This window comes from Adelges cooleyi, unplaced genomic scaffold, assembly GCF_023614345.1.
Source record: "Adelges cooleyi isolate 19-005CV unplaced genomic scaffold, UGA_ACOO_1.1 ACOO_flye_CR_arks_rails_tigmint_CR_PRNA_376, whole genome shotgun sequence".
Lineage (NCBI taxonomy): Eukaryota > Metazoa > Arthropoda > Insecta > Hemiptera > Adelgidae > Adelges > Adelges cooleyi.
Window position 1 is genome coordinate 8,304,926 of NW_026096053.1, and position 126,279 is coordinate 8,431,204.

General features: G+C 31.7%; 6 protein-coding genes and 5 non-coding genes across 18 annotated transcripts; 5 read left to right on the top strand and 6 right to left on the bottom strand.

The window, feature by feature from the left end:
* Positions 1 to 38,874: 38,874 nt before the first annotated feature.
* Trnae-uuc (transfer RNA glutamic acid (anticodon UUC)) lies at positions 38,875 to 38,946 on the bottom strand. Its single transcript has one exon. It is a non-coding gene; the product is annotated as a tRNA-Glu (tRNA).
* Positions 38,947 to 45,853: 6,907 nt separating this feature from the next.
* LOC126841055 (RING finger protein nhl-1) lies at positions 45,854 to 71,841 on the top strand. Of its 4 annotated transcripts, none has more exons than XM_050577289.1 (14): positions 45,854 to 46,006; positions 63,236 to 63,402; positions 63,465 to 63,743; positions 63,823 to 65,049; positions 65,107 to 65,245; positions 65,398 to 65,658; positions 66,797 to 67,064; positions 67,145 to 67,518; positions 67,791 to 68,066; positions 68,179 to 68,351; positions 69,472 to 69,612; positions 69,683 to 69,823; positions 70,265 to 70,482; positions 71,233 to 71,841. In XM_050577289.1, the coding sequence occupies exons 2-14, from the start codon at positions 63,268 to 63,270 to the stop codon at positions 71,444 to 71,446; spliced, it is 3,846 nt and encodes a 1,281-aa protein (XP_050433246.1). In that variant the 5' UTR covers positions 45,854 to 46,006; positions 63,236 to 63,267; the 3' UTR covers positions 71,447 to 71,841. The 4 variants fall into 4 exon arrangements, with proteins under 4 accessions (XP_050433246.1, XP_050433249.1, XP_050433247.1 ...); XM_050577292.1 differs by having other exon boundaries at positions 67,145 to 67,218; XM_050577290.1 differs by having other exon boundaries at positions 65,467 to 65,658.
* A 2,296-nt stretch (positions 71,842 to 74,137) lies between these two features.
* LOC126841064 (peroxisomal membrane protein PEX14) lies at positions 74,138 to 87,820 on the bottom strand. 2 transcript variants are annotated; one of them, XM_050577307.1, is made up of 8 exons: positions 87,552 to 87,820; positions 77,691 to 77,841; positions 76,463 to 76,513; positions 76,325 to 76,378; positions 76,083 to 76,256; positions 75,331 to 75,486; positions 75,030 to 75,244; positions 74,138 to 74,960 (listed from the first exon to the last, which is right to left on the bottom strand). In XM_050577307.1, the coding sequence occupies exons 2-8, from the start codon at positions 77,784 to 77,786 to the stop codon at positions 74,558 to 74,560; spliced, it is 1,149 nt and encodes a 382-aa protein (XP_050433264.1). In that variant the 5' UTR covers positions 77,787 to 77,841; positions 87,552 to 87,820; the 3' UTR covers positions 74,138 to 74,557. The 2 variants fall into 2 exon arrangements, with proteins under 2 accessions (XP_050433264.1, XP_050433265.1); XM_050577308.1 differs by lacking the exons at positions 77,691 to 77,841; positions 87,552 to 87,820 and adding an exon at positions 76,590 to 77,261.
* On the bottom strand, positions 78,744 to 78,815 carry Trnae-cuc (transfer RNA glutamic acid (anticodon CUC)). Its single transcript has one exon. It is a non-coding gene; the product is annotated as a tRNA-Glu (tRNA).
* Positions 79,787 to 84,428, top strand: LOC126840743 (testis-specific serine/threonine-protein kinase 1-like). Its single transcript, XM_050576670.1, has 4 exons — positions 79,787 to 80,283; positions 82,990 to 83,197; positions 83,768 to 83,949; positions 84,106 to 84,428. Exons 1-4 carry the CDS (start codon positions 79,787 to 79,789, stop codon positions 84,248 to 84,250), a joined length of 1,032 nt encoding a protein of 343 aa, XP_050432627.1. The 3' UTR covers positions 84,251 to 84,428.
* A 140-nt stretch (positions 87,821 to 87,960) lies between the features above and the next one.
* LOC126841060 (uncharacterized) lies at positions 87,961 to 97,163 on the top strand. 2 transcript variants are annotated; one of them, XM_050577304.1, is made up of 9 exons: positions 87,961 to 88,132; positions 93,642 to 93,695; positions 93,799 to 94,001; positions 94,075 to 94,280; positions 94,353 to 94,470; positions 94,537 to 94,845; positions 94,929 to 95,068; positions 95,260 to 95,474; positions 96,261 to 96,417. In XM_050577304.1, the coding sequence occupies exons 2-9, from the start codon at positions 93,644 to 93,646 to the stop codon at positions 96,299 to 96,301; spliced, it is 1,284 nt and encodes a 427-aa protein (XP_050433261.1). In that variant the 5' UTR covers positions 87,961 to 88,132; positions 93,642 to 93,643; the 3' UTR covers positions 96,302 to 96,417. The 2 variants fall into 2 exon arrangements, with proteins under 2 accessions (XP_050433261.1, XP_050433260.1); XM_050577303.1 differs by lacking the exon at positions 95,260 to 95,474 and having other exon boundaries at positions 87,962 to 88,132; positions 96,261 to 97,163.
* LOC126841061 (succinate-semialdehyde dehydrogenase, mitochondrial) lies at positions 89,269 to 91,191 on the bottom strand. Its single transcript, XM_050577305.1, has 2 exons — positions 91,049 to 91,191; positions 89,269 to 90,963 (listed from the first exon to the last, which is right to left on the bottom strand). The coding sequence occupies exon 2, from the start codon at positions 90,930 to 90,932 to the stop codon at positions 89,457 to 89,459; it is 1,476 nt and encodes a 491-aa protein (XP_050433262.1). The 5' UTR covers positions 90,933 to 90,963; positions 91,049 to 91,191; the 3' UTR covers positions 89,269 to 89,456.
* A 1,018-nt stretch (positions 97,164 to 98,181) lies between the features above and the next one.
* On the bottom strand, positions 98,182 to 98,253 carry Trnae-uuc (transfer RNA glutamic acid (anticodon UUC)). The gene has a single exon. It is a non-coding gene; the product is annotated as a tRNA-Glu (tRNA).
* A 1,868-nt stretch (positions 98,254 to 100,121) lies between these two features.
* On the top strand, positions 100,122 to 107,128 carry LOC126840898 (zinc finger protein 62 homolog). 3 transcript variants are annotated; one of them, XM_050576892.1, is made up of 8 exons: positions 100,122 to 100,515; positions 100,588 to 100,679; positions 101,496 to 101,565; positions 101,628 to 101,847; positions 102,460 to 102,510; positions 102,590 to 102,643; positions 102,713 to 102,886; positions 103,974 to 107,128. In XM_050576892.1, exons 3-8 carry the CDS (start codon positions 101,516 to 101,518, stop codon positions 106,929 to 106,931), a joined length of 3,507 nt encoding a protein of 1,168 aa, XP_050432849.1. In that variant the 5' UTR covers positions 100,122 to 100,515; positions 100,588 to 100,679; positions 101,496 to 101,515; the 3' UTR covers positions 106,932 to 107,128. The 3 variants fall into 3 exon arrangements, with proteins under 3 accessions (XP_050432849.1, XP_050432850.1, XP_050432848.1); XM_050576893.1 differs by lacking the exon at positions 100,588 to 100,679; XM_050576891.1 differs by lacking the exon at positions 100,122 to 100,515 and having other exon boundaries at positions 100,524 to 100,679.
* A 3,729-nt stretch (positions 107,129 to 110,857) lies between these two features.
* On the top strand, positions 110,858 to 110,976 carry LOC126841172 (5S ribosomal RNA). Its single transcript, XR_007686139.1, has one exon. It is a non-coding gene; the product is annotated as a 5S ribosomal RNA (ribosomal RNA).
* Positions 110,977 to 111,792: 816 nt separating this feature from the next.
* Trnae-uuc (transfer RNA glutamic acid (anticodon UUC)) lies at positions 111,793 to 111,864 on the bottom strand. The gene has a single exon. It is a non-coding gene; the product is annotated as a tRNA-Glu (tRNA).
* Between the last annotated feature and the right edge of the window lie 14,415 nt (positions 111,865 to 126,279).

A 126,279-nucleotide genomic window follows, 5' to 3' on the forward strand; every position in this document is an offset into this window, starting at 1 on the left:
GATGGTTTTCCGACAGACGACATACAATTAACCATGCGAGAAGCATGGATTTTCAAGGTTAAAGCCGAAAACACTCAATCACTGCCCTTGTGATTTGTTAATTTTCATTGCGAATTATTTAAATTCATTGTGACGCGACTGGTTTCGACTGACCAATGATGTCTCATTCAAAGCATAATATCATCTTCGTTTGCATTTTCTCTTTCTTATTGTGTACGTGCTGAACGTGTTTGCGATAATCGAATCCGTTCAATTTCATTTCGCTCTTCACGTCGCTCTGCAGCTCGATTAGATTGATAATTCCTTTGAAAAGTAACATGGCGAAATCTGCCACCTAAATTGCTTCGTCTTATTGTCGCCAATGCCCGTATATCGTAACTAACAACACAATGAAATAATGGAATAATCCATACAAATTTGTAACTGAGTCAACTGAATATTTACATGTGTTTGAAAAATGTGAACATTTTTTTGGCGTTCTTCTGGATTTTGAAGGGGAAGCGGGAAACTTTTTAAAATTATGACCGATTAATGTACCTATCGAGAACGATTTATGATCTATAAACACGAAGGAATAGGTTTAACGGCTTAGAAGATGTCGTGGTTCTAGACACAAAAAAATCACATCGTTGTAAAAACAATATCTTCTTAGCTTCGCATCAAAGATAAAATGACATATAATATGTGTATATGAAATCTTGTATGAACGTCAGAAAAAATAATCCAATATTATTATGAAGTTATTACTTAAAAAAAAAAAATATTCAAGTTTCATCTTTCTCAAAATACAATATTAACACACGTGTCAAAACATAGATATATGATATGATTATTTTGTAATCTGATAATTCCACTGTGGCGTCGTTTCTTTGTCGACCGTTATAACAATTTAATATCACACATTTTTATATAATACGTTTTTTAAATATTTTATCGTGGAGATATTATTACACGAATTCACAATAAAGTGAAATACCGCGAACGACTAATATTAAAATAGTTTATTTACTGAGCTATGTAAGAAGAATTCCAAACCAAATGCCAACTAATATTGTATGTACGTCGATACAGACTAAATAATGGTACTTCATACACTCATTATTGAATTTGCTAAACTATTGCAGTTATGCCCATAATAACACCGAAATACTATCTGCTAGTAAACGCTAGGAAATTCTTAAACTCCACACGAGGCCGCCAATAAGCCAAATTAATGAAGCTAATACTAAGATTAATATACCGAGTGCAAATCGGTTTATTTCAAACAGTTTCAAACATGAGTAATTCAATTTAGTTAATGAGTTTTAAAATATAAAAGCCTGAGAGCCAGTGTTGGACCATAACATTCACGACCGACACTTAATCCATATTATACACTTTTTATCTACAGTATCACCATGGTTTATCTCGCCTGAACAACATTTGTTCTTAGTTAATGTGTTCTAAGTCATGGAAAATAATATAATGCATTAAACTTTAATCATGCTGCTGACATCCTGTATTAATCTAATTGTGATAAAAATCAACTATTGTTTATAATATGTACTTCATCGATTTGAACGGCGTGTTATATTAAAATACACGAAAGCAGCTAGACGCCACTTCGAATAAGGACTTGACAAATTAACAAGGGTACGGGTACAAAATTTCATATTAAAATTACATATAATAATAACAGTTATGTTCTACTTTTACTAGACGTTGAGTGTATAATTATATTCGAGCTACTGTGTAATGGAATTACTATCGTTGGAATTCTGTACATCAAATATAATTACTTGTTGAACAGGAACATTAAAGTAAATTTTCTCACATGTTATTAAGATACTTAAAAGTGTATTATTATTTTATACTTCATCATAAGTATATTTGAGTGACTTTGAGAGAAAGCCCTTGAAAATTTACGGAAATCAGAGAGGGGCTTGGGATATTAAAAATCTTAAAACTTAAAATTAGTATTTTTTAAAATACCTACATTTTTTTTAGCGAAAAAGATTTGTTGAAATAAAAATAAATGTAGCACTTATTATAAGTTTTGAGGTATTTAGAATCCCGAGTCTACCCCTGATCTCCACTAACGCCCTTGAAAATGGCCGAAGTCGAGTAAATATCAATGCGAACTTAGTTGACAGTAAAAACGAAAATATCGTATTATTAAAAGAAAAAGTACTAGGAAATAAAAGTTAGAAATTTATTAGCTTTTAAATATCTAACTTCACAATATTTGGAACCTCGTTTCGCATCGGTATACATCTACCTTCCCTGAAATCAAACGAACAATACCCAATTAGTTAATTGTTTAACAGTACACACAAAAGCCAAGTAAAAAGTATATCAACCGGTTTTTACAATTGAATTTGAATAAAGTGTAATTACTTTTGTAAAAAACTTGTCTACAGCAACACAAACGTTTGAAAGTAAAAAATTACGATAAAAAAATGATTTTTATAAATATATTCCGTCGTTTTGTCAATGTCCATTGAAATTTAATTACTTTTTAAATTTATCTCGAGCAATAAGATAACTTTTTTCTGTGTCGTTTTGTCGAACGGACAGACAAGTTTAGGTACATCGTATAATTATAATAATTAGTCTTGTTAAATCACGAGTACGGTTAATAAAGTTTAAAATACGACTTAGGTTTTTTCCTTTTGCAAGTTTTTCATTTTGATTTAAACCGTAGCGGGAATTTTAACGAGCTGAATTTTCAGAATTGTATTTTTGTCAACATTGTAACATTCAGCTTACCGAAAAAAGTAAATGATGCGATTTATGTTTTGAATTTTATTCGGGCTCCATTCGTTCTTCGGATTCCTTACGGTCCATATTATTTTTTTGTATATTATGTTTTTATTTTTATTTTCATACACCGAGAAAATAATAACAAGCTTGGAAGAGTTGGCAACATCCACCACTGTATATCTGCGTCTTCGAAACGGATTTGGTTTTCTATAACGAATTTGATTCGTCGTCGACGATGAACACTATATATATATCTTAACAGATCATGTATTAATATTTAATAAGACCTATTTACCTAAATTACGTGTTGTAATTTTAAATTATAGTGAGTGTATTCAGCCGTTGTGCGAATCTTGCGGACAATAAGGTATGGGTCTTAAAAGTTTTCGATTTCGATTATAAATATTAAATCGACGACGGTAAAGACAATATGAAATACCATGATACTACCCATCGTTCGAAGATCTACGTACAAAAGGACAAGGTAAGTGTTAATATTTTACAAAATGTCTCTGCCGGAATTCGGTGTTACTTGAATACAAGCTGTCACATGGACGACGGTAATGAGGAAAATAATAATAACCTAATGTATATATATATATATATATATATATATATTATTATAATAATAATGTATATGCATGAATACCGAGCGTATGCCTATTACAGTAGTGAATAAGGAGATCCGTACATTATTGAAATGTTCATTAAGCAAAATGGGTAACAGGGGAAATCTGCAAGTTTTGAATAATCTCGTGATTAAAGTTAATAATCACACTGTTGGCGTTATAGTGTGCGACGTACTGACATTGTTTATTTACACACTGTAATATTGTGTACCAAAATTGAACACACGACGGCTATGACTCACGCACAAAGCATTATGAAAACCGTATTCATACAAAGGAACTAACACCGCCATTCTTAGCGATAGTTGAGTTACGCGGAGAAATCGGTTCAGTGATGTTGTCAGACATCGTGGATCCAGAGAGAAAACTATAAAAAACCCCTTCATTGTAAAAACAATACCTTCTCAGCTGCACATCGAAGCTGAACGTTATAAAACGAAAATAATAAGGACGGCGCGTCACCTACAACCTGCCTCAAGAAGGAGAGATCAGACAGGAGATTTATCGGGTAGGAAAAAAACCGTTTGCCGAGTGGATATACCAATTTGATGTTTTTATTGCCATTGGAAAATGGCGGTAACGTACCCCGTGTCAAATAAAAATCGGGGTCTACACGCTATCCTCTATGTGTCTTGCCCGCAGGCACCTATATATGCACGTCAAAACGATTCTATTGCATTCCGGCGACAATGGGCCAGGACATCGGATATTGTTGCCATAAATCCGTCCCGTTTCGACGGGCGAACACACAAATTACATAAGACGCGTTATCCCGAACAATACAGCCACCGTACCCGTTTGTGAGATCTGCCCGCGGGTAGGGCAAGTCGGGCAAAGCGGTCGCAAAGTTCACAAGTCCGGCCGTAGGTTTCGTGTGTGAAATATTTGTATCCCATGCGGAGTCCGAGACAATAATCTAGAACATACAGGGGATTATATAAGTAATGAAATATTTTAAACTTGACATTATCACTTTGAAATATGTCAAACTTGAAATGTTATCCCCGCTTGAAATATTTCTTACTTTAAAATATTTTTATGTTTTTGAGTCTGGCCACATAATATCTCCAAAACAGCTGAACCCATTTCCATTATTCATTAGACCTGAAAATGTCCTTTTTTAGACCGAAAACTTAAAATATTCACTCCTTCCCTTTTAAAATCTAGAAAACACTCGAAAAATGCACATGTTTTTAAAAAAAAATATATATATGCAGGCGGATCAGTTACAAATTTGTATAGGATTTTTTTTATGCACAGTATTATCAATATACGTCGATAAACCAAAAAACATCATAAACCTCTTCCCCAGAGGGGATGGGAATTTTATTTTACTTCACTTTTTTAAGTGTAGTTTTAGGGCTTAGCGTCTGAAAATTAGCATGGAGGTATAGATCATTATCTTTAGCCAAACTTTATTTTTAACAGGAAAAATAAAAAAAAAATTGAAAAATTACACTTATACAATGATAAATTCTAGGTTGCTATGTGTAAATAAATAAATAGTCAACAGGTATTTGAAAATATTTTCATTATATTGTTGCCATGATACTTTCTATTGGTAACAATGGCAACTAACCTAACCAAACCTAACCTAACCCGACGAAAAAGTCAAATACTATATTTGTTCACATTTTTCCCTTTACAATTATTTTAATTATTTTTTGTCGACATTTATTACTTATACCATCTAGAGATTTGCACCAAAGTTTTTGTATAAAAGTTACAATAATTCCTGAAAACCTGTGACATCCCTGATTTTAATATGCTTCATCTCCACAATGCAATTCCTCACTCTCCCTCCTCTTTTAATTTTTTGTATAAGACGAAAAAGAAGAAAGTCCTTTGTCGTCGAATTTAATTCCAGGACAATTCCCGTTCTGACAACAGCTCCCTAGTATCATATTAAGTTGCTATTCGAATGTACATAAGACACCTGCAAAGTCTTTCCCAATTTTCCTTTGTGTGAGTTTTTTTTATGAACCCGATTTAAATAACAAAAAACAGTGAAGCATACCTATTTTTTCTTTTCAAAACTATTACATTAGGTATTTTTTTAGTACATTTTTTTATTTATAAGTTTTGCCAGTTCTCGGCAGTTATGCATCAATAATTGACAACAATAATTGTATGATCACAAACTTGATTGAACGAAAAAATATAAATGGCATTTGTAACCTTTTATCTTCGTCATCTCTTCGTATTATGTATTCAACGGCTCAATTCATGAAACATTTTTTGAAGCGTTTTACATGTTTTCAAAGCACAGGGTAAAGCGCTAAGGACGTTTGACCATATAAATTTGTATAATATTAACTATATATAAATATTTAACCAAATAAATTAGAATCGATGTTCTAAAAAAAATTATATTTTGTTGTAATTATTTACTTATGTATCAATAAAAAATCTTATACCTATGAATCTTTAACTTTAACTGTTATAATGTATAAGGATTAAACAGTCCAACGGCCTCATAGTAATTTTAAAAAACATTAATTACGGGTTTTATATGACTCATGCATTAACTACATATTTCACGTTATAATTTCACGAGAAATGATTCTAAAAACTGTTTATGTATTTTAGATAAGCTACTAGCGAATTAAAGTTAATCGTACAAACGTTTACAACTTTCAAAGAAGAATATAAATTGTTTTGTATTTTTTTTTATGACATTTTTTAGAAAATACAAAAAAATTGATTTGGAAATATTAAACAATATTCCACGGTAGGTCGTTTAAGCAGGTCCGGCGGTGAAGTTAATCGATAAAGTATACAGATTGATAAACACGACTAAACTAACGAATGTATTTTTGACATTTTCGACAGTTCTATACTACTACAACAAACTTCTGCAAAGACCTATACCGACAAAAACCAAACACGAATTAGTCGATATAAAGTTCAGAAGACCCGACAGAACACATAGGTACCTCATCAGCATGTCCAAGTTAAAAAAAATATATAATAACGGTTACACTAGTTTATACTATATACAAGTGCTAATTATTAATCTGCAGGTGCTAAACAACCTCTTAACAACATTATTTCTCTTAAAAGCTGTCAACAGCACACCGACGACCGCGTTATTAAAAAAAAAAAAAATAGTTAATTTTCACAGACCGGTTGTTGACAAAGCGCTTTGATTATGCAATTTCGTTACAGGTCTGCACACGAACGTTAAAATAGTAGCTGCTCCTTTCGACACTCTAAACCTAATATTTTAAGACATACTTAAGTCCTATACATTTTTCATGTTAACACTGATACACCCACTAAAGGGAAAGCAAAGCAGTACGCAGTGGTCAACTTGAAATGTGTACTTTATAACAACATATTTTCTATACACGTTCTAAAAAGTTATCTATAACCGTCGACCAAGGCGACAAACACCGCGTAAGTTTATCTGACCGTGCTTTTTTTCAGTTATTTTTAAAATTTTAATATTTATTTTAAACTTTTGATTATTTTAGTTTTTAACTTCATTGCGTAACTAAGAAGGTGCGATTTTTATAACTATGTATTTTTATTTTTATAACCATGTATTTTTATATTTTTGTATCTGGTACTAAGATGTCCTAAACCATAGATTGATTCATTTAGTAATTCTATAAATCATAAATTGTATCTAAAGGCAATTTATTGGACTAATATACACTCCTCCCACTACAAAATCGAGAAAGCAACCGAAAAAATGTACACATTTTTCAGAAATATGTAAATATTCAATCAAATAAGTTATAAACTTGTATAGAATATTCATTAGATAAAGTACTATCGATTAACTTTAACACATCAAAAAAAATATCAATAACCCTTTCCTCCAGAAGGGATTTGAATTCTTTTTTATTTCACTTTTGTATGTGTAATTCTGAAAACTAGACTAAAGGAAGTTTCAAAATATACCTATGGCACTTAAAATATTCTTTTAATTATATAGACGATTTTTTTTTTTTTGTAAGAAATACCAAAAAAAATAATAAAACTACACATTGGTCATTGTAAATTTCCATGTTGTTGTGTTAGGATGAGTCAACAAGTATCTGAAACATAATTTTAGTATATTTTTAATACGATAATACTGATATTGGTTACAATGGCAGCTAACATAACCTAACCTAACTGAAAATAAAATAAAACAATTTCATACACATTTTTGCCTTTGCAATGATTTTTATCGGTATCTAGTGCTTATACCTTTAACAGATTCAAAAAAATTGCAAAATAGTTTTATTGTATTGTTATTGTTGGAGAAACAGCAACAAATATTTATAGGCAAACCACCCACTCTAATACTAAATATATAGTTTAACATGTCGTATTTGTACCATCTCTAAATTACAGTCCCTTCAGAATGACCATTAAAGATCTTTTTTTCTGTTTGTTTGCACAACAAAAAAACTTAGATAAACATACAGTTGTTGGTTTTGAACGGATGTAACGATTAAAAAAAATTGTTATTTTTCCTCCCCAGATCTTATATAAAATCAACAGATAACAGTATTCGTTGTTAATAAGAGGAGGCAGTTATGCTAAATGAGTACCCAGTAGAAAGAAGAAGAATCCGACTGTTTAAACAACTAAAAAAATAGTACACAGAAAACAATGTTCACGACAGAAAAGGGACACTCTCGCGACAATAATAATTTAATTTTTAATTTAGAAGCCACAAAACCTAGATTATACCTGCTTAAAAAAACAAATAAAAACTTTAGGTACCTCAACACGTTTAGGTATTTCATGAAAGTTTTTCTCCTTTATATAAATGAATAGGCCATGTTAGCACAATGTCTTACTTTGTTTAGTTTTTCACCGTCCGCCTCTCTCAGGAAAATTAGAAAAAGTGGACTTGTATCCTCTTTTTGAGGTTAACGATTAATATCCCTATGTATTGTTGATTTTTTAGCTCACTCCAACTGATCTCTCTCAACGGCACAATAGAGAATCGTGACTAATCTGCAATGTGGTATAACGCCACATCGAGCTTATTCATTGGTTTCCCAACAATATTGTATTTTTTTTAACGACTTATCGGTAAGTGCAGAGTCCATAAAAAATATAAATATAATCTATAATATGGTATCTTCGGCTTGTATACAGATCTTATAACATGCCCTTTTTTTTAGGGGGGGAGAGGGGGCAATTTTTTTCATTCAATCCTTTCACTTAAATTTAATATTTATAATTGTACATAATGAAGATCCTTTTGGCGGCCATAACTTGGTTGTGGCTTTCTTGTTTCCACCAACGTCTCTATAGTAATTGTATTGTAATTGTTTAGCGGTGAACAACTTTAATTACAATAGAGGCATACAACAGAATAGGTACAGCTAAACGTATAATTACAACCGAATATAATCATATACTAATCCGTCGAGTTCGCATTGGCTTTGGTCTTAACCACATTGGATAACGTGATGTAGAAGTTAATTAATTAACGAGGACAAGCGGTCTTTGTAAATTTACAAGCCTCGTGCAACCAAAAAAGAAGAAACCCGTCTTTAAGTAACCATTCGTTAAGACCAACACAGATGACGCCCAGATTTTTTGATTTTTTTTTTTTTAGTTATGGGTCATTAAATATTCAATTAAATATATTTGCCTCAAAATTATTTAACCAAATACTAATTCGAAAATATGTTGGTTTTTGAATAATATTATGTTTTTTGTTACCTATTTGGTATTCTTGAATACATTTGTAATTTAAACAGATTATGGGAAGTTGCCTAGCTATTGGATTTTTATTCTGTTTATCGTTTTTTTTTTTTAATGATCTCATACAGCCGAAAAACCCTTGTGTTTGGAAAAATATACCATTTTAACAATCTTCAATATATTTTTAAAATATATAAATATTTTCCTTTTCCGTATGGGATACATGACAATGCAAATCGTTATAAAACTTGACTACCTATCCTAAAACGATCGTTGTCACGAAAGCCGAGCTTTGCACGTTTCTATCCGTTTTTCTCGGAAAAACGTATTGCTTATATTAGAAAATCCTTTCGTTAGCTCGGATAACGTATACATTATTATGGTAATCGTAAACGGTCTTGCGGGCCTATTAGCATGACTTGAGAAAATAACAATATCGTACCTACCTATTATGGTTAGCTTTCTCAGCCCTTCGTTCATGCCCCGAAACAGCCTCAGTTTTCCTTCAATCACATCTAAACTTACACCAAACCTCCGGTACAAGAACTGTAGAACTAAACTCAACGATTTCACAAGTCCATTTATTGTTCTTTTATGCTTAGACAAAGAGACTGCCCTACTATAACTATCTTTAACTTACCCATCTCTTCTGCCAAAAATGTGTGTTATCTAAGGGTCAAGAGACTAGCTTTGAACAACCGATTCCGTCATCTGCGACTTCTACTAACATCCAAACATGTTAGTCTTATTAATAAAGTCCTTTTTATACAAACTCCTTAAAAGCATATACATAAGAACAATTACAAAATATATTTAAAATAATTACCCTTTTCAGCTTTTATTTTTAGAAATACTTTAATTAACGTTACTTTACCATAATAGAAAGTATTCAAATTGTTACCCTTTTTAGTTTTTTCATAAAACTATCAACTTTTGAAACTTATATATATATTTAACTTGAAAATAATTTGCTGAAAGGACTGATTAACACTCTCCACCTTCCGTCCTAAATTTTAAACTTAAATCATTTTAAAAGTACATATCCAAAACTGGTTATCGACCAATAAACATTTTATCATTCCTAAATTATAGATTTAATTAATTAAATACGTTATTGCTTAAACAGTTGATAGAGCTCTGGAAAATACTAAAAAAAAGATAAATATTTGATAATAAATAATATAACATTTTTAGTTATAATATTGTAAAATAATATAAACAAAAATGTTTTCAAAAAGAAAAATCAAAAACTACATTCCACTAAGAATGTACAGACTAACATCTTTAATGAATCATCCTGTATAAGACTCATCGCTATCTCTGCTCTACTATATTAATCGCAGAGTCAGAACTTCGCTGGATGTATGTACCTAACGGCACGGCCAAAACACCTAGAACACTTAGTTCAAAAGTAACTAGTTAAAAAATCTATGATTAACCTTTAGGTCTATTTTGGTGAATCGCATTGGAATAAAAAAGATTAAATAGTCTGAATGTTAATTACAGTTCAGGAAACGTTGACAATGACATCATTTATATGAATTATATTTTATGTACATCCGCAAGTCGCAAAAATAGTGTGAGCTTGGGTAAACAGTTCTAAAGATCAAGTAAAATAACGAAAAGTCTCTGACGTTTCTGTAAAGCAATCAAAGCCATAATATAATAAGACCATCTTCGGTGCAATCGTATCTGTCCGTCCGAGTGGAAAATATATAAGTTTATTTCGACTTACAGCAGAAAATAATTACTGCGGGCAAACATAATATTATAAACGGAGAAGTTGCATTTACAGTAAATCGTTATTGGTTATGAGATTCCGCAATTACGTTGCCATCACAGATTACTCAAATCGAAAAGTAATATTAACATTAACAAAACAGTCTTATTCCAAAACCATAATGTCGGGACAATTGAAAATATTTTCAAAGACATTTCTAAAATATAAATAATTTTTTTTATAGCCTAATTAAAAACTTTGACGAAACCGCAATTTGTATGTACTTACAATTTATAATGTGAGTAACGAGCTCATCTCGGTAAGCCGTTTGAAATATTTCTATTAAAAAAAGAAAATACTAAATTGAAAACTTTATTACGATTATGATGATGATTATCATTATTATTACAATAATGACCATGTTTTATATTGTACACGAATGACGAGGACGTCATCATCTACATAAGAATAGGCGCTCACTCCGGCTAATGCCCAAAGAACTTAGCGGAGTCCATACAACTGTGAGCAACCCGGAAATAATACTCTTGAGTATTCCACAATGCCACAAAAAAAAAATGAACTTTATCTGGATATATATATATTTTTTTTACACTGAATATATAAACTAAGGCGTACAAATGTCGAGTCTCGTTCGTATTAAAAAAAATATTATGAATTGTTCGCCTATATCCCTGTATATGCAAAGGGGATGTTCATTTAAATAATAAACGATACACAATAGTTCTTTTGGTTACAACGAAAACTAATTACATGCCGTTATTTTAGCTACGGTGCGCCATCCATTAAAAAGTTTACCTCTTCCTATTCAAAAACTAGAAAAATACCCAATAAAGTTTCATATTTTTCATCTTAAAATTAAGGTGCTTTAAATTTTAATTAAGTTCCAAATTTGTATGCCATATTCTTAAGATAAACGTTATAAAGATATTGTTAAACGTTCACGAACAAAAAAAAAAATGGTCAAAAACCCTATCTCCTAAATTTCTTCCCAAACATCGATAAAAGCATTGCAGTGACAACAATGAACAACACAATAAAACCATTTTACAATATTTTATTATTAATATTTAATAGTTATACTGTCTAAAGAAAATTGCAAAATGGTTTTATTGTGTTGTCCATAGTTGTTGAAAACAATGCTTTTATCGATGTTTGTATTTTTACCATTATTTAAAAGTGATTTTATCACTTTCAGTTATCATAGTTCATGAAAAGCTGTAACCTCTCTCTCTTCACTATGTTCTAACACTACTCTACTTTTTTTTTTAATATGTTGTAAATATATTATAAAAGCTGAAAGTGTACAAAATAACTTCCCCAACGAGCACGTTTTATACTATTTATATTTGTAATTTAATATAAATCAATCTTTATTTCAGACTTATTTTACGGATTTCTGTGTTTTCGACTCTTAATTTATACTAAGTTTTTAAAATTAGTTACAATTATTGAATTTTTTTTTATTAATGCTTACTAAAAATAAAATATTTGCTCTTATAACTATTTACAATTACTATTTAGTGTATTAAAATTGTTAATATGTTTATTAATTATTAGATGTGAATGTACAATCTGTCAGATTTAAAAAAAAAAATTTCTCAATGCTCCAGAATACGGTGATAACTTTATATTGTTTTTTTTTTATTAATTTTCTATAATGAACGTTAGGGATTCTGTTTTACCTAGACATTATCTACAATTAAAATGATCAAAAGGATGTTGATTATACATACACTTCGCCTGAACGTGTTATAGCAACGTGTTACACGTCCTACTAACTTCCAAAACGCTCGACACCTAATTTCTATGTGTAGACAAACGTACCTGTTCGCCTTTGATTAAGACAGGGTTTTTCTGGGACAAAATGCGTTGTACAGCTTTTGTGTTTACCCGTGGGACTGCTAGGATTCAATACATACACATATAATAATATACTGCATATCAAACCCGTCTTTGTGTTAATTTAACAGCGCACACCAATTATTGTTTAATAATGTACCACCGGCACCATTATAATGTATTATTTTGGAAACCCACTTGCACTGATTTCGCAAAACATCCGGTATAATACAGGTATACACAGTCAGTTACAAAATCGTTATAACTTATAACTATTATCACTAAAGAACTTTGCGCTACATCTATTTTATAAGACAACCGCTCAGGTTACATAAGCGCCTTTGGAGTAGTTAGGTAACTATTGTTCAGTGTTCATCATGCCTTATCTAATTTAATGTATGCCCATTACTCTTTTTACGGGTGATAACTTTTCATGTGACCTCTTAATGTATATTATGTCTTTTGGATGGTTGTCAAAAAATGACGAAAAAAAATTGAATTTAGATTTTAGGGCGCTATTGTTATAATTTTAATTGTTTAAAACAAATTGACGTTAAAAAGTAAAATTTGGACTTTTGAAATTTATCATACATAACAAATTTGTATGATTTTTTTAAACTTCGATGCGAATATAAGCGTTTTTTTGAAAGTGTTTTTATCACTTACCGCTGTAATGATTCCTGAAGACCTGTGACCTGTTCTACCCCCATTTGCTATGTCACCAATATGTCTCGAACACCGCTGAGCCTGGTTTTTTTTATTATTGAAAATATTTTTTTAAATTTGTACAGTGTAACAAAAATACAATAATTTTTTGCTATTTCACTAATAAAACGATAACCATTTATAGTGTCTTTCTATAGATACCATTAATTTGATTACCGGAAAAATTTTGATTTTTGACCTTAACGATCGATTTTTTGAACACTGTGCGACGAACGACTCGCAAACAATTTAAAATATTCGTTTAAAACAGAACATTAGTTAATATAAATGATGTAATGCATTCAACAATTCTCTATGTGACCTCAACCATAAGACCTCCGGATTCGGTCGACCAGAACAAACCCCAAGGCACTCTCGGCATCCGGAACACAATTACCAGCGGTTAGCAACCCCATTACACTGTCTACGGTCGGATCCACATTGTATAATATGTCGTGTAGTACTTTTGCCGCATATCTCGTGTGTTCGTTCTTCTTCAAAGCCGTACGCTTCAAAGGTGACCGCAATGAAATTCCTAATTAGCTCGAGTAATACAATATAGTACAGGTATTCTGTAGCCATCCAACTGGTCGACGTCTGCAATAATTAAACACACTCCTATCGAATTCCACGGGTGATAGCCCTCTGCTGAAACTGTTTTGGGTGTGTATTCGAGTGGAATTATAACCACGTAACCGATTGGCGTAAACTAAAATGTAAAACACAGTATAATATATTATATTATACTATATCGAGTCGACGATAACGTTCTACTAAACACACACTGCAGATTACATAAAATAAAGTAAACAGACCGCTCAAACCCCTCAAGACTAAGCGAAAACTGTGTCAGGAACTTTTGAGAAAAATGATTATTGGTTTTGTGTCGGTAATGGTCTCATGAATTTAATGGGACATATATGTATAAAATATATATATAATGTCAATAGCACTGATATCACACATGGGCTATTAGATTTACCAACGACTTTTAGCTGGTGTGTATGTTTGCTTCTCATAAACATTGGGTATCATATTATGGTATTGTAATTTTATCATACTAAAAACCGTCGTTTTTGTACATGCTTAATGTTACAAAAAAGGAAGCGATATAAGTCGATGGTTCGCCAAATTATTATACTCAGGTTTCTGTCAAATATAAAACAAACATAAATATTGTTAAGGAGCAGCCATCGTCAAAAAAAAATAACAAACTTATAAACCTTTGCCATACAAATAGCTTATAATAAATTATTGTAGTTGTCCCCGCAGCTATATTGCTAAAACCTGTAATTCTGATTCTGAAAATCAAAATATATTTATGAAAATTTGGTTTTTTTTTTAACAAATCAATATATATTTTAAATGTTAGGAAAAGAATGATGATCATGGTTTTTACTTTTAATATAATTAAAAATAAATAATTAATTAATAATTTACTATATAACCGTCTATTGTTAAGCATAAGATTTATTTATGCCCTAGCGGTCTCATCTAGTTAAAACGCGAGTTTACACTCGCGAGTTATAACCTTTATTAGTACCAAAAAGTATTAAAATGTAATGTAACGTATTATTATATTCCAACAGTAATTTCTATCAATAAATTAGTAATTATAATTTGTTATCTATAATCATTATTGAAGTTAATTTATTTATTAAATATTGGTGAATTATATAGGTCTATAATACATTAACAAAGTTTCAAAAACTAATTATCACCCAATTGCAAGAAACATATTTTAGTAGTTTACCGAATTATGTAGAAAAATCAGAAATTAATCATTTAAATCCTGTCTAGGATAAAATGTTTGTGCTATGACTTTTAAAAAAAATGAACCACTTAGTATATTGTTTTAGGAATTTTTGAAACTATTTAATGAAATAAGAAACGAAGGAGAAGCATATGTTACTTACATTCAATGCGCAAAACGTATGCCAGTGACGAGATAAAAGAACTCACGGATATGTTAAAAAAATACGGAGTCGAGATTAGTGCTAGAAACGGTTATTGTGAAAGAAGATTATATTTTGATCAATTTTATGAGGCTGCCATGGAAGGCTACATAAATAGATTTAGCAGCCACGTAATAATATTATAATCATGTTATTTCAGATAAAATAATTGTGTGCACGCATCCGTTATTTTTGGGGTCTATTAAATTAAACAGGAGGAATATTATTTAATTTTAATATTTTCCTATTATTATTAAACGTAGACAGGTGTTGTAATATTAATATCTTGTAAAATTGAAAATGTCTCTAATTTTTTTCCTTTATAAATATTAACATCATTTAAAGTTTAACACACGTCATTACAAATCGAATTATAATACATTAGAATTAATATGAAAAATTCACCTATGTGTTAAAAATTTACATAATCCTCAAAACAGAGTTTGACGATACTTTTATTTTCAACTAAATTATTTAATATAAAACGTATACACATTTTTAGGAGGTAATGATTTTATTTTACAAAATCATCCCAAAAAAAGCGCAGAGAAGCTATATTATCTACAGTGACATTATGAGACATTATGGAGAAAGAGTTCTTACATCTCAAATCGATACTGTTATGGCGGATTACGGACAAGCGAGACGTAAATATAATTTTTAATAATCGTATTATTATATTTTTCTGTAATATAGTTTTAGCTAAGAAGATTGTGGTTTTGCAGCGTTGACGTTCTCTTATTTTACTTGGTTTATTATTTCAACCTAATTTATCCTAACCCAACCCAACCTAACCTAATATCTGATTATGTCTTTGATAGATATTATACGTTATTAAGTATGAGAATGTTAAAGGCTATTAAAAAAAAAAAAAAAAAAGTGTGAGAATGTAACAGCTGCTAAAAATTGATTATAAAAAATATTAATTACAAAAATTCACCTAAATGTAATACATAAAAGTAAAGTTGATATACTTCTCTGCTTGTGCTATGTTGTAATGCACTAAACATTTTAGTATGTATTTGATATTGTTTCTATTTAATTTATGCGTTTCACTTGTGTTATGCTGGTGTTTTTTAACTGGTGGAATCCGATTAAGTTTTTCGGGCTTTAGAAGAGCTGTTAACACTGTTGGTATTCCAGTCTGGTAGCTAAATTTTTTTTATTGCTTATAACACCTATTAAACCACTTTTATTGATAAGTACGAGTATACTTAGGAATTTATTTTTCTTTATATAATTTATATATTAAACTACTACTGCGTTTGTTTCTGCGGTTTTTCTTTATAATTATTGAACGGCTATTAGTTAATAAAAAAGTATAAATATTGATTTGCTATTACATGAATAAACTATTCAAATATAAATCCTATAAAAAAACCTATTTATAATTAAATCCTTTATCGTCGCCAATTTAGTTCAGCTTTTCCCTGATAATATGTTACAACGTAAATTCTATTGTTTGGAAAAACAAGGTCGGTTTCCTCTCATATTGGGAGGATCTGATTTCTTAGGAAAAAAATTTGTTTTTATGGTTTTACAATAATATGTAATTTTTTGTTACGACTTCCAGAAAATAAAAATAAAATCGCGTAGCCACTTTGTACTCCAAATACAACATTTCTCAAATGTGTATACTTTATTCGGCGACCAACTTTTAGTTTTTTGTAAGGGTACCATTTAAATTTAACTTAAAACTTTTGCAACACAACAATACTATTTTAAGAAATTATATTATTCGCGACGTGTCAATAATCATTATACTTATTTTTATACAAACAGTTTTTTTTTTTTGACATTTTAACTAACGGATGTCTCTTACGGGGCCATGTCTGTTGTCGATAAACGGAACGACAATACATGAAATGTCACTTTGCAAAATAGACAGGAGCATTTTATATAGGTATCATTATATGTTCTACAAAAAAATATATAGATATAAATTGTATACACTTGGTATATAATGTATGGTATACAATTGTTATTGAGTGGTTGTACCAACGATACAATCGATACAATAAAAATAAAACCAATAATCATTGCATTTTTTTCTTGACTCGTATTTAAGTACTTAAATTAGATTAAAAAAATTAAATTTTATTATCTTTATGGTAAACATTCCAAGTGGATAAAAAACAACACAGTAAGGTTATTAGATCAGCGGGGGTTATTTTCAGACAACTATTGTTTTTTGATCACATCAGCTACCCAAAAGTTAATACGAAACGAGTATAGTGGTCCCTTTTTTTTTGAAAGTTTGGCTATTACTGCTATTGCTATACCTTTTTGAGAACATTGTATATGTTACAAAACTACATCGAGTGTAGTTTTCAGACCTTTAGTAGCAAAACTCCGCCGAAAAAAAATAAAATAAAGAAAAAGTTCCACTCGTCCTAGGGGAAAAGGGTTGATTATATGTTCTTAAGTTTTCACTGTATAGAGGAAGTAGTCAAATCAAAATAATATCTTAGACTAGGAGATACCGTGAGTTTTTCCCAGAAGGCTGGTGGAGATTATTATTTTATTTCGCATTTTAGGGGAAGTTTTAGGGCTTGGGGTATTAAAAACAGCTCGAAGGTAGATCTAGAGTGGAGTTATAGCACAATATAATATTCATATATTTCTGTAGTTAAATATTTTTTATTATGGAATACCAACAAAAAAAAAGAATAAAACTACACTTTGGCCGTTGTAAATTTCTATGCTGCAAGCAAAGAAATAAAATATTAAAATAAACCCTTAACTTTAAACAGTTACCGTATTTCCCTAAGTATTTCTGGCGACACTGTTCGTTTTTCTATTTAGAGTACGTGAGAAATCAGTTTGGACAGTGAAGAAAATAATAATTATTGTTGATTTCTGACTACGCCGATTGATTCGCTTAACAACATTTCGAGCGTTCATCGACTGTTGTTCATCGTTCTGTGATCTAAGATCGGAGAAAAGTTTGAGAGGATGGTAGAAGAGCTGATGTTTATCGCGAATCCACAGACCTGAGATTATCAAATGATTCAATGTTTCACCGTTCACCGACTAGGACAAACGCACGACAATAATTTAATGCGTTATATATACATACCTACTACTCGGCTTCCGTTGTCAACCGAAATATATACCGTGTATATATATATATGGTAAGTCGATTATGCACCATCGTCATCGTAACTTATGTGTGTGTGTGTGCGGTTGAAGGCGTTCTCTGTGATTTATATTTGTGATGGCGGTAGATCAGAGTTATAACAAGGACAACACACGCACAAATCCTAGCAGAAACTCGCCTCTGTGCGGATGCTGCACGTTTGTTATCAACTACAGTCACTCAACCGCCGCTTCCGATCCGACCACTATACTAGTACAAGTACTTGGGCTGATTTATCGCCAGTGCACGGAACGGTCATAATAAAACAATAATTCGTTCGGATGACACATCATACGCCGCCTATTGACCTCGGGCCGTAAAATAGCCGTTACTGTTGTATACATTTATAAGTCGGGGGATGTGAATTTAATGCACTACAAAAAAAAAACAGTTAAATATGGACGCGGCAACATATGCTATAAAGCGTATGCAATAAAATATGTTTTTTTATGCGAAAATATTATCTGAAAAAAAAGCGGGGGCGTGTCATAGAGTGGACGGGGCGTATTGGGTGCGGCAAGGTGATAGGTCTACAGGAATTATTATAACTGAAAGTGTGTCAAAATCATTTTCGAATAAACGCTTTGATGGGTATCTGTATGCGGTAGGAAAGGCAAACAAGTGTATTTAACTATATTTTCTGTTAGGTTAGTTCTCATTGTTTCCGATAGGCAACGTCGCTTCGTGCCAGCAATGTAATGGAAATATTTTCAAAACCCGTTGATTGTCGATTGAATGTCGATTTACTCACACCTAGCAATATAGTAAAACCCTAAGCAATACTGGTGGTTACATAAAATAAAGAAATATTTAATAAACCCTTAACCACAAAAATAATACTCTAAACTCTAAAGCGTATACGTATATCAGCAGCAACGTTAACATCAACAGCGCTTATACAACAGACTGAGACCGAATACGGGTAAACACCTCATTATATGCCTATACAGCGTAGTAATACCAAAAATGTACATCGTGAACATTCGCATAGACATAACAAAAGATTTCTTAAACGATTGGTTAAATAATTGAAGTAAAGAAAAATATAGGATTAATGAATTAATACATTTAACAAAATTATGTACAAGTCAACATTTTTTTAGTTTCATAATAAGTTATTTGCACAACCTGAAGGCACAGCAATGGGTAATCCATTATCATCTTTCTTGGCAAAAGTTTTCAGGAGTAGATTTGAAATAAATATTAAAAAATAGGAAAAAAAATGTTTTATGATAAGTATATCCACCGTATTAAATTTGCATTAAATTAATAAATAAATTTAGTACACCGCTAAATATTATAACCTACCATGTAGTATTACTTATTACTAACCTGTTCTCACTGATACCTTATCGGCTGTCTTTCATCACTAATCTCTTATAAGCTGTCTCTTATCAAACGTATTTTGGGAAAATATCCACGCAAATTTCGGATTGACTCCTAGGCAAAAACATACATATTAAAACCCGCCAGTTATGCCAGTAATTCAAATTCGTTGTAACGCGATAAGTATAAGTTATCTTGTTTTTAGGCGTTTTGTATATGCAAAATAAGTACGTTGATGTGTTGCAATCAAATTTTGCCTATACATTAAATTTAAATAATATATTATGTATAATAATATTATGACGATCACGGAGCTAGGAATCAAAGCAAAACATATTCAAAATAATCCTGGAAGCTATAAATTTAGTACACCGCTATATATTATAACCAAACATGTAGGTAATTTTGAAGATAATAATCTATTTACTATTCTGTATTAACATAATTATTGTCTTATCAGGGTTTAACTCGAAGAGTTAAATTTTGAAGTTCGCCAGAACGTAATTAGCATGCGTTTAAATCACTTCCATCCGTATAGATATAATTCTATAAACATAACTAATGACTGGTTCATATTCAGTCATAAACAATTAGTTGTTAAGTTATAGGTGTTTAAAGTTCAGGCAGGGGAATAACGCGGTGCAGTTATAATAGTATTAAGCGCGTTGTCTTCTCGCTAGAAACAGTTCAAAGCTAATAAACTATATTCTGTTGAAATAAGAAACGTTTTCACGGAATACCATACAGGTTAATGTTAGACATTAGGGTATATTTATTGTGCTTATCCTGTCTTAAAGTACACAGCTATAAAACATGTAAAGAATTCAGTATTTTACATACAAATATCGTATTAGATCAGCATCGAAAGCTTGAGAAAGCCAAACTGTTTGTTGCCTTTAATTCATCTTGTTTTTTTTATTTTAAAAATGTATTTGACGTCAGACAGAAGGTGGGTCGAGTTGACTCACACAATCATATTTAAAAGTATGACAGAATGTTTAAACCAAATTTAAATAATAACGTACTCGCCAACCGTCCAACAAATTAAATTATTATTCGAACCTTGTAAAAATACTTATATATAAAATACTCGATACCGTTTTCAATTTTTATTTATGAACATTTATGAATTCGTCCTCGGGTATTATTTGTTGGCATTAAAGTTATAAAACAAGATTCGAAACAGCCTTCTAAATTCGGCATTAGCTATATCAAAGTATAAATCATCAATGTACATTTTTTTTATCTAACAAATAATCTACCCTCGTTATTACAATAAGGTAATTTTTAGATTTACAGTCATACAACCCATTTTGGTAACTTACAACACATTCGTGTAAGCATCTGTCAAAAAAGCTGTTTAAACATTACTTGAACAAATATAGGCATTCATTTTCTTTTTTTTACAAGATGTGTATATTAAAATGTGTTTATGTACACTCATAAATATAATTAAAAATATAAATCATCTTGCAGTTACCTAAAAACCTTTATATATAAATTACTAACAAAACACTTACAGTAAAAACATAATATTTTTTTTTTAACGTACTGTAAACGTACACTATTTCATTAAATTATACATTACAACGGTATAATATATTTACAAAATACAAATAAATGTTAAAATGTAATAGCAAAAAATTATATGTTTTTTTATGATATAAAATATTATGTACAGATGAATCATTAAGGAGAACACACTCATTTTCTCCTAAAAGAATGGCAATTTGGTAGTTTTTTTATTTCGTGGTAGTTAAATATTTTTAAAATACATATTTTAAAATTGTAAATTATTTACCTTTCATAGTATTTTCTAGAGTTTTATATACTTAAAAAAATAAAAAGTATATAATTACATTTTTTAATTAAGAATAATTTACTGAAAATGTTGACTGGTCGATAACCAATTTTAGTTAATTACTTTTAAAGTTATTAAAACTTAACATTTAGAACAGGAATAAGCTAACATTAGTTAGCTAAAAGTATTTACCTTAAGCTGGTTATCGACCAATGAAATTGTCAGAAAATTATTCTTAATCTAAAATCTTATTTAAATATCTATATACATTACCAATTAAGTTTGAAAAGTTGTTAAAGATAGGTAAAAAAAAAAATAATAGAAAAGATAAAAATTTTAATATTGTCTAGTATTTTAAAACATTATAAACTAAAACGTTCTCAAAAAGAAAAACTTCAAAATTGCTGTTATTTTAAAAGAAAATTAACGTCTTGTCCTTAAAAGTGATCGTTTTAAATAGATTTTTTTTAAAAATTTAATTTAAATATAAATTAACTATGTAATATACATTATGTAATACAAACAAGACCTTGAAACGATGAATGTACTCGCATTCCCTACCGAACGCCTTAGAAAAAAAAAATAACTAAGGATTAAAGTTAATTACATTACGGAATAAAAACAGAACCGTTTAAATGTCTAAAACCGTAATCTATGGTTTTACGACAAATATTCTTTTCCGCAATGCGTGTCTATTAATGGTCTGCCAGACACGAAAAAAAGAACCGCTTAAACTTTTATGCCTTTTCTCGGATAGTAACAGCTACTGTTGTTGCGCTCTGTTGGAAATTAAAAAAATGAAAATTACATATTTTCTTTTTAAATTAAAAAATTAAATAACGTTTTACATCATTTTTACGTCTTGCGTTTCGTTTCCAATTAAGCGAGCAATAGGGACGACTTTAATTGTTTACAGCTAATTAATGAGTATTACAACATAAATTACGGTTGAACATTGAATATATTATTACTATGGTATATACCACTCTGTATTATGATAATATTATTCATAGAATTGCAAACTGTACGTTTACCGTCGTATTATAATTAGTATTATTATTAATGTTGGGAATCGGGGTGGACTGTATGAATATATTGGTTAAAATATTAATATCATTTATTATTATAAAATACATGATTTTTTATAATATACATCTATAAATATATGTAAACAATAAATAAATTGGCAAACGTAAAAACACTTATTAAATCAAATTTTTTTTTTTCCCAGCTTCAGAGTTTATATTATAAAGCCAATTTTGTGGCGTTTACCACGAGCATCATAATACCAAATATCAAAAACATTATATTAGTATTTTACTAAAACCCAATATAAAACCCTTGTTCGGTGTTTACATGGCTACCGGCTACAGTAAGAGATGATAAAACAAATAAAGTCTCTGGTAATAATTAGCTTTGTTAAAATTGTGCATACCACTGATTTACTCATCTAGAATTTCTCGTGTAATTTCAAACATTTGGCAAGTCTGTTAACGGTTGTTAATTTTAACGTTTTTTTTTATGATGACGTATCGCCATAAATGTGTTAATTGCGGAGCCAAAAACAAATAAAAGTATTTTTAAAATTATATCTCACTAGAGATACACAAGTTTTTCATATATATTCGGTGTTTCGTCCAACCAGACAGCTAAAGCTATGGTTGCATAATATAATCACACCATAGAAATATTAGTTTAGCAACTCAAACATTTTCAAATTTATATTACCTACACAGTTTAAATAGTGTTATGGTAAACAAAATGTTCTCAAAATGGATGTCTTTTTTTTGTAAGGTACTACACATAATACGGTGAGATGGTATTGTAATATTAGAGTATCTTACTTTTTATAATATATGTGCAGTATATAATATTATATGCTGTTAGATAGACCAAATAATCGCGTGACAACATTTCTCTATAATGGTAATTCAACGCCGAAAACTGAGTTTACAATAATATATAAATATGATTAAGGAGAAATGTGAAATAAGATATTTTCTTCTTTAGAGTAATTCAAAACGAAGACAATAACATAATATTATGTCTACACAAAGCTTCAAAATTGTCGAGATTCAATTTCGACTGAAAAGTCAAACTAGGATTTTATACTTCTAATGCGACCTGGGTTTTCCATTCATTTTTAAATTATCGAAACTATTTGATTAGATAAGTGCTGTGATCCGCGTGTTTATATCAATATTAAGACCTGAAACTTCAGCGGCCTTTTTTTTTTACACATTTTGAGCCAAAAAAAAATCTACCCCCACACCAAAAATAATTATGTAATATCAAAATATTACCATCGTAGGGGATGATATAGTAATAAAATAATATTATAATAAATCTAAACTGTGCGTAAGTGGCGAAAACGCTTAAAACGTGGCAAAATATATATATATATATTTTTTTTTTATACCTATTTCTTTCGAAGGACGCACATAAACGATGATGCTGATTCGAGAGAATTCTCAGAGAACTATTTTAAAACCAGGTCGCCGCCTTCTTGTGACCACCGATCATACATTAAGACACGGTCCGATTCAACCGAAGGCCTTCCTTCGGCTGTAGGTGGGCGTTATTTTCTTCCAACGTCTAGTCTTTGATCGATTAGTTTTTAGCTCAACAACTGTTTTACCCATTACTTAGGCTTTCCCAACACTATGCGGTGGTTATTAAGATTTGTTTTTGTATCTAAACCTATGATGACCAACGGACCGATAACTTTCCATACTCGGTCTATATAGATCAGTAACCGTTCAATAAAGGTACGTTGTAGAGCTTAAAATTAGGAAAAAATTATCACTCCCTATCAATAAAAGCTCTACTAAAAATGTACAATTTCTTCTACAAGCTTTAACTTTCCAAAAATTAACCAAAAAAAAATGTTAATTATAGTTAAGATGCACATCTAAACCTGATTTACACACATTTGACCGATCTACCTATTGATTAAATTTCATTAGCGCGTTCCCTAAAAAAAGTGTTTTTGATAGTATATCCTATTTAAGTAGCTCAGTTTTATGATTCTTTTGACTTTCGGTCTTAAGCGACCGTTTCAGATTGTAACCTAAACGGTTATTAGTCAAATTTAGGTTTTCAACACAGTGTTGTACTTTGAACAGTCTCCAAAAGTGTTAGCGAACATTTCATTGAAATATCAACGGTTTTAGATCTTCTACATTTTATACATCACTGGGTACGAATATGCCGACGACATGCTGATAACAACCTCTCTCCAAGATCCCATTGAAACCAGCCAACGGTACAAAACCAACTGAATATGATTAACTTGTGGTCAATCTGCCGGAAAATTAAAATTAATGAATCAAAATCCACACAAGTAACTTTTACTCTATGTAATCTCGATTCCCCATCAGTCATGCTTAATAATAATCAAATTATTCCTTCAGAAAATGCTGCAAAGAACCTTGGCAAAAAACTTACTTGGGCACCATACGTCAGACTTAAACGTAACGCGCTAAAATCTAAACTTTTTCTTCAATTAATGTAGCTTATATAAATCTATAACCCGACCAGTCTGGTTCTACGGCATCCAATTTTGGGGCGCAACAAAACCGTTCAACGCCAGAATTTTACAGGCGTGCCAGTCAATGCGACTTATAACTTCTGCTCCTTGGTATATCATAAACACAAATTTAAACAACGACCTAAAAATACCTACACTGAACCAAAGAGCTAAATCTACTATCCTAGACCTCACTTTCTGATAATGCACCCAGAAGACTTCGAAGAAAATGGCCTAGAGACCTATTGCGATAATTCAGCTAAGTGTTTTTTCATTACGAATTTAAGTACCAGGGTACCATACGTAAAGTATGCTTTAAAACATGCGTCTAGTATAGCCAAATTGATAAACTGACAAATTCAATAGCTTATGACTCGAAAGGCTTGAAAAATATTCATGATTCCATGTTTTACCATCGAGTAAAGAAATTAGCTAGGGTTTTCACAAAACGAGTTTGAACTTAGAGTTGTATATTCTACTTTTTCAGTCCCTCGATGTGATAGCCCTGCGAGTTACCGCCGTGACCTTATAGGTATAGCCGCCGCCGGATCGGCTAAAACGACCATTAATTATGTTTTTATCTGCAGCGAGAAAAACAAACGTGTCCGGAGACGAGGTCTGTTGACGGTCGCATTGAAATCAATGATTGATACTCGGCCGGAACGTCTTTTGGAAAAACTGCCCGTCAAAAAGGTAAGGCGGTGTGTCGAACAGCAAAAATATCACACGCAGATAATAAAATATAACGTCCAACACACAAAACAGTTACACACACATACACTACCGGCGGTAATTATTTTCCTGCGGTGACCGTTTAAAAATACCCATTGCCAATGCCTGTATGCCACGTTTGACTTTGAGCCTGAATACAAAATATTTATCAGTGAAAAATATCGCACGGGACCTTGCGATGGATTTTCACAGGGTGTGCGTGGGCGTGGGCCATTCATAGGCTTTGTACAGTTGTAGTTATTTTGGCCGGGTTCCCGTGACATTGCCCGGTATACCGTCCTTAGTACAACAAACGCACTGATGTGATTCATTTGATGTAAGAATCTCACTTTCGCTTGAAACAATTACAAATTTGTTGTTTTTCGTTTTGCACACACTTTAGGTTATGTGGTTTGACAATGTTTGACTATATATTATACAAATTTGTAACTGATAAGCCACTAGGAGGCTTTTCCGAGCATACTAACTTTCAGGAAACGCGTCATAATATAATGTTTTTGACCTTAAACAAGCTCATTTATGTAAATTTGTATATTTTCGATTTTCAAAGTAATATTATCTTAACTGTTTTTTGACGATCAATCTACTTTTTACTACATTTTAAGTTGTTTGATTAGAAGCGAAAAAGGTAGTCACTTTAAAGTAATTACTGTGTAATATCTTTTGATATTATGTTACAAAAATAATAGCATTACATTTTTTCTATAAAATTAAAAAAAAAAAGCAATGGTAATAAAAAAATTAATACAATTCCTTTTTTTTATCTATCTGACCTAAAAATAAATAAAATTAAAATTATATTTTTATAAAAATATCACATTTTGAAGCTACTTTTTTACTAAAAACTAAAACATACATAAATTCTTTCAAATAATAATTACCAACAATTTTGTTTTTAAATAAACATACATTCTTTCACTTTTTGAATCTGAGTTATAACTAGGTAGCATATATTTAATTTTTTTTTTAAACCAATAAATAACAATTAATTTTATAAATACAGGATGATTCATTAAGGATAAGACACACACTTAAATAATTTCAATTTTGTAGTTTATCTTTTTTGACATAGGTACTTTAGTTTATGTTGTTTGACAACAGTAGACAATACTCAAATTTGTATCGTTTTTATTTTCTTCTAGAGGTCGATAACCAGTTTTGGGTAATTACTTTTAGAGTTATTTAAGTTTAAAATTAATAACAGGAGGGGGAGTGCGATAGAGTAAATGTCCGTAGATATAAATAATATTTCACTACACTCTTCCTACCGTCCAAAATATTAAACTATGAAAATTAATAACTTTAAAAGTAATTAACCAAAACATGTCATCGACCAGTCAAAATTGTCAGTAAACTATTTTTAATTTAAAAAGTTAGTTAAATATTTATTATAATTATAAATATAATGTAGTTAGTTAATTATACATTATCACTTAAGTCTCAAAAGCTGATAGTGCTCTAGAATATACTAAAAAGGGTAATTATTTAGTAATTGTATATTGTTTTAATATAATATAAATAAAGATGTTTTTAAAAAGATAAACTACAAAGTTGCAATTGTTTTCCGAGAAAATGAGTGTCTTGCGTTAAATTAATCACTCTGTATATGGGTACATTGTCGCTGGCGATATTCGAACCGAAAGCTGTATGAATAAAAAAACAAAAACGATAACAAAGAAATGCTTTTCAACAAAAAAAATCTAGTGCTTTCTACAAAACGAACTTCAACAATGGTTTTGTTTGGTCACCGCTACGACAACAACAACAACGGATGGGCTCAATGCGTTTTACCAAACGAACCCTTCGGCGGTTTTTTACAACACAATTGTCTTTTATGTTTTTAATTCTATATTCTTTAATTATACCGCCGGATTTTAAACTGTATTGCATCAAAACGATTTTCAACCGTATGCCTAATGCCTAACCCTAACCAACATAGTATACGGCTATGGTCTAGTTAGCGTATCGGCTTACTTAAACGTATCTACTTAAGAATATCTCTTGGATCTAATATCTTTTAGAGTGTACAGTGTAATGATGTTATAATTTTGTCCAATAAGTTTATATGCCGAAGCACGGATTGGTTAAAAAAGCGTTTCATTGCGGTTGTTATATGAGTTTAACAGCCGTTAGTTATAGTTAAATCAACCGTCTATACTGTTTTCTATCCCTCTAATTTCTTCTTGTTTCTGACCTACAAACAACTTGAAAACGATGCAAAATTAGGACCAATAAAAGAGTAACCTCACTCAAATTGGCGGAACCATCGTATTCGTGGTTCTATCGTTTTTAAATATTATGCAAATTAAATTTCCCATTATTACTCCCGACAAATTATCTTCAAAGGGTATAATGTATTTGTTAGGTACAGAGTGGTTCATCTGATGTAAAACACTCGCTTTCTCGGAATATTTTATAAATTTGTTTTTCCTATGCTTGTAGGTACATATTTTACAAAATTTTTAATACTTTGAACATTTTTATATTCATCTCTTGACCCTCACACGTAAACCAAGTATGAGTCAAATTTTTCCAAACTGGAACATAGTATGTTTTTAGTTCCATAAATATATAGACAAAAAAATTAAAAACATTTTAGCGTTTGAATTTTTAAGTTTCATCAATCTATCCGTTTTCTATGACTTTCTAAAGATTTGAAATACTCATTTAATGCATTACTGAATTTTGGAAAACCGAATACATGTCAATTATTTTAAGGGGGAATATGATATATTTTGCAAAATCAGCATAACGAACAAATTGATGTAAATTACACAAATTTATGGAATTAAAAACATATGTTCCCATTTGAAAAAAACGAAGTCTAAACTTTTTTAAACTATAAAGGTAAAAATGATCAAACTATTGAAAAATGAGTAACAATTGCTTCAAGTATAAGAAAAAAAATCATTTTTAAAATATTCATATTTTCCGAGAAAATAAGTGTCTTACGTCAAACGAATCACCTGTATATAGCACACAGCATGACCAACTTCGAGTTAACATTCTTGGTAGGTAAAGTTAAGAAGTTTCTTGCCCCGTATGTTTGTCAGAAGCATGTTTTGAAAACTTTTAATTGTCAAACTCAGAAGCTCGAAAAACAATTTGACGCCGGTACATATGTACACTAATATCTCACGTGTTAATCATTAAAGCGTGCAACATTGTCAAGGCCGAATCCATAAATATAAATATCAATGAACATGCATTGTTTGTTTATCATACACTCTGTTGTATTCTAAAAACAAAAAGCAACTTCAAAGTATAATTTATAAACAAAACAATTGTTGTATAGTGTATACATATTACAATATTACATAAACCGAGCATCTGTGTGTATCAACTCATGTAATAATTATCACCTGTATTTATTTTATAATTAACGAGTAAAATGTGTAAAATCAGTGTTTTTGTGACATACACAGGTACCGTGAATAAACTAATAACAATGTTGTATTCAGCCAGTACAAAAGCCTAAGTTGTGGGGTATTATGGGACACGATTACTAGTCAATACAATTTTAAAATTCTACTGTTCGAGCAACTATAGACTGCCATGTAATATGCATATTTTATTCAAATATTTGGTCGTGATTTTAATAATATAACATATTACATAAAAATTTAAAAATAAATCTCAGTTATAGAATTGTGCTTCTAAGTGTTTTTTTAATCGCTTATAAGAGTACCTTAACATACTATATTAAGTGATTGTAAACAAGTTCAGACGAACAAATTTAGCTTTAGTGTTTGCTTATGTTACTGAAAGTCACATAGTAGAAAGACTTTTATACATTAATATATTAGCTCAAAAGTTTTTCGACAAAGCATCTTTGATAGTCGACGGACGGGGAAGATGTCCATCACAAAAGAAAGTTGTACCAACTAGATAAAAATATATTGAAATCATTGATCATGAGATATGAAGAAATCGGTTGAGCCGTAAAAAACTATAATGCGTAGAAATAAAAAATATAAAACCTTTATATCAAACATCCACATCCATATTATTACTATTGTAAATCCAACAAACATTGGCTCATTGTATTTTATACTTTTCTTCATCTCGATTGACTGCTGATAACAATATTTTATATTTGAAACAAAAAAAGTAATTTGTAACAAAAATGACCATTTTGGTGTCATAAAATTCGGTTTGGTGCACTCCATTTGGAAACATGATCATCTTAAATTTTAAAAAAATAAAAAATGACTTTTCTGGTTTTTCCCTGTACAGAGTGATTTTCTGACTGTGAACCAAACGATATTTTAAATGATATTCGACTTTTTTTAACTATTCAGCGTTTCAAGTTTTCTGCAAACTGTTCACGCCTTCTAAATAATCTAAGAAAACACTACAAATCACCGAACGTTAAAGCTATGTAGTGTAAATGGTTTTTTTTCCTTTAACTTCTGATTTTGATAAACTTAAAGACATATTTTTTATACTAAAGGCAATTTTCTTATATTTTTTACCTAGTTCGCCGTCGGATCACGGCTTGACGCCACCGCGGTCGCGGGTAAATACAATCCGTACGCAGTGAGGATGATATTGATTTTTTTCTTTTATTTATTTATTTTTTATATATATAACTCAAACGACTTCAAACGTACCTAGTAAGTATTATACTGGTTATGTGTGCTTTTTCCAACGAGTCTAACCAAACCGTGGGAGTACAACGGTTGACAAGCTGACGTGTATAAATTCCGTTTTTATCCTTTTTCCCGTCGAGCCGTAGGAACCTACATATAATAAACATAATACACACATATATATATAACTACATATATATATCATGCGGCTTTCTACACACGCCCTACGACCGGAAGACGACCGGCTATAATATTACCATACCTAATGCATAGGATTTAATATTATTACATTGAGTTTAGCTACAATATTGCACGTTAACTACCGAAGGGCAAACAAGTAACGTAAACGGTATACTATTATTATATTAATTGTTATCTGTCGTCCACCTCCACCCCCCCCCCCCCAAGTTTTAAAAAATTCGAACCATATCGGTCGATTCGAGTAAGAAATTTATCGCATTTCAATATAATAAAAAGCCAGTGCATAGGACGGGGGCATAGTGGGGTCGGAGCATGTTGGGGTGGCGACGTTCACGGGACTACCGGCATAACTCAAAGTGATAAAATAATTTTAAAACAAATGCTTCGATGCGAATCTGTAACCGGTGTAAGTACTAAATATCGACAAAAAAAACGTTGCAAAGGCAGAAACGGTTTTAAAATTTTATTTTATTTTATTCCCATTAGGTTATGTCGGGTTATCTCCTTTGAGGAAGATGAGCTATTTAACACAGACGGAATACCGCGTGAATACCCAAGTGACCACGAAAGGAAACTGATGGCATGACCTTAAGCTCTAATTATAAAAAAGTGAAACAAAGAAAAAGTCTCTATATTATCTGAGGGAAATGGGTTTTTATATTTATCGGGTTTGTCAACGTTTGTCGACAGTACTAAATCCAAACTGGTTTGGAATAATTATGACTACACTCAAAAAAAGTTATAGAGCACCTTGATTTTAAGCTAAAAAATATGTATACTAAGGAAAGAGTCAACTTTTTTAATTTTTAGCCCAATAAAGAGTACCCCTAAGGTACGATTTCTGATCTATAGGTTTGTCGCACGAAGAAATCGGTTCAGCGGTTTGATAGATAATAAGAAAATTGTAAAGAAAATTCTACTGGCCAACCTGCAAATAAATCTATTTTTAGACATCATCCGTACAAGTTTAAGTGTATTGGAATTATAAAGCCAATTCATTTCCAGACAAAAGTTAATTGATTTAAACATTTTACTCGAAACTCGATTAAAATATTTACTTTGACTTACAATCAAACGGCTACAAAATCCTTTTGATTTCTAAAAATAATGAAAACCATAATCATAATAATAATTATTATTACGGAATTCGATTAATTCCTTGATTAAATATGCTCGTCTGGAAATTAAACGGCTCGACAAAGACAATTGTTTTTAATTAAATTTTAAATACACGTTTTCCAAGCTCCTAGTTTAAATACCGTCGAATTGATTTTTTTTTATAAAATTTAATAACAAATATAAAACAAAACAAAAACAGTTAAGTGGATTCGGAGCATAGTGGGAACGGGATCGTAACAAGTCTACAAGAATTCTTATGACTGAAAGTGATAAAATCACTTTTAAATAAACGCTTCGGTGTGATCTTTAGATAGTAGATTCAAAAACAGTACAGTCCAAACCAAGCACAGTATAAAGCAGCGGCGCAGTGACGAATGTTTGAGACAATTTTTTTCCAGTTGTTGGGAATTTTTTTTTCTACCCAGCGAGATTTCTACTACATTGCCGAGTGATTTTGTTGGAAAACATTCCAACAACAATACGGTGCATATTTTATTCCATGTGTATGATTTAAAAGCTACTCCAGCGTGTGGCAGCGTACATAAATGTAAAAAAAAAAAAGTCAAAAGTGTACTACCGACTATTCCCAAAAGACCTGAAATAACTTTATACGGCCACCAGAGATGCGATAAGACGGATACAGAAGTAATACCTTTAGCACAACGTTACCCAAGCCATTCTAAATTCCATTACCGTGTTACCTTTTCGGGCGCCACCACGATCCTCTGTCTATTTTGAATTAAATTTAAGTTTCTTTTTTCTAGCTTCGATGCGTAGCAGAGAATTTATTGTTTTAACAATAACGTGTTCCTATACTTTAAATATGCTTTTTTTTTGTCTGGACCCACAATATTTTTTTAAACGGCTGAAAAATTATATCACCACGCCTATAAGGCCTAGAAAAAAATAAATACATCTAACTTTTTTTAAATAAATTCGTTTATTACAATACATTTCCGTATGACAAAATAACCTCCTATTTAGGGTTTTTTGACCCAAATAAAATGCAATTATTGGGCCCTTATACGAATATCGCAAAAACATCGGTCATATTTTTCACAATATACTTCTAACATGCCTATAATTTATGACATTTAACTGTGATGCATGTGCTCTAGAACTAAAAGCTAGCTTGGACGTGGAGCAGAGAAGGTGTCGTTTTTACAATAATCATTTTTAAATTTTTTGTGTGGGTTTAATTTTTTTAGGGTTTATGGTCTGAAAATTAGACTGAAGTTAGGCCTAAAATGTGGGTTATTAAATACATTGCAGAATATTTTTATTGTGTTGTTAATATTTTAAACACTGATCTTATCCACCCTAATAGTAAAAATACAATTTTAATCACTTTGTCATTGTAATGCTTTTACCGATATTATTAATATTTGTACCATCTTGAGGTTCGCATCGAAACGTTTATTTGAAATTGATTTTATCACATTCGGTTATACATAATAATTTCTGTAGACCTGTAATCTCTCATCTATCCCAATATGTTCTGTTCCCATTAAGACCCCTTTGTGTCGGCCTAACTAGGTATTTTTATATGATACAAATTAACGGTGTTTATGAGGCGTAAAATTAAATCTTAAAAAATGATTTTTTTTTCCATAAAAAACATGCTAACAATTATCAAGAAACTAACAACACTTTATTCCTGGCCCGACCAAGTTGTGTCCAACCTTAGCAATAATACATTTGATCATTTCCATGCTATAAAAGCACGACTTCTACACGTTTTATTGGGACTAGTACTTTTTTATAATATAAAAGTACTAGATTACTTGTGCCGGTATGTATATATAATAATAATAATATTATTGCCGACTATAAATACCGGCGGTACGTGCACGGTACATTTCCAGTCAGATTATTTCTGCGTAAAACTCGTGCTTAGGCTTTAAAATACATAAGAAACGCGGTAAAATCGCTGACATGTGACGGTGGTCATTTTTATTTTATATGTATACTTTGTGGTCTGCGACCACGGTCCCGGTCAATCTGAACTTTATAGGGAAAAAAAACAATAGTCTGTCCAAATACAATAACGTAACAAAAACGATTTGATGCACAACAAAGTAAAAAAATTCAGTACAGTTAACAGTGGGCAGAAATCACATAAAAAGTGGCCAAAAGTATATTTTCTCAAATAATTTTTTTAAACCAAATTATATTTAAAATATTCTAGAGTCTGAGCATTTATTTAAAAAAAAATAGAATTTTTGGTTGCCGACTTTAATCTTTATCATTAAAAACACTGTTAACACAATTAAAACACATTCTAAATTAATATAGAATAGGTACAATTGAAATTTTTGGGTAAAATCCGTGTATAAACTAATTTATACGAATTAATATTTGGATTTTTCACTTAGGAAATGTCTTAGGGAGCTCGTGTAACGGTTCAAAAATACAAAATTAGGAAAGTATTTATATGATAGTAGATAATCCTACAAATCACTATTAGAAGTTATAAAAATGTCTCATTTCGAACGTTTATATTTCAGAATTCCAAAAAATTCTAAAAGGTATGATTTTTAAATGTTACAAAAAAAACAAAGTTAAATTTATTGTATACTTGACTATGGGTAGTGACCAGATATTAACCTGACGTCGATAATTTTTCACCGATGACATGCAGATGATTTGCAATCAAAGTAGCCCAATACCCTATTCGGATGGCTGGAATGTATCTCAAGTCAAGTTTTCGTATAAATTAATTATTTTAACAATTTTTTTTTTTTTAGTTAAAGTGGGAAACCAAAAACTCTAATTTTCTTTCTATTATGTACAAAGTTAAGCTCAACTAAAAAAAATAGTTACCCAATTTTTTAAGAAAATATATATTTAGCCACTTTTTTATGTGGTTTCTGTCCACTGGACAGTGTGGGGCATGGTGGGGTCACAAGTCTTCAGAAGTTATTTTAACTAAAAGTGATGGTACAAAGAAATACAACTATCGATAAAAATCATTGTTAAGGCAAAAAAGGGTTGCATAAGATTGTGTTTATATAGTTACTGGTGGATAAGATTGAGGTTGATAGTCTGTCTATAATAATTTGTTGTTTTCGTTGCCCATAATATATAGTGTCAACGATTTAATGAAAATATTTTCAAGTAGTCTACCGTTGACTGTTGACTCACACGTAGCAACCTAGACATTTACAACTATCAAAGTGCGATTTGGTGGCAAACCAAACCTTTATAAGAAAAATAAATGACTACATTTTTTGACAAATCGTAATACTATATTATAGCTCCGTTCTCTATCTACCTAAAATTAATTTTCAGACCTTGAGCCCTAAAACTAGGCCTAAAAAAAGAGAAAAACAAAGTCCATGCCTTCTAGTGGATAATTATAATATTAGTTATATAAGTAAATGTTGTAAAAAATTAGTTATAAATTACAAAAAAAAAAAAAAATATGATCAGCCGGAAAACGAAATTGTTTTCACATTTTATCCGCAGCGCTTTAGCGTCGACGTTTGACAAATTTAATATCAATGAAACGCATTTATCGCCGGTTTCGAAAAAGCTTATCATTTACCGCCCAACGGCCGTATAAATCAACGACTCCTAAAAACAATACTGTTCGCGCAACACCTTCGGCGTCGTTCAATTCTAAATTTAATTTTATTGTGCTCTAAATGAAAAAAGAACCCTACCTACGTTTAGAACTAGTAATAACATATTTTTTGTACCGCCAAATTATCGTCGTTGTATTGCAAACTTGTTTTTTGTCATACCCAAACTATACACTGACAGTGCCATATTTCCAATTAAGCAAGATAGGCACGTGTCTATGGCCTCCTAATTAAATGGGACCTCGCTTCCTAAACACACTCTTTATATACTATAACTATATACTATAGTTTTTTGTAATCTATATAGTGTTTTGCAAGTTGGAAGTCTTCTTCTTCTCCTTCGCTTTCGTCCCCACTATTTGGGGTCGACCACCCTTGACTTAAGCCTCCACTCGACACAATCTCTCACATCATCTTCGCATACACCACCAGTTCTCTTATCATTCTCAATCGCATCCAAGCACTTTTTCCTGTCTTTCTCTTCCCCTCTTTCCTACAACGTTTATTTTTATTACCATTCTTGCTGCTTCCGATCCCTCTCTCCTCGCGACATGCCCAAACCATCTCGAATCTATTTTCCGTAATTTTGTCCACCTAAGCATTCTCATCTTCGCAACACTCATTCTCGGTTCTATTTTCTGTCTACCGCCCAACACTCCGAACCATGCAACGCATAGTCGGTCTCACTACACTCTTGTGTAAAATTTACCTTTAAGTCTCATTGGAATTTGTACAAAGACCTAAAATACTTAAAACTCTCAACCGGGATCGTCAAGCTCTCGTCCTCTTCCTCCAAACTCATACTCTATTTACATATTCTGTTTTACTTCTACTAATACTTGGTCCCTTCCCTCAAAGTGCTATTCTTCTCTTTTCAAGTTAATTGTATGCAAGTTGTAAGTGTCCTAAAAATAAAATACTATTCTAGATGTTCAAGTTGAAGCCATTCACTGTTGGTGTCTAGGACTCGTTCAGATCATTCGTAATTTAAGCACATCTACGAAATCTGGAAAAGGTCAAAACACGTTTTTATTATGTTAGTGGCAAAGGAATATTTCGTCGCTTTGACGGAACACTTCATATTTCATAATTTGGCCTGATTTGGCCAACTTAGTCAACTTGATTTAGTTGACCACACTGCTTTATTTCAATTTGCGCGGAAAATCCAAAAATATTGAATTGTAATGGAAACTGATTTTTTTATTCTTCTTTAAAGTTTAGAAAAATGAGATATGTGGTGTTTCGTGTTAAGCAACTATTTTTTGTTTGTTTTCAACCACCACCGACGGTGTTTCCAGCCGAAGAAACATTATCATAAAACCGAATGAGCGTTTCTATCGAAAAGTTGTACTATTTATATAAGACAACGATGGTGGATTTACCTTTTCAAAATTAATATACCACGATTGTTTGACGTCTGCAGCTATTGTCGTCAGTCAAAGGAATCATTGTAGGTTTTTTCAGCTATCTTTCAGAGCTCTAACGTGATTACATGTAGCTGTTTCCAAACACTTTGTCGTCCACAATATTCTTCATAGTCCATTTTGATTATATTCACTTGCGCCCCGGGGCAGACTTCTGTATACGTCTTGTATATATTATCTTGTAAACGTCAAACGCGAGAGCCACAAAAGAATATTATGTCCGTTCCAATATTATTATAACCGTCGTTGATCGATCCTAATATTATATTATTATGCCGACCGCGTAAGTCGGTTGCGGTTTAGTCGAATAACGACAATAATCGAATCGGTGCAATAATAATACTAAACAGAAAAACTACACAAAAGAAAATCAGTGTCTTACGTTAAATCGATCACTCTGTTTATTATCGCCGCTTATCTGTATACTTAAAATCAAAATATGGTAAAGCCGATATTATTGTACGTAAAATCATATCATAGAAGTTGTACGCTTATTGTCAAATGCATTACCTTCTTGTTAGAAAACCGTAAGACAAACGGTGATATGAATGATAATGGGGTAACGGTGATAAGGGGCTATACAAACACAGATAAATAGGTTCGATCCAATTAAATGTGTAAACCATGTTCTATCATACAAATGACAGACATTTTTTTTAGATACGGTTATGTGAACAAAAACAAAACTAAATGCAGTCAAGACATCAAGGATACATTTAATATTAATAATAAACTTTTTTTTTGATAAACTCACTAAAGTTAAAAAAACAACAAAAAGTTTGCTAAATGATTCGTCTTGTCATCCAATTTCTCTTAAGTACATTTATATAATATTATAACTTTAAAAAATAAAAATAGATAAATTCACTTTGCGCATGTCTAAATGAATTATATAATATGTTGAACGAACAAACAACTTTTATACTTTCTTATTTATTTTTATTTTTTTTTCTTGTGATTTATTCAAATTGAGACCGCCACAATGAACGACATTGTAAACAAATGTTTTTTAAAATTACTTTTTTCCTTTAAATATATGAATATTTTTTTTAAAAAAATAAACATCTCTAAGAAGTAAAACAAATGTATATATATATATATATATTGTTGTTTGTGTGTAAAATAACGATGCACCTCGAAGAGAAAAAACAAATTATAAATTAGTTTTTCATTCACTTCGCAATGCCTTTCACGTCCACACGATTGTATTGTTGTTTCATTTCAACGCCAAGTCATTCTCCCTTGCCGACCATCTATTTAAGTCATAGAGTAATTTATAATACATCATCGAGGGACCGAATTGAACAGTTAATTTATTGTGTATGTTGAAACAAAAAACCAATATAATTTTGGTGATACACTTTTTGCCTATATGTTGGTAAGGTGTATTACCAGCATAACAATTATTTCAAATCGATTTTCATTCAAACGAAAATAAAAAAAAACTACATAAATACATTTTTAATTTCAGTTTAAATACATTTTTTTAAGTTATAAAAATGGACACTAATACAAATACAAAAACCAAATAATAAGAGAATTTGAAACGGCGGAATAGAAATGTATTTAAATAAAATATTAGTTTTGTACAAATAGATTATATATGGTTATTTTAGAGAAAAAAACTATAAAATATATGTATATAAATACTATAGATATTTAAATAATAAATTATTAATAATCATATTTTGTTATTTCAATAAAAATTGCCAAGGAATAATAAAAAAGCTGTAACTATGCATTCAATATGCATAGCAAACGTTATTATGTATTTAATTTTATTAAATTATATAACATATTTTTGTCAAAAAATAATTATAAGAACCATATTAACACTATCAATTCAAATAAAACAAAAGGTCCTGCTAGGAAATCCATGTGAAATAATTATTTCTTCCCCCGGCAATTGCAACCACAACATTGTGTCTGTAATAATAATAATAATCCGTTCATTATCAATACATAATTAAGTTAAGAAGATATTGTGGGTCAGTACAAACAAAAAAAAATAATAACATTTCTGTACAAGATTTGATCCACTTGGATCATTTGGAAGTATGTCCATAGATTTTTTTTTTTTTTTTTGGAAACTGTAGTAATAACAAAATATAACGTATTATATATTATTGTCGTTCTGTAATAAAATAACAAAAAATTATTCCGGTACCGGGAATCGAACCCGAGCCTCCTGGGTGAAAGCCAGGTATCCTAGCCACTAGACCATACCGGATTGGTGATGTAGCTTTTGTTATACACATTAGATAAAACAACGGCCGTTTAAATTAAAAAAAAAAAATTAAATAAAAAATGTTATAAAGTTATAAAGTTTGGATTGTTGGATGCAGTTAAAAACTATAAGAACTTTTCTCGGAAAATAATAGACAATTATTTCTACAAAGGTACTTACATTATGGACTAGAGCTATGAAAAAAATAATTTAAAAACTTGCAAGACTTTCACATACTAAATTATTTCTATGCAGTTTCCAAAATATATAATACTTTTTTGCCTTGGCCTTGGACTTCACCAACATGAAATAATATGATCAAAAGCTCTCTATGTTCTTGTATGCCTTTAAATTCCATATGGGTATTTAAAATTACACAGCACAACCGTCGAAGCACATAATATTATATAACAGTTATTAACATTGCACATTTGAATTGTAATAAGAAAGAAAAATTTATGTAAGACAAATAACTATAGAATTTTTTTTCTGACCATTGTTCAATTTACTAGAAAAATCTATGAGTTATGACAGGTTCAAATTAGAATCAAACATCATAAGAACGTTTTAACAATAATCCTTGTTTTTTATTTTTTTAAACTTCACTTTGTTTTAGAATAATAAAGACAGCCTAAACGTCACGTACGAGAAGTAATTTTGAAAAACAGTTTTTAAAAGATATAATAAACAGGTATGGATTATCACGAGAGTAAGGCCCATATTTGAATCACCCTACTACGGTGACTTTATTCAGTTCCAAAATGTATTTCCTACTTTTAATATTAATGTTAAAATGATAGTTGTTGTGACATTAATTAAAAAACTAATTACTGATAAAAACGTGATTATACATTTTGCGATAAACGTGAGTACATATTTTTCAAGTCAATTTACATAAACATATTTTGCCCGGAGAGGAATAAAAAAGAAAACCGTTTTCTTTTAAGCATTCTTTTTTATTTTTTTTTTTTATGAAACTTGGAAACCCGTAAAGATAAAGATAAGTAAGAAATTAAAAAAAAACAATCCTCTTAATTACTTTGTCTATGTAACATGGCCGTCTTTCGAGAAAAAAAAACAAAGTAAAAGTGATTACTCGCTAAAGTTTTAATTTTGTGTTTCGTTCGGATTGCAATGATTTCTCGTAGGTAAGACATACAAAAACAAAATTTGCATTTTTTAAATAACTGTTGGTTTTATGTATAATTTAAAACTCGTCTTCGTAGTTTTTCGTTTCAGATTAAAAACGAGGGTTTCCCATTATGTTAAATTAATCCGACATTTCAAAACACAATATTGTGCGGACGGATAACTCTGAAACAACCGGGTTTAATTTCAACAATCATTCGACCAAGCTTCAGAGCTTCGGGGTTCGATTATTTGTTCTAAGCCGTTTATACAGGGTGATCCATCTGATGTAAGACACACATTTTCTCGAAAAATATGAATATTTTGAAAATTACTTTTTTTCTACACTAGTAGCCAGTAGGAGTATATTTTACTAATTTTTCAATACTTTGAAAATTGTTGTCTTGATCCCTTAATATAGAAAAATATAGTAAAATATGTACTTAGAAGTGTAGGAAAAAAAATATTCATATTTTCCGAGAAAATGAGTGTCTTACATCCGTAGATGGATGACTCAGTATTGATGGATTTTGCCTTTGTAAAAAAATGTTTGTTTACACATTCAAATGTTGTCTGGTGCTGATCTTCAAATGTTGTTAACAATAATTTCAATTAACCTACGAAATTTTTACGTCAATTTGCAAGGAGAAGAAAATGCGTGTTGCACTGTAAAAGGGTCACGTGTATACCTGAACGTGCTAAGGTTCTGGCCAAATGCCATTCATTAGCGCAACAATAGAACACACGTGGCTTAAGTGCCATTAGCTCATCGTCACGAGCGGTTGTGAAATTTCATTACACCAAAAAAACCGAAAAGGGTTTGGGTACTTTGTATTATAATATAATGTCATTATATTCCTTGCTAGTTTTAATTTAATTTAGTCCCCCTATTCGTGTTGTAAAGTAAACCGAATAACAACCGGCTTGTCCGGATAAAATCACTTTTGAATAAACGTTTCGATACGAATCTGTAAATGACTCAAGTTATAAATTATAATTATGATGAAAATCATTGTAAATGCAAACGTAAGTTTAAAATTGTATTTCGAATGACAGCTCATTTCTGTTAGGTTAGGCTAGGTTAGGTTAGTTGCCGTTGTTACCAGTAGACAATATAGAATCAACGATATAATGAAAATATTTGCAACAACCAGCTGTAAAGTGTAGTTAATAACGTGCTTGTTTTCTCGTTTTTTCCTTCCAAGATCTACTTCAGTCTATTTAATTATTTAAAGTTGTAGAGCACCGTGAGCCAAAGTTGAATATTAAAAAATATTCAAATGAAAATGATAATGTAAGCACATGCCTGGTATATGTATTGTAGTATAGAATAATTATCGTTTTGTTTAATAAATAATAATTGTATGACCTTTTTATTACAAATAATTTTTTTTTTTTGTTAAAAAATCATTCGAATAACATTTTATTTGTTCAGTTCTGGCATCAAGCTGTGAAGGAATCGATTCGTCGGATCTGGAAGATGTGGTTAGAGGTTAAAACGCGTACGGGAAAACATAAAAATAAATATTAAGCCGTGTTCCAAAAATACAACGAATGATAATATTATATATAAATAAAAATATATTATGAGATTCGACCGCTAATTATTGTGTACAAGAATAAAATACATAATATTATTTCAGTCGTCATTTTTATTTTTTACAAATAAATAAATAATTATTTTATACTGGTAATTATCGAAAAGCTTTATGTTTGTACAATGAAACTCTGTCTCTTACGAACAAAACATATTATATTACTTAACCGGTAATGTGCGGTTTGAATACAGATTTTACTTTTTGCAGATGAGTAAGTTATTTAATTTTAAAAATGACCGGTCTTCTAGTAGCGCTTTTGGCACCACACCCGTTCGTTTCACTTTTAGATGTTTTTCTAGTTTGTTATTCAGTAATAAGTTCGCATACATTTTTTTGTGGTTTGTATATTTTGGTCATCTTGATTCGTTTAACAATTAACAATAATATATTATAAAAGTATACATTCCGAATAAGCAAACGACCACAGCATTGTATTTTACACCTCCAAAAACTATACAACTACATAATAATATATTTTAAAGCAATGGGTAAACCGTTTATTTTTTAATTTAGTAACTGAAGCTTGACTGCTATGTTGCTCGACATAACACCTTTATACATCTTTCCAACTTAATTTTTGTACTACATTTTTAGCCGTCGAAAAAAATATATTTAACGATAACGGTCAAATTTTACGGCTAAATAAGTTTAATTAATAAACGTACTTTATTTGTATGCGGAATATAGTACATTTTATTTTATATAAATAAATACACCCAGTCCCTTTTTTGTGTACATAAAACACTAGTTTGGAGTTGGTGCCAATGAACAATCATTTATCGATTATTTACAAGTTTTGTAGAATTGGCAACTAATCCGTGTAGTTATAATGAATTAATTAATATATGTAATTGAGTAATTTAGCATGGTTTTTTTTAACATTTATATATTATAATAACCAACAATGAGCTGCAGACAGCATTACGATCGGTATATCGCATATTTGGCTAAATAATACAATGTATACTTAGTATATATTTTTAGCGTTTAATTACGCATCATAAAAACCGCAAGCCGACATAATATTATATTTGTTGTTAACAAAGCAATAAATAGAAATAGAAAAATGCATATATATTAACTAAACAACAACCGAGCACAAAGTCTTAGACTAACAAAACCGCGTGTACAAGTATAGGTATACCTAGTAAGTACTCAAGACTGTTCTTGCAACCATTATAAGTTTTACTTTTTTCATTTAATCGTAAAGTTAATTAATTAAATAATACGTTTTTATTTTTAGATTCGAAAAAATGTTGGTATCAAAATAGAAAATTTTAAAAAATTGACATTGGTCTTTTTTTCCCGTGACCCTTCAAGTACAAAAGTTAGTACCTAATTGTCGACTACTGTAGGGGAAACCCCCTGCTATATTTTAATAGCACATAAATACATTAAAAAAAAAGTCTACCCATAATTTTTTGGCAAAATTCTGACTTTAACCCGTGCCTGAAATCCGACTCTATTTAATTAACACACACTTATTTATTATTTTACTACTCAATTAAAAACACATTTAAGAATATTTAATGATCATATAAATGTTCTTGTTGATACTGAGAGTGCAGTTTGAGAAAAAGAGGTTTAATGTAAGAGGTAAACTTTTAGAATTTTATTTGAACAAAACGATGATTAATGATTTTTTAAACTAACAATATTCTACTAGTTAAATATAAATAAATATATTCATTTCTCTCACTCTTAAAGATTATTTTACTTGCTCAGTAACTAAAACCCTACAAACGTATTAATGCCATGTCTGTTTAAATTAACGTGTCGGTGGAAAAGCACTATTCGAATTTACATTATTGGATTAAAAATGTACATTTTTATTGGACCGTTTGAAAAAAAAAATAACCACCGTATACTTTGCTGGTCGCATCATGGGCTACCGCAGCCGTCTGTGGTAAATACCGTGGCGGTCAAACGATAGGGAACGCGGTTAAATTTTAATACCGCTAAAACAACGTCGACATTTCGATTTGGTTAGGTACTCTACGATACAGGGTGAACCGCTAACTATGAACCAGTCAATATCTCAGAAGATATTAGACTTTTTCAGTTATTATTTTTTTTACTTGCACAGTTATTAGTTAGCCCAAATTCGATATATTTTTCAACAATATTACCCCATTCCTGTTAAAACCCTATGAACTTAAGATTTTTTTATGGTACCGTATATGTGATCTCAACGTATATATATATAAATATTATATACTATATATAGGTTGACCATTCAGATGTAAGACACTCATTTTTATCGGAAATTATGTATATTTAAAAAAATTGTTTTCCCATTCTTGTAGGAGAATATTTTACTAATTTTTCAATACTTAGTACTTCAATTCGTTATTTTTAATAAAAGTTTTTACCTCATTTCAAAAAATACGTTTAACATAAAATATATGTAGACAAAAATTTTTAAAAAATGTTAGTGTTTTAGTTTTCATCAATCTGTTCGTTTGTTATGACTGCAAAAAAGTTAATTAATTGTCATGTGTGTTCGGTTTTCCAAAATCTAGTAGCCCATAAAATTCATATTTATGTTCGCATTGCTCGATAGGCTAGGAAGCGGAAACAGAGATGTTATGACGACCCCATATTCAGTAGGTAGTATCCACCGGATGGGAAAACGCACAGAAATTATTAATCTGAATAGCAATGACTGGTCGTATACGATTCGTAAAAAAAAAATAAAACAATGTACACACCAACCCGCGGTACTCAAGGAAATTAATTTTCTCTCGGGCTCGGCCCAGCATATATTTTATGTGCCCGACATGGCGAAAAGACAATCGCGACCGCCTATATAATTTATACACGGGTTTTTGGCTTTTCTATTCACCCCGGTGTAATAGGTGCATACCTATAAAGATAATAATTATCATTGTACAGTACAATGAGTACAATATATGTAGATCAGAAGCACCGGGGGACGCGACAACAACCCTCACTTATGCAAAATGTGTTTGCAAACGGGGTTGGTTGTTTTTTAAGCGTTACCGTTCGACTCGGCCCGAATGTGTTGGTATGCATATAATATGCTTTAACGGTTAAATTTTAAACTCTTTCCTGGTCAACCGTAATTTTTAACATTTTAACAAGAGCCAGTTTAATTCCCCCCCCCCCCCCGAATGTAAAAAATTAAAAATAATTCGTTTAAAACACCTCCGATTACCCTTGGAGTAAGAAGAGTGCCTTACTTATTTCATACTTTAATTGGACATATCCTCGTTACTTAAGAATACCAAAAAAGGGGGATGATCATACTTCGACTGTTGTTCATTTCTGGGTTCCTATGTGAGTGAACCAACAACAATCAACAGGTACCTGAAAAATAATTTCTTGTAGATACGATATTTATTGGTAACAATGGAAACTAACCTAACCCGACCCAACTTTATTGAAAGTGGCTGTATCTGTGATTTCCCCCGACCCAATATTATTATTATTTATTATTACAAATGCCATATTGGCTCAAGAACAGTGATAAGATAATTAAAATATTACAGCAGTAGAGATATACAATGAACACATTTTGTAAGGTATTTTTCACATATAACAAAATTAATATTAAACTAAAATGAGAAAAATGAGAAAATTACTAAAATAACATAATCACCAAGTACCGACCGGTTAACCGATGATATGATAAAGATGTTATTGTTAATGAAAAAAAACCTAACCCAGACTCATTAATATGATAAATACTCATTAAATATGACACCACCTTCTTTAACTTTTAAAATAAAACAAGAGATTCAACACAGAATTGATGTTTCGCCGTGCACACCGGCGGCGCCGAGACAAATTTACCAGCACCGGGATAACAATAACTATTACGATGACGTATACAGTACACAACGGAGCAGCGGCCACTGTGGTCGTAGGATTCCCGAACAAGAACGATTTGAAAAAATAATAATATTATTATGCCGTAAAATGGGTGCCGTCCAACTGTGTTTAATCGCGTGTGTAATAAAGCGCGTACGACAAATAGCGTAGCTTTTGATACCCACACATATACCTACTGCACCTGACGGTTGGCGACTGAGGGGCTCGGCAAGAAACACACTTTGGGGAGGGGAGGGGGGTGGGGGTGAGAGGGTCGGGGTCGGTGGTTGGCCGGTGGATATCTGCCAATGATGTCGGGATACAAATAGCACCGGCCTGCCCGAAGAATTGGCCAAAAATCGCGTCCGTCGACTACCGACAGAGGTGTACTTATGCGACGATGATGATCGGGTTCAGTGTTCGCGTTACTTTCGGCCAGCCGGAGCCGGAGCCGCGATAGATCCAGTTTTTGGACGACCATGGATCCGCCAAAAATCACTTAGGTAAGTCACAGCGGGGCACACTATAAGGGTTGAGTCCGTAAAAAGCGAAAAATGCGCACCTCTTGTCAATGTTGTCGAGTTACGGCCGAGATCCGAGGCGAATCTCTTGTTTGTACAGTCGAAAAAATCGACCAAGTTTGTTGCACGTCGAGGCTGTTAGTTTATACTAATTTAGGCTTTTTTTAGTTAATCGATTCTGCGTTTTCGCATAATACCCTAAATAGTATCGGGAGACACGGAGGTACAATTATTATTTTTGATCCTTTTGGTAAGACATCGATATCGATAACGCACTAATTTTCTCTGAAAATTGACTCACTTTAGTTAATCTGTTATTTTACAATGTTAGACAATATTCAAATTGAGCTCTATCTAATTAAACAATTGAACTTTTAAAAGAACTTCAATAAATTGTAACGCATATATTTAATTGACATTTTACAGCCAGTTGTGGATAATTTCTTTTGAAGTTTAAATTTTGAGACCGGAGGGAATAATATGTGGACTGTAGTATTATAAAATAAATCAAGTTTAGCCCTGGAAAATACTAAAAAAATAAGCTAAATAATAAAGTAAATAAGTAAAAAAATTGTTCAACAATAAAAACCACAAAATTGCAATTACTATAAGGATAAATCACCCTGTACTATAAGGAAGGCCGCCCGTTAAGGAAAACCGTGTAACGATAATAATACAAAACGCTATTATTGTATCTCTGGCTGTCATGTTATATACATGTATACCGTTTATAAACGTAACTCGAGTATATTATTATTGTTATCCTTTTTGCGCAGTACCGGAAAAGAACTATAAAATAATTATTATTGGACAACGGTTAAGTACGGTATTAGGTATTATCATCCTATAGGTACCTACGTTTAATGCATTTTCGAATTAACGAAACGCTTTACTGCCGCCAAAGCTATTTGTGTGAAAATCGGATTAGGTTACGAAAAACCATGTCCGATAAAAATACATAAGCTCCTTAATGGCTGCCGAGGTCAAACAAAAAAATAATAATAACGTTTGATCTTTGACGTTTGTACCTGAGCTTTTATAAATAAAAAAATGTTTAAAAATGTATTGACGGGAAAACAAACAACGATTTTCTTTTATATCAACCGTTACGGTGGAAATAATTTTTTTTTTTTTTTTTGAAAAAAACCAACGCATAATTAACACTTTCGAGGAATTTAGGTTATTCAAACAACCGTAGTCCGTCCAGCAAAAAAAAGGGGTCTGCAAAGTGCTAATCCACGCGTTGGCCAAGAACCAAAATTATATATATTTTATTTTTTGATCAACACGCATCAAAGAATTATAATATAAAACACATATTTTAAATGTGCGCATAATAATAAAATTCAAAAGAATTTTTACTTGCGTCGTACGTAGAAACGAAAATAAAATAAAAGTATATTTTAGGACTTTGTAGTGGGTTTGTTCCTCACGTTTGCGGTCAATAGTCAAAAAGATTGTATTCGTATGCCATGATAAAAAAAATATAAGACATTTTATATTCAATAGAAAATCACAACGAAAAACACACATGTAAAAAGATACCGTCTCAGTTTTATAATATTTTCAACATTTTAGATTCACCGTAACTATAATTATATAATATGCTATTTAAGCAAAATATTATTATTGTATTTATTTTTTTAAGGTTTCCATATTTTTATTTTTTCTTGGAACATCAAATAAATGTATACATATATATTATATGCATGTAAAAGAAAATAGGGGAATTTATTAAGTTAACGAAATCTAAATCATCATACTTTTCCGGTATACAACAACTGTATCCGTTTGATATTGCCAAGTGTCTATTTTTATAGCGGATACACGTTTATATTTCGCAATTATTTATACTTAAATAAATGATATTGTAGAAAACGCGTTTTAGCTTCGACGCGGAGCTGAGGAGGTATTCTTGTTACAATAATGTGTTTTATGTGTTCGACTAACGATATCTTTTAAGCCGTTCAACTGATTCTTCGTGTAGTAACTCTATAGATCAGAAATCGTACCTAAAATGTACTATGTTAGGCCAAAAACTAAAAAAGTACATATATTTCTACATTTTTACATATAACTTAAAATCAAGGCGCTCTATAATTTTTTTTAAATAAATAGTCTCTAGGATACCATCTGTGAGTGAATCAACAGTCAACAGGTATTTAAAATTGTTTTTATTATACTGTTTATAGTGACAGCGTAACTGTGACAATAATTTATCATAGATAGTCGATCAACCCCAATCGTATCCACCCCTAATAACAAAAATACATTTTTAAACACATTATTGTCATTAGATACAATGCTTTTATCGATATTTGTATTTCTACCGTTACAGATTCTCATCGAAGCGTTTTTTTTTTAAGTGATTTTTTCATTTCCACATGTAATAAATCATATAGACCTGTGTGACCTTCTCCACCCTAATATACTCCATCCCCACTATTCCCCAACTCTACTCTACTGTTTTTTTTGCTACAAACTAAACCGTTAATATATTACATTAACGGAATTGCAATATACTTTGGAGATTTTATTTTTGTGTTCATGTTTCATATTATGTCTTTATTGTTGTTTTATAATTGGTAATATTATATTCAACGAGGTCAGTGATATTATAATATATATATACAAGTATGAAATTACAAAACAAATTTTGTGATTTCGGTCCATTTAACAAGAGTACATAATATTCTAAAAGCTCTATAAAATTCATCGATCATGATCAACGGACTGTGACCCAATCACTCAATGAAACAATAACGAAGATAAGATATAATAAAATTTAAATATGTTTTTTTTTAATTTCAAAACTTACCAGTAAATTTGATAGTTTTTGAACTAGCACGTTTAAAATACCCTAAACAAATTATTTAAATTCAATACATAGATAAATTCTAATTTCTCATATGTTTGACTAAACTTTAATAATATTAATATTATTCAACTTTCCGAACTCGCATTACACCACCATTACCATCTACCGATTATTTTGCAATGATAGAACACTGTTTTCAACTAAAACTAAAATACTATTATAATGAAAATGCACTTGTACTTTTCTTACAGAAGTATATTACTCAATTTTTTAATAAATAAATAAACTACTGTCGTATAAAATAATATTTGGGAAAAAATAATAATTTAATATTTATAATAGTATTGTTTCGCTTGACAGTAATAATAATATGCTAAAAGCTAATAAATACGTTGTGAGCGAACTTTTGAAAATCAATTTAAAATTAATTTTGTCTCATCGAAACATGAAAACAACAAACCATATTATAAGTAAACAAATACAGTTTTAGCGTTGCGTGTAGAACAAAAAAGCTTGTTACAAATTTTTTGGTCCGGCCATAAGGGCGAGGCGTACACAAGGGGGTTGGGGCAATATTTGTGTTTTTTTTTTGCAAATCATCCCCCAGAAGAAAATTGTAAACACTTCACCGCGGCTTGCTATTTTTATCAAACAATAATGGATTTTTATTTTCTGACACTATATGGTGTTTGGGCGGAGCCGAATTTTTTCGTGTTAAGCTCGTCGACTTGCACGGGTCGTCTCATTTAATTCCCCGGACACTGTTTCTCGTTATCGGTCTTCTGTACAGTGTCTTAGACCACCACCACCACCGCCGCCTGTCCGACGAGTGCGTGGGATACCATTACACATTTTACGCGCCATTAAACGCGGTGGCCTCGATAAGACGAAGAAAAAAAAGGGGAAGAAAAGGCGGTGAAAAAACAGGAACCCGACAGAACCGAACGGAGCGAGGAAGGGGGTGAATTGCCTCCACTTCTTGTTGTAACTCTTATGATCATAAACTACCATACTCTGTCTGACGAGAGAACGGTACTGCGCAGAAACCGAAACGCGTCACTGCTGTCTACGCAGTGCATATTATACAAGAGTAATGATGCGCTTTGGTTTCTGCGCAGTACCGTTCTCTCGCCGGACAGAGTATATAGTTGCCTCCCAGACATATCCGAACTCCATCCCAACGATCCCTTGAAAAATATTTGTTTTGTATTTAAAGTTTACACACTTGCAATCTGCGTACTAGCGCATTGTACATTATTTTAGAATAACAATAATTAATCATAGTATGTATTTTGCACTGTGTGTGTACAAAATACACAAAAGCTTATTATAATAGGGTGGCCAAAAAAAAAAAAAAAAATTGGTTAGCTTTTGCCATGTACATTGCACGACGGTCTCTCGAACGTGTGCGTTTGTGTTTGCTTAAAAGCTTATACGTCTAAGTCTAAGGTGGTTATAATGACTTGCAAATTGGAGGAATCGCGTGACAACCGCTCACCGTTTGTTCAATTATAAAAGTGACAGGGGCGGCGCGGTACCCAGCTGGATCGGGGTAAGCCGAGTGCTCCTGCCGAATTTGGTTTTACTCTATTCGGTTGTCTTTCTTGTAATTTTAAGTATCCAACGTAAAGTACTATGCGTGTCGTCACGTTGGCAACGATTTTCGACAGTAAGTAAAATAAGCGAAGAGGCGAGCTGCATTGAAGCGAGAATAACGAAGTTACAGTTCTCTTGTACATATTTTTCAATGGCATAATATGACGTTACAGATCTATATGTGGGTTAAAATTTGGGGTTTTTCTGTCCAACATCAATCTTGTCTCTATATGCCTCAATTTAACGTCATGGAAACAAATGTCCAGTAACTATAATCTTTTTTTGGCAATTAGAACATCAAACTTTCCAAATATTTTTGCCCCACTACAAGCAATGCTTATTGGGGTTGAAATAATCAAAAAGTAGTTTTTAGTTGTAAGCTATATTATTTGTAAACTTTTTGCTTTTGATAAATAAAAATAAATAAAAAAAATTGCTTGTGATCAAGCTGAAAATAATTCCGACATGTTTTTTTTTCATTCTACTGGTTGTCCGGCGTCATATTTTTCAAGTTTGTATAACAAAAATAGAACGTTAAGCAATGCAATAAATTTTCTATCTCCGCAGTATTTTTTTGGTCGGTTGTAAGGAGTAACAATATAGCGGCGCAGACACCTTTTCTCGTTTAAAACGGGGGTAGGTAGTCTAAAAGGTTTGGCCTAAGGTTTTGTGTGGCAACTCAAGTAGTTGTTCAAAACGCGACCGTTGGAGTACTGAGGGTTTTTCTGACAAAAAAAGTAAATAAATGGCAACACCGATTTATGACGTTTGAAATGGTGATATTGATATCATATTTTGAAAGTGTTTACAAAGTCATCGTTTTATTTAGTAAATTGAGTTTTAAAAGGTCTGCGTATTTTTATTAAAGTTCTTTACCCTAGATGTTTTTATCAACAAGATGTAAGTCCTTTCTACAATTCCATTTCAGTAAAACATCAGAAAGTTACTCTTGTCACACTATCCTTTAACCTCATTTCCCGATCGTTCGCTGGCTTTTATTTGTGAAGCCTTTTGCAAGAAAAGTTTATCACCCCGTGCTTGATTCCCCTGTCCCCTTTGAATACAAAATTACCTTCAATATAAAATATGGAATGCGAAGAGCTGCTGATCATAGAATACAACAAAGGGAGCGGTAACTAAGATAAAATATAAATGACAAAATATTAGTTTCCCAACTTTGAAGAGTTGATTGAATAGAACAAGATTAGAATATTAGGTCAGGTTCGGCAACGCTTTATTGCCGAGTTATAACCAAATCGATCTTAACCAAAACATGTGATATGATCAGCTATTTTTCTGTCTCTTATCGATCATCACTTACCAGTTATCCAGGAACTATCGGTTTCTCCTTATCACCATTCCGTCCTCGCCCCTCTACACTTATTACTATACGCCCCCAAGCCACGATCCTCAATCATTTTGACCATTTTCGACGACACACCAATGCAAATTCATTTCGACCCTCATAACTGTCTCGGCCGTAAACCCCTCTGTCAAAAATCCCAACGACGGTCGACGACTTGTTGAATTTCAAAACAACCTATCCTATCCTGTGTTGCGTTAAAGAAACGGACCCCGGTAAATCGTGGACGAGGAGAAGGTGGGACAATAGCGAAGGGTTGTCAATCCCGCAAGAATAAAAAAGAAAAAGGTATTGCGCCTTCGGGAACGCAGACAAAAAGTCACGGGCTTGTGTTTTGGACATTGATTTAAAAATACACAGATAACCCACGCGAGAACGGCGGCCGATTTTATGTGGGATTTCCGCCGTCAACAGAGGTACCCTCGTCGTAGTTCACCACCCGCCCGCCTATCAACTATGACGAGGGTACTCCCGTGGACGGTAGGAATCCCGCATAAAATCTGTGGCCGTTCTTGTGTATAGCACCGTTCATTTGTATGTATATTTTCAAATCAACGGTATATAGACAAACATGGCGTGTCCAAAGATTATTTATAGCGGCGCCCCGTCGGGCCGGTCAACCTTGAGAGTTCAGTGTTTTGGAACAAAAAGACAAACACAATAATATATTATTTACACGCGTTGATCTAAAGAGTGAGATACACCTTACGGGCAAGTTGAGGTGTATGGAGAAAAGAGGGGAATAAAAAAATTGCCGTGCTTAGTATTTAAAGAGGATACGTTGAGGACGTAGGTAGAGACACAAAGGCGGTTTGCGTCCAAGCCAAATCCGCCCTGGCACCGATCCAGGTCTCGGCACTCGGTTGACGCAGAAACTTAACTTCCCCAGGCCTTCTAATTATAAAACGCCGGCCACCGGAAGGGGTAAACGACGAGCGGGCTAAATAAATGGTCACCAAAAAGGCGCACGGGGCGGTCTATGACGGGTCGGTAGATATACGATTATGCGTGTCACGCGTACCTGGCCGGCGTAAAGGGCACCGCCGCAGTGGCTTTTGACGAAACAGTACAAAGGCATTTTTTCACCTAAAACAAAAAAAATCCCTCATGTTTTCCTTATTATTGTACCAAACTTAACCTAACCGTTTTTGTCAATACACAAACGGAATTGCCGACGCGTAGCTTTAAACTACTTGAGACGCTTCTACTAGAAAAGCTACAATTGTAAATGTATGTTTAGTTAATTAGATATGTATTTCGATTTGGAAAATTGCGATTTTAAAATTATTTTTGCAATAGTATTCAAAACGAAAATTAAAAAACGTGCACTCAGTATTGAAAAATCTGTAACTGTGTAAAACATATTAATTACATCCAACAGTACTTTGGCTATTATTTAACTGTTATAAACAATTATTTAACCAGGATTTTCTTAAAATATTAAATTATTGCAATCTCATAATATCATCACTTATAATTCGACGGTCCTATTGGTTTATCCAAACTGGATGTCGTTTTTCGTTAACAAAATCATACACATTAGTTTCTCTTAGGTTAAGAAGCGTCGATTTATTATTAGGAAGTTTACCAATTAATAATAATTATTATTAATTTAATTACACAATTTGAAAAAAATATTCGTTACAAGCAGATGCTATTTTTTGTATTATTCCAAAAACGCATTTTAGTTGGCAATTTGAAATTTACTGTTGCTTCCTTTCGTAGAAAATTTAAACATAAACACTTAACACTATACTCGAATATCATTTCTTCGCCAATCGTTCATTTTGGCGGTCCATCAAAAATTACATAAGTACCAATCGGTGCTATTTAAACACGCCATATTATATGGTAAGTTGAACGCTATGGCTTCACAATAGTCATATACTTATTTTTCTTGGGATATTATTTAAAGATTTAACTTTACCGTGGTATGTAATAGCAAAATGTAAGCGTTTCAACAGCATACAAGAAACTACCCCCCCCCCCCCCACTCCCACCCATTAACGGGTACCCGTATTATAAAATAACGGGTACCCGTTTGTAAAATAAATTAAAGACAACTATAAAAGTTTATCTTACCATATTCGTTTTGAAAGTTAAAACATTTGAAATTATTGTTCACAGCGTGTCATGAAATTCCAGTTGGAAAATTTAAATCGTACCGTTTAGCAACAAAAGTATAACAAAATAAAACTGAAAACTTAGTACAATTATTACAACCAGCCAGTACAAGTGCGACGCTTTTGCTTTTGTATGTTTGTGTGTTAGACCGGATAATGGGCCTTATATATTAAAGAAACGGAAGATTAAAGTCGTTAGGACCAAAAACAACAGATGTTAAGCAATTTTAACGGATAATACGATAGACGGGGAAGAAAAAAAGAGAAAACCCAGACTTCACATGAAGTTATGATATTACACTTATTATTAATTGCGCCAAAAGACTCGAACGAAACTAAAGACTCGACTACGTGTGACATAAAACGGAATCTAGTGATATTAGCAATTTAATAAAAGCTAGTTGAAAGGGTACTTATGTACAAAAGCAAATGCTATTTTGAGAAAACTGAATCAAACGTTTCGCCATCCTAATGTTTATAATATTTTTACTCTAACAGTTGTTATTTGTCACTCCATAGTAGTTTTATAGGTTCAATTAAAAGTGGACGAAACTCGTGTTAGTGTATAGAATAAAAAATAATAGGTAGGTACACTGCTTAATGCCGAAAGTTGGCGTTATCTTTCCATCGTTGAATAGAAAGAAAATACTCAAAATACTTGGATACTTCCCAACCATTGATGTGTGTGGGTCAGCCGTCAGCCTATTGGCTTCCTATTTAATGTCTGGGAAGACGACGGAAACTTCACAACATTCCGGTGCTGTTTGGGAATAGATAAACGAACCTATACAAAAAGAAAATACACTACTACAATCTCAAATTTCAAATTATTCAAACAATAGACTCTTTTTTGACATAAACCTCAAAACGTTAGGGTTATAGTTGAGTGACTCGATCAATTTCAACTATTAAAACTAACACACCTCAATCGCAGTGAAAAATTATCGAATATTTACATAGGTAAAAATATAAAGAGATGGGCTAACATACATAATATAATAGCTTGAATTCAGCTATAGTGAAGTAAGCAGAAGAAGTAAAATCAATACGACCACACAAAAGGAAAAGTCTTCTAATTGAGCGATTGATGATAATATTATAAAATAAGTTTTTATCACTTATCTTAAAATATTATTGTTTTTTTTTTGTCAAGATATTGCTGTCATTGATATCTTATCACCTCGATATATTGAACTATATATTTTTTCTTTTAACTTGGCAGACTGACATTAGTCTTTCGGTTCGCGTCACATTAAAACTACTATAACTACCCTCTGAGTATTTGGATTCTACATATTTTTTTTTTTTTTTACTTTAATGACTGTTTACAATGTTTTTTTTTTTAGTTGTATGAAACCCGTAAGACGATTTCAAAGTAAATACAATGTTTAGCGTTACGATGAATAAAGTTTCCCGTAAAACAATTTAAATTTAAACGCGTTTTAAAAACCGCAGTGATCTCGTTTTGTCGGACGTTTGTATTATTTCAATCGTATCAAATGTGTACTTGTATTTTTAACGGAAAAGTAGAAAAAAAAACGGAGATAAAATGGTTCAGGCGAGAGAAAAAAAAACCTTTCGAGTGTAAAATAATAATGAGAAAAAAAAGTTTTTCTTCCTCCGCCCTTAGGAATCAGCTTTTTATTCAAGTCATTATGTCGTTGCCCACTCATTTTTCTTCATAAAGTAGTAATTTCTCTGCCGTTCTCGCTCGCTCTCCGTCCGCGTCTCATTATTAAATGCTTCCTTTTTGTTGTAATATGCTTTTATTTTTGCCCGAGCAGTCCGGGTAATGTAGTACGTGTCTGTCAGAACGTGTCTCCCAATTTGTCGCGTAGACCGAGATTGATTGCACTGGGAATCCTACGTGTACCGGTTGTGTCGCCAATTTTCGTGACCGTCTCCTCTCTGACGTTACCGATGCTCTTTTTCTTGTTTGCCCTTCTTCTTACACGACTCTCTTTTCGCCCCTCCCCTCCCCACTACCACCACTCGCCGTTAAAAGTCATCGCACAACCGACTTGGCACATTGGGAATATTTAGACTTCCCCTAACACACCACCAACACCACCACCACAACCATACACAGACAGACAACCGAAAGTAGAAACCGCTTTTTTTAAAAATTGATTGAGATTTTAAAAATTAAACGTTATACCTCGACACTCGACAGTAATGCACGGCTTGGAGCAACTATCAATCAGACAAGTCCATTTAAATAAAAAAATTGGTTTTTCGTGGAAAAATGATCAGCGTTTTGTTGGAACAAACAGTCAAATTAGACTATTACTTACAAAGCTAATGCAAACCCCGTTGTTTCTCTCCAGTGGTAATAAATGAGACAAAGAATTTTATTTAGATTGTCCTGAACAATTTTAAAAAATGGACTTGTCTGATTGTGGCTTCAAGCTCTTCAATTACAAAGTAAAATATCCACATAAAAAAAAATTCTATGCGCCGAGGGCAGACGAACGGAGGCACTTGATCAAGGTCTCGCCTTATATTATAACTGCTGATAACTTATTGCTTCAAGTTTTACTTTTGGCCATTCGCGATTGTATTCGAGACTGAATGGTATAATATTATATTTAGTTTTATTTTCGGTCTATTTTTAAGGTGGGCGAATCCTCTCGTTGGCTTATGGGTAAGTTTTCATCAAATTAAGTTTATATATAGCTAGCGCTAGCTATCCAGTTATGTACTCAGTAAAATCATTATTTAAACGCAATGATAAGTATTAACCCACCAATACAAGTATATCTCTTAACGTATGTTTCTTAACGTTATTTATTGTCATTTTTGAATTGGTTAGAATTATATTCTATTATATTTGTTTCTATGTCGACAGGGAAGAGATAATATGTGTACCTAACCGTGTAATTGTTTTCTACCACGTTAAATTAAATTAGAATAGCAGCCTGTACAGTTTTAAAACATTTTAATTTTAATTTTTTGTCTTAAGTTTTAATTTCGTTTCCCAGTAAATATAATATGGTAATTTTTTATTTAATTAATTATAAAAAAACGTTTTTTTTAACAAATTAGCTAGGTATAAGACTATATTCAAAACTTTGAAGCGCAGAAAGGCAGAAAAATCAATTATTTATAGTTACTTGTTGTATTTTCATTATATCTCAAGCGTTCATTACAATTGTGTTTATTTAGTTTTTGATATACATAGAACTATATTTTCATCTCAAAGTGAGTCACATTCGAAATTTCGCCGTTGTGCTAAAAAAACGATTATGTTTTTTTTATTCAAATAACTTAAAGATACTGTGTACAATATATAGGATCCGAGTAGACAAAAGGCATATTTTAGTGAACAACGGTGCGGCCACAACAGTCAACTCAGCGGGGTGTTAATATATTATTATTACGGTATTACAGAAAACGCAATTAGAACAAAGGCCGTTTTATGGGATAAAGGCAAACGACACGTTCCGGGAATAAACAAGATGTTTATCCGCTTTTAACAATGTGAAATCATGCGACATAAGCGAGCTTTATTATTTTTTATTATTTATGTACCGGCAAGCGAAAACCTTAATAGCAGTTGGGCATTAGCAATATCCACACCTCTAAATTTGTGTTAACAATTTTATTCTTTCAAAATGTCCACCAGTTGTACAATAGGCCATAGGGTGTAATGGAAAATGAGAAATTTTTCAAATCGTATGGAAGTCGATAATATAAAATGCGTTTCGGGGAAACAGTTAGGTCAGCCATTTTCGGATTTATAAAATATCCTGGGCAAACGTCGCTACGGCCAATGTTTTTTGTTTGTACTTGTTGTCGGTTAAAGAGGATTACATAAAACACGTTTTAAGATTCTTTTCTGTTAGTTAGACGATTTTTTAAAATATCCAGCCGACAATCCATTCGTCGGGGCTAAGCCGAGGACTAAGCCGAACGGATCGTGTCTCGATGAGAACGTTGCACAGGTGTCTAGGGGATATGTCTCGGACCATACACACAGACTGTATTGCCAAAGCACACGAAACGGTCTTGGAATTAAAAAATAAAACACACGCATGAGAAAAATCATGGGGATCCAACTACACTTTACACGTGGTCGCCGGTAGGTTGTTTTCCCAGGCTAATGTCAGGTTCCTATAATATTATTTTACTTGGCCGAAACACCCTTACTTAACAAAAACATACTCTTGTAGTATGGAGTAGATGTGAGATGGGAGTACAGATTCTTGGACATTTCTATTTGTTATTTTTCAACATTCGACAATATTCGAATTTTTAAAAAATATATGAAATTTTCACGTTTTTCTTTAAAATAAAATAAAGTATATAGTTTACAGAACAAAACACTTAAATGAAAGCTTGATGAATATAATAATATTTTATAAAGGGGAAAAGACCACTTAATTTTGATTATTTTATTCTACAACTGGTAATAATTCGTTACTAAGACTTACATTTTTAATTAATATATATGTATAATTAATTTGTAAAAATTTTTTCAAGGCTAGGTTTCTCGATATTCGGATGTGTTTGGGCATAATTACATAATTATTGTAATTTACTCAGAGTCATTCTCACTAGTATGGTTAGAAGTTTAAGTGTGCTGTTTAAACTTTGTTTTATAATATCTAAATATTATATTGTCCATTTTGTAAGAACAGTGGAACACACTAATTGGGAGCGCCTGACACACAGCTGACGCCTATTTATTGATGATCATATTTCGAAGGCGACGCGACAATGGGTTTCCGAAACTCGACTAAGGCCAATAAAAAAAAAAAACTTTTAAATTGGCACAGCACGTTCAATTCGAACCTGATAAATAAAACATGGACGACAATAATATTTATCGGTGCTGTCCCGGAACGTTACATATTTATATTAACGACGAAATTATGTGAACACGTAAAACGTCGTAGCAATAACAATGTACTTCTTACACGGGAAAACATAGATAAGATGCACCTTGAGAAATACACGATATACGAGACGACCATAACGCAAATTCGTGTGTATCGGACTTACAATAATATGGTACGTGGGTTTCGCCGTGGCTGAAATTATTTATGGAGACACGTTTGTCTAAAGTATTTATAATAAACGCGAAACGTTCGAGTCTTGGTTTTTTATTTCGCTCTTTGCCAAAAAAGCCCGTCGACAGTCAAAAGACAAAAACCAATAGTCTGCAACGTGCAAACAAAACATTCCATCTAAACAGTTGTTGTCGTCATGAGAGGGCGCGCAAAGCCACACACATTTTTTACACAGACGGACAATGTTGTTGGCTAGAGATTTAAACTATGAACTATTCCAATAAAATTATACATAAAATGTCTAATGCGGTGGGTGCAAGGCACGGTGAAGACCAAGGATATTGGGACGGGATAGGTCACAGGTCGATATGAATTATTACAACAAAAATCTCTTTCAAAAAAATAAGTAATGTGCTTAGTAGCTCATAAATAAATATTGTCAATACCTGTTGACTGTTGATTCACTCACACATAGCTACCTAGAAATTGACTTCGGTCAAAGTGTAACTTTTCCTTTTTTTTTTCCTTGATAAAAAAAATGTAGACTACAGTTTTTTGAGAAAATTGTATATGTTTAGCCCGTTTCTAGATCTAATTTTGGTCTAATCTAGTGCTTCTTTATTTGTAATCCTCTCGGTCCATGGGATCTTGAGCATTTTCCTAAAGCACCACATTTCCAATTTACTTTTTTTTACTAAGCTAATTGTTCAGGTTTCGCAGCCAAACAGTGTCACACTCAATAAATAGATTTTTAGGAATTTATTTTTTACTATCTGACGCTCTTTGTAGTTAATACGTGACTTTTATCTTGAAAGGCTTTTTTCGCCTGTACTATCCTACAAAATTATGTTCATTTTACTCAGGCCATACTCTATTAAAAGAGTAATAATAATAATTGCAATAATAATAATTAAAAACGAATAAATAAACTATAACGCAAAAAAAAACAACTATTCATTGTGTGAAACTTTTAAATGCGCATTTATAACTGATTTTAAATATTATATTTACCGTTGTATTTTAAGCAATTTCGAACGTAACACAGAATCGTTGTCGGACGTCATCGTTTAAATAATAATAAAAAAAAACAAAGCCACCAATTTTTGTTTTTATCATAACATCTCAAAAAACATTTAGATATTATTATAATTAATACTAAAACGTTTTAACTGTGATTTAAAAACAGTGTATCATTTTTAGCATTTATACCTAAATGTGACGGCTAAACATTAAACTGCCAAGTATATGCGCTATAAATAAAACAAATTAGTATATTCTGCTTTACCTTTGGCTTAAGCTGTATAATCCGGAGCGGACAGGCTTATAGAAAAAGAGGGATTCTCAAAATTAAGTTTGTGTAATTGTAAAAGTGCTATCTCAAAAGAAAAATTATGTATACATCTACAATCTCTTTGACAATCAAATACTATTAACTCTCTTTGATTTTAATTTGAAATGTTGGTGAAAATGGACTCCTTCCACGTAATGTACAATTTTACAACGTATAATAATTTCTAATTTTACAAAACATTTTTATGCCATTTTATTATTGTGCTATATTATTTTAGATATTTAATAAAAATCTATTTTTTACATGGTATTAAAGTGAACTTTATTGCATGGAAGGTCATCAGTGAGCCGTGCCAAATTTTGGTTATTACGTGGAAGGTCATTAGTGGCCTATGCCAAAATGTTGACTAAATTTTCTGAATATTGCAAAAAAAAAAAATATTTTTCTTATGTTTCCTAAAATTCTAGTACGCAATTTCACACTAAAACAATTTTATGTGAAAATTCATGCATTTATAGAATATCGTGTTGCTTTCAATACTGGACCCGGTGTACCTAAGGGCTAAACAAGGGCTAAACTAAGGGCTAAGGTCCTGGACGAGGAAAGAGAGATGTGAAAGAAATGAGGACACGACAGGGTACAACGTCGTTGTCAATAACGGAAGTAGTCTCCGGGTGAGAGCAAACATGCTGGCAGCTGCACCGATTCCCACAGGCTCATCAACTAAAGAAATTATTAAACATTGCTAATGCAGTCCATGGGTAACAGCGGGAACGGGGTTATTATTCATTTATTATATATATTTTTTTAAATTCCAAATCTCTGTCCTTTTAATATTTCCGGTTCTGTTCGAACGACGATTCGGTTTTTTTTCACATTATCTTCGACCTCAGACTGACGAGCCATCGGTTTTCAATATTTTTTTATTTCGCTTAGGTCCCTAAAAATTCAAACGACGGGGTCAAAAATATTCGTGCGTCATTCGCAAATGCATTATTATTTAAGACGTGTTTCTAAATAATTACTCTTTACACTTAAGTGTAATTCACTTTTACGGTCTTTAATGATATCGAGATTTTTAGGTTTGTAAATTACATAAATAGATGTTTTTCTTACACGCTTAATATACTCGCCATGTAAATTAATAAATATTCTGGGTAATGGTAAAAATTAACTGACCGAAAATAACTTAAAACAATAATACGCGTTTCATCAATAAAAAATATTTTCAAAACATTTAAATTTATCTTAGCAGTTATTACATCTGATCTGCACTTTTTTACATTTTAAATCTGTCAGAGTTATTTTTCTTTGAATATTAAACTAAACATTTTAAATCATTTTAAACATTTCAAAATTTAATTGATAAAATTTAATTTATTATATAACAGTTTTCCTCTGTTTTTTTTTAAATTGGTTTAAATGACTTATAGTTAGTCACAATCGACTATAAACAATGACTATAAAAGTGTAAGTACTTAGATATATATTTAAACCGTTGTTTCTAATTTAATTACGGTTTTTTTCTATCAACAAAAATTAACATCAAATGTCAAGTGAATCTTTTTTTTAATTTAAAAAATGTTTAAAAGTTTTGATGTTGCGACAATTTAAATATAAAATACATTTTTTACTTTTTAATTCATTGGGAATTTATTTCCTCATAATATTAATTTCTATGGAAACCACTTAAAAATAAATTCTGCCCTCCTAAAGAGACATGCAATATCTCTAAAAATAAAATTGTTGAGAAAATGAATTTGATTTTTTATTTTTGAAATTATTACCTACCCTCACTTTTTTTTTGCATTGATTATTAGTCATAATAGTTATGCATATTTTTGAAAGTTTTGTTTTAAACTTAGGTCTATTTTTTTTGCATTTTATAATCACTTTTAAAGACATTTCTAGTAGATTTACTGCGTTTCACATTAGGAAAAAAAACGCGGAGTTATCCAATTACCCGGCTTATGTAACAACCTCAATTTTTTAAATTTGGGGTTTACTGCGTTTCTCTTTAGGAGGGCAGACTGTTGCCTGGAAGGCTGAAATTTTGAAAAACTTTCTTCTTTTCGCCAAACAAAAACGATTCGGGGAGTAGCAAAAAAGAATTTTTTGGAGTCTGTCTAACACATCATATTATACATATTATGTATTATATATATATATATATATATATATATATATATATATATATATATATTTATCTCTAACGCTCACGACGGTGCCAAAAATACCGTAGACAAGAACGGCGGCGTTCACACGAGCGTTAAACAACCGCGTCGCTGCCGCCACGAGCCAAATTTCTCCCAAATAGATTTTTCGTGTCAGTCACAGGGTTGCGAAATTTGTTGTTTTTTTAATTCTTTTGTTTTGACAACGTACATATAAACAGCACGCTCACAAAAAACTACATAAATCCATCCCGACGGGATGCGACAAGTTGACGGCCGACGTAGGATTCACTCGACCGGCGCGGGTCTATTTATAGTCACTTACTAATCGCATCTACGGAATATATTATTACATGGTCGGTCTTTCAGTGACTTATTCGACGCCGGACCGTGTGCTACTCTAAAAATATACCAGTGTCGGAAGTTATACGCGATAACCCGCATTGCAATAGTGCAGCCTCGTTTGCAATATTTCCACCACGAGTAAGCATATAAGTATGTAAGTAATAATATTCTAAAGGGCACGCGCGGTAGTTTATAATTCGCCTCCGGGAAATGTATTTCCATTGGGTAAACGCGTGGCAGGCTCTACGGTAGGGTGTAATGTGAACTATTTTAAATATATGTAGTATATATACCTACGCAAAATTAATATAAATGTAAAATTGTATAAACTTGCCGGGCGAGAGCAAATGAACCGGCCGGGAGATACTTAGGGATAATGGTATTTTCGTGTCGTTCTGTTAAGACACTGTACATACGCTTATGTGATGCAATTCCCCCCCCCCCCAACCAAAAATCTCCATTTGATTTACGGATAAACTTTTGTTTCAGTATAAAGCTCACGAATAATCACAAGTCGCGGTATGGAGCAGTTCGAGCAACTGCTGACCTGCGCCATTTGCTTGGACAGGTATAGAAATCCAAAGCTGCTGCCATGCCAACATTCCTTTTGTATGGAACCGTGCATGGACGGTTTGGTCGACTACGTCCGCAGACAAGTAATTATGCGCACGATAACACCGACAAGACAAGTATGTTATAATTTGTTTTTTTTAAATAGGTAAAATGTCCAGAATGTCGTGCCGAACACAGGATACCGTACAACGGCGTCCAAGGATATCCGACAAACGTTACTTTACAGCGTTTTTTGGAGCTCCACATCGAGATCACTGGAGAACTTCCAGATCCGACAAGCGGGCAAGTGATGAAACGCTGCGGGGTGTGTTCGGAAAAAGCGTACGTCATGCCCTGTGTGCATTGCGACAAGGAAGTGTGTACCGACTGCAAAGGCGCCCACATGGATATATTGAGAAGAGAAATATCTAGAATTAATAACCAGGTATGTTTCAACGCTACACAATATTTGATTATAACCCAAAATGTATACTTGTTAAACGATAACCTTGTGTCGTACACAGGTGAGACGAGCCGTACACAGACTATCAGACATGCTTTCTGGCGTTGAGAAAAACATGCTAACTTTGCAGTTAAACTGCACTTCAGTATCCGAAGAAGTGGACGAGATCTACCGGAGGCTGTCTAAAGCTTTAAAAGACCGCACTGAACATCTGCGCGGCGAAATAGACCGTTATCTGACGACGGAGCTAAAAAACCTGTGTAACCTCAAAGAAAACCTAGACATAGAAATTTCAAACATCCAAAGCAACTGCGATCTGGCCGATAAATACATGCAGTCCGACGATGTGGAATGGGACGATAGCGAGCTTATGGACGCCAAAGAAATATTCTTGAAAACCGTGGATTTCATCAGAAACTTCGAGACGGACATTGGGGATTACAACAGAAAAGCAAAATTCATCATGGCTCACGACCCCAACCAATTGGTCATGCACGTTGCCGGTTACGGGGATTTGTCTATTCAAGCTCCTCATCAACCGTTTTCGGCCAGCTCGAACATGCTTCAAGCTCCCGGTCCGGGTCTCATGCGATCCAAAAGTGATCACCGATTGGCTTCCCAGTTCCGCCAAGAAGACAGGAACGCGTACGAGCCCGGTGGCGAGATAGGAGGAAGAGTGTCGCCCCTCGGAGGCAGGAAATTCGGTGAGAGGTATCCAGCACGATACGCCCGTGGGGACAGGAGTGATTATGACGTGGACTCTTCCCACGACAACGAAAACCGAAGCACTGCCAGGTCCAGGATCAGATCCAGATTGAACAGACACGGCATAGGAGATAACACGGATTCGGATACGGACTCGCGGTCAGTTCGTTTCTCGGACACGAACACGGTCCATCGGGAACGAGAACGTGTTTTGGACACCGAAGATGTGGCCAAGGGCCCGTTGAGCGGTATCACGAGGTTGTACGACTCACCCAGAGTGATGAAAAGGCTACAGGAAAACGAAAACAAAGAAAAGAAAGTGGACGTTGCGCCCAAACCACAAGTGCAGCTACAAATGCAACAACAAGTTCAGCAAATAAAAAAATCGTCACCACAACAAACGCCTCAGCGCCAATTAAGTGAGGACGACGAAATAGCGAGAATCAAACGACAAAACAAAAACGCTTCTACCTCTTCAGATACGGAACGAAGAGACAGAGTTAGTGTGATCAAACGAGACGATTCCAGGGATTCCAACCGATCATCTTCGGATGCCTCAAGAAAAACACCAGTGCCCGAACCTGTGAGTAAAACATTTGAACGTTATTACAATTTGATACATAAATGCCTTATATTTTAGGCTGAAAATATCGAATCATCCGAGAGTGAATCCGAAGAAGAAGTAGTAGAACCCAGAAAAACAACACCGGTTAGCAAACCGGGATTTCCACCGACATCCTCTTCTGCAGCCGGATCGAGACGATCGTCCGCAACATCAGGTACATAATAATGTAAACAATATAAATCATTACGATTTGTAGCACTGATCAAAATGAAACTCAATATAATATTAAATATAATCATATGATAAAAAAAATATACAATACTTTGTCAAGTCAAGTGCTCATTCTTGTTTTTTTTTTTAATACAGGTAATATTCAGAAAATAAAATCTGCTAGGTCAGAGAGTATTGAAAGTTCTGGTTCATCTGAAACTCCAGGAACTCCAGGAACTCCAGGAACTCCAGTGCGAAGAAATGCGGGAGTAACGTATCCTACGGAAGAGGCTAAGCAATCGCCGGCCGGTTCAAGATCAGGAAGTGCAACACCACGTGCTCGTTTCTCTTCGGTGTCTTCGAAAAGAGACTCAGCCACACCAACTAACTCAAGGAGTCAAAGTTACAGCGTCACTGGTAATACATCAAAATATCTATCACTTTTCCTTATCTTTATGGTTATATTGATTCTTAGACATACACAATAATTAAATATTTTCCTTGTGTGCTCTACAAAATGTTTTCATGTTATAACGAAAATAAATTGTGGTAATAACATTATCGTATATTTTAGTTCAATTTCTTAAAAATTAAAATAGACTCATTATACACTAATAACAAAAATTACCTAGTTTGAAAACATAAATACTTTATATTCAGTTTGATTGTCTTATATCGTTTGATCAATAATATTTCTTGAAACTATATAATAAAAGAAATAATATTTTTTAAAAAAGCAACACTGAAATTAACATCTGTTGTGTATAAAAGTGTGTATACTTCTAATCACATCGATAGCATACAAACATAGTAGTTAGTACTGTTAAATAGATAAATAACAACACTGTTCAAAATTATCTAGTAGGTAGGAACTGAAGTTAAACGTTAGCGAAGTATTCGTCGAAAAAATATTTTTTGAAAAAGAAATCGCTTCATGTTCAAATATATTTTTAATAAAAGTTAATTTTTTTATATTAAGGCATTGTTTTTTAAGAAGTTAATAAAACTTGTTTTGTGGTATAAAAATGTCTTTTTTATTTCTTTACTCCATAAACTAAACAATTTCAAGTACCATAATTACATACATTTATTGCTTTTTGTAAAAAGGATCCAAGTTCATGATACTTGAATACTAATAACCAAAACTACGTTTTTGAAAAAAATTGTATTATTATTAAATATAATATAATTATTTAAATATTTTATACACAGCTTTTCTCTATACATAAATGTAGGTAAATGAAAAAAATAAATACTGAATAGTGCGAATTCATGGTAAGTGAACCATGATGTACATTAACTTGCTTTAGTGCTTTATTTCTCAAAAACTTCATAGCTTTTACTATTAAAGTATACTATTATTTATCACTAATTTTTAACGCCTGTTGTAAATAAAAGTCTATTAAATCTGGTCCGCGTAATTGTAATTCTAACTGCCGATTTTGTTTTATTAAATGAATATTGTCAATAAACAAGCATAAATAAATAAATCTTGTATTATTCGATGTAATGACTAAATACAACAGATACTAAATCATAATAACAAACGTTTTAGGTAACAAAGATGGTGCAGCCAAAAAAGAAGAAATAGAAGACGAAGAAGAAGAAGAGGAAGACACGGATACGTCTTCAGAATCGTCCGAATCTGAATCTGATGAAGACTCTGAAGAAGCTAAACCCAAAACACCAGCGCCTAAAGCAATGGATAAAACGGATATTGGCCCGCTGTTGGCCAGAAGTGCTAACGCTAGAGATAACGGGAGTGGAGGCAGCAACAGCAGTTCGAGAAGACCCAGCCAAGACGAAACCTACACTAGATCGCGGTAAACACACAATTCGATTAAACGTTATAATATCATATTACATTATTTAGGTTTAACACTCGATTCGTATCCGTTCTCAGGTACGGCACTGGCGGATATAAGTCGTCGTCGTCGTACCAGAGCCCCAAGGAACCCGAACCGGCCTCCAGCGGTAGTAAGTACCTGAACAGAACCGCTCCACGGTTCACTAGCAGATTTTTAAAAAATAAACCTATCGAAGAGGACCCTAGCAAGTCGAGTTACGGCAGTGAGAGCAAATACAATGACAAGGGGTTATTACGGAGTAGGACCACCGCTAACCTAGATGAAGACCAGCCGGACGACCCCGTTACTTCTCCATACTCCTCGTCGTATTCTAAAAACCACTACGGTTCGGACTTATCCAGAAGTCGGTCCAGTCACGCTCTAAAATCGCGTGAAACCTCGCCCGATAGGCCTCTAACCAGTTCATCAGGTATTGCAGATCGGTCAACCACCAAATTACACACATACACGCACATACTAAACAACCGACCCCCGAACACCGTGTATGTATCTTTGGGTTTTGGCCGACACCGGCTTTGTCCCTTAATTTAAAACCGAATAGTAACCACTTGAAAAGCAATTTAACAGTGACCGTGAGCTTGTAAATCGTATGCTGTATCGACCTGACGACTAGAACGAAAACATTTAACGGGGTGGGGAAAAAATACGGTGTCCTAATGTTTGCTTGTGTATTGTGTACAGGACCCGGAGACAAAGACGGCGGATCGTTGAGCTCGTGGGCGAGGTATCTGAAAAACAAATACGGAAACCGTAGCAAAGATAACGCGGCCAAAGACAACGGGCCATCCTCCTCCTCCGGCGCTGCCTCTGCCAGTTCGCCATCGGGCTCGTCTTCGGCCTCAAGACGTCTGTCAATGGGATTAGGATCGCGATCAAATTCCACGGTTGCCGACAGTTCAGACGACGACCAAAAAAACATGCAAAGCTCCCCCACCTCCCGTACAATTATCGAACCAGGTGCGTACGCGGACAGATAATTTGTGGGTTTGTGGCTGTCAGGCCGTGACGGATATGTTTGCTAAACGCGCCAAATCTCTAGGTAATCACTAATTGGCCCGGTGCGTTACAGGTATCCAGGGCGTAGGTTCTACCCCTAGAGTGCAGTACCTGCAAAAACGACAATTGTTATTCAAAATCGGAGGCCGGGGGAGCGAGCCCGGATATTTCACTTGGCCTAGAGGCGTCGCCGTCGGTCCAGACAACCTCATCGTCGTGGCGGACTCCTCGAACCACAGGGTCCAAGTACGTTTCACCATTGGTTTTCAAATATTGTACAGATAAGCTGATGGTATACACGAGAACGGTGACAGATTTCACGTGGGATTCCCACCGTCAACAGAGGTACCCTCGTTATCCACCCGTCCATAAACTATGAGGGGAGGGTGGTACCTCGGTTGACGGTGGGAATTCCGCATAAAATCGGTCGCCGATCTCGTGCATACCACCAGCCAATATTTTTACTTATAGCGATATTATTGAATTGGCTCCCTCCACATTATGTTTACAAATTAGTCATATTTTATAGATTTTGTAATAAAAGTTCTATAAACTGAAAAGAATTTTAAAAATGGAATAGGCATTATATCGTCATTACCTTATGTCATTTATGGATATTAAAATGAATTTAAATTCTTCGTAGTTTATATATTTTGTATGTAATGAAATCTAGATATTTCTCCAGTGCATCATACTTTTCAATTTGATTTTCTAAAAATTGTATTTTATCTGTGAGACTTCCTATATATAGAGCTTCTTACAGCAATTATAGTATCAGCATATACACAATACAGTACATTTAAATTATTGTATATTAACCTTATCAGACACCCGGGTCACTATAGTGTACCGACTTTAAATAAATAAATAAATACATTTATTTATCCATAGTAACATCCATTTAGACCTAGTGTACACTATAGTGTACTAGCAAGAATTTTACAAGATAATTGTAAAATTTTTTTAAAAATATTTTGTACGTTTTATATAGATTACAATAAAACATAAAATTGAAAAAAAAAATTTTTTTAACAAAAAATGTTGCTGGGTCTGATAAGGTTAATTTAGATATCAATTGTAGATAATTGGATGCGATAAATAAAATCGGTGAGCAATGATTAGATAATTTTAAACTGAATTAGCACTGTGTATATAAAGTATATTTTGAGAACCACTTGTTATTAGGAGCAGCCAATTAAATTATATTTATTTTGAGAGCTAATTCAATGCTTCAGAGGTGCATCGACTTAAAATTGGTGGCCCCGCAAACTTATCTGTATATATTTTAAAATCAACGGTTTAAGTTTAAAAAAATGTACAAGATTCCAATGAAACTAAAACCTAACCATATGCGTTCGACCGTCAGGTGTTTGATAGTCGTGGAAGTCTGTTCAAAGACTTTGGATCGTACGGCAATGGCGAAGGTGAATTCGACTGTTTGGCCGGAGTGGCTGTGAACCGAATCGGACAGTTTATTATCGCCGACCGATACAACCACAGGATACAGGTAAATCACATTATCGCTGCCGGCACCGAATGAAATAATATAATTTTACGCTCCCTGTTTGCTCTTCTAGGTCCTGGATCCATCCGGAAGATTTTTAAGGTCATTCGGAAGTCAAGGTTCGAGCGACGGTCGATTCAACTACCCCTGGGGCATCACTACGGACGCCCTTGGGTTTATATATGTGTGCGACAAAGAAAATCACAGAATTCAAGTGAGAGAAAATTAAATCGTAATCTAAACCTAATCTAACCTAGCCGATGTGCAAACACCATTCAGCACACGATTCTTTTCCCTTCTAAACATGTATCACCAACAGCTGCAATGTACTTAATATTGGTGTTCGCGGTCAATCTATCACGTGGCGACTGGCCTGTGAAGCACGTCGATCCCGTTTAGATGACGTCGGTGTAATGCTCGGCTAGTCCTGCTGTCGATACTTTTATCTCTCCGGTTCCATGAAATGTCAACACGCCGCGCGTACCTAACGACACTTTTTTTGTTATCTCTAAAATAGATTTAACCGAATTCAATAGCGTGTGTGGGTTAGTTAAAAGCGATTCGGAGCAGCCCCCGGACACTAGCGCAAGATCCGTTATATCCATTAGTGTTGATAAATGATTTTTATTTAATTCTAAACGTGTTTGCGCTGTAGGTGTTTCAATCGGACGGGACGTTTGTGGGCAAATTCGGTTCGCAAGGTAATAAAATCGGACAGCTGGAACATCCGCACTACATAGCCGTGTCCAATACCAACAGAGTGATCGTTTCGGATTGCAACAATCATCGTGTTCAAATATTTGACGTTAACGGCAGAGTGATCAGCTCGTTCGGTTCCGAAGGATCGGAAAATGGACAGTTCAAATTCCCAAAGTAAGTTTCAAGTACTTCATGCTTACACCGTGTTCGTATAACAGCCCACCAGGGTTGACGGACAATAATAATCGGGCGGCTCAGTGTGAATTACTTTTTTAACCGTGGAAAGGGAAATGATTATTGCGCTTAATTTAACTATTACAATGCGTTTCGCAAGCAGTGAAATATTAATGGGTCAAAAGTAAATACAACAACACATTAACAATGAACCATTGGGATACGGAAAAGTGTCAAGTACGTATAGACTAAAGTGGTTGAATTAAATCTAAAAACGTGGAATTAACGAAACGCTGTGAACAAGAGACGTGCTTAGCGTTGTAACCATCAAATATACATGGGCAGAAAACGTTCGGGGCAAAGACATCGAGTTTAAGTTTATGTAAATAATAAGATAGGAGATTGTGGCCACATAGTAAGCGTGAGAACTCAACGGTGTGATTTACACCGAAGGAAACCTGCTTCAGGTCGCTTTGACTACCTAAGATTTTTGCCGGGCTAACCTTATCCCCTCCTACCCCCCCCCCCCCCAAAAAAAAAAAAGGAGAATGTGTTGTTGTATTTGTTCTTCTTGTGTCGAAACCGCAGTTTGGTTGGTTTTATGCCTAGGAAATCGACAACGAAACAGGTATTAGAAGCGAGACAGCTTGTATGTAGAAAAGTATAGGGGAGAGAGGAAAAGACTACATGTGTTTATAGATTTAGAGAATTATAACGGAAATTAACGGAAATTGTTTATGTGACTTGCAGGGGAGTAGCCGTGGACGATCAAGGATACATCCTGGTGGCCGACTCTGGCAACAACCGGATACAGATTTTCCATCCGGATTCCACTTTCCTGCGGGCGTTTGGCTGCTGGGGATCGGGAGACGGCGAATTCAAAGGTCTTGAGGGCATCGCTGTCATGTCCAACGGCAACATACTTGTGTGCGACCGAGAAAACCACAGAGTTCAAGTATTCTAAACTTGACCGTGGGCCGCATGACCAACCGTGAGCGGCTCAAACACGACGTGTACATATTATGACGATATATTATTATAATATAATATTAGTACTTATAGTAATGAAATTAGATCTTCTTCGTTCAGCTTTTTACCGTCAAATCAAACCCCGAACAAAGTAAAAAAACCGAAAACCGCGTAAAACAAACAATATTAATAATGTTTCCGTCGATATTTCTTTACAAAAAAAAAAAAAAAACGCCGTTTGCTTTATATTTGTTATATATTTTATTTACTTTTTTTTTTATTTAACTTTAATACATTGATGTTGTTCAAATTCAAATGTGATGTAATATTTTCAAAAATGACTTACCATATAAACCGTATACTACTATGTCAATAAAAATTCGAATTACATTGCGTTGAACTTATTTGTGAAAAAGACGGTAGCCGGTTTATCCAGGGCCGTCTACACATATGTTAAGAATTTTGGCTTAGAGCTAAAAAAAGGGAACCTCACAAGCCCTAAAACGCTTCACTCGAATTACATTTTTACTGTAGTTGAACTTTTTTGAATTATTTCATCTCGTATAAGTACAACGGCAATGCCACGATTTTTTCTGAAATTTGAGAAGATATAATATTATTATTTATATTTTTGCAGTCGAATCAGAACCGATGCTAGAAAGTTATACTTTCAACTTTCAACCTAAGCAAATTCAAATTTTGCCTTTTTTCAAATGTTAATTTGTAAATATTTTAAAATGGTAAAAAAACAAAATAGTACATTTGTAAAAATGTTGCCTATGATTTGCGTTGAATCCAATAGTTTTCGTTTTGAGAGCCCTGATGTGGAGCTGAGAAGGTAATATTTTTTTGTATCACTCACGATATCATTAAAAAAATTAACTTATTTTTTCATGTGGCAAGTCGTCTTTAGAGTACTGTCAACAAACATTGACAAACCAAAAAAAAAAAAATCATAAGCCCTTTACCCCAAAAGGGGTTTATTCTTTAATTCGACTTTTTAGGATTAGTTTTAGACTTAAGTATTTAAAGTCTTAAAATTAAACTCGTGGTAGATCTAGAGAGTAGGACTACAATCCTATACGTTTTTTACTGTAGTCGAACTTTTTTTTTTTACTAAGGGAAAACCAAAAAAACGGGACAATTACACTTGACCTTTTCTAGGTTGCTACGCGTGTGTGTGAATCAACAATCAATTGCTAGTATTTGAAAATATTTTCATTATATCGTTGATGTGATATTGCCCATTGCTAACAATAGCAACTAACCCAACCTAACCTAACAGAAAATAAATTGAAATACAATTTTAAACACATTTTCATAGATATTTGATACTTATACCATCTATACATTCAGAAGTAGTTTATTGTGTTGTCAATATTGGATACAATGGAAACAAATAATCATATACATAGACGATCAACCCTTATCGTATCCACCCTTATACTAAGGATACAATTTTCAGCGCATTATTGTCGTTATAATGTTCATCTAAATCGAAGCGTTTATTTGAAAGTGATTTTATCAGTTTCAGTTATAAAATTTCCCAGTAGCCTGTACCTACTGGTATTTTTTATAAATTGAAAATATTAACCATTTCAGCGGATAAATTAACCTATTGGGAGCTTTTTAGTAGGGCTGTAGGACCATTTTTAAATCAAAGCCTACGGTCTTATCTAGAGCTGCGTTTGTTTGAAAATCTTGGTTGGTTCTATCTAAAGAAATTATTTGTTGTTTTGTGAAAATTTTCAAAAATTGTGTAGCTGGTTTTGAAACTAGGCGCCTCAATTATGAAATCCGATGTAAACAGCTGATCATAAATACCACTTACTCCGTAAAACACCATCAGAACAATCGTGAAAATATTACAGCCGATAAAGGATGTGAAAAACCGTACTTATACAACGATCGTATTAAACGATAACGCACAATGCATATGTGTTGGTATATACAAGTTTATCCGGCACTTTTCATGAACATTTTAACGGTTCAACCCGTTCGTCGGACGAGCGAAAACCCAATGCGAATTCCCAACACGGCGATAATAATAATATAATAATTTGTTTTCACAACTTAACCGCATTGGCCGTTTCCATAAAAATTCAATTACCAATTAGGACTTTTTTAACGAAATAATACGAGTAACTCGTTACACAACTTGTGTAGATTTTCATAATTTACTATAATAAAAAAATATAACATTCCTAGAAAAACGGTTTTATGTTCTCTGAAATATCAGAAAAAAAATTAAAATTAGGGAAATCATTAAAAAACAAGTACATTAGCAAAAACAGATTTTTAGGAAAAATAAAAAAATATACATTTTTATTGTTGTTTAAAATAATAAGATTACCGAAAAAAATATTGTATCTAATATTATGTAAATCTTTACCAATATTTCAATATATTTTAATTTTCATTGGTGTCACTGCTTTGTTCGAGTATTTAACATTTAATTTTATTTAGATTTACTTTGTCAAGAGCAAATTGTCGAAATATTTAAAATAATCATATTTTTACCAAATTGGTCGTGAAAAATTATGTTAAAAAAAGGATTTTTGTCTATAAAGTCTTTACTAGGAAGTACTAGATTTTTTGTATATAAATATATTTATTCCATACATTTTTAACAGTTTAATCATATAAATTATATTTTTTTACTCCGTCTACCAACATTATGGATAACTTATAAACTAACAAAATTACAAAAACTACAATAAATTTAACATTGGATCCGTTACAAATAATAAAAGGTAAGTATAAAAATATAGTTCCCTACTTATATAAATATAAATATATTGAAAAATAAGTATTCACCCACCCGTTTTAACAAGACATATATTTTGTATATATATATATGTTCCAATAGACAATATTTATCCAACACGCAGCTAAAATACTAATTACAATAAAAAAAAAAAAGTTGTTTGAAAAATAACTGGTAATATATAATTATAAAGTAACTTCAGTCTTAAATAAAATTAGTTAGTTTACGTAGCCCTATATTAACCCTTTACAGAACATAAACATATCCGTCGGACATCCAGAAAGGGTTGAATGTTTTCCAAATTTCAAACGGTAATTTATTGTATTCAGTAGACGACAATTATGACGAGTTTGATAGATTATCTATTATATTCTTATCTCCATTAGTGTCTGAAATTTTATTGGCAGTGTCGCCACTGACTGGCACAGTCGTTTTGGGTTCATTATGCGTTCCGTTTAAATTGATATTTTGCGAATTGATGGTGTTTTTAGTTTTGGCCGATTTGGAAGAACTTTTTGATTTTTTATCAACATTGTTCACGACTTGAGGTGAACTCTCTTTTGTTACGGATTCAATTTTGACCGGGCCGTTCTGAGAACCTGTGGGCGTTGGTTTTGATAACATTTTGGATGTACTTGGCTCCTCGGTGACTTCTTTTGACGATCGATCGACGGATTTGGATTGCTTTGTTTGTTGCCATTGCGGAAGACTTGGCGTAGTCGAAGCTGGCGGAAATTGATTTCTACAAGGTAAGAAGAAATAGCAAAATAAATTGTAAATAAAACAAAATATAAGCTATATATTATTATACCTGCCGAGCAACAAACATTTGAGCGATTTCAGTTCTTGTCGTAATTGATCTTGTTCAATTTGCCGTTTCGTTTGCATATCGGCCAAGTACTCCTCGGAAGCCTTGCTCTTTTCTTCCAGGAACAACAAACATTTCTGTACCGAAATCTCAACCATTTGCAAACGTTCTTGCAATGTAGGCTGCCGTTGGCCGAAAAGCCAGCCTTCTACGTATTTCTGCTCAATAAAATATATGCCACTAGATTATATTAGTTAATAAAATAAAAATTAATACTAGTACAAAAAATATAATATTTTCACACCTTGTAAATTTGATAGCCTGCGTAAACAATAGCAGTGATGAAGGCGATCGGCTCGAAAAGTCTTCGGAACCAACCCTGTGACTCATATGGCTTTTGGATAACACCATACTCCGGACTCATAACACCTGACGAATTATTGTAATGCGGTCGAGACGGCTAGAAATAAAATTTAACATTTATTTTTTAAAACCGTTCTACTAAACAGAGGTGTTAATGCTTATTAAAGTCTTAAAAAAAAAAAAAAATAGTTAAATAGTGAGAATTTTTGTCAAATATAATATATTCTTCATGCTATAACTGTAATAAGAATTATGAATTATTTTGTTTATTCAAATATCAGTTATTTGTTTAACTTACAACAACTTATAGCATACTAAACGTAAAACTATAAACCATCTCTTACCACCTCTCTTACCGCCTTTGCTTAGTATATATCATCGGTCTAAAATCAAAGGAATGTATTAACTATCAACCCCCAAACCAGTTTTTTTTTTTTTTTTTAATGCATATGATTCTTTTTGTGTGTAGAATAAGGGCTTTCGTCAATATACCTCTCAAGAAACGGAATTAGTTTTATAAACAACCGGACTTTTAGCACATACTACACACGGTACATAATATATACGTATATGTACGAGTGTATATATATAATTTAAATATGGATACTGGAACATTAAATATCTTCTTTCTTTCTTTCATTACATAATAATATTCTGAACCGGGTCGTGTGAATAAAATTATGATATACTTACTACTAAATTTGGGGCGGGGGGGCTAGGATTTTGACCGCTGACCATTAACACTCTGTTGAGAGCTAACTTTATCTCATGATCGGTCAAGCCTTTGGATCTCAAAAACTGTACTTTTCTATCCATCGGGGTGTTTTTTATCGCGTCGGTGTTTAAGAACTCTGTCGCTTTTATCACCTGTAACCACCATCGACCGTGTGTAAGCATAAATAAAAATATTTTCATCAAGCAAAAAAAAAACTTACATAATTTTCACGAACGCTATGCCCGTTTATCGGTGTGCCGGTGTTATGGTTTTCCTATACAACCGTAATTTTAAAATAAAATAAAAAAGCTTCTTTAGGTCAAAATATAATAACAACCGGCTGTTTTTAATATCTTACCTGGCTTATAGGTGTACTATTTTGCACTATTGTGTTATTCAATTTGTCAGTCTGCAACATAAATGTAGTACACGTCATGTATTTTATGTACACAAAAATTGCATAGGCGCAAAAACAAATGAGATACCATTTATCGAACGATCAGCCTAATCTATTAAACTGAACCGAAGATAGGTAGATCAGACGAAACGGTAGATCTGTATCGGCCACTCCTATAATAATGGCTATCTAGTACCTACACTTTCCCCTTAACGAAAAATTACAACACAGTAATACTATTCGAATACGCCAGTACTTATTTAATGGGTAAACAAGTATTGGGTTTTTCCAGTTAAAAAATGTTTTAAGTTTTTTCCCTCTAATTTATGGCGAAGTTTAATCAACAATTACAAAGTCATTTTCTGGTGTATTGGAGATCAATAGAAGCGAAAATCCAGGCGAGTCCTTTTTTTTAATCTGAGAAAAATATGTTTAAATAAAGTTTTAAAATGTTTCAAAAAATGACCTAAAAACTTTTAATCGTGTTTAAAAATAAAGAACAATTTTGTTTCGTATCAAAACGAATTTTATAACAAAAAAATGGCCATTTTTAAAAAGTGACTTGCCTGTTTCTTTTCCTATACCCTTCAATATACTTTTTATTTCTTGTTTATCATTACTTACTATTAAACTGATAGAGGCTGTTGTTATTTTGATTTGTCTACTGTTCTTAATTACAATTAAAAGTTGAAATTTATGTTCTTTGAAAGATGTCAATATTTTATTTTCTGTTTAAATTTACCTAGGTACTAACTTACCTACTGAAATTTAAAACGATGTCAGTACTTAAAGTTGTATTTTTATTTTTACACTTTCAGTGTAATAATAAATTATTTATATCATTTAAATGTATTTATTTTATACAATGTTATTTGATCTATTTAATGATTCTATTAATTTTGACCGGTCAAAATCTGATCAGTTGTCCATGACAGATTTTGACAGGTCAAAAACCCAACCCTAAACCTATATTGTGATATGTATCAAAAAATTACATCTACTTGACCTCCTGTAAGGTAAAGCCCTTTTTATAGCCCCTGTCCCTTGGAGTATCACATTTAAAACCCGTCATGTAATTGCTCAATGGCTTTATTATCCCGATAAATAGGTCTCCAATAATAATATGGTCGTGTACGTTGCGAAAATGACTGCCACAACAGAAACGAACAGGGAATTAATCGATTCTCACGTTGTTTATGGGGTTCGGCAGGTCTGTAGCACTACAGGCTTCGACAGCAGCTGCCTTGGTGTCGCCTTCGATTTTATCACCGTCTTTTTCCGACATAACGACACGAGCGGATAATTAAATCCTTGCTTCGGTGTGCACAAAGAGCGGGAGCCTGAAACAAAACGTGAAAAACATTCATTAAATACCAGTCGTATGACGCAGGAAATTACAAACACAGAAGAATGTCTCTCCTCGGCTTTCATCAGACTAATTAATCAACGGTGCATAGAACACGCCGATCACCGACAGAAGTCGAAAATTACATTTTCGAACAACGCATTTTCTTTTTAAAGTGGCTTGTAAATCGAATAGGCCGAATAAACCAAGCGGGCCGACGGTTAAAAGTCAATAACGAGTATGATCATTATTTAAAAATGAAAAACCCGGCTCGCAAGGTCAAGGTGGCAGTTAAGGTCTTACGCGGCCTTCGAAAGTTCTGCAAGTATCCAATAATCAAACAATATTTAATAACAATTAAAAATAACAATGATATTAAGGGGAACGGAAAGCGCTATTTATTAAGGGACTAAGGATATGCAATATTTGATAAGAATTAAACTATAGTAACCATTTTAACATGCCGACTAATTTTAAGTACACAGCAATTCACAATTTGACTAAGATCCAAGTGTAATTTGTCCTTTTTTTGGGGAGGTTTTCCTTAATAAAAAAGTTTGACTACATATTTTTGAGATTTATGTATATGTTATAGCCTCATTCTAGATCTTCCTTAGATCTAATTGTCAGACCTTATAAGCCTTAAACCTTCACGTAAAAAAGCAAAATAAAGAAAAAGCTTCTACCCCATCTAGAGGTTTATGATATTTTTTGGTTTTTCAACGTTTACCAATACAAATTTGGCACTAATCATACCGTTTTTTAAAAAAATTGAAGATGGAAACTATTTTGGCGTTTCTCTCAATTTTTAAAAAAAGGGGTAAACTAATTAAGGGGTAACAAATTAATATATATATAATACTAGTGTCGTTCTGAATAAAAAAAATAAAAATTATATTCCGGTACCGGGAATCGAACCCGAGCCTCCTGGGTGAGAGCCAGGTATCCTAGCCACTAGACCATACCGGATAGGTGGTTCTAGTACTGTTAAAAACATCAGATAAAACAGCCGTCAAAATAAAATAAAGATATTATCGCAAATTGTTTTGACGTTCTTCTTGATTTTGAAGGGGGTGAACTTTTTGGATTTTGTGATCTATAGACTTGCTAGACTTGGACTAGTCAATATTGTAGAAGATATTAAATTGTTTTAAATTATTCTTTTTTACAATTTTATAGTTAAAAGTTAGCCCAATTTAAAATTATGTTTTTTAAAAATATAACCCCATCCCTTATTTGTTAAAACCTTATTGAGCTTCAGCTTTTTAAACAGTAACGTACATATTAGATAAACTTTTTAAATTAAGAATAATTTGCTGAACATTTTTTACTGATCGATAATCAGTTAATAGAGTTATTTTTCAAGTTATTAAACTTAAAAATTTAGGACGGGAGGAAGGTGAAGAGTAACATTATTATTATTCGCGCGTATTATATTCTACCGTACAAACACATCCCGTCCTAAATTTTGAACTTAAATAAAAATGCTTAAATAAAAAACTTTAAAGTTATTATTCAAAACTGTTTATCGACCAGACAAAATGTTCAACAAACGTTTTTTTTTTTTTCAAACATTTATTCGAAGCTAAAAAAAAATGTTGACTAAAAAATCATTATCGTCTTTCGATTCGATAAGGGCGTGCGGGTAACAATATATTTTTTTATAATGTAAATTGTTTTTTATAATTATTGTAAACTCGTACCGTCGTTTAAAACCGTAACGATAGCGTCAAATTTCCGGATTAAAAACAAAAACATCAACAACAACAACGAGTCGTTTACAATAATTATCATCCGAGTAGAAATTTTCCGTTCAAATATTAAGTATATTTAATATTTTTTTTTCTTTCTAACCGTCCGAATTGCTGTGTTGCACACTAAACGACGAGACTTCTCCGCCATAGATGTCGAACGCCAACGGGCAAACGCGACACAATAGTATGCGCAACGTTTACCACCGCCCTCAGCACAGCCCTCAAAGACATAATCATCAGCAGCAGCACCAGCCAAAGCAACAGCAGCAGTGGCAGTGGTTTGCGTCGGAGAGCCGGCCAAGAGTGGTGCACGTGCCGGAAGACGGCGTGAACGCGGCGCTCACCGACGACGGATACTACGTGGGCACGACCATCGGACAGGGGTCGTACAGCAAGGTGAAAATGGCGTTGAAGTCGCAGCCAGACGGGTCGATGGTCCGGGTGGCTTGCAAGATGATCGACAAGAAGCGCGCGTCCAACGGGTCGTACATCCGCAAGTTCCTGCCCCGTGAGCTCGAGGTGTTACGCATTGTCCGGCACCCGAACATCGTCAACACGCACAAGATATTCATCACGCCGTCGTCCGTGTACATGTTCATGGACTACTGCGAGAAAGGCGACCTGCTCGATTATCTGCACCAGATCAAGTGCATTCCCAACTGGCAGGCTCACACGTTCTTCAAGTAAGCACCCAAGTAAACACACCGTCGGCAGACTTTAGTCCCTTCTTGCCTAGACGATTCAAACCGAAGTAACAAAGTAACCAGAATGTCGAGATGAATGTGTATAGAGAATAGGATGAATAGAATCATAAATACAGAAGTACTTACGCCAATAGCAAGGAGGAGACTTAGACAAAATAGATTGAATGGGTTTCAGTTTAAAAATTAATAAAGGTGTGACGAAGTATTTTTGAGACCGAAGACGAATTAGATAATGGATATTTGTTTCGAGATAACCCGAAAAAAAAAATTAAATCAAGAAGTTAGTTATAATTTATGTACGAGTATTGCAGCTATATAGATACTATTGCTAGCCAATTTTTAAACTGGCGCGTAGTACAGCTATGAGAGTCAATTTAAAAAGAATATCATTTAAAATATTGATCATGTATGGTTCTTTTAAAAAAGGCTCAATCATTCTATCCAAGCAGCGCATTACTTTAAACGGAATCGACTTAAACCAGAATATAGAGTACACCTTATATCCCTTAGTTTGTTCGAAAATGAGGTTTTGTTGTCAAATAGACATAAGATATTTTATTTCTTTAGACAAAAGCAAAAAAATAACCTAGATTCAATGCTCACTTACAAATGGCGCCTCGAGCCAAATGGAGGGTATTGTATATTGAACATAATTTGGTTTTCACAGTGCGGTTTTAAACGGATTATTATCTTGTTGGCTCCAATAAGCTATTAAGCTTAGACTTCATAAGTTTTACTTTTAAATTAGTATATTAGTAAATTATATATATATATATATATATATATTGCGTAGAAAACATTGTTATCCATTGCAAATTTTACCTTTTCTCATTGTCAAGACTGGTAACATCACCCTATCCCGTAACTCCAACAAGTGTTGTCGCAGTTTAAAGACAGATTTCTCAACGAAACCCAATGGACGGCTATTTAGCTCGAGTGCGTTGAAGGAAGACCATGTACAACATAGAAAAATAATCAAAGTTTTGTAATTTTCGGAGGAAAAAATGTAATATGTAACACGACGAAAAGGGGCCAAAAGAATATTTTTGTGAAACACTTACATGCAATTCGACGGTCCAATTTTGGTAAAGTGTGTTCATATTCACGAATATTAATGATATTAATTTATGTAGTTAAAAATCCCAGACATCATTCCTTCTCTTTTAGCTACGACGCCGAACTGAGTAAATATTGTATTAATAATGATGTGTTTTTATTTTTATTTTCTGTCTGAACCCACGATATCTTCAAAGCCGCATAACCGACTTCTTTATATAGCAATACTATAGCTCGGAAATCGTACCTGAAATGTACTTAACTGGACCAACATATTTTTCTTAAAAACACCCCTTCCCCTTTAAAATCTAGAAAAATTTAGATCTTTTTTAACTGAAAAAGTACGACAAGCTCTATAACTTTTTTAAAACGTTGCTACGTGAGAGTAAATCAACAGAATATTTTCATTATATTTTTGGAAACAACGCCAACAAATGATTGTTGTACATGGACAATTAACCCAAATCGAATCCTGCCTAATAGTCAAAATACAATTTTAATCACATTACTTTCATTGCAATGCTTTTATAGATATTTGTATTTCTACCATCTACAGATTCGCATCAAAGCGTTTATTTGATAGCGATTTTTATTTTCATTTGAAAATTATACATTTGAAATAATCAAATTATATAACCCTGACATAATTCCTTCTCTCTTTTTCACTCAATGTTTCTTTTTTGCTTTCTCTGGGCGAGTTAATAGTCTACAAGCACGTGGTACCCACGCAGAATATTATGTTTTTCATATTTTTGCTTTAATAAAAAAACAATAACGCGTGTATAAAAATAATATTTAAAACATAACGTTCTTTGCAAACTTGTGCTTGTGTCGTAAAAGAGAATTATTCTTTTATTCGCGTAATAACGTTGAGCTATAACTGAAACTATTTTGGTTTACGGGCTATTAAAAAAAAAGTATACCGACCGAGGTTGAGCTGGTCGTCGACCGAATACGATTCTTGTTGTAGTTGCCATTGTGCTATTTAACAATATTGATCAGAACTTTATAATATAGTCGCAGTTGTCGTCTAATCGAAAACATCACTATCCAATTTAACAAAACAAGCGTTTGATATAAGTTTTTAGTGAAAAACTTTTGAAACCATCCGACCCACACAACGGACCGTTATGGATTTCATTCACAATTTTATTGCTTATAGAAAACAATATCGCGCGATAAACCCGTTACCGGATTGCAAGTCTAAGAGTAAATATTGTAAAATATCAGATGAAAATCTCGAGGCGTCCAAAGCAACAGTTTAAGAGTTAAACAATTGTCCCGACTAATATTTTTATTTCATATAATCATTTTACTTTTATTCCCTGAAGTTTGGACCTAGTTCGCCGGCTAGGTTTAACAATATTATTCGTATTTTGTCTAATGAGTTAAGTATTTTATTTTTTAAAACTTACTGAACTAACAATTTAAAGTTGGAGCTCTATTACATATCACAGTGTGAGACTAGGAACAATACTCTTGGGAGAATTTCGTCAATGCAATGTAAAATTTAAAATATTTCAATTCATACAAACTACAACATCGGATGAGGGCGGCAATTTATACATATTGAATATTTCATATTGTGTGGATTATATATAGCTATACTGTATATTATATAACACACAGACAACTGTGCGGAGCTGTGGACTATCTACACCGGAACGACATATCGCACAGAGACATTAAATGCGAAAACGTATTGCTGGAGAGCTTGCGACACGTCAAGTTGGCCGATTTTGGGTTTACCAGGTTTTGCGTAGACGAACGCAGCCGACAGGTGTTGAGTCAAACTTACTGTGGCAGTTCGTGTTACGCGGCTCCCGAAGTGCTGCAAGTATGCAATAATCAAACAATACTTAATAATAACAATGATTTTAAGGGAATCGGATTATTAAGGGGCAAAGAATAGGCAGTTATAGAAAAAAAATTGATTTTCTAGTCATTTAAGTACGCCGACTAATTTTAAGGTAAACATTTTTTAAGATTTTCTAGGTATAAAACTTTTAAAAAGTTATTTTTCTCCTGAGTTATGGCGAAAGTTTGATAAAAAATGTCTTACGTAGAAGTCATTTTAATGTGAAGTTTACTATTTTCTCTGAGGAGGACTAAAAGACAGATTTTTAATTTAGCTATTGGAAAATTAGTTAGGCTTATTATAAAAAAGGAAAAATATAAACGCTTAAAAAAAAATGTTAAAAACAAAATTGTTGTTAGTATTAAGAAATGTTCTATCAAAGGTATAAAAGACTCTTTCTCATCACGTAGCTAATGGTCGCTTGCTAACTGGTTACCAAGCTAGTGCGACACAACGTCGTCTTTCTCACCCTTACCTTCTAATGGACGTTCAATTAACGTTAGCAAAAATTAGAAAGCCTTTGTGGTTTATACATTTGTTTTCTGCAAGGGTATACCGTACAACCCAAAGTCTCATGACGTATGGGCTCTGGGCGTGGTGCTGTACATGATACTGGGAAACGTTATGCCGTACCCTCATTCGGAACGCAATCAGATGGTGGCCAACCAGTTGTCCAAGAAGTTAGCCAAGCCCAGAAAACTAGTGCCTCGCGAAGCGCTCAAGCTTATCGGGTAACTCGTCTGTTTTTATAGTGTATACTTATTCTTTAATGTTTCATTGCTACCGGCTACCCCAAAGAGTTATCCTTGTTATCAAAGAACAAGAATCATTATAAATAAAATATAATTAAAAATCCACTCAGTAAATCATTACTTATATTGTTACAGCAACATTTTGGAGCCCGACATCAACAAAAGAGCGACATTGGGACAAATTATGAATCACGCGTGGTACAAACAAAGCCCGCACACCATGACCAAAGAGGAACCAAATAAGCATACAGCATTTTCACCGACACATGTGTATAAATAGGCCCAATAATTATTATCATAAAAATTATAAGTGAATATCAGTCGGTAATAAAAACCACATATCTTAATCAATTTAAAATCAACTTTTTTTTTAAACATTCATACATTTTGTTTCTTTAATTATTGTTAAAAAATATATACATACTTCCACCTCTATCAATGTTTAAATACAAACAAAATTCAAGTACAAAATTCAATAAAATTAAATCTACATTTTGTAGAATTGAGCTTATACAATTGTATTCCCATTTTTACTTTGTTATTTTCTTTTACTAATAAATGTATTAGTGGAGTTAGTAAAAAACTAAACTAATCTTGTACTACTTGATTGTATTTAAAAAAAATAATAATAATCAAAATACAGCATAATATACAAAAGGATCACATCGTTTATAAAATGAGCAAGTATATTTTAAAGTTTAACTTTTTAAAAAAAATGACTAAAAGTTTAATGTGAAACAACATTATACCCATATATATATATATATATAGCTAATTGAATCAATCACTATAACTTTTAATAATCAAAACTTTTCTTATTAAATAAAAATATTTCTTAAGACGTTTAGATATTTTTAGTGTTGTGTCATAAAATATTTTAAACATTATACAAATTATAAATTAAAAGAGCAAAACATTAAACAATGGTAAATTGTTATTACAAAAAACTTGCAAATTAAATTGCGTTTAAATACAACAACGCTTTATAATACCTAAATCTAAACACAGTCTTAAAAAAAACTTTTAAACAATAAAATGCAATATTTATTAGATCCAAGAAGGTAATATGTATTTAATATCACAAAATATATAAACAAAAATACTTACAACATAAGTCTTTTGATATAATTAATGATAAAAACATATTATGTTTTGACAAATTATAAATTTAAAAAAAAAATGTACACAATATTTATTGCAAAGGAATAAAATATATTATACTCATATTGTTTTTTAACTGAATGTTTAAAAAAAAAATATGTGCTCTTATTTTAGAGATAGAAACAACATTTTATTAAGGAAATTTTATAAAAATGTATAATAATTAATATATAATAATAATAATATACCTATATTATAAACTAGATACAAAACTATAATGTAGTGAAAATAGGAAGACATTATTTTTTAATTATACATATATTATTATATAGTTAAATAGTGAATATTACATATGTAAAAAAAATGATTTTGTAAAAAAATGACAAAACTCGGATAGGAAAATTTACCTCTTATGTATTTTTAAAGATTATGAACATTTTTTATTTTTTTTAGATGATAGTAATCATTTAAGGATTTTGTACAACATATCCGATAGCTTATGATGTTAAGATAAAAAATGTAATTTAATTATGAATGCTACATTATAATGTAATTACCAAAATGGCAATAATCATTTTTTATAATTAAATTGAAAATTAATCATGGTTTGAAAGTCTCATAAAGAAATTTCACACTAAATTTACACCTACTAAATCATTTTATTATATTTTTAACTTATGAATGCGATTTAACTTAAAATAAACTATTTTTTTTACTGAAATATTTAAAACAAGTAAAAATAAAAACGACCTGTTCAACTGATGTACCACATAATTAAATAGTTAATTAAATCCAGAATTTATCCAAAGTGGAAATGGTTATAAAGAATAAGGGGGAACGACCAGAGAAATCGATACAATAAAATATGATAAAATTGTTTTAAGAATTAATGCGTTGTAAAAGAGGACCAGAATTTTTGTGGAGTTTTCTAGGACTTATTCTAACTGTGTATATTTGTTAGAAATATTATAACAAACAATTAAATTCATAGGAGAGAAACAACTTTTATTCATGCGAACTGCCCGATGATCGGGTTGCCTACATGACACAATGAAACATTCAGAATAGAATATATTTATAAATCAAACCACATCAATCCATTTTCGTTTTTACTGTTGTTGTCGCTTTTGTGTTTTTTGTTCATTTCTTTTTTAAAATCTCTGAAAGTCATTACTTTCTTCCTTTCTTTTGGCGGTTTTACAAACACCGGACTAGTAACTACATACGTTCTCTGCCTTTCGAGCTGCCTGCGTGGATTCTTAGAACTGATGGCTGGCAAAGGTGAATATTTTGGATAGACTGTTTTATAAAATGGTTCAGAAAATGAAACATGTTTCGGATAATCTGGTGAACATTTGTTGTTGTTTGTTTTAGTTCGCACTTTCGGTAACTTTTTATCATTACCACTGTTAAACCAAAAAAACATTTCGAAATACACCAGAAAAATTAGTATAAATCATTAAAAATAATGATATAATTGACTCGCGTTTAATACAAATTGTATAATAACTCTAAAATATTAAATACACATGTTTAACAATATCACCATAGTAACAGTTGACTAATTCTTCAATACTGGTACCGACTGTCTCAAATCAATCAATACAAATAGATGAATGCACTTAACATTTCTGAACGCAAAAAATATACCAATAACATAATGAAATAAATGAAACACTACAAAAATAAAAAATTGAATTATGTTTTAAAAGATAAACAGTATTATGTAGGTATTAGGTTAAGATGTTAAAATTAAGACATGAAAGTAATAAGCTGCAACAGGCATGCTGGGCTATCGTTTGCATGTAAATGAACTGAAAGAAAATTTGATAGCCAAAAATATTCAAAATGCTTATGATTCAAATATATTTAATGTTGAAATATGGTGTGATACCAATACTTTTTTAGTTCACAGTTTTAATGAATAATAAAATATACAACTAAATTAATTATTTATTAATTTATTCGTATGGCAGTATGGTATAATTAAGTCTGTATTTGATAAAGTTCAAAAGTAAATTTAAAGCTATACCTAGCTGTACAAAACGGTCAAACATTTAACTTAAATTTTTTTGTTATCAAACATTACATACGTTTAACCCGTCCTTCGTTTTGCTTTAATATTTTTAACTTCACAATAGTAACAATTATTAATGTACAAGTCTATAGTACAATGTTTGATTCCAATATAATGTACATGTTATTCAGGTAACTTCTTAGGTAAAAAATTAAAAATGTTAATAACCAATCTTATGTTAATTTAATACAATAGTTCCAATCAACTTTACGTGGATAACACAACAAATTGGAAGTTTATTTAAAGAAACAATTGTGACAACAAAATAATGAATTTTAATGTTTGATATAATATTACTTTTGTACTATTAAATTGTTCTGTAATCCCATTGAATGTTATCATTATAATATATTATAAAACGAGCGTTTAGTTTACTTAAAAAGGTAATTTTTGTTTAACTTACCGTGTGAATGAAAACTCGGCAATCAGCTGTACTCGATGAGCTAGGTACGTAGCTCACGTGTCACAATCAATCGATGTAAAAAATGTAATTACTTTGTAAAAAAAAGGCACTACGACGTTTATCACATACAGTCGACGGGTATTTTTTTTAAATCTGGGTAATAATAATTTATTTCACTTTAAAAACGGTTCTTTGAAAAAATTCCAGTACTCTATATATCCGTCAATTGACATTTATTAAAATTTCTACCGATAGATGATAACCTGTTATCACATTTTTTTTTATTTGCACAGGGACGGAGCAACCGAGGACCAGGTAGCAAGGGTTGTAACACTCTACCATTCATCCGTGGTTAACGTCGACCGATTTTGTTTTACCAACATTGCTATTGATCGCGGTTAGGTTAGATAACCGTGTTATTGATAAAACAGATTTGACCGAACCGAAGGTTCAATGTTGTAGATTTTACTTTTTTGTTGAATTCGGTAATGCTCTTTAAACCTCAGACAAACGTTTGAAGTTTAATTAAAGTCATTCAATCAATTTAATAATATGTGTATTTAGCCGACTTGATTTCAAAAGTAAGTAAACGACCAACACTATATTATTACATCGTATTGTTTGTGTGATTTGGCCTACTCTATTGTAATTTTTTTTTTAGTATTGTTATAAATAAGCCTCCACCAATATTAGATAAATTACATTTGAGACAGTATGATAAGATTATTATAATGAATTACAATGATAGGTTTGTATTATAATTAATAACATTGTTTTTTTCTAGTCGTGTGTTATTTGATAGGGCATTTTATAGTGTTCTGATGTATTAAATTCAGCTCGCTGGTCTTTGTATTTTCTTCATTCATTGATAATATTGTTGTATTATTTATGTTGATAGTCCTAGCTCGAAGATTTATTTTGATTTTGATTACTAACGAATCCATTAAGTTTATAGACGTGCGTAATATTATTATCTATGTTTACGAATAAATATTTTATTGCATTTTGTCTTATCGATAATGTTTATTTTGATTGAACAATTTTCATCTTTTTTACTATCATTTTCATTCATTTTTAGTATATGGAGCTCATGCTTAAGTCACATTATGCAGACGTTTTACTTTACAACCTAATATACAGTGAAATTGTCTAAGGCTGATTCGAATGGGACCAAAAGAAAATGTTGTACATGGCAGATTATGTCTTTAAAGTAAAATATACATAAAAGCAGTTAAGCGAGACCATTCAAAAGAATTCCTTATTTTATTCAGTTTTTCGGTTTATACAAGGTTTATCAATAAACTTATTTCTTTGATAGTATCGACCTATTTTTATAAATTTTAGCTATGGTATAAATATCAGTAAAAGTGCATGTCGTTTTGAAACTTACTAATTTTCTTATCAAGTCTACTGCTAAAAAAATGTATACCAAAAAGGTTACAAAGACTTACTATTTTTCCTTTGAAAGTTATTTTATAAAAAGACGTGAAATATGTAAATTCAAGTTTTTTTTCTGTTTACCCAAATATTTAGTTTGTAGATTAACGACAAACATTTTATTTTGTATTACTTCAAATTTAAAGTACACCTAAATTTTTAGTTAAAACCTCTGATGCAGTTTAAATATACCGAAGATAAATACAATTACTTTTACAGTTGATGTTGCTAAATAAATATTGATTTAGACAAATGTTCTACAGTTCTTTGTTCATATAAATATTAATATTCATAAATTTTTATATTTTAATTCATAAATTTGGTTACAATAACAATACATAAATTATAATATATAATTAAAGTAGTAGGTAACACTAATAAAGTTATCATTTAAGACTTAAATTTAAAGGAAGACGTTAAATTTCTCTAATGGAAGACAAATATTGATTGTTGAAACAAACATTGTATTTATTCTTGCTGAATGTTTCCAAAACATACATATTTGATTTCTGTGTATTCTTCCATGCCATGACTTGAACCCTCTCGTCCTAGACCAGACTCTTTGACACCTCCAAAAGCTGCTTCGGTCGATGATATAATGCCTTCGTTAACACCGACCATACCTACTTCGAGGGCTTTAGTTACCCGCCAGACTTGGGATAAATCATTTGAGTAAAAGTATCCGGCCAAACCTCTGTTTGTACTATTAGCGATTTTCAAACCCTCTTCCTCTGTATCAAATCCAATACACACCGCAACGGGTCCGAAAATTTCTTCGACATAACACGCCATGTTTTCTTTAACGTCGGTAATTAATGTTGGTTCATAGAATCTTTCTCCAAAAGTCTGTGCTCGGTTTCCACCCATTACGATTGTTGCGCCTTTGCTCTTGGCATCGTTGACAATTCTATCTACTTTCTCTACTTGACTCATATTAATCAACGGCCCCATGTTAACACCACTGTCTTTACCGTTACCGATTACTAATTTTTCCATAGCCGATTGGAGTTTAGTAACGAATTCCGGAAATATTTTGTTTTGAATAATGAATCTGTTAGCACTTACACACGTTTGTCCACAATTTCTAAACTTCGAGGCCATTGCACCGGCTACGGCTTTATCAACATCGGCACCTTCAAATACTATAAAAGGTGCATTTCCGCCAAGTTCCAGGCCAATGCGTTTCACTGTACTACTGCATTGTTTATATAATAATTTACCAACTTCTGTTGAACCGGTAAACGATATTCCATAAATATCCGGACTTTCACATAATAACTGTCCGACTTGGGGCGTATTTGCTCGGGACGCTGTCACAACGTTTATTACTCCTTTAGGTATACCGGCATCTTCGGCAAACTTGGCCAACACTAACGCCATAATTGGAGTATTTTCTGCCGGTTTTATCACACAAGTACAACCTGCTGCGAGAGCGGCTGAAGCTTTCCGAGTAATCATAGCTATTGGAAAATTCCAAGGTGTAATAAGGCCTACCGGTCCTAACGGCTGGCGGATCATAAGAATTTCTTTACTTTTAATCGGACTCGGAACATACTCACCGTAGTTCCGTCTCGCTTCTTCCGAAAACCATTCGACAAACGAGTTACCATAAGCCACCTCGCCCAACGATTCTGCTAACGGTTTACCCGCCTCAGCCGTGACAATTTCGGCTAAATACTCTTTGTTGTCTACCAAAATATTGTACCAGTTTCTGAGCAAGTCGCTTCTTTCTTTGGCCGTTGTTTTCTTCCAAGTTTTGAAAGCGTCATTTGCAGCATTTATAGCCACTTGCACGTCGGACGCATCCAAATCTGGCACTGTGGCGATAGCTTTTCCAGTGGCCGGATTGATTACGTCAAAAGTTTTACCCGATTTGGCATCGTACCACTGGCCGTTTACATAGGCTTTGGTAGGCCAAGACGACGAATAACGTAAAGCACACATCTTTATGGACTGGCTTGCAACTTGAATGTGTCTAAAAATCATAACTACTGTAAATAATAGATTATCGCTTCAAACGAATGTAATTAAAAAAAATTATTCGAGAAATTTTAAATTACCGTTATCGCTTTTACTACAGACAAGCTAGTCTGATTAACTGAACAATAATTACTATTGTGAATAAGAAACGGCCAAGAAAAGAGGTGAGTGTTTAACTATGGAATCCACTCTACAGAGTTTGGTCGGCGTTTTGAAGAGGGTTTATCAATAATCGTACGGGCGGGAAGGCGGGTGCCGACCCATTCCCGGCTTGTCGGTCCACTCGAATCGATCAGTGTGGCCAACCGCTGGCGCCATAAATAAAACATTATTACATGCGTCGACGGTGCCTAAAAAACTCAATCGATACGTTTTAACAATATATTTCTATATCAATTAAAAACATTTTTTTTTTGTCTAAAATGTTTACAAATTTGATATAGTATATAGTATTTTAATTTCCCACTTCCAAAAACGTTATGTCGTTATTCCAATTTTCGTTTGATCGTCACAGGCACGGTTATAACATTTATGGATTTATTTAAATTGACGTTGACACATTTAACCTGACCCCTTTTGTTGTTTTCACTTCCTAATTAAATTAATAGTCGTTTGGGACTCACGTTGATAGAGAATTATTACATTTTATATTATAATGCATTCTTGTAATCTGTCTAGTAGATAATTTATTTATGGCTCTTTAATTATGACATATTAAAAAATTCTAGTGCCTGTCTAGGTATTTAACGTGATAATATTATAATATTATCACGTTAAATCGTTCATAGAAACCGATTTGAAGTGACCATATTATTTATAAGTATCTACTTATAATGTAAAATAGTGAATTCAAAACTAACACTCACATTTTCAATTACTAATTTTATACTGTCTACTGAAAATTAATAATGATAATTTTATACGTTTTTAAGTCTAGAAAATGTTTAGAAAGGAAAGAATCAAACAAGTTCTTAGGGGGGTGTGGCACCTAAGTCCAAAATTAACTATATATTATATTTAATCGTCGAAACATTTATACATATTTTGTACATTTGTCCTCGTTAGTTTCAATTAAGTATAATTTAACAATTCTTAAATTATAGGCTAAACTGTATTTGAACTTTAAGCCAAACTGATGAGAACGACCATAAATTACCAAGGGATTGAATTTAGACTGTAACGTGTAATTCGCTGCAGCGACTGGAATCTTAATGATTTTTTTGGTGTCAGTCCAGTTTAGATTCGGATTTCCAAAAATATAAGATAAAATAAAAGTTCTAGTTTCTAATTTATTGTTAGAAAAATAATATGTCAGATCCTGTTAAATATATCACCAACAAAAAACTAACAGTGAAAAAGGGCCAAGTTCAAAGTAGTGATATCTACATTGTGGCTACATTCTGCTATTTCTTTAGTTCATAACCTCACTTCACTCGTACTTTCACGAGCAACACTGCTCTTTTATTTGTATTGCTCAACACTTGGCCAGTTTCTAAATGAACATGACCTTTCTGAATGAGGCATAAAACAGGCTTAGCCACAATGTAGATACCGCGACTTTGGTAGACTGACTTAGGAGGAGGTCTAGAACTTGGCCCTTTTTCACTGTTAGGTTTTTGTTGGAGATATCATTCCTCTTTGCTGACTTCAGCATCGTGGGCGACGTGTTAATTTTGTCGAGGCATTGCTTGGGAGTATTTTGAACAGAGAGCCGCGCGTTTGATTTACGCGGTCGCCTCGAATATTTTGCTTAATACATTTTTTCTTAGAAAAGCGGCACTTGCTATTTTTTTTCTACTTAGAACGAACGAACGAATTCTCCGACAAAGAATAACACGGGTATAGATTATATAGACTTAATTAAATAATGATACTATTACGGTTATTAAAAAATTCTGTATTTAATGACCGATAAATTAAGTAATTTATTTAATTTATCGGTTAGTTATTTCAAATAAAATACAATAAAATTACGAGAACATTATGTTCGATAAGTATTTACTGTCAATTACAAATAATTGCTTATTGACCTATTGTAACACTAAAAGAGAACGTTTGTTTCGACGGCGCGGGAATCTGTGATTAATTAATAAAAACCCGTGCTAATCTAATAAAGCAATATTCATGCGCGTTACAACATGCATTTAGACCTACTTCCCTGCACTCCCTAAATATAGTGGCATTAATTTTGAGAAAATTACAACTTTCAGAGTTTCCCCTTTAGTTACACTATAAGACCTGCCTTTGTGCCAAATTTCACGTTTCTACCTATACGGGAAGTGTTTTATAATTTCGATGGTGAGTAAGTGACTGAGTCGGTAACAAAATTGAAAACTTTGAAATTCTCCCCTTTTGAAAAGGCTTACTATTAAGGGCTCAAATTTTTACAGTATCCTAAGCTACTCGAGCTTAATTTATGTTTCAAATTTCAAAAGCTTTATCTTAAGAGAAAACCGATATGTTGGGTAGAAAAACTGGGTGAATTGGTTCGCGTAAAGATACACTGGCATTGCTGGAACTCGGCCTAGCGCATTGCCACTCAGATAATATTTTACTTTAAAAAAAAAACTGTTCAAATTTCAAAACCTGTACCTATGTAATTGTTTAACTTTATTAAAATGTATTTGTTTTTATTTTCTGTTGTAATACAACATTTTCTTAATTGTGTTTCAGTTATGGACTTCATCAAAAAACTGTATAGTGACGAGTCATTTGTATTTTTTGTTGGTAAATATAATATTATATTTTAATTTTTGTATAATAGTTGATATATATTTTAATAATATAATATAATAATTTAATTGATCAGACTATTATACATTTTTTTTAGACATTGTTAAAGAAAAACCATTTTCCTCGGTACTGACGCCCGCAACGTTAATAATATTTTGCTACTATATTTATAACTATATTAGACGATTTTATCCTATCTATGTAAATTGCTGGTTTTGCAATTCCAACTTCAGCGTACCTTACAAAGAGAGATCCGAGTATACTTGTCCACATTGTGGGCAATTCAATGGGTTTAAAGAAGTAAGTTTGAAGAGTTATGTTATTTTTCAACATACTTTTAAATTACATTTTTTTTTTTTTTTTTCATTTTTAGGATGGAAGCTACAGTAAACCGATTCCCGAGCAACACGATGTGTCGCGTAACACTAGGAATTTTGTTTTATCCCAAGATGACGTCAAAGGAAGTAAAAATGGGCTATGCCATAAATGCAATATCATTCAAGAGATAAAAATAAAACAACTTGCTTCGTTTACGCCGACCAACGAGAAGTACTTTGACAGGGAAATAGAAGCGTTCAAGTAATATAAAGAAATACTTAACATAATTAAAAAATGTATCCAAAATAATAATTTTATAATAAAATAATTTAGAAACAATTTGGAAAAATCCCTAAAACTGTGTCACAAGTGTGAGGTGTATACCAAAAAAATTTTACACTTCCAAGAAATACGCTACAATTTAAAAGCTGCGTCGAAGAATTCAGAAACTGTAATATATTTTAGTCATTTGTTGGGTAAATTATGTGTTTGACAATTGTACGTCTTTATTTTGTAGCAAAACGAAAACTCTCCCAATTGGCCGCTGATATGTTCAGTGTGTTTATCGTTTATTATTACATTATTGTTGCTCCATATTGGTAACTATGTTGGAGTTTGGGCCATGAAATATTTTGAAGTACCGACAATTTACATTGATTTTATAACGGTCGATCGACTGGTGAATGCAATGAGCGTATTTGGCACGTTAATTCTAATTTATCAAAGCATAACAACGATGTCGCTGTTAAGCGCAGCTATCATGTTGTGCTGGTCTACATTAGTCGTCGTCAATGGCTTTCAACTTCTAGATCGTTTTAAAGCGAGGGTAATGAACGGATGGTTTTTTTTCCACATAAAAGTTACGAATGTATAATTACATCTATTAATTACATATATTCGTGAATTTAGCTCTTACTATCCACATTGAATATACTTCTATCTGTTTACGCTATGATAATAAAATCGATGAACAAATCAAACAATCATTCGTCAAGACTACAATCGTATAACGATAATCGCCTAAGTGCTACGCCATCATTTGATATGAGGTACTTGATTTTTTATATATTTCACACTCAAAACTTAAAAAAAAAAACCAGTGAAACGAATCTATACAGCGTAAAATTAAAACGAAATGCCAATTAAAAATGTAATGATTAAAAAGACAAATAAATTACATTGTACCACATTAAAAGTATTAAATGTTGCCGTTTTATTTTACATTAAATAATCATTTTAGTAGACAATACGTTTTGCCAAAAGCGCATTTACGGGAAAACCGTTTTCGGCCTGGGTCAAGTAACGAGTTCGTCGTGCGTCTTCCAAAATTCAAAGTCGCTCGAATACTTAACGAAAAAATATTTCTCAAAGCCATTCCCAAGCCTGTTCAGTATACCACCAGAGACGAATATGATAACATCGTAGATGTTCGACGTTTAACCTCTCAAAACTACGGTATGTGCATTAATACTGCTGCTGTAAGACGTCTATATTTACTTAGCGTAGATAATGTCGTAAAATATTTTAATTGTTTTGAGAATTTGACAAAGGTATTTTTGGACATCCACAATTCTGCTTCTTCAATATTATTAAGCTTGCATGTGTTTAATCACTATGTCAAAACAGGTCCAAAACCTAAAAAAAAAATGGAATATATCCCACTACACCCAAAAAGTTGGACCTGTTTTAGCAATTTTTAATTCAGAGTAAGCAAAGAAAAAACAGCTGGTTCCGTTTTATTGATGCCCAGAAAATATGTTTGTTATTAAACCAAAAATATACATATTTTACTGGATTTATGCATACCCAATAAAACTTAACGGAGTATTGCCAAATGCCAACTCTGTTTTAATTACCATTTGCAAGTAATAATACATTTGTACAATAAATTACTGAGTAATAAATCCTAATATTTGAATTTATCGTTCACTTGCCGACCAATTTAAACCATTAAAAAGACATGAAAACTAAGATAATGTATAGGTTTGTTTCACATATCAAAATAAAAACAAAAAATTATGACATACAAAAACTGGGCATTATTTATTTAGTGCATTAAAAACTTTTTATTTTAAAAACAAATTACCTGTTATTTTGAATAGAAATTTATTAGTTTTATTTAAATAAATGTTAATGTTTTAATTTTTTTTTTCTTTTAAGTAATGACCAGGTTTGTACAATAAATAAACGGAATGTTAAATTAAAAAAAAAAAATAATTTGTTAATTTTTTTATTTTCTAGTACTAATGGATCGTTTAAAAACAGTGACGACTCCGAGATGATGGAAGTCGATTATGTCGATGTTACCCCAACCGTAAAAACTTCGGTCAACAAGCACGTGAACAATTTGTTTCGAGGCATGAAGCTCAACGATCGTGGCCACCACTGCGACAACGACGTGATAAAACCACCTAAGTTGTTTGCACCACCGGCCAAACAAGACAAGTACTCCGGATACCCGACGTCGTCACCTGGACAGTATTCTACGTACTCGACTAGGGGTGACTTTGATTTCGATACCAGGAGCATGGTCTCGCAACACAGTTATCACCCTGCATACTCGCCGTGTTACCATCAGGCCGTCGTTGCCCCATACAACTGTTACACCCCCGTCCAGCACAGTTTTTTGAACACGTCACAGTCGTCAAACACCTCGAACGTGCAAAACGGTTCTGAATGGCTGAAAATGCTCATGTATTCCGTTCCTGGTATCATACTGCTCGCGTTGCATTGTTACTTGCTGTACGACATTAAAGACTTTTTGAAACAAAAGTGAGATTAGAATAGTTAAAATATAATTTAATTTGTATAGAACTTAAAAAGAAATGTTGTTAAAAAAAGCGACCGTCGACTCTAACAGTCAAATACTAGTGTAGATATTATACTGTAATTATTGTTTAGGAATTCTTAATGTAAGACTTTTTTTTTTTTAATATTATTAATTGTATACTATTTGTAAACCTAAGTTTAAGACTGCATTATCATGTGCTTTTTATGTATGTGTATAAAATAATATTTTCGGTAAACCATTATAATAAAACTTAAACAGAAGAGCAATTTTTTTTCAATTAAACAAATTTAAAAAACATTTGTTTACTTTTATGTTTTATAAGCGCGAAATCAACCAAAATGATCTTATTTCATTTCTTTTTTTTTTATGATCTTCTAAGACTAGTAATTGTAACTACCTATAATTTATATTACTATGACTATTATAATTTTCCTTTATTTTTAATTTTATTTTATTTTATCAGGCAATAAAATATTAATCAATTCACGTCGTAAGTATGCGTGTTCAAATACAAACCTGGGCATTTTTTATTTAAACGAAAATTCTAAAACAAATAATAATATTAAGTTCTGTATGTGACTTTATATATATGTTATATAAATCAAACATGGATAATAGTATTATAATGGCTTCATTAACTTTTAATAAAGATTAAAGATAAATAATTTAACATAATTCAATTAATATAAAAACACAGTTAGTATCACAGGACACAGAGTAATAATATATCATAAAGAAACCAAATGGACAATTATTCCAAATCAATTTTCATTTGAACGAAAATAAAAAACTTTTTGAATACTGTTTTAATGTCGAGTCTAATTAGTAATAATGGACTCAAATACAAATACAAAAAATAAATAATTTGGTTATATTGTAACGGCAGAATAAAAATGTATTTAATTAATAAATTATTAATAATCATATTTTGTTATTTCAATACAAATTGCCAAGGAATAATAAAATGGCTGTAACTGTGCATAGCAACCGTTGTTATGTATTTAATTTTATCACATCAAATAATATATTTTTGTCAAAAAAAATGTATAAGAACCATTAAAATTTTCTATTCGAATAAAAACAAAAGGTCAGGCTAGGGTCGATTTCATATAATAAATAATTATTTCTCCCCCAGCAGTTGCTACCACATCATTGTGTCTGTAATAATCCGTTCATTATCAATATATAATTAAGTTAAAAAGATATCGTGAGTCAACACGAAAAAAAAAATTATATTCCTATACAAGATTTGATTGACAAAACCATTTGGAAATATTTCCATAAAGATTTTTTTCTACACATAGTGATAATAACAAATTTAAACGTATTATATAATATCATTGTCGATCTGAAATAAAAAGACAAAATTAATTCCGGTACCGGGAATCGAACCCGAGCCTCCTGGGTGAAAGCCAGGTATCCTAGCCACTAGACCATACCGGATTGGTGATAAGGGTTCCTTAAACACATCAGATAAAACAACAGTCGTCTAAATAAAATAAACTGGTTAAAATTTGTAAAATTATGACGTTTGGATAGTTGGATGCAATTTAAAACTACAAGAGCTTTCTCGAAAAAATAATAGACAATTTCTGATTATTCGCGTCCATGCAAGTCGGTAATAAAACTTTTTTCTTTATCGAGAGAAAACAGCTATAATAACCATACATTGTCGGTAATTAGTATGCTTGGCCGACGCTAAACATTTTTATAGAAATTTACCAGATGTATCTATTTGACCTCTACTGGAAGAAAAGCTAAAAATAAAAAACGTTTAAATTTACTTCTGACAAAATTATAACACATTGGAATAGATGCCTTGCAAAACTTTAGGTGTTAAAAAAATGTTTTATTCACATTTTTTTTTAATATTTAAACATTGAATATCCTTTCAAGCGTATTTACATTTTTTTCGATGAACTAACTTTCTTTTTTATTTAAGTGGTTTAAAAAAAAAATGTTTAATCTAAAAATATACACTAAATTGTTAAATGACATTTTGGTTTCAGTCATAAAAAATATGTAGGTAAATTAAAATATATTTTGTTTTACATTTTAAAATCCACGCATTACCAGTTAAGAATGCGACAAGTTATAGCAGAAACGTTAAGTAAATATAAAATTTAAAAAATTGATAATTATACTAGTACTGTAATTCTAAAGAAAAACTATAAAAAATCGATGTATTTGTTACAGGAATTGCTGTTCCTCAAGTTGATGAAACCCAAAGTAATTAAGAATTTTTCGACAGTCGTAAATAGCCTAAAGTACTTTTAGGAACAGTACGTTAGAAGCAGAAACATATGTTATTGTACAAAAATAAATCTTATATGGGTTATGATACCTAGTTGAAAAAATAATTAATCATCGCAATAGATACTTCTTTTCTATGGCAATATGTAAGTTTAAAAATTTTAGCATGATGTTAAGATTTAGCGAAAAATTGCCTATACAATACTTCTTAATAAATTCTGGTGTAGAGGCCCCTCTTAAATCTTGTTTTTTACTTGAAATTTGCTCTATATAAACTTTTTGTTAAGGAGAGAGAGAGAGCGAGATTCATTAACCTTTTACACTGATATTTTGAACGAATTTTTACCACTTCGCAAAACAAATTAAAATTCATATATATATATATATATATATATATATATATATACATTCACAATTAGCAACTTGGAAATTTAATACGCCATAGGTATTTTTTTAGTGTCGGGTGCTGTAATTCAGGAGCGAGGCCTACATCCTGAATATGTTCATTCCTCATCAACCTAAAGTTGACTACAATGTTAATGTGTAATAAGTTCTTTGAGATTTCAAGTAAAGAAATAATAGAGGTTCGTTGAGTTTTAGCACTAATGACTAGTTGTACAAAAATTAGTTATATCATAAATCATTATGAAATGTAATGCAAATAAATTCCTTCGGTAAATTTTCACTTTAATCCCTAAAAATTCACCTAAAAAAATAAAATAGACGCACTAAATAAAAGAATATATATCTCCACGGACTACATTGGTACATTTGATTTGTATTTTATATTATATAATATTGTAGTTCGTATTAATTACCATGTGTTTAAAACAACAAGCCAAAAACAAAATAATATTAATTATAACATTGCAATTTGCAATACATCAGATATACGGTTTGTTATTATCAATATATAGATATAAAAGTCTGATAAGAGTTGGCAACAACAGCAACTGCGCAACAGCTGTGGATCGGTTAAAACCATGGACGGCAACATTTCTGGTGGCTGTTATAATCGAATATAAATTATTGTTTACCTGTTAATACCGATTACTGTTGCCTGTTGCACAACATGATAATATAATATTACACTTACAACCTACATAATATTATTATAATGGTATTTAATTGGATAATTATTATATACACTTAAATTTATTTCGGGTACAAATTTGTAGCTGTTGGTCCTCATGTGAGTCATGCCCGATGCCATCAGTCATCTGACGCCAACTGTACACTACCCGCCAATTTATCACAACAGTTGCCATTTAGTATAACGTTCTGTTTGTGAAATAAAAATATTTAGCGATAATAAATAATCATTCTTGAACTATATATATTCTGTTAAGCGTATAACGTTTATAACGGCTATCAGAATACAGAAACTGATCCGAGTTGAAAATCTATAATCGATCCTCGAACGGCGTTTTTTCATGTTTCAACGCGTTTAAGGTAAACAGTGTTGTTTTTTTTTTTGATGATAACAATATTATAAATATTTTTCACAACTCGTTTAAATTTTAGAACATTTCCGTCTATACGATTGTGATTGCAATAATTGCAGAATCTTTGGTGAAAGCAATTGTTTTTGTTTTTTTTCTCCGATTATCATACAGGTAGTTATTTTTATTATCATTGTCACTTGAACCCAATTCATTATTTTATATTAAAAAATGTGCAAACCATTCGATTGACACAGCCTTGCCTAATTTTCCAAAACAGCTGTTGAAATATAAAACATTTTTTTAATAACCAACTTCTAATTCTAAATTGTAGTTTGCTGTTTTAAAATTATAATCTGATATATTTTGACGATGTAGCTAGTTTTTTTTCTGTTCAGCATTTCCTACATTGGCAAAGTGTCATAGAAAACGATGTCTACCCACTTTTATTAAAAAAAATACAAATATTTTGTAAGATTTTTTTTCATAATCCACTTTCTGACCTCGAGACTTGCTACTGACTTTCTGCATTATTGCGATTACATATTTAGCTCTCGACGAATACTAAGCGATTTACAACTTTTTACTTTTACATTACACTTTTTGTTGACTGTTGTTAAAACTGATTGATTTTTTAATAACGAAATATTTATAAATACAATATTGATTTACCAGTTCAAAACTGCAATAACTCAAAAATTTATAGTTTAAGGATGTAATATAATGTAACTATATTATTGTTCATTGGAGACCATTTATTTCAATTTTTTGTGTTGTTGCAGTTTTGATTGGGGTGTCATTATCATTGATGAAATGCCTAGTGTATTTCGATAATAATTAGATTAAAGACCTTGGTTATTTAAATGTTATGTGAACACTATTCTATAGACTTTCACATTTTAAATGGCCCATTCCACTTGTATATGATAACTTATCATAAGTTGATAAATATTTTCTCTGGGCAAGTTGTTTGATACAATTTTTTGGTAGGTTGTTGACTTCTTCAGACCATGAATTCTATAAAAATTGAACCGCTTGAGAACAATCAAGATTTTTCTGGGTAAGTTATTAGTATTTATATTTTATTTTATGCTCAATAACAATTATTTTATTAATTTTTAGTGTACTAAAATGGGTTGAAAATACAGCAGAAAATAGATCTTGGTATTCTGTGAACGAAAATTGTGTATCATTGGTCACTGAAAATGATAATAAGGTTATTAAATGGGAAACCGATTCGATGGATGACTGTTCGTGGCAAAGTTTTCTCGAAATACCTAAAGTCGAACCTGACCAAAACAGCTCGCCGTCGTCTTACACTTCACCGCCGCGCCTCAACTGGGTACGTATCAATAGGACAATATTGTCAAGTTGAGTAGGATTTAAAATGATTCAACTATTAAGTATTTAGTACTTATCACACTGGGATCCTTATTGTGACATTATAAAACAGATTTGTAATAAAAATACTAGATAAAAAAATACAAAATACTGATTAAAACATTTTTTTTAAAAACTACTAAGGCAATACTAACATTATAAGATTAGTGTGTAATATTTGCACTTTAAGTGATTTATAATTATTTTACTGTATACTATATTTTATGATTACAGTAAGTTCATTTTCAAACATAAATACTAGGACAATCTCAAAAAATTAGAGGAGAATTACCTTCAAAGTTTTTAACTAGTAAAACCTAATATGAAAAAACTTTTAAATAAGTACTAGTATATTTAAACAATATTACTGTATTGTAATTATATAAAGTATAGGTACTAGATAGCTATTTTTTTAGGAGTGGCCGATTCAGATCTACTGTTTGGTCTGATCTACCGATCTTTGGTTTAGTTTATTAGATTTAGGCTGATCATTCGATGAACATTATCTTATTTTTTTTGCACCTATGTAATTTTTATGAACATAAAATAAATAACGTGTATACTTCTGTTGCAGACTAACAAATTAAATAACGCAACAGTGCAAAATAGTACACCTATTAGCCAGGTAAGGTATTTGACACGTTTGGTTATTATATTTTAACTTAAGAAGCTTTATTTTTTACTTAAAATCATCAATTGTATAGGAAAATAAAAATACTGACACACTGGAAAACGGGCATAGCGTACGTGAAAATTATGTAAGTTTTTATTTTTGTTTAATGAAAATATTTTTGTGTATGCTTACACACGGTTGACGGTGGTTACAGGTGATAAAAGCGACTGAGTTCTTAAATTCCGAGGCAATAAAAAATTCTCCGATGGATAAAAAAGTACAGTTTTTGAGGTCTAAAGGTTTGTCCGACCAAGAGACAAAATTAGCTCTCAACAGATTGTTAATGGTCAGCGACCAAAATCATAGTTCTCCCGTCCACAATATAGTAGTAAGTAGATTTTATTCACTCGACCCGGTTTAGAATGTTATTTAATGAATGAAAGAAAGAAGGTATTCAATGATAGAATATCCTTATTTTAAAATATATATGTATAGCGTGTAGTATGTGCTAAAAGTTTGGTTGCTTACTAAATAAATTACATTAATTTAGATAGGTTCTCATATTAGCACTATTAGTTTGATTTGTGGCATTAAATATAAATCACAATAAAACCAACACAGTCTATACCAAGCACAATCCAAACCATTGTATTCTAAATTTGCCCCTCCCGGTGGCTAAGTATTGTCGATATTTAAGTTTGAGGTAATTTGTGAATAGAAGCATGCCTAATTAATATTCAACAACAATTTTGATTTAATTTGATAGGTTTTGCCATGATATAGCAAATGTGACAATTGAAAAACCAGTCATATTTTTTCAGTTTTTTCCAGTTTTGAGGATGAAGGAGTTGATTTTTTCTACATTTGATTCATCATAGTATCAACCTCATAAAAAATTTCGGTTCTATAGAGGTGCTACTTGAGTAAATCGGATTACAAGCAAAAAATGTATCGTGATTTCACACACAAAAAAAAAAACTTTTATTAAAATAATACTTTTTCAGCTATGCATTTAATATAAAACTATACAAAAAATTACAACACTTCTTTAGGAAAACTTTAAAAATAAAATAAGTTTTTTTCTAAAAGATTTAGTAGAAAGTACTTTAGCACTATATTTTGTTTGTGACAATTGTATAAGGTTGAAACTTAGAGAGTTGTGTTGGTATATTACGATATATCGGTGTATAAAATATTTCAGGTTTTTTTTTTTAGTAAATAAAATATTATTGAAACATAAATAAAGATATAGTCGCAATAATAATTATTTTACAAAACAATTATAAATTAGTTTAACAAAAAGAAAATTCTTACTTATTTTTTTAATCCAATATTTCTGTGTAGGTTGTTTCCAATTATCTCTTTCGGTATATTTACCATATCATTCAAGCTCGATTTCATCTCAATAATTAAATTTTAAATGCTATTTTTCTTAAATTACTTTTATAACGTTTGATTTTTTTTTGTTGTTTTAGTTTCAACCGACGAACGAAACTACCCAAAATATTTTGACAAGCGTTAAAGACAACAAATTATTTCACTGTGACATCTGCGGTGAAAATTTCAAGTTGAATTTTGGTTTGAACAGACACATGAAAAAATCTCACGGCCAACAAAATACGAGTATATACAGCAATACAAACACTACTAATAGACTGGACAACGAAGACCGTAAATCGGTCGAAAATAATAGTAAACTAAGTATAAAGTTACTCAAGTCAAACGGTATCTGGCAGAGTAAAGTGCAATCTGTGTTTAAATGCAAATTGTGTCTGAAACAATTCGACATCGAAAGCAATTTGGTACAACACATGGCTATTCACACGGACCCTGATGCGAAAAAGCAATGTAAAATATGTTTGAACTTTTTCTCCAGTAATCATCTTTTCAATCACATGCAACAAATGCATAACTCAAAAGTACTCTTCAAATGTGAACATTGCGGTTGTGAATTCAGCAATAAAAATAATTTTAATTGTCACGTTAAACACTGCACGAACAAAAGCCAGAATATGTGGAAAAAGTTCAAGGTGGCTAACAACTCGTTAAAACAATATCAGTGTAAGTTTTGTAAACAATTGTTTACATTAAGACGCAATTTGCTGAAGCACATAAAAATTTACCATAAAAATGTTTCGGATCAAAACAAAATATCACAACACAATCAAAATTTATCCCATTGTGAATTATTGAATAAAGTCTGCGACGATGATGAAATACCAAATGGAAACGACAACAAAGAAAAACAGGCAAGTGTGTGTTCTAACAATGTAAACAGCAGTCAGAATTTATACTCGGAAATTATTAATAAATCGACAGAAGTAGACACCGATAATATGGTTGCTGCTGATTTGAGTAAAAAAATCAAATTAGAATGTGAAGAAATTGAAAGTAATTGCAATTACTTGGTGATCGATGGTTTGTTCAATCAGACACACGTTAAAACCGAAGAAAACACTTCATTTGTGTCCATTAAGTCGGAAACTGATTCGACAAAATATTTTAAATTCGCTTGTAATCTTTGTACGGAAACGTTTTTCAATAAGCATGGTTTAGCTATGCATTTGCCAACACATGAAGAATATCTAAAGCCAAAAGTATTAGAATGTTACGTGTGTAATAAGCAATACGAGACGACTAAGCAGTTGAAAGATCATTTACGATATCACGAACGTTTATCAATGACTGATCCTAAACCATCACCGCCACCACGACCATCACCACCATCGCCACCACCAGCAAGCCCTACAAGTTGTCCAGTTTCTAAAAATTCTGTTTTATGCGATGTGTGTAACAAGGTTTTTAAGAATAGATTTATTTATGCCAATCATAGAAGACACTTTCATAAACTATCAAAAATCACTAAGCACAAAACTCTAGCGTTGAAACATGAAGGAACTACGTCTGAATCCATGGATACTGTCGGTCAAAATAAAAATACAGTTTCAAATGTACCGCTATTGACTAGAAATATGAAACGTGATTGCACCAATCATGAAAAATCTTATACCAATATCAGTACTCCTAACTTGGACAATAAACTCTCGACAAAAAGAGGTGTAGCCATTAATAACACAAAACTAAACATATCCATAATCAAAGAGGAATATTCAGTTTTATCTGACAGTGAAACAAAAACATCGAGTAATAAATTGTCAAAGGAAAGATGTTCAATATGTGACAAATATTTTGGCTCTGCCAATCTACTACAAAGGCACATGTTAGCCCACTCAAACGATAGACCTTATAAATGCCAATACTGTGACTTGAGGTTTAAAAACAGAGGCAATCAAGGTCGCCACGAATTGGTCCACACTAAAAATTCACATGCAAAGCAAGGTAGTACTGACAAAGTGTCAAAATTAAAAAACTCTACAAACGATCATTCTCGTAGTGTTACGACCAAGCAAGAAACACTACATCCAACGCGTTCATTGTGGTTTGGTTGTGACATTTGCGACAAGAAATTTTGCAGTCCGAAAATATTATTTAGCCACAGGGTGACTCATATTAACGACTGTGAATCTTACAAATGTTGCTTCTGCGATAATAGGACATTTACTTTAAAGCACAATTGGATCAGACATCTTGACATCCATTACAAAAACAAGATTTACAATGACCTTGACAAAGTTATGTTGATTTACAAGTGTCGCTGTTGTAAAAAAGAATATAAAAAAAGAGGGTTCTGGCACGTACACTTACTAAAAAGCAAACAATGCCGTCGTCATTCTAACGCGCCCGACATTATATCTAAATTGTCTGGAAAAATGCCTGCAACTAGCAGTGTCGACAAGACAGCAACTGATCAAACAGATGGAGAGGACAAGGAGACCGCAGATCGAGTTTATTGTAATTTATGCGACGGGACCTTTGCACATGTCAAAAGTTTGAGAAAACATCAACAAAACGTACATTCATTGCTGATGAACAACAATAGAAATAAAAACGTTAGTAACAACAGTAATGATAATAATAAAAAACCGCCGAACAAAGTTCAAGAAGTATTGAGAAAATTTAAAAATTGGAAACAACGTGAGAACGCAAACGTTAGTGGCAGGGCTAACACAAAACTCAGTTGTGACGTTTGTGGAAAAATATTTATCTATAAATTATCTCTGGTCAATCACAAAAAGACGCATATGTCTGCGGAGGAGACGTACGAGTGTAAAGATTGTGGAAAGAAGTTTAATGAGAACACAGCGTTGGGATTACACATTTTAGAAATTCATTGTTCCAAGCCCGATGTGACTGCTAAAAAGTACACGTGTGATATTTGTTTCAGAGTATACGAAAATCATCAGCAATTAATTTGTCACAAAGAATACCACTCCAGTGGTATGAATAAACCGTTTTCTTGCAAAGAGTGTCAAATCGGTTATGTACAAAGATGTGGTTTGCTCAGACATTTAAAAGCTCATCATTCTACTTAATTTGCGAAATAATTTAACTGAGTAGTTATTTTAAAGGCATTGCAGAGAAGTTTTAAGTTTTAATTTTGACGTTTCCAAAAAGTGTTCAGTTATTAGTGTTATTCTTATTTCAATAAATTTATCACAATTTTTCTATAAAAGTAAAACTCATTTTAAGTTTATCTATTAAACTAATTAAAGTTATCATTTTTATACACAAAGTTGACTATTTTATTTTTATAACAATTTGTTTCTTTATAAGAAATGTAAAATTGTCAATATTGTAATACATGTAATATTATATACTTAAATGTGCTTAGTATTAGTTATAAATTATAACATAGATATACGGTTGTACTTACAAAACAATGGTACAGTTAATTATTAGTTTTATTACCAAAGACATACTTAGTATGTATGTTGATATTTGTAATATATTTTCTTTGTAAATTTACCTATATTAACTATAATAATCGTTTAAATAATCACCTGCTATTCGCATATTTCGGGTTTTTAATGAATAATAATATTATTGTCAAAAGGAGTTTTCAAACACGGGTGCCAGTTTAAACGGGTATGACTATATTATGTATTGTTATAATACAAAAAAATGTCTTCTATTGTAGTGTTATTACTACATTGTTGTCGGCGAGTTGCTAATAGTAACAATGTTTGGATCGACTTTTTAAATATAATTTTGAAAGGTTTGTCGGGTGGACTTGAAGAGGTTACAGGTTACAGCTACACGTTAATGTATTTTTAATTGGTATTAAGTAGAGTTTTCAATTAAACGAAGGGGTGATCATGTTTTGTCAACCATCATTCATCAAAAATATTTTTAAATTGAATAATGCATCGTTTGAACGTTTCAGTTTATTTTAGGTTTTTATTTAGATTACATTGAGAACATGTTTTAAATTATTTGTACCAAACGAAATATTAATGATATTTTTTGGAAGGTTTAAACTATTTAATTTAATTTTTTTACAATTTTTAAAACATTTTCATTATTTACTTAATATGTAGTTACATTATAGTACCAATACCGGTTAATAACCAGTAACCACGTTAACAGGTACCCGGTTCAAGCTATCTGTTTACCTGCTGTTGGGTCTTAATTTTTTACCTACTTTTTTTAAGTACAATAATTATTTTACATGTTTTTTACGAATTTTACCCAAACCGCAAACGGATAAGTCTAATTATTCACATAATATGGACGTTAAAGTTTTAAATATAAATTAATTTAATCAATTAAAGAAATGGTGCAATAAAAACAACGTTAACGGTACCTAGTTTTTAACAATTATTTTTTAAGGTAAGAGCAACACTATAACTTTGATTGCTAAAATGAGTTTAATTCTCTGCGGTGTAGTTCGCGTGGATAAATGTAGGTAGGTAATATTAAAACATTCCGCCTAAATAAAAAAATTACATCGAAAAATAATTGATTAGGTATTGCCTTTTATTTTAGTAATATGTTCGAGTGATTCTATAAAAAACCTATTCCTACCTGACCTAGATTTCTACTTTGTTGCACTAAACAAAATTACCAGTTTGAAAAAAAATACCGTTACGAGTCTACAAAATATGTATACTCGTACAAAAATATACGTTGGAATCATCTGATTTCACTAAATGTATTAAACATTATTTTTACTACGTTTGAGTTAAGTTTGAAATTATACTTCCTTCTACTCATCCCCCAACTTAACCTTCAAACTAGCCCATGGCACAGCCGTAACCATATTATTTAGGTGTTATATAATTTGACAAGAAATACAGTATGTCCAAATTACATGTCACTAGATGTAAAAAATTATAATTTTAGATATTATAAATAATATCTTACAGTACCATAATTTCTGGAATAAATCAAGGCGTATTTAGTATAGTACAGTTAACCTCGAAGATGATTGCTGAAAAACAAAAACGTAATATTATTAAAATAAGAAAACGAAAACAATGATTTTGCATATTTTTATGATTTTATCATTCTCAAGTCTCATCATGATATTTTTACTACTTTGGTGATATAATTTTATCTCGGAATTTTTAAAAGTTGTACAAAACCGACGTGTATTTTTGGCTCAGTGTGGGTATATACTTATTGTTTATATTATTATGTATATTTTTTAACCTCTTCCGTGTCGCACATTTACGACCTACCTTATGTTTTTAATATTATGCCTTCCTCGTTTAAAGTACCTCGTTACGTAGATCAAAGATAAATATGTCAAGGTAAATAGCATATAATTTTTGTGCAAGTCGGCTACTTAATAATAATAATGACTTGGGTACCTACTAGATTACCGACTTAGATGTTTATGTTGCCATTGGCCGTGTTTTTGTTTGTTTGGGCTCAATTTCTATGGAATCATTATTGCATAACCTATATAGTGTACACGTAGTCACTCAGTATAAATCTGACAGGATACGATTTTTTTCCTTGTTAAATTTTGTTGTTTTATTAAGTTAATAAAAATAAACTGCACATAACCTACAATAGTAGGTTTTACCAATTTTCTGTCAGATGTACAAACAATAAATAACTATACAATATACGTAGTAGATCTAAGATCTAGACGGTTAGTACCTATAAAATGCTGTTCGGTAACTTCTTACTTGAAAATGAAATTGTATTACATAATTATTTTACCTGAAGACTATGTAAACTTTAAGGTAGTTTTTTTAGGTTTTCATAGGTAACATTTTTGACTTTGGCCTATTAAAGTGGTACTGATGGGTGATGATAAATTTCTGATAATTAAACTATAAAAATTGGACATCGGTTTAGCTGTTAAAAAGTTATCATGGTTCTGGGAGCAAAACAAATTTACCTACCTTTTCTAATTAAATGATTTTATTAAAAAATTACGATTTCTTAACAACTGGCTCAATTTTTATATATAGGTACATGTTTCAACTATATTTTATAATTTATACTTCCTACGTTACGCAATGGGATAATAAATAATAATGTGTGCATTATTTCACATTTTCCTTTAATATTGTTTTTCATACATTCGTTCTATGCGTTTAATGTTTTCAATTAAAATTCTACAAGCATTTTATTATTAAAAAATAATTAAATTATTATCACATATTTTTTAATTATTTCCATTTTTGGGTTGGTTGGAATCAGGCCCTCGCATTTAATTTCTAGCCCCAGTACTGTACACAAATCCGGGCTCTCATTTTAACATAAAAATATTAGCTAAAAAAAGGTCAGTGCTTCAAATGTCTTGTAGGTACTTGAACAAATTATACGATTAATCCAGGATTAACTATTACCGTCTGATGATATATTATACAATTATTTCTAAATTTATTTAACTAGATATACAATGTGTGATTTTTTGTATGGTATAATTTTTAATTAAAAATGAATAAGACTTCTTAATATTAACGAATAACAAGTTGTAACAGTTTTTTAAAAAAGTAATGTAGGCAGTAGGTGTAATGTGTATAATAATTGAATTAATCAAGTCGGATTAAAATGTATCAGACCATAACATTTGTAGTACCTATATAGGTATAGTATATATTACAGAATATAAATGTATTCAATTATAAATTCAATCTATCAATAATGAATTTAAAAAAATACGGTAAAAAGTAATTCAATAAAACGTTTTTGTCCTGTAAACCCTTTAGTGTGTTTTTTAATCCTTTTCGGCCCACGCACAGTTAGAATAGAGGTAAAAAATGATTGTGAAAAGCGTTTTTAATCGGAATGGCGCTAATACAAAGCCAAGAGTCGATAGTTATTTTTTAGTTTATTTATGCAGTTGTAAATGGTTGTAGTCAGTAGACGAACACGGAACATTTCGGATAACATTTGACTATTAATTTTACATTGATGTTTATTTTTTTTTAATTCTGATCATCTCTAAAATATAAGAATCAAATGGGGTTTGAATCCATTAAAAACTACGATTTCGTTCGTCAACGACCATACCACGTTGAATACACCAGTTCTCGTCCGATCACTGAAGTTAAGCAACGTCGGGCGTAGTTAGTACTTAGATGGGTGACCGCTTGGGAACACTACGTGCCGTTGACATTTTTTCTGTTAGTCACTAAATGTTATTTTTATACTTTGTTTATTTATTTTTGAGTGCAAATATTTTTTGTAAGGTAAGAAAAAAAAATAGCTTAGTGGAAAAGGTCACAGGTCTGCAAGAATTATTATTATAACTGAAACTGAAAGTAATAAAATCACTTTCAAAATATAAATGCTTCGATTGTCGATATACAATAAATGATAATACCATTGTAATAAAAATAATGATTATTGTACTTAAACTTGTATTTTTCCTTTTTAGTATTAGGGGTAAATACGATTAGTGTTGATCGCCTGTCTATAATAATATTTTGTTGTCGTTGTTAATACCATACATTGTAATTTTAATATAAATACAAATTTTAATATTTTTCTAATACTTATTGACTCACAAGTCACAATACAACTACATCAAAGTTTATTTTTTCCACTTTTTTTTGGTTTTATAAAAAAATATGACTACAGATTTTGAGAAAATGACATAATATATTATAGCCCCACTCTCTGGATCTAACTTCAGTTTAATTTTCAGGCAGTAATCCTTAAAACTATACTTTAATAACGTAATAATGAAATAGTTTACCTATCCCTTCTGGGAAAAAGAGTTTTTCATGTTTGTTTGGTTTTTCAACGTTTATCGATAGTACTGAATCTAAACAATATTCCATTTTAATTTGAAGCTAATTAGACTATTTTACATATAAAAATATATTTATTCACGATATGTACCAAAAATATTGCTGTAAAAAGATTTTACTTAGACATTTTAATAATAAAAAATTAATATTATCGTTCTGAAAAAAAAACAAAATTTTATTCCGGTACCGGGAATCGAACCCGAGCCTCCTGGGTGAAAGCCAGGTATCCTAGCCACTAGACCATACCGGATTGGTGATAAATTTGGTTGTTAAACACATCAGATAAAAAACAACGGACGTCAAAATAAAAAAAAAGCCAAAAAGGATAAAAATTTGTGAAATTATGATGTTTGGACAATAATGCAATTAAAAACTTAATTAATGAATTGATTTTCCGAAAAGGAGAACGGACAATTTCTAAAACCTGCAAAAATCAAACTTTTTTCGTTATCGAGGAAATACTACCTATCTCGCATTTAAAGGAAAAGTTATAATATTTCGCACTTTATTTTTAAATTGAAAAATAAGGAAAAATAAAAAAAATTAATGATTAAAAATATATCGTTGTAAAAACAAAACCTTTTCATTTACGGATCAAAGCTAAAATTGTAAATTGAGATTTCATTTTCATGTTGTGGAAAATAAACATATTATTTAGATTAATGGGTACGACTCATTTCGGTGTATTTATACGGTAACGGTAAATGTGTAACCAAGCTTTCCCGGTGACTGCATTATTTAAGTTTATACTTGTGTTTTCATAAACTTTAAATAAGGCTTAGTTCACTTCAACGGCGAGAACAGCTTGTATTAAAATTCTGCGGTGTAGGTATTATGGACGTGTACGAGCTGTTTTACATTATATGTGCATTATGACTTATGTGTTTAGTGTTCATTGTTATTTTCGGGACATGTACATAATGATATTTGTAATATTATGTAAATACCATTTATAACACAAGCTGTCATTATATTTATCCCAAAAATCTGTTTTTTAATAACATACTGTGTAAAAAATACCTTAACAACAAGATAATAATATTACTTTGGTTGTTATACGAAAAATATATTATGACGTACCACAATACAATAATGACGTCGTTAACGTCTAACGAAACAAGATACAATGGGAAAGTATGTATTTCCATTTAAACGAATTCTGATCTTCCCTTTTATACTTTTCGTTATAAGTACAATGTTTTCGTTTGATGACGGTTGTTTTTAAACTAACCGAAGTGTACCCATGTTGCTTTTCATTGTGTTCACTATTTTAAACGTTCGCCCTAGACAAACGTTTCTTTGTTGTGGCTGGACGTTGTGATGACTGATGGCTCTATTATTCGTTGTTTACATTTTTAAAAAAAAAATACACCTTACAACCGTGATACTCATTACTTACACTCATAAATGTCATATAGTTAAATAACATAATATATTAACATAAAATACTGGGGCCCATTAGTCATTACAGGTTGATTCATTAAGGATAAGAGTTAAGACTGATTTTCAATTGAAATAATAGAAATTTTGGAGGTTTTTTTTTTGATACAATTTAGTTTATATTATTTTACAATATTATATAAAATTAAAATGTTTACCTTTATTTTTTAAAGAAAAAAATGACCTTCTTAGGTTACAGGGTAATGAATTACCATGTACGTATAAATAAGATAAATGTTGAATCTATCATTTATGTACGTATCTACACCATACTAACGTGTCTATGCTATATATAAACTTGAATTATGCTTGCACCTCACTTTGCATCTTGAAACTTTAGCTGATCCACTTTAGTATTTTAATATATGTAAGTTGATTTATAACCCAGTAAATCGTAATGTTGATTGATCGCTTAATTACAACGAGTTTTGACTTGAGAAGTCATCCCTTATTTTTTATCTTACCATCACCAAAATTATGGCTATAGTGAGCCTATTAATATAATGTGTAAAATCTGTAATGTACTTTTGTTTATCATAAATTGTATCATAATTCATAAAACATTTATCTACATTTTAAGTATTAGTTATTACTGTTAGTGTCGTGTTTTACTTTTTTGCCTTTTTAGCGTTATATAATATTATATTAAAGTATCTTTATTTACTTCAAACAATCTAATGGGCGTGTAGTGTGTAATGATCGTGGCACGTGTAGGGTATCTAATTACTACTAATCTTATTATTTACGCAATTTGTTTAAACTAAGTCTTACTAACATTTAGAACCTAAATTCTCTTTGTTCTGTCGACATCAATATATGTTTTGTAACAACAACAACATAAATATGTTATGTAGATTAAGGAGAAAGACGGCCCCCTTCGCAAGAGCGAAGTGCCCCCTCGTAGCGCCGTAATTTTTCTTCCACAAAAAAAAAAAGGAAAATGATATGTAGATTGTATCTTTTAATTAATTTACATATTACTATATAACCCTTTAGAAACACTATATGTAGTTGTTCAATTCTATTGAAGCTGTCTTGTGTGTATAACCTTTTACTATATTGTCTTTATTATTTTTATCTTTATTATTTAATAATGACATTTTGAGAAAGTTTTTAATTATTTAAAGTATAATTTACCTTCCTACTGTACAAAGTAGTAAATTTTTTGGACCTTTGGTTCACTACATATTCATGGTGTCAGAAGTGGAATTCGAATCCGTCTTCGAATGTAAAATAATTAATACATTTAAAGACCAATATATTAAATTAACATGATTAGCTATATCTCAGCCGTAGAAATCCAATGGAGGATTTTGTATATAACTGGAATGTTAAATTGGACAAAACTAGAAGGGTATATTCTAGCAATTTTACATATCTTTAAAATCATCTAATAAAACAAAAAAAGTGACGTAGGTACACAAAATTAACGTCTTAAGCATTTTAAGGTCCGGGGTCGACGAACTTTAGATTGATATTAATTATATTGTTGAAAAATTGATTTTAGCATATCACTAATAAAACATGCTGTGTTAAGTAAAACAATTACCGCGATGTTAATTGCACGCAAATATGATTAATGACTAATGGTTTGGCAAGGTCAAACTACCGATTTAAGATACATAGACAAGAATTTCCTATGATAGTATTATATACTCGGATGCATCCGATTAGGTTGTCCAAGACAAGCGAACTGATTTTTGATTAATGACGTTCATTTTGTGTGTCCTCTAAATGGTCCAAACCATTATCCATCAAAACCGTATTCAGTATTTTCAGTATTGAAATTCCTTGGAAGTAAATCATTTTACGAATTCAACAAAAGGCAAAATAAATTATAATCAATTAAAAGACAAAAATAAAACTACCAGCGTCATTGAACTCTAAAGTAATCAGCTCGACAAATCTTACTTGGCTAAGGTCAGTGGCCAATGGCCAAACCTATTAGTTGCTTAGAACGTATAGTGGGTGTACATGGTGTATATGTATTAAAATTAAGTTAGGCAAAGAAGAATGCGGTTTTAGAGGGTTCTCGATGTTTACAACACTTAGACGGATTCAAACTAATCGTATCATCAAAACCTAATGAAATTGTTGTTTGTATTTATTTTAAAAACCGAATGCGGTTTTTGAAATCGGTTATACATTTTTGTATTTCTACCATTACATTTTTTATATATTACACTACATATTTATATTGGCTTTTAAGCCCGTTCGTTACGTACCTGGCTGGTATACTCTCTTTCATTAAAACTATATAATGTCTATTTATTAATACAATAACTAGTATTCTTTATTGATAGTTACAGTTTTATCTATCAGACTACCACAACGTCTATTGTTAACGTTTTTCAAAATATAGCGTCCAGTGATAGAATTATTTGATTTCCAACATATTCAGTACTTGGCATAACGTTTAGAAATGGAAAATGTATTTTTTTTCACTTAGGAAATAGTTCGAAAAACAGATATGTAATTTGTGGTGATAAAAAAAAATGATAGGGTGATATTAGTGTACAAGTGTAATCTAGAAACAATTAGGCGCCCTGCACGTACCCATTTTATTTTCATTTTGTATAATCCTTGAAAGCAACGGCTGTTGTCGATTTTATTGCAGAGTTGGTTCAAGATTCGACTATTGTAAACCGAAATTTCGTTCAATAAAAACAAACTGGCGAGGTCGTAACCATCATGTTTGATGACATCACAGAAAATATTTACAACCGGGCGTGAAGGTCCGGTCGTCGGTTCTCGCTGGACCACTCGAATGATATGGAAATAAAACAATAAAAAAAAACCTTATCATAAAAAACAGAGTGAATCGGTTAATATTTCATTGTGATTCAAACATTTATATTACAATTAAATCTGTGTAATAGTTTGATGTTTAATGTACGATAGAATCTTGTGAAGTATTGACTGGGGTTCATAGTTAGTGAATCATTTAGGTAGTGTAGGTACTATAATAGACTATATTATAGATCACGCGTTGTACACAATACTATATTGTAATTTATAACGAATAATAAAGACAGTGCTTCGTACTACCGTACAGAACTTGGGTTAAGGGCTCTTATTTCTATAATAACAATTTAAAGGCGCAGTAGGTGTTAATTATTGTATTATGGGTCTGGGAACTTCACTGCGGCCCATCGTGGGACAGTGTTGAATTACCAAATTTTCGAACGTCGTAGGCGAAATACTATCTACTTGGCTGATATGAAAATATGTTGTGATTGTTAAATAATTATAATAATAATAATAATCGTTTTTCGTTTGAACCGCAGTGCGTACATGCTATATTTTATGTACAAACAACATGAATATTGTATACTATAATTTATGTTATAAACAACTTAAGGCAAGACGGCGGATAAATATGGAGCTAGTGAATACCCCGAAAAGAGCTGCTAATCTAAAAAAAAAAAACAATTTTAAGTACTGCAATACGTACATAGAAAATGTATCGGCTATTGTGATGCGGAATACAAAAATATAGAGTTTTGTAACTTTTATTTTATGTAGGGTTTGCTGTCCATAAAATCAGCAAACCATGAACGCATGATTTCCATTGCAATGTAATAAAAAAAATCAGTGTCAAATCAGTGTAGCGTCCTCTTAAAAAAAAAATCAACACTTTCAAACAAACAATATCCAATTACGCTTATGGAGTATTATTGTGTTTTTTTTATCATAATAACAAATGAAAAAAATCCCCAGTAAGGTTACTCAGTGTTTGTGCGCACTTGAAAGCAATTCGATGAGAAACTAAAATCGATTACACAAGTCTGATATATTGTACTCTATATATCTACAACGCACTTGAGTTTCAAAAGTGGCATAAGTAAAAAAAAATTGTGTTTTTGAGCCATCGCTGTGGTAATAATAATTGAGTAAGCAATCTTCTGATACAAATCATATTTTAATAATGTCGTTTATTTTTTGTCTTTTGTCACTTTTGAAACACGTGTGCGACATATTATTATGTAGAAGAAAATCTACGAAAAAGATTAAAAACTTGAACAACGGAGAGGAAACTCCTCTTTTCTACCCACTGTAAGAACCTGCAAAGATAATCGTCCAAATTTAAGCCTGCAGGAAACGTGGGCAGAATTTTCACAACTACGAGCAAAATGTAATTCCATTAATTTTTATTCTGTCAGTCGAGGCGACCATATACATCCGCATCACAATTATTGATCATGGGTTGTATTTTTTTTTTCCAGACCGTGTTTCTGACAACATTCGTTACTTGAGTCGTTGACGGATTCGATTTATATATATTAGACCAACCCAAATAAAATATATTTTTTTGTTTACCCAACAAATTTTTAATTAAAGGTTAAATAAGAAAATATCAACATTTGAACTTGATCGGATAATATTTAGAGGACAGTGACTCAAAGTTATTTTGTCTTATCCATTTGATTAACACGTGTGCAGTTGATATCTTTTTTTTACCTATCTTTTTCAGTTTAGAAGCTACAATATTCAGAGTGAGCTCGTTGGAATGATACTGAAAAAATCTATAATATTATATTTAATTATTTTTTTAGATTATGAAGAATAATTACAGACGATTTTTACTGGTCGACAACCAGTTTTGTATTATTACGTTTAAAGTTAAAAATTAGGACGAGGGTAAGAGAGGAGTGTAGTATTATTTTTATGTTGGTGCATTAATCTATCTGACTCCACCTACCTTCTTAAATTTTAAACTTAAGTAACTTTCCAAAAATCAGTAACTATCCAAAAATGGTTGTCGACTTGTCAAAGTTTTCAGAAAATTATTCCTGATTAAAAAAGTCAATTAAACTTGTATGTTATCGTTTAAGCTTTAAAAGTCGATAACCTCTGGAAAAAATAAGATATAAAAATTTAAATATTGTCTGATATTGTAAAATAACATAAACTATAGTGTCCCCTAAAAGAAAAGCTACTAAAATTGCAAACTATTTTGCGAGAAAGTGAGTGTCTTAGCCTTAATAAATCATTCTGTATTTTTATATACGACAGATAAGCTGTCGTTATATCAGATTAGGATTTCCACAATAAATTACTACAACGTATAACGACAGTTTCTCCGGTTGTTGTTCAATCGCGTGACTTTGGTATATTATATTCAGCTCTTCAGATGTGCTCGAAATTAGCAACCTACTTAATTACAGTCATTAATCATCGATATTATTGAGCGAGCACCTCGCAGTTGTTTGGTGGAGGGTACACGGTGGTAAATTAACCTATATAATAAATTACCTAGTTATATTACCAGCTATAAAGATACTGTTATATTTTGGTATTTATTAACAACGAAAAAAAATTATTAAATACCAGTCTGGACCTTCAGTATCACGTTTACGTCTTGGAGTCCAAAAACTGAGCCCGAAAAAGAGAAATTCAGATTGGAGGAAGTATTGCGTCAACCCTAAGAAGGGTTTACACCTGTAAATTAATATTATAACTTAATAAATATTATTTTATATTTAGGGTTTGAGTTATTTTCGACTCTTCGAAAACGGTGGTTTTTATCGAATTAGAAAAAAGTGACTTACATGCTTTTTAAGATTTCTGAAAAAATCCTAAAAATACAAATTTGTAGAGAGTTGCTTGGTTATTTCTCAAACTTTGAATATATTAAAACAATTTGCACTATGTTTGAATATAACATTAGGCATATTATATGTACAATTGTAAAAAATGTTAAAGGACCAAACTCAAAAAACAAATAATAATATTGTACACATTATACAATTATTTTGATATTTTTCTAAAAGTTAAAGTTGGCTATATATTAAAGTTCGAAAATCTTATACATGAATATTTAAGATTTTTTTCTTAATTTTGTAGAGGAACTGAGAAGGGCTAAACTGTTTCAATTTTTGATCCTATAAAGAACTTTGGTGAACAATTTCTAAATTATAGTTTTGCTATATGAAAAAAAAAATCGGTCAAGTGGTTTAAAAATAGTAACAAATATATGAACCATAAATACACATTATGTATAATATCATTTGTGTAGATTAAGTTGATTGTGATCTTAAGTTCGTGTGGCAAGATTTCTTGAGTTACACTCTCTTCCACTTTTCAAGAAACTGAGTAAGTCCATATTTTATTTTTATTCGTTAACAGATGTAGATAGCGTAGCATAGGCCATAGACCATAGTTGAATCAAATTTGTTTTTATATAAAGTTTTATAAACATTAATAATATGCCCCAAACGTTTACCTTTCTTCTGTTGCTTTAATATAAATACCGTTCAGTGTTATTACTCAAACCTTGTTTCGCTACAGTTAGTCGGAGTTATTTAAAATATCATGAAAGTGTCAGTTAATATTAAAATATGTACTACGAAAAAAGACGTACTGGAATTTGGGACCATGATAAACACACTCTTTCAATTTGCTGGTAATTTGAATTTTGAACACTCCTTACTCCTTAGTGCCTCAACATATTTTGTTATTATTTTTATTCTCTCGAGTCCCTGATTTGTTTTACAAAGAAAAGCTTCAAACTCGGTTTGTTATAGAGTAATCAACAAACGCAAAATGAATTTTAATAATTACATTTTACTTGAAACATGAAAGCAAATAATAGTTTTTGCTTTTATTTACATAACACTTGTGGTTCATTAACATTCGGTGTTTAAAGTATATATATATATATACACACATTATACATAATACATATACAATGCTACTAAAATATGTACATGATTACTTTTGGCGTTGTTTGTTACAGTTATAGCAGTTCGATTGAACTTTTTACTGTGTTCACGTGTCCGTTGGTATAAATATTTAATCGAGATCACAGTTTACAATATGTAGAAAATAGAAATCTATTGAAATGTTTAGGCCTTGAACAAAAATTCAATCTGCATACCGCCGTCCAATTAGTAGAATTTAAATTAGTAAATAACTCTATACACTCACACTAATTGAAACACAATTATTTGAGCGGTCTAATCCCTTTTGAGCCTACGACAATAAGTTGGTATAGTTTTGCACGGACACAAAATTCACTGTTCATAGGGCTTAGTAATGCGGTCCCTCGTGTTGTTCCTTTAGTTATGAGTTATGCATTATGCGCAGAACGTTTGTTTAAAAAGTGAATTTCTGAAAGTTAAATTGCAATAAATTAATTTTAGTAGAATAAAATTAACTTAAAACGCGGTCAAATGACATAGACCAAATAGGCCAAAAAGTTAACGCAGTCTCCTTAAAATCGAGAAAAACTTCTTTACTGTAGTAAATTTCTAGTTAGCTATGTGTAATGAAATCAACAATTAACATTGTTGATACGGTGTTATCTATTAGTAACAATCGCAACTAACCTAACCTAATAGAAAATTAAGTGAAGTACAGTCATGATTATATTATTTTAAGTTAGCGAAAATGTGAAATAGATCTTGATAGCGTTTCAGAACAAAAAAAAAATCTTATCTGTGCTATATTTCACTGTAAGTCGGTAATCCTGCTAACAATAAATCTAAGAAACCACGATGTTATAGAACTCTCATTCGTCTAACAGGCTCTCATCTGTCAAACTTGTGTTTTAAACGCAATATCGCTTGAGAATTTTACGGTATTTGCCGAGGAGACGATCATCTATCAAACGCCTTGTCTTATCTTGTCTATTGGTGATATTTTTGCGCGATCGTTCACTGTGTCCAATTTATTAGAGTACAGTGTATTTGTTATTAATTATAATATGTCTTAGATTAATCCACTGTTTTCACCAAGTTTCTCTTTTTTTAAGACAAAAACGTTTCTGAAATTCTATTATAGCCGCACGCTATTACATTAATGGACTGTATTTGGTTATTGTGTAATATATATACATTCCATTAATTTATTAATGAAATATCTACGTCAACAAAGTAGTAATCGATAATTCTTTGTTTTATACAAAGGAAAACAGCTATTATGTATATTATTCTACTTTGCTCAGTGTACAAGTTTTGCTCATAAAAACCAAACAATACATATTTTGTCAATTTCCATAGCGTTTTTACTCGGGGCTTAAATCGTTTTAGATTTTTATTCATTCAAGTTTGATGAAATTACATGTTTTGCAATTATAATATTATTCAATCTAAATATTTTTCGTAAATTTCAATTAATATTTTTGCACAAGAATATTGTGTTTTAAAAAAAAGTATAAATTCTATTACATAATGACGGATTTTTTTAGTCTTCCATACAAAAACACGATACCCTTTTAATTAATTTATGTGAGAATACTATATTTTATTTGTGTTTATTTCCATAATGGGTTTTATAAAGGGATGTGTGTGTAAAGTGACTCATGATAATACTGCTATGTTTTTTTTTAATTTTCTACCGCACTGTAACAACATAATATTATTTGTTTACAACTCAGACATATATTGACCTGTTGTTTTCAATACAAATTATAAATAATATTTAGGGTACTTTCGTTTTCCTCTTAGCCAAACTGTAAAGGTTACATAATATTTTTCTTACAGACAATACTATATTATGTTACATAATAATCAATGTACATTATTACATTGCCACATTTTTGGTATAATATATGTATATATTATACATACATACTTCTGATAACAATATTGTTATTTGGTATCAACTAATTCGCCGCTTTGTTCATTCGGTATCTACTAATCATTATACAATATACTTAAACTTGCATATAATAATACAATTATAAGGGCATACCGACTATAGAAATTTCTCGGTTTTAAATTCGAAATTTTGTCTTATAGTTATCGGTTGGATGTTTAAGTTTTTTGCAGCTAAATGATTAAGAACGTGGATGGTAGGGAAGACAACTGAAAGTACTTTTCTAAGGCTATGTGCCAAAGTGTATTGTGGATATACTTATAGGATATATTCAGAGCAATGGAAACGAAGAGGTTGAATTATTTTATATTATGTATACGCCTATTTTTGATAATTATTACTAAATGTTTTGAATGAATTAAAAAGATTGCTAAATATTATTTGGCAATCTGCCCAAGACTGTTCGTTGTTGCGCAACTATGTCTCAATAAGAGGTAATTTTTAAGACAGCAAAAAATGTTGTAAGTAATTATTTAGAAAAAATATAATTTAAGTCTCATATTTCCTAAGAGGTATTTAAATTGATAAAATTTCGTCCCAAAAGTAAAAAAAAAATATTAAGATTTTTTTCGCAATCTTCATATGAATTCCAAAACCTATAAAAATTATAATTTTTACTTAAAAATCATATGCCATTATTGAAGGGATATTATAATTATTTTTGTCGTGACTGATAAGGTTAGAAAATTAAAACATTGTAATAAGAAATCTAATATCTTAGTATAATATTTTATCTATACATACAAATATTTTTTATCTGGTCTTTCAAAATATATCTTACAGAAACACATACTTGAAAAATGTTTTGTAATAAATTAATATCTTATATTTAGTTGTTATCAGTTATGTCAACCAAAAGAAACTATACTGATAACATGGCCAAGCCTAGAAAATTGAAAACTTTCGACATTTCATTGATGCATTTATTAGAATACACATTTTTAAACATTTCGGTTTAGTCATAGACAAAATAAAATTTTGCTCAGCCAATGCGGGATTCAGTCCACTGTGCGCTATCATTTCGGAAGGGGGGGGGGTTTATTGTATTAAAGTTTAATGGTGCATTTTAATTGAAAATAACACTCGTGGTCAGAGGGTAGGTACAGGGATAGGCCAGTAGGGATAATGGGGTGTGCGCCTATATCCTATCAATCAGACAGAGGATCAACTGTAGCCTTCCTATTTTAATATGTGTAATGCGATACGGAATACGATTAGGGACATCTTGTCGGCAAAGTTGATTCGAGAAAAACGACAAAAAAAACAGATTAGCAAACTATTATAATTGGCAAACTTCAATGTGCATTAACTTGGTAATTTTTTTAGCTACAATGATGCACCAGTGCTCAAATTGTTAGAAAAATCTATCAAGATACAGAAAATAGCACGAACGTGATTTTGGAAAATGTCGATATGAAATCTTTTTTTGGCTTTCTGCATCACAAAATATCATCATATAGTCGGAGCTACATCCAAGATTTATGGGCGTTCACCGTAGTGTTCATTACGGTTAGAAACGACCAAGCTCCGGAGATGATACCGCCGACCCTTTCTGTGCCGGTTACCTATTAATACATAATAATATAAATCTGTAATTCGGGTCATGGCTGTAGTATGTTTACTATGTCCACAGAGAATGGCTACGCATCGAGATTTGATAATGCGTCGAATTATCTGGTACCAAGATGTTGTAGACAATTTAAAGCGTATTGACGTCTCGAGGGAGTGGTTTTTTTTTTTATTCAACTTTATTTAGTATTAACTAAAATTATATATATATATATATATATATATATATTAGTTAATTTAACAAATTAATTTTCGATGATAGTTTTTCTCAGAGTTCGCTCATCAGGTCCCAGGCTTGTTAAAACGCTTTCTATTTCATTGAGGGATCTTAAGTTTTCAAATTTTCAGCCTTCTGTTATGTGCTTAGTTTAGACTGTGCTGGTTTAAACTGTACTGTGTTTGGGTTTAATGTACACAGTTTGAGTTGTGCATCGAAAGGTTTGATTAGATTACATTACTTTCAGATTTAATAATTGTCTTTACTATCCTTACCTTACTTTAAAATAAAAAAAGATTTGAGTACAATTTGTGATCCATAGGTTTGATATAAAAAAACGATTTAGCTGTTTAGGAGATTACGTAGGTCCAGACACAAACAAACCAAAATATAAAAATTAAAACTCATCATTGTTAAAAGCATCCCATCTCAGTTTCCGAATAACAATATAACATTTATATTGATATCCAAAGTTATTGTAGTGTAGCGTGCAAATCTCGGGAGACACTCGCCGAGCTGTGTACATACTGTTATTGGAGAACAGCACTCCTTGGCTCTAAACACTTCACGTTTTATAATTAATATGTACCGCGATTCTTGGCTACTCTTCCCCTTAAAGTTTTATGAGCCCCGTGTACATGTTTATGGTATACTTCTCGGATACACCGTTACAATATAGTGTATACTATACATGCAGTGAAGTTAACACTATATGTACAAGGCCACTGTGTGATTCTTGTTAAAACGTCACATCCGGCTTGTGTGAAAAGTATTCGCGCACGAGTACATTCCTGTAAGTTAAACTTTCATACGATAAACTCACAACGTATTAATATGTATGTATAGTGTATACGGCTACCGAGAAAACATATCCGTTAAATGATTTGCCAAACGAATCGTGTCGTAGTCGTATTTCCACGGCAACGGATGAACCTAACCCATATAGGATCGGTTACAAATAGCGCTGAAAAAATTCCAAAGGCGACTTTTGTAAGGAGTTCAATCGATACGATATTATCATACGAGTCGGCAGGCCCTCGTCAGATTCGGTTTGACGGGCGAATGTCAATGTGAATGAGGCTGGGATTGTAATTTCCTAAAAAAAAACCCAAAAAGGTGATCTAAAAAATGTTTTTATGTCCTAAAATTTCAAAATCTAACGCACTTGTAAAAACGCTCTACAATTCTTTTTTTTTATTAATGCTCTTTTAATACTAATAAACTTACACTGACAAGTGATATATTATTTTAGAGATAATTTGTCGATGATAATTAAAAAAAAAAAAAAAATACTTTAAAATAAATTTGAAAAAAAAACTGTCTGGGTTTTGTCATTGTACGGATACGTTTAAAAAATAATTATAAAATTAGTAACAATAAGTATAGGGTGATTCATTAAGAATAAGACTCTTTCTTTCTCTTAAAATAATATATATATATATATATATATATATATATATATATATATATGCTAAACCATTTAAGCTTAAAAGTTCATAGGGCTCTGGAAAATACTAAAAAGGGTAAATATTTAGTAATTTTATAATATTTCAAAATAACAAAAACAACTTAGGGGGTATCAGCACCCCCAATTTTCACTAACATGAAGAAAAATTAGGTTATTAAAGGCGTAAAATAAATTATCACGTCAAATTTTTTGGCAAATTACAAGACTTAAAAAAAAATAATAATAAAATAAAAAAGATTGCACGTGTCAAACAGTCGGCATTTCGATTCGAAAACGACCATAATAAGATTCTCAGAAGTGTCGAAATACGCCAAATAAATAATATCAAATACGCAATTTCGACAAACAGTATTTTTTTGTCTGATATTGTGTCATTCTTGTTTGACAGTTGTCGGTCGTGTTGTCATAAAAGCATGCCAGGACCCCCATGTAAAATAAAAATAAAAATAAGTTCATTTCATGAGGGCTAAAATATTTTTAATAAATTTATGAATAGTTTACTTCATACGAGTCCAATATTGTACTTAAAATACAAAAATTAAGCTAAACTCTGTATGTACAATATACATACTGGAACGGATTTTGTTCCATATACACAGTTTTAAGCTGTCATGAAAACAATTTACATTTATAAGTGCAATACAGGCTTTTTTGTAAGGAATTATTTTCCTCTACTTCCATTTGTAAAACGACTCGTGGGAGGTTTTACACTTTATTTTTAATATTTCAACATTATAACTACATACATTTAATTTTGTGTATTCTATATTTCCTTTAGATACTAAAAATTAAAAAAAAAAACATCTATACACATTTTTGTCCAACAATATATATTTTACAATTGATTAAGAATTTGCTTTACACATTTTACAATGAAAGTCAAGTAATAAATGCATGATGAAAATTATTCGTAGTAATTGAATAAAGGAATAATTATTTAATTAAATAATACTAATGGTATTTTTTTTTTTTTGAGTACTTAAAATGGGAAAAGTATGATCAAAAAGTCTATAGTGAACCAGTAAAATTGATGTACAATTTAGTTAAAAAAACTCCAATTTATAAATCTATGTCTTGTCACTTAGGTTAAACGAACCAATGTCATTTTTTGTTGAAATGAGACAAACTACTAAAATGTAATTAAGGAATGGGGCTCAAAATATATGAAGAATCCATATTGAATGCAATTAAAAAAAAACTACTGCTACAAAACATATATACTTCTGAATGTTTATTGAAAAGAATAATTTTGATCACATATTATACTTATTTCTCAAGTGCATATCACACATATTTGTGATACAAATACATATTTTTAATTTCCTAATGCACAATCAGATTCCTGAATGTCATGGACGGATAATAGAAAG

Coding starts and splice junctions, on each gene's coding strand:
- LOC126841055 (XM_050577289.1), top strand. CDS start 63,268: ATGGAGCAGTTCGAGCAACTGCTGACCTGCGCCATTTGCTTGGACAGG. Junction 68,352..69,471: donor CCTCGAACCACAGGGTCCAA/GTACGTTTCACC, acceptor TTCGACCGTCAG/GTGTTTGATAGTCGTGGAAG. Junction 70,483..71,232: donor GGACAGTTCAAATTCCCAAA/GTAAGTTTCAAG, acceptor TGTGACTTGCAG/GGGAGTAGCCGTGGACGATC.
- LOC126841064 (XM_050577307.1), bottom strand. CDS start 77,786: ATGTCGGAAAAAGACGGTGATAAAATCGAAGGCGACACCAAGGCAGCT. Junction 76,257..76,324: donor ATAGCGTTCGTGAAAATTAT/GTAAGTTTTTTT, acceptor TGGTGGTTACAG/GTGATAAAAGCGACAGAGTT. Junction 74,961..75,029: donor AAATGTTTGTTGCTCGGCAG/GTATAATAATAT, acceptor CTTACCTTGTAG/AAATCAATTTCCGCCAGCTT.
- LOC126840743 (XM_050576670.1), top strand. CDS start 79,787: ATGCGCAACGTTTACCACCGCCCTCAGCACAGCCCTCAAAGACATAAT. Junction 83,198..83,767: donor CGGCTCCCGAAGTGCTGCAA/GTATGCAATAAT, acceptor GTTTTCTGCAAG/GGTATACCGTACAACCCAAA. Junction 83,950..84,105: donor GAAGCGCTCAAGCTTATCGG/GTAACTCGTCTG, acceptor ATATTGTTACAG/CAACATTTTGGAGCCCGACA.
- LOC126841061 (XM_050577305.1), bottom strand. CDS start 90,932: ATGTGTGCTTTACGTTATTCGTCGTCTTGGCCTACCAAAGCCTATGTA.
- LOC126841060 (XM_050577303.1), top strand. CDS start 93,644: ATGGACTTCATCAAAAAACTGTATAGTGACGAGTCATTTGTATTTTTT. Junction 93,696..93,798: donor GTCATTTGTATTTTTTGTTG/GTAAATATAATA, acceptor CATTTTTTTTAG/ACATTGTTAAAGAAAAACCA. Junction 94,002..94,074: donor AATTCAATGGGTTTAAAGAA/GTAAGTTTGAAG, acceptor TTTCATTTTTAG/GATGGAAGCTACAGTAAACC.
- LOC126840898 (XM_050576892.1), top strand. CDS start 101,516: ATGAATTCTATAAAAATTGAACCGCTTGAGAACAATCAAGATTTTTCT. Junction 101,848..102,459: donor CACCGCCGCGCCTCAACTGG/GTACGTATCAAT, acceptor CTTCTGTTGCAG/ACTAACAAATTAAATAACGC. Junction 102,644..102,712: donor ATAGCGTACGTGAAAATTAT/GTAAGTTTTTAT, acceptor CGGTGGTTACAG/GTGATAAAAGCGACTGAGTT.